Here is a 143,436-nt window from a genome sequence, read left to right on the forward strand (position 1 = left end):
GGGAGCGCCTCCCCACGTGCTGTCTGTGAACCAGCGGAACGGGAGGGACAGCCAGGCGCTGTCTTCCTGCCTGGAGCCACCTCGGCCTGACTACAGATCTCCAACGAGAACTGCTCAGCAGCACAGTGTGGAAGCACGAGGCCAGGGAGGAATGGCGATTCCACTTCTCTCCTTTCATCAGAAACCACTTCAACATGTTCCTTTGGCCTTTACTATAGAACCGCGCTGGTGACGGCTCTACTGGGAAACTCGGGGCCAGGCCACTGTGAGTGCTGTATATGGACTGATGATAGACTCACGGTAAAATAAAAGTGTTACCGAAGGTCGGCTACACTTACATACATGGAGTAACCTCAAGGCTAACGGCTAAGTCTCAGGGCTTTAAAGAAGCACGTTTTCTCCGACCTACTTATCTCCACATCGTTACAACTGCAAGATGAGTTCCACAAGCAACAGATCAGCGAAGGAAAAAGGAAGAAAATGAGTATTTCCAGTGCCTGTGCGCCCCCCCCCCCACTTCCTCCCTCCCTCCCTCCCTCCCTCCCTCCCTCCCTCCCTCCCAGCTCTGGGAGAGGCCGCAGCACAACAATGTAACACACCAACGAGGCTGCAGGGCCTTCTGGGACCCGCTGTGCTCACACTCGGCAGTGAGCTGGCTGCCATAGGAAGAATCTGGAGCAAAGGAATGGACTTTCATGTGTGAGTTTGGCATAAAAGGCTGCTCTGCAGACACACATGTACACCACATGCACATGCACGCACACATGCGTGATATAGATGTTTCCTAAAAGCAGCATGTGAACTATCCTGTGTAAACCCAAGAATGAATCCTCAATGCATACTCTCACGCTGCAACTGCGGGTCATGATTAATCGATAAAGAGCTCTCTTTAGCCAACAACTAAAAAGGGGGGGATGAGGAGGAAGAGGGCAAGGGGAGGAAGAAGAGAGGGAGGGGTAGGGGGAGGAAGAGGGGAGGGGGAGGAGGGGGAGGGGGAAGGGAGGGAGGTAGGAGGAGGGAAGGGGGAGGAGGAAAGGAGAATAATATAAGCCAGTGACTATGAAATAGAAAGAATTCAATATCTACAAGCCCTTGAATGTCCATATTCAAAGCTAATAATTAAAAAAGGGCACGGGACCCACCCACAGTACCGAATCCCTCTTGGAATCACTGAGCTCCGACTCCATGGGACCTGCGTTTGTCCTTTTCCCGAGAAAGCAAGGGAGCAGGAAAGAGGAGGCGGCTTCCTCCCGCGGCTCCCCCACTGCAGCTTGCCTACACGCTTTCCTCGATGCCCACGTGTGCTCTTCCTCCCATCGGACCTACAGGACGGCCACGCCTGTGCTTTGCTAAGGGCTGCCAGGGCTGCGGGACCCCGTACTAACAGATCGGAAATGCTTCTCAACAGGCGTGTTTTGGATGAACGGGACCACACCCGGCACTCAGGGCGGCTGGTTTCAGAGCCTGGGACAGGCGCAGGCGGGTCTAGCCACACCCTTGTCGGCCGTGCCATGTCCTCCAGGACACACACCTCTGGCCTGGGAAGGCCCGCGCCTCTTCCCGGTCACGCGGCTCCGCAGTGTGGTGACTCTGGTTTCAGGGGTGGCCTCCCCAGCGGCCCCGGTTGGAGGTGCTGCGATCACACCACCTCGGTATCTGGCTTCCTTGCTCACCTCACGTTCATCGTTCATCGCGTCGTGGGGCGGGAAGCACCCGCTGGGGAAGGCAGCACCCCGCCATGGGCAGACGCTGTCTAACGCACACCGCCCGCCGCGCAGCTGTCCCTTTATGTTCGGGGATGGAGCGCAGCCGTGAGACCGAAACACAGGATCTAAAAATACGCCCGTCAAACAAACGGCAGGGAGAGACGAGACCAAGCCCGTTCTTGGGAAATAGTCTATAATTTCAGATACAAAACGCTGCAGAGCCACACTTGGACATCTCAATGATAATCTGGGAATTTACATTTTTGAAGTTATCTCTGGTGAGTTCCAAATTTCGTATTTTACAGAACTGAAATATCTATAGTGAGTCTCTTTTTTTTTTCAAAACTGAAACGGAGCATGAATATAATTCTAAAATGAGATTACTGACTATACAGCATTGTGTTTTCAGGTAACCTTTCTCCCTAAATTGTTAGAACCAAATAACGTCTCCGAATGCCACTTCCTCTCTACGGCGTGGCTCCAAACAGACTGGCTCAGAATTTGGGCTTCATTTTCTGTTTTTTTCTGCTTTTGGATTCCTCTACATGCTACTTGACATCACTATCACATTTTCTCGTATCTTCTCCCAAAACAAGCGGTGCATTCTATGTTGCTCTCAAATACTTCATTGAAATGGAAACTAAAGGAAGAAACACACTTCTGGCTTCCATTTCCCTTAAGCACCCACGGCCATGTCAATCCTAACAACCGCCAGGTTTGTTTTTTATTCTGGATTCCTAATATCACAGGAAGATCGAAGGGAGCTCAAAGGGTTTGAGAATCGCTACGGCCAAGCTTCTAAGAAATGTCCTTTTCCAGACAGAATGTCCCTGCTCTGAGGACTCAGATCTGGAAGAGCCCCTGGCTGTGGAGTGGGAGGGGAGGGCTGGGTCCCCATCAAACACTGCCCGTCCCCTCACTGCCCGCGGCCGCTGTGGGCCCCACCCTCCTGCTTCCCTGCTCGGTATGTCCGCCCGTGTGTTGTTCATTTCAGGAGGCCCCCGCCTGGTGAACATGTCACGGATATGGTCCCTTCTGTGCAGATCTTACCACAGTATCGCCGACCATGAGTGCCTGCGTCTGAGTGACGAGAGCGGTCACGTGTTCTAAGAATTGCTGAAAGTGAGCAGCCTTGCAGTGGGTGTGTTAGCCCTCAGCTACCTCCTCATTTTAAACTGACCTGCGGTAGGGAGGTGTCGCAGAGGAGCGACATTTGCTCCTTTTCACAGACCCTGGTGACAGCGAGTTCCGTGGGCCATGGGTCATCATGTGGAGACGTGGGAACTTGCCCTCATCCTTGTCCACAGTGAGGAGCCTTGAGTATCTGACTTTCCTTATGGCTACGTTAGCAATAACCAGGGGCAATAACCGGCATGTGCCCAGCACACACACACACACACACACACACACACACACACACGCGCACACACACGCAAAAACAGCTTAATAGAAAGGCCTAACAGTGTGCATGTTCATAACCTTCATCAGAGAGAGGGCCAAGACCTCCTTCCACTTTTACAGGAACAGAGCACAAGTCGTACTGTGTAAGGCTACAAAGTTGTCTTTTTTTCCATTTGCACCATTCTTGGTAGAATAGGATGTGTGTCTACAGACTCTAAAAGTCGGCACAAAGGGCCGTGAGGCCAGTGCGCGCCGCTGGCTGCCTCTGCCACGCTAACGGGGAGAGAGCTGGGCTCCCCCAGGCCCCCCGCTGGCCCTCATCAGCTGTCGGCCTCGCCGTGGATGTTGTCCATGTGCACCTTGAGGTAGTCGTTCCGCGTGAACTTCTTGTGGCAGAACTGGCACTCCGCCAGCGGGCGGTTGGGGTTGTGCGTCATCTTGTGTCGGATCAGCATTTTCTTCAGGCTGAAAGCCAGGTCGCACACCTAGGAGAGACCCAACGGTACCATGACCCTGTTCCGAAACACCTGCCGGCATGCCGGCCACCTGTACAGGGACACTGTGCCCACATGGCCTGCAGGCCACGCCGCTCCTGTTCCAAAACACCTGCCGGCATGCCGGCCACCTGTACAGGGACACTGTGCCCACATGGCCTGCAGGCCACGCCGCTCCTGGAGTGAATGGCAGTTAAGGTCCCGCAAAGGGGGAATTCCAGTTCCCAAGAGTTTCTGCACTTCATGTGTGTGCTCTGCACGCTGACCTCCCTCCCTTCCCACAGCTGCTCTATTCAAACGTCTCTAAGGAACAACCAAAAACGATTCCTTTCTCGCCAGAATGGACATATCAACCATTTCCTATTAAACCTCTTAAACGAAATACCTTGGGGTCTAAAAGCATAAATGGCACACTCATGCATATACATGCACACTCAAGCATACACATGTTCTCAGATACACATGCCCACTCATGCATACACAAGTTCTCAGACACACATGCCCACTCATGCATACACATGTACTCAGACATATACACACTCACACACATGCACTCGGACACACATGCATGCTCATGCACACACAGGTGCATTGACACACATGTCCACTCATGCATATACATGCACTCAGACACACAGGCACAGACACATGCACTCAGGCACACTCGTGCACACACACAGATGTATACACTCATACAGACACGCACACGCACTCAGGCATGCACACGTGCAGGACCGGGACAGGAAGGAGGAGGCGGACTCACGTCGCACTGGAAGGGCTTCTCCCCGGTGTGCGTCCTCCGGTGCTCGTCCAGGCCGCGCTTCTGGCTGAAGGCCTTGCTGCAGTCCGAGCACTTGTAGGGCTTCTCCTGCAGAGGAAGAGCTGTGAGTCCCAGGGCCAGCGCCCCTGGGGCGGGGGGAGGTGCTGCAGCAAGTTCCCGGGGCCCCAAGAGTGGCTGTCACTTCTGGGCAAACAGCACCCTCACATCTGCTGGGCAGCCTGTAAGCCTGGCTCGGGTGTCCCGGCCCCACATCGACACCTGCACGTCACAGGAGGCCGCACCTGGCACAGCTGCCTCCTGAGTGCCGCCGGCATCTCCCTGCTCAGCCAGCGGCCTTGGCTTCTGTGGCCTCGGGGCCGTCCTCTGGGCAGGTGCCCGGGGAGGTGGGCGCCTGTGACTTTTCTAGAATCCGCCAGAGAGCCACAGCGACTGAGCGCGCCTGCCCCTGGGGCGACACTGACACTGACTGACCGACTGGAGCCTCCCGCGGGTCCCTCTCGATGAGCGGTGCCCATCACCCTAAGGTGCCCTGGGCAACAGGGCCTCCGAGCATCCCGAGTGACCTGTGTCGGCTGCAACGTCCTTGGTGCTTAAGGTTAACGTGGTTTAACCCAGCTCGAAGCTCCTGAAGCACAGGAACGGTGCTGCGGGCCGGGCACCGTGCTGTCGGAGAGGAGCACCCGGGGACCAGCACTCTGCTGTGCTCAGTCCGCCGCGCACTGCAGGGAACACCCAGCAGCTGTTATGAGCCTAGATCGTAAGTGTTCTCCCCGCACACAAATCAGTAACTGCCTGGTCACAGGATGCGACCCACTTCCTGCAGGTGTGGGGCAGACGAACCCAGGGCTCCGGGCAGGGCCTCACGCCGGCTCCAAGGGGCCCCGTCCCGAGAACAAAGCAGGTGCCCGCAGAGAACAGTGCTGGCGTCCACACCGCACCTCCCCTAACACACCTCCCCTAACACACCTCCCCTAACATACCTCACCTCCCCTAACACACCTCCCCTAACACACCTCCCCTAATACACCACACCTCCCCTAACACACCTCCCCTAACACACCTCACCTCCCCTAACACACCTCCCCTAATACACCTCACCTCCCCTAACACACCTCCCCTAATACACCACACCTCCCCTAACACACCTCCCCTAATACACCACACCTCCCCTAACACACCTCCCCTAACACACCTCCCCTAATACACCTCACCTCCCCTAACACACCTCCCCTAACACACCTCCCCTAACACACCTCCCCTAACACACCTCCCTTAACACTCCTCCCCTAACACACCTCCCCTAACACACCTCCCCTAACACACCTCCCCTAATACACCTCACCTCCCCTAACACACCTCCCCTAACACATCTCCCCTAACACACCTCCCCAACACTCCTCCCCTAACACTCCTCCCCTAACACACCTCCCCTAACACTCCTCCCCTAACACACCTCCCCTAACACATCTCCCCTAACACACCTCCCCTAACACTCCTCCCCTAACACACCTCCCCTAACACACCTCCCCTAACACACCTCCCCTAACACACCTCCCCTAACACACCACACCTTCCCTAACACACCTCCCCTAAAACACCTCCCCTAACACACCTCCCCTAACACACCTCCCCTAACACACCTCCCCTAACACACCTCCCCTAACACATCTCCCCTAACACACCTCCCCTAACACACCACACCTCCCCTAACACACCGCACCTCTACACCGTCTCTACCCTGATGCTGAGCCTGACCAGGCCCCAGGGTCCTCTTCCCCCAGCTTTCCCGCCAATACAAAGCCTGTAATCTGGCACCAAGTCTGATGGATGCGTATGACGGACACTGCTTACAACTGTTTCTGAGTGGTACACGCAAGACAAATGACACGTGTGACCGGCTCATTAGCTGGACTGAACCAGACACAGAGGGACTAGGCTCTTGATCAATTCTGTTTCTGAATGATTACACAGTAACTGACAAACAGCGTGTCCTTTGTCATCACACCTGGGGGACGGTGACCACGCGGAGGCAATCTATTTGTCAGATTCGCCGTGTAATGGAGTGAAGGCAGAATCAATCACGTCTAATCAGCCGGCGTGGCCTGGACAGAGGCGGCCGGTCTCCTCGGAAGGCGGGCTTTAGGGTCTGTGCCCGGCCTGGTGATGGAGCTGATAAGAAGCCCTATCTTTGTGCTGCTAACACCCATGCATGTGGAAGAACAGCACTGCGCCAACATACATGAATTCGTGAATCACAGCATCAGTTGAGAGGGTTCTGCGGACCCAGGCACGCTTTGTTCCGTCTTGGAGGGAGCACCACGCTGAGGGTCTTTGAAACGGCTCACCAGAGGGAGGCTGCCTCTTGGTCCCGCTGAGGACGGCCCGCCCGGAGGGGAGGGGGCGCGCCCACCACGGCACAGACACCGGGCCGGGAGCCTGTCCCCACGCCGGGCACGATCCTGACATCCCCCGGGGTCGCTTTCACGTCAGGCCACAGTCAAAGAAACAGAAAACCTAACAAACAAGTTTCCCCTTGGAGTCAGAGGTCAAGTCAGTGGGGTCAGGAGTTGAAGGAACCCTGAGGGTGACGGCGGAGCCCCGCGGAGTGAGAAAGGGAAAGCAGGAAGCCGTGAAAGGAAGCAGTACGGTGAGCGCGGGGAGGACGCAGAGCCTGTGGCGTTGCCGACGGTAGACGTTACCAGCACCGTTTCCTTAAAAGAAGGTCAGCCTAGCCGTGCGGTTCACTTGGTTGGAGCGCCATCCCATAGCCCAGGTTTGATACCCTCTCAGGGCACGTACCTGCGTTGGGGTCCGATCCGGGTTGGGTGCAGAAGGGAGGCAGCCAGTTGATGTGTCTCTCACATCGATGTTTCTCTCTCTCCCACCCCCTCCCTCCACTCCATCTAAAAGCAGTGGGAAATGCCCTTGGGTGAGGATTTAAAAAACAAAACAAAACAAGGTTCAATTTGTGAGGAAACCTAGGCCCCCCGGCTGTTAGATCTTGGACTGGCCTGCCTGTGTCTGCCTCGCTCAGAGCCTTCCCAGGGCCAGGGTTCCACTGTGAATTACCTAACCGTCCATGTGAGCCATGTGGCGTCAAATACAATGTGAGAGAAGACACTCACTGAGGAGGAGCCAGGTGTAGAAATCTCTCTCTCTTACTCTCTCTCTCTCTCTCTCTCTCTCTCTCTCTCTCTCACACACACACACACACACACACACACACACACACACACGTGAGTTAGGATATAACAGTTAACTGCAATCCCAAATTAATTTCATTGGATTACTTTTTCTAGCTGAAAATATTATACAGCTAGAACTATATACCCCCTTAGAGTTCACAAAAATGATGGCTTTCCGAATTTAAAAGAAAACCTTCAAAAAACCCCATGAAGCCCTAACCGGTTAGGCTCAGTAGATAGAGCTTTGGCCTGCGGACTGAAAGGTCCCAGCTTCGATTCCGGTCAAGGACATGTACCTTGGTTGCGGGCACATCCCCGGTAGGGGGTGTGCAAGAGGCAGCTGAATCGGTGTCTCTCTCATCGATGTTTCTAACTCTCTATCCCTCTCCCTTCCTCTCTGTAAAAAATCAATAAAATATATTAAAAAAAAAAAACTCATGAAGCAGAGATTTGGTATGAATGTCCTCAACATAAATGTCTGAATAAACAGAAATTTCATAAATTCCTGGCTCCGTATTTTCCCCGCAGCACAGCGGTGGCCGAGTCTCCCTCAGCAGCTGTGACGCAGGGCTGCGTTACGTTTTTCAAGGATTGGGGCAAAGTCGCTTATTTCATCCCAGGTCTCCATCTGCAGAACGTCCACCTTCCCAAGGGGAGCACGGAGCCTCGGATGCAAGGAGAGCTCACGCATACAGCCCTGGGCTCGCCAGCCCTCGCCCGGCGAAGCCATGGGGAACCGCCTTAGACGAGGCACAGCAGGGAGCCTCCACTGTGGCCAGGCGGGTTCTCAGCCCCAGCGCCGCCCCCCCGCCCCCCCTGATTCAGGGCCAGCACATGCTTTGTTTGGGGAGCTGCTCTGTGCACCCACAGAAGTCACCCCACTTCCCCCCGAGATGTGATGACTCAAAATTTCCCCAGATATCGCAACTGTCCCGAGGGCCAGGTCTCAGAGCCGTACAGAGCAGCGGTCGCCAACCGGTGGTCCATGGTGGTCCGTGAGGTCCGAGAGGCTGGCGGCCGCTGGTACCGAGAGCTTTGCGGGCCACCTGTCGTGAAAGACCGCGTGTTGCCCAACGTGTTGCTGAATTTGTAAAACAGAATACAAGTGAAAGACCGAAAAAATGGCCATGCTCTCCCCTGTGCAGCCGTGACACAAAGCCCTAAGCACCTCCCCTCGGGCAGGGACTGGCTCGGACCAGAAACAAAGCTTGTGCTGGGATGTCCCACCAGCCACACGTTGGAGAGCGCTCGTCTCGAATAAAAGTGACGCCGGTGTCCAGGATCCAAACGTGACCAGGTGGACAAATCCTGTCACACACCTTCTAGAAAGCATGGCTACCAGCAGAGTCACAGCTGAGCCTCGAGTTAAATGCCCCTTCAAGATGCTACGTGAGCCGAAACCGGTTTGGCTCAGTGGATGGAGCGTCGGCCTGCAGACTCAAGGGTCCCAGGTTCGATTCCGGTCAAGGGCATGTACCTTGGTTGTGGGCACATCCCCAGTGGGGGGTGTGCAGGAGGCAGCTGATCGATGTTTCTCTCTCATCGATGTTTCTAGCTCTCTATCCCTCTCTCTTCCTCTCTGTAAAAAATCAATAAAATATATTTTAAGAAAAAAAAAAGATGCTACGTGAAAATGCCAAGCGCTGGGGTGGGGCAGCGGGAGGTCCAAGTGGGAAAAGGATGAATTCGTGTTGACCCTGGTGAGGCCGCCTGGGGATCGTTACCCGTCTCTCTGCTTCGTGGGTCTGACATTTTCCTTCCGAAAAGCTAGAAGGAAGTTAACCGACGCGTTCATGTTATTCTAGAACCTCAAACGCCACCTTCTGCTTCCACTTCAGGGATCGCATTTTTTTTTCGGGAACCGTTTCGATGTCAGGGAGACGGAGTGTGTAAACATTCCCTATGAGGAACCAGTTCCATCGCAGAAATGCGGCTCTGAAAAGGCGTGGGGCTGCGAGGACCATCCCGCTGTGGGGACCGCCCCGCTGTGACCCCCCTGCTGTGGGCCCCAGAACTGCACCCGCCCTGCCCCAGCCAGCCCCGGGGGTCACTCAGATGTGTCCCCAGCAGGCGGGTCACCTGTTCAATCAGGCCAGCATGTGCCCTCACTCAGGACCTCACGTGACAGGTCCTTGGAGACCAGGAGAGCCCGGACAGTGACCTGTGGTGACCCTGAGCACGGACCAGAGCCCGGCCCTGACCCTGGGTGCACGGAGACTGGAGGCCATGCTGACAGTCCCAGATCCTTCCACGTTCCCAGGAGCCGCTGGTCCTCTGAATGAAGCCTGCCTGTGACCAAATGGTGACGCCCAGTTCCATAAACCTTCCCATTCACGCTGAGTTGCTGGTGGGTTCAGCGGGGGTTCGAGTGGGGCCCATGGGGCCAGGACACGGCTAAGGGACATGGCTGCACACACAGGCTGGTGCCACACATCTAACGGCTCCCGGAAACGCACGTGGCCGCAGCAGCACACCATCAAAGGGCACGGCTCCCCAGTGAGGACCGCCGGGGAACGCCCCTCACAGCTGTTTATGGCTTCATTGGCTTCCTGTCGTCTTATTTTTGTGGCCGGTGTAACCATTCAACACACCACAGAGCACACACATGGCCCAGCAAACAACGCGCCAAAAGTTACCCCTCAACATCCCCCCGGGAAGCCGGCGGAGGCGAGGACAGGCCGAGTGGCCTCCACAGCATGCCGTGTGATTGGTTTGTGTCCTGGCTAACGGGCCACCAGGATACACCGTGCGATTGTCTTGCAGCTGGCTAACGGGAAACACACTCCCTAGGAAAGCGAACTGCACAGCTCACGTGTAGGGAGGTAACAATGAGCCCAGGGAGTAGAACGCAGTGTCAGGTGAAAGCGCTGCACAGGTGTGAGAGACAGGACACCTCGGCCCTCTCCGTGTCCACTCCGAGCCCAGAACGACGTGAGTGAGTGAGTGGAATGGCTGCGGAAACTCCGGTCGCTGTGTGGGGTCGGAGGAGAGCGTGTCTGGCATAAAGCGAGCAAAGACCCACCCAAACCAGCTCAGCCCGTTTTTCTGGCCCAAACTGGCTCATTTGGAACAGCCACGGAAACAGCCAGATAGCCGTCCCCTCCTTCCCTCGGGACTCTAGCCCCGGGGCCTCCAGGCCCGCCCTCAGTCACTGTCACCAGGATACCGACGCTGGGCCCACCGGGAGCCTCAGGGGAGCGGCTAGCATGGGCGGGGGGTGCGGGTGCTGGCCCCCACAGTGCGTCCCGGGCCGGAGGCAGGAGCTGGCCTGGTCCCCCCACCCCCCTGGGCACTGCAGTAAGGACCTCAGTGCCCGGCAGCCCCAGGTCTCCCCCGATCTGTGTGCCCCGGCGCCGCCCAGGCTCAGGCCCCGCCTCCCGCTGCGGGCCGCGGGCGGAGCTCTGAGGGCTCTTCCGCTGGCTTGTCTAGCAGGGCTGCTGCTTGGTGCGGCTATTGTCCCTCCGCAGGTGGAGAAATATGAAGTTAAAAACTTGACCAAGGTTACGGGATCGGGTAGGGAGGGCAGACTCTAAACCAGACGCACTTACTCCAGGGCCAGCGTCCGCAGTGACCTGGTGGCTCCCACCCACCCCGCCCTCCTCTCCGGGGTCCCTGCTGGCAGGCCCCTGACGTGTGGGTGCTCACGTCCTCCACCTGGTCAATGGCTGTGGGAAGGGACTTCCTGCAGCCAAGACAGGGAGTCCTGGTCAGGGCCAGCCTGGCCCCAAACCTGCCCGCACAGGGGCCCCCTCAGGGGGGCTGTGACTGCCCCCCCCAAACCCCCTCCAGGAGTCTGAGTCCATGGCTCTGGGTGTGGCCTGGGCTTTGGATTTTTGCAGGATCCCCAGGGGATTTGAACACGCATATGGATGGAGAACCATTCCCTTCGCAGCCACAGGCTCAGAGGGAGCAGGTGGCATGGCCGAGGTCTCTGAGCCTAGAAAAGTCACAGTGCATCCTGGGAAGGCCTCCTGTGCTTGCTCAGCCTTGAGTGGAGCTGAGGCCTGGGCCGCTGCAGGCACGCAGTGAGCCTTGAGGCTGGAATGTGAGGAGAGGTGGCAGGACCTGGACACAGAAGATCTGTGGAGCCACGGCACTGACGAGCCACAGGACTGACCAGCCACGGCACTGACCAGCACGGTGCCGACCAGCCACGGAGATGACAAGCCACAGAACTGACCAGCCACGGCACTGACCAGCCACGGAGATGACGAGCCACGGCACTGACCAGCCACAGCACTAACCAGCCATGGTGCTGACCAGCTACAGGACTCACCAACCATGGCACTGACCAGCCACGGAGATGACGAGCCACAGGACTGACCAGCCACGGCGCTGACGAGCCACGGCGCTGACCAGCCATGGTGCTGACCAGCCACGGCGCTGACTAGCCATGGTGCTGACCAGCCAGCGCAGCCTCAGGACGCTCCGGACACTCCAGGGCGTCCTACACTGCAGCCTCCTTGCACCAGGGAAAGGAATGGAAATACTTTTGCTGATAGGAATTCGGAGAACAATGGAGCGCGTGCCTTTGAAAGGCTGTCCTTTGTAAGTCCTGGAGAAAAGGAATGTGGTGAAGTGGAAGGCTGTCATTATGCAAATTATCTAAAGGGAAACTGGTGATATTTCTTTCCCTGCATAATAACCAATTGTTTAGATTTTTTTCTAAAAAAATCTTACAAAAGAAGGCTAATCGGATAAACAGGGAAATTTTATAAAGCAAAAATTAGGCTTAGCATCTTAAAAAATTACAAAACAAACTGAAATATAAATGATAATGAAAATATATGGGGAAAAAAGAAGAAAAATAAACAATAGAAAATATAGAGGATATAAGGACAAGACACACACACACACACACACACACACACACACACACACACATCCATGTATGTACCCAAGGCAACCACATCAAGTTTGGAGCAACAGCCAGAATGGCACTGTTATGTAAATGAAAGGTCAGTGTGTGAGGTCACAGGTGGCTAATGCACCCTCTTCCCTTATCATATGCCCTTTACAACATTTGTTTTTGTTTGTGCCCTAAAAACCTGCTAATGGAGATCAAAGTAAGTCCCACAAGTTTAAAACAGTTTAAGTTGTTTTAGTTTTGTTTTTGTTTTTTCTTTTGGCATTTATCAGGGAGCTTCATTTACCCATGGAATGTTTCTGAAAACATTAGTCTCATACACAGTATCCACGAGCAAAGGCAAACCAAGGAGGAAAACGCTCACTACTTCCTCTAAAAGGCCCTTTGCTGTACGTGACCGAGTGCGCTCGGCTTGCCAACCAATGAATGTAGACGTCCCCGCTCCATTGGCAAGTGCGCAGCAGCAGTGGGGAGAATGCCCACCATCAGAGGATGCGACGGGAGGGACGTCCACAGCAAATGTCGCCTGCGCCCTGAGCGAGGCATGGTGTCAGGGACTGTGGGAAACGCACGCTGAAGACGTGGCCCTGGTCCGCCAGGAGGGTCCCCAAGTGTGCAAAGCAGAGACAAGGCGGAGGGGCATCGGAGTCCCGTGCACCTCTCCACCGACTGGAGCTTCCGTGGCTACTCAGCAACCAATGTGGGGGGGCACGCCGCGGGTACGGAGCATGATGTGAAGCGAGGACACGGTCTGCTCACAGACGCCAGCGTCGAAGAGGCAGCCCACGCCGCCCACAGCACACTGCTTTAATCCCACCTGCGACCTCCCGGAGTAACAGGCGTGCTCTGTGACACATGTGCTGGCGGCAAGTGCAGCCCCCTCTGAGTAACACCACCAGGCTAGGCCGAGGCCCGCGGGACAGAGGAATCATGTCAGCACGGAGCCTCCGAAGGGGACATCTGATTCTAGAAATAACATACTTATCCCATTGCACAGTTCTGAAAATAACAAGAACACAGCAGAAAGGTGGCTCACACGTGCAACCAATTCACCCGCAGCCACGAGAACGCTCATTCCAGCCAAGTTCATGTCAGCAGGTGAAACAAAGCCATCATGGGGGGGGGGGGGAGGGGGGGGCAGGGCCGGAGGCAGTCAGATCATCTACAAATTACGTCTCCCAGTCCGCGGGCTGCGCAGCTGGCAGGGAGCTGGGAGCTCAAACCGCTCCTTTCAAACCTCAAAACTGTGGGGGAACAGCCCGTTTGCCCAGGGCAGTCCCGGCAGAGATCTCGCTACACGTGAACGTGCTCAGGGCGTCAAGTGTTTTGACAAAAAATCAGTCACCCTAGAACCGTGGTCGGCAAACTGCAGCTCACGAGCCACACGCGGCTCTTTGGCCCCTTGAGTGTGGCTCTTCCACAAAATACCACGGCCTGGGCAAGTCTATTTTGAAGAAGTGGCTTTAGAAGAAGTTTAAGTTTAAAAAATTTGGCTCTCAAAAGAAATTTCAATCATTGTACTGTTGGTATTTGGTTCTGTTGACTAATGAGTTTGCCGACCACTGCCCTAGAAGGTCAGAGATAGAAGAAGATGACAAGGCAGGATTACTGCAGTAAGTGGCCAATTTTTGTTTTCCAAATGACGACTGTGCACATTTTTTAACCCCAGAGGGAACCACAGAACACAAGTTTTCTTCCTACAATTAGCACATTCCCTCCCTGCCCCCAGCCCCACCCTCCATTTCATCCCCCCTCCCCACCGTCTCCTCTGGCACAGTTTTGTCCCACAAGTAAATCAGAGCTCAATCGTCCCTCACAAACAGGCACGTTCTTTGTGAAAACTGTAATCTCTGCTGGTGCCACCTCCTGCAAAATCCCATCCCTACCCCCAACATAAGAGGTTCTACCGTGACCAACAGGGACCGGTACCAACTCCGAGTTCACGGTCTAAAAAGAAAACGGCGGGGACTCTGTACCAGGAGCCTCTGGGTGTCTGGTGCCCCGTGTGGTCCCTGCACCCGCTGACCCGGTCAGCCCTGTGTCAGCCCTGAAGGGTCCCCATCCCGGGAAACCCATCCGTGTGGGGAGAGGAAGGTGGGCAGGTCAGTTTCTATAGGAACAGCAGCACCTGAACTTTGGAGTAACAGCTGTGACTCCCCTCAGACACCACCTGGGGGACCAGGTGCGCCCTCTGCACTCGTCAGCCGTCACCTGCGTCACAGGCCTGCCAGCTCCCCGGTCCTGCCTCCTGCTCTCCGGTCCTAGTGTCACTAGTGGGTCCAGTCCCGGGGCGGGGTGAGCTCAGCCACCAGGAACAGTGCGGACACCCCGCGGAGAACACTGGCTTCCCAGGGGCAGCCGCGGTTTCGAGGATGGAGGACTGAGATGGGGCCCCAAAGGCGGGGGAAGAGCAGGGTTTTAGGGGAGGGCCAAGCTTCTGTTCCTTGCTGTGTTTAAAGGGAGAACATTCTGACCTAGGAATCCCATATCACTCAGCAACTGTCCAGCCCTTTCCGAAAAGCGGAGGCGAAAGAAGACTTTGAATGCATGCAATTTCCTTGTTTGGGGTCAATTCCAAGACAGAGGCCCGCGTGGAATGCGAGTCGCGGTGTGAGCCGTTCCCTTGCATCCTGAGATGCTCCTGATGGACTGCTCAATGCTCTGCATTTGTTCCCGGGCGGAGACCTGTGCTAACATGTCAAGAGGCACTGCCTGCAGGCGCAATCTCTTCGAAATGCGTCTCTCGTCTGGTCCCAGGGACAGTGCCAGTAGCCAGCCAGCCAGCCTCCAAGTCCAACCACATCAGCAACATGCGTGGTGGGAGTCAGCCGACGGGATTCTCACCTGCACACCGGACCTCGGCTCAGCGCCCACGAGTGCAAGTGTCTCTTCCTGTCACGTGACGTGGAGACGTGCAGGACCAGTCAGGACGAGAGACTACAGGCATCTCAGGTCACACCCGTGGGAGGGGCAGGCTCGGGTCCGAGCCCAGGATCCCTGGGAAGGACAGACAGGTGCCTGGGTGGCCACGGCCCTAGCTACCACCCGCACCAGGACAGATGTTGGAGAACTCACTCATGTCCTGCCAACCGAGAAATAGAAACAAGATTTAATGTTAAAAAAAATGCAAAACCCAGCCATCCAGCCATAAGTTACTGGGCGATAAACTGTCCCGCATGTTGTCGCTGGAACGTCACTTTTTGGCAACGACGTGGTACACTGCTTACACGGCTAAAAACACATGTTCATTTCAGTGCCTTGACTTCTGCTGCCTCTGCAAAGCCAATATACTTAATAGATCCAAAGCAGGCGGCAGGTCACACTCCTGCAAAATGCTCATGTAACTCACACTGGCCCAGTGAGCCAGGTCCGTCCGTCCACTAAATAGAAGGAGCAGCCGATCAGCAAGCCACATGCAAAAGAGAGAATATATGTGATACGGACTGTACACACACGTATGATGTATGTGAGACTGACGAAGGTGTGAGTGCAGTGGAATTCATTCAGATTCATTAAGTGAATGCATATTGAGACAGGCCCAGGGAACGTCTCTGAACCGCCCTCTGAGGGGCCGAGTTGGGGCGGGTGGGGTTCCCAGCCTGTGTCTGGCATGGATACTCAGGATGTTTGAGGCCGGGGCCACAGGCTTGAGGTCCGGCAGCCGCACTCCGGGAGCCTCAAGGTCGTCCCGACGCTTACCAGGTCCTCAAATGTCCGCTTTGCTGCAGCCGGATGTGCTCTGCCCTCCGCGTGCACCACGGCGGGGCTCGGGCCACACTCTCCATCGTGAGAAGGACCGGTCCCTGGACCAGTGTTTTATGTCACTCATTGCCCTCACTCGACCTCTGACCCCGAGGGGCCAGGCTCGGCTCTGATTACCAGTCCCAAGGCCCTTGCCCACTCCGCCTGCTTCACGTCTCCAGAACCCCAGCCTTCCGAGAGCCGTCTGGCTGGTGGACCGGGTACAACCGCATCAGGGCCATGAGCCATCGGCACAGCACAGTAGCCATAAACTTCACAAAGGAACGAAACCATCGCCTGACTGGGGTCTTTCAGGCGTAAGTTGGTGATGCTTAGGGACAGAGACCACTGAGAAGTGGCTCTTCATCCTGGTTCCATTGCTTCTATTTATAACCTCGAGCATATGATACAGGAAACACATTTAAAAATGCATGTAAGTATATGTGAATGTCATAGATTTACACATTTTAACTTCTGTGTTTTATGTTTATATAAGTATAAAAATTATATACTTAGGAGATTATAAACTTTTATACTTTAAACATCTATTTCCTATCTATGTATATTATATACAGAGTGGGACCTCGCTTCTCAGCCTGACAACCCTTCCATGTTGATACCTGTATGACGAGCCACGCATCTCTCAGTCTACAAAGGAGAGAAAGAGCGAGTCTGAGTCAGGTCCCCACGGTGACAGTCTCAGGATACTGTGTTGTGAATACTTGCGTGTTTTTTTGCTTTTGTTGCTGCTTATTATTATTGTTAAATTTTCATTTTTACTGTATATTTTCTTTCCTTTTTGTTAAATTTTCATTGACATTTCATGTCCTTTTTGTTTTTAAAGTGTTTATTTATAGATTAAACAATACAATAGACATGTACTATGTATAATAAAAGTTAAAACAGGGAATCATTTGGGGGTCTGGAACGAATTAATTCAATTTACATGACTTCTAATGGGAAAAAATGATTTGGTTTTTGAACAGCCTTCCGGAATGAATTAAGTTTGAGAAGTGAGGTTCCACTGTATTATTATTTATGAATATATATATACATATATATATATTCATAAATAATATATGTATATATATATGTATATATATATATATATACACATCTATACATATGTGTGTGTATATCTACACTAATAAAAGAATAAGATGCAAATTGGCCATACCTTCGCGACGTCCACCAGCCAATCAGGAGTGAGTATGCAAATTAACCCAACAAAGATGGCAAGTTAATTTGCATACGCAGGCGCCAAGCAGCCGGGGGCGGGGCAGGATGCTTACATCATGGCCATGGCGACAACACAGGCGTTCTACACCACCCCAGTCGCTCAGGGCCTCTGGGCAGCGTGGGAAGGTGGAAAGGTGGCTCCGGCTGGAGCAAAGGCAGTGCAGGCAGCCAGGGGAAGGAAGGCTCATTCTTGCACGAATATTCATGCATCGGGCCTCTAATACACACACACACACACACACACACACACACACACACACACACACACTAGTGACCTGATGAACGAAATTCATGCAAGGGGCTCAGCCCTCGCAGCCACACAGACCTGCCCACTGGTTGTTCCAGAAGGTGGTTCCGAAGGTCATCCTGCCATCCAGTCTAATTAGCATATTAGCTCTTTATTATATAGGATTCTTTCTGATTTGATTCCATACAATGATGGTTTCAGAGAACTCTTAGTATCCAAATACACATTAAAATAAAAAGACCAACTGTTCTTTCTGTGGGTGAAAGCCGGCTTTCTTTGTGAGGGGGTGACACCACAGAACTTGTGCCTGGTTCTCTCACCTTTCACTTCCCCCTCAAACAGCACCCACCATGTCCAAACTCCTCTGCCTCGAGTTGCATTAGACACATGGTGTTCACCTTGTAATCTTCATACTTAAATACCTTCTAGAAATACGAAAGTCACAGGAAAGGGCACACATTTCCCATAATAAGATAAACTAATTCGAAAATTTCCCACTCAACCCAAATCCTATCACACAAGAAATAGGATTTGACTGGAAAATACCCAGATCTGTGACCAAAAAAATAAATAAAAAAAGGTCATTCACAGCTGAGAACTGAGCGTGGCGCTGAGAGCTGGCAGTGAAGAGAGGGATGTTACAGGAGCCGGGGCAGCAGCCGCAGCCGCAGGGGCAGGGCTGCGGGAAGCGGGGGTCCAGAGCGGCGTGGCCACTTCCTCACTGATGACGCCCGCGGACACAGAGCATGGGCCTGGGAAGGAGGAGGCTCGTGTTTCCCTGGATAAGCAGGTTTCACTTCAGTGTAAGCATGGGCTGGGCCAGTCAACGTGTAAATGACATGCATGTTCTTAGAACCACCAATGGCCTCTTTTAGCGAGAAAAATAAATCGAAGGTTTTCTCTTGTCTGGAGAAAAAGGGGACCGCCATGATTATAACTGACACTAAAATAAATGACCTCTATCCTAAAGGCCCTTTGCTTCATCATGAATTTAAGGAAATTTTTAAGAATAAAGTCCCTAGAAGTACTAAGATGAACTTATTATTTTAATATATTTTATTGATTTTTTTTTTTTACAAAGAGGAAGGGAGAGGGATAGAGAGTTAGTAACATCGATCAGCTGCCTCCTGCACACCTCCTACTGGGGATGTGCCCACAACCAAGGTACATGCCCTTGACCGGAATCGAACCTGGGACCCTTCAGTCTGCAGGCGAACGCTCTATCCACTGAGCCAAACCGATTAGGGAAAGATGAACTTGTTTAAGAACTAGTCCCTTCCTCTAGTCCCCAGGGGAAGGCAGTGTGACTGTGGCCGACGGCTCCGTCAAAGCCCAGTCCCTCAGCGGGACCCCTGGCCCTGGTACGGACTTGGGGCGACCTCCTGAGAGGCACTCTTGCCTGGATATCTCCTCAGGAAAAGACGACACCTGACACAGCCACCTGCAGAGCTCTGAGGGTTCTCATCTCCCAGGAGTCAGAGAAGCTTCCATAGGAGAGAGTCAGGCAAAATGTGAGGCGTACACCTCCCTCCATGAGATTTCACTTATTAAAACCGATTACAAGGGGCAAGAGGTAGCCCTCTCTGGTGGTGTGCAAAATATGGACCATCTTTGACTGAAAATAGCTTAAAGAGGGCACTGACGGGGAAACGCCTGTGGGCACGCGGGGACTGCTGAAGGATGTCCTAGGAGGGGCCTCCTGACAGCCCCTGGGAGCCGTCTCCTGCAGGGCACTCTGCAGCCTGAGTCCTGGGCTCCTTGCAAGGCGGGGGAGCGGGGGGGGGGGGGCAGGAAGGGGTCCTAGGGATACAGGAGACCATTGTCTGAAGGAGAAATCAAGACTTTCTGTAAAAGATTGGTTCCCACAACATGGAGCATAACCCTGTACAACATCTTAATAGCTGAACACAGAGGAATAAAGAATGCATCCTCGCCCGGCAGGCGTGGCTCAGTTGGTTGAGCATCACCCTGGGCACCGAAAGATTGCAGGTTTGATGCTCAGTCAGGATATGCACGGAAGGCAACCAATTGACGTTTCTCTCTCACATCAATGTTTCTCTCTCTCCCTTCCTCCTCTCTTCTCTGGTGATGAATTTAAAAAAAAATAAGAATCCAGCCTTGAGCAATGAAGAGATCTGATTGATTTCCCCTGTCCGTGCTGCCTGTGACTAGTCCCATAACCCTGGACAAGCCACCTACTCTCTCCAAGCCCCCCTCCCTCATGGTAACATGAGACATTATGCCTGTGTCAGAGGGTGTGCTTATCATAATGCCTGGCCCATAATGGGAATTCAATAAGGGTGCTTTATGTATTATCCGACCCTGCTTCCTCCTATGTATTACCAAAATATGCATGTGAATCATATAATTCAAGTTGAAAAGGGCACACTCTATGAAAATATAACCGGTGATTTTATGGAGAAATGGAATTATGTATGAACCCTCAATTTAGCACGGTCCTTGAAGTCCATTCATATAAATAGATGGTCTTTTGTTTTAAGTCTCTGTGATACTTGAGTCATTAAACCCCCTGGAAGGAGGACAAGATGAATATAAAATTCTGCTTCAGAGGGAAAACAGTACAGAAAATGTATCACTTTCCTAAGAATAGCGGCCCCACTTTAAATAATTAATTGCATATTGCCTATCCTAGAAACAAAGACAGTTTCTCTTTATGCATTGCAGGCGGCACGCGCTGTCCTGAAGCCCTGAAGTGTGTTATTAGCGTCTAAAGATAAACCGTGTGGCGAAGCAGCGAGCCTGCGAGCCGATATTTCTGGCGCTTCCTTTTACCTAACTCTGCAAACGGCTCTGTCCTGCTCCCTGTGGCTACCCCAGGGTCACGGCGGGGGTCCTGGACACCAGGATCCCACAGAAACACCTGCATGATGGACAGAGACCGGGCTGACACCACGGGGCCCGGAGCTCAACCAGCACTCACACAGGTCACAGCCTCTGAAGAGATGCTGCCTTAAGCGTGGCCCTCACAGCAGTCACAGCCATGACTTCAGACTCATCCACTGAGCTAGAGCTTTCTCCATGCCACCCTGCAGGCAGCGTCTGCGAAGTGAAATAAACGTAGGTAACAGGTGGGGCTGAATATTTGCTTCATGTTCAGCTCTGTGTTTCCAATAAGCAGGGAGCCCTGAGGTCATTGCTAGTCTCTCCTTCATCCCCTCCCGGGGCAACAGTCAAGGCTGGGCTGCCTCTCACCACCCACAGACTCGCCCTCGGCCCCCGTCAGCTCGGAAGCTGCCCAGCCTGGGAACCTGCCGGGCCGCCCTGGGCTCCCATCCCCTCAGCACACAGCCTGGCTCCAGTGCACAGCACCCGGCCAACTCGGTGTGCCCGCCCCAAATTCGGTTCCTTCTAGAAAACTCATCCTCACACCCTGACCCGGTTCAGCCTGTTCAGGGAACGACTCGTCCCTTCGGGCAGGTGGCTGCTGTTCCCATGGCCCTACAGTCCCATCACACACTGTCCCCTCTGAACAAGGTCGAAGTCGCAATGGCGTGTCCCTGTCCCTCTGAGAAGGCGCCACAGCGGGGCGAGAGGGGCTCGGAGGGGGCGTGTCCTTCCCACTCAGCCCGAACCCTTCAGAGCGCATTTCACAGAAGAGACGGACAACCGCCAGTGAGGACCAGGGTAAGTGGAAGACTGTTCCGTTGCCGAATGAATAAACATGTGAGCCAAGCTTGAAGGAAAGGAAAACAATGACACAGGAGTGAAAAACGGAGCTAACCTAACAGCAGCGCATGATTGCGTCAGGAGTATGTCTGACACAGAGAGGTAGGCGATGCCTGATCGGGAAGAGGAGGCGGGAGGGGATGAAGAAGACAGGCCCGAAACCAGACTAGTTCCCCCACACTGAGGGGATGCTGACGCGGGTGAGAAGCAGTGTGCCATGCAGCCAGGCTGAGGCCGGGTGTCCGCCAGCCTACCCGCCCCCTGCCCCCCGACTCCCCTGTGCCCTCCTGCTGCTCGGCCCTCCGGTTCCATCCACGTGGCCTACCCGGTGGCTCCCTCCTCCCGCAGACCAGCCTCCTGCCTGCTTCCCCTGGCCGTTTCCTCGCCGCACCCTCTCCCAGGCGAGCCAGGAGCCCTGCTGTGGGTACAGGGCACCCTCGGGACACTGCCCTCGGGCCTGGCCGTGCTCTGTCGGATCAGCTCCTCCCCCGGAGCCTGAAGGGCCTGCACTTCCTTACCTTTCCTGCAAACACCGCAAGTCACAGCAGCTGACTCAGTAAGATATGCTGACCAAGTGAGCCTCAGTGTGCTCTTCTGAATCGCAAAGAATTAGTTAGAGCCCTGGCTGGCTTGGCTCAGTGATAGCATCAGCCTGCGGACTGAAGGGTCCCAGGTTCAATTCCAGTCAAGGGCACATACCCGGGTTGCAGGCTCGATCCCCAGTAGGGGATGTGCAGGAGGCAGCCGATCAGTGATTCTCTCGCATCACTGATGTGTCTCTCTCTTCCTCTCTATCTCTCTCTCTCTCCCTCTCAAAGAAGAAGAATCACAATGAGAAACATGCCGCCCAGTCAAAGACAGTCTCTCCAGTCAGGGTTCTTGCCCACCCAGCCACCGCCTGAGTCCCTGTCACGCAACGGGAAACAGAAGCTGCAGCTCCCGGAGACGCGTTCTGTTGTGTTTAATTTTTGAGACGTTACCTGAGGTCATCAGCAAGGCCACAGTCGTCAGTCTCTGCAACTGACCACACGGGGATCTGGTTTTACTCCTGCTGCTCAGCATAACAGCCCATGAAGCAGTTCACCAAGTACTCCAGAAACAAGCCCCACGGTGAGAGCCTGCCTAAACATGACATTACTCATCAGCCCGGTGATAACGAGCTCAACGCCCCCAACACCTCGGTTACAGGGCCGCGCTGATCCAGCGGACCCGAGGGTCACGGGCAGAGACACCAGGAGGCACTTCCAGGCGTCTGTCTGCGCCACTGAACCGCACGAGGGCAGGAGGGGGTCGCTCACCCGGCAACGTACAGTGTTGAGCACGTGGACTCGTTCTCTGACGAGGAAACAGTGGCTCCCGTCCAATGCAGCCACCCCCAAGCATAAGGCCCAGAACAGGGATTTCCCCGGCTCTGGGGGCTGACCGGCTCCGCCGTGGTCCCACTCGGGGCCTCGCTGCGGCTGTAGCTGTGCCTGTGGCTGCAGCTGGAATCCTGAGACTCGGCCGGGTCTGTGCTGGCTGCTGCTGCAGGGCCGTCTGCGGCCCCTGCCTGTGGCCCCTGTCTGCAGCCCCTGCCTGTGGCCCCTGTCTGCGGCCCCTGCCTGCGGACCCTGCCTGTGGCCCCTGCCTGTGGCCCCCGTCTGTGGCCCCTGCGTGCGGCCCAGCCCCTGCCTGTGGCCTGGGGTCCTCACCACGCGGGGGCTGGTCCCGGGAGACGCAGACAAGAGCGCAGGTTCTCACGGCCTTGCCTCTGAGGTCCCAGAACAGCCCGTCCGCTTCATTCCTGCATCTGGTCTCTGTGTCCGGCCTGGACTCTAAGCAGGGAAGCCACCTGCCTGTGGGCCTGCAGAGCCGCGTCCAGGGAGGGAGACCACGCAGCACCCTGGGACGGCCTTGCCACCACGTTCCATGAACGCGGGTTGCTCTATTTGTTGTTGTTGTTTTTCTAGGGGGGCAGGAAAGGTTTGGTTTTTTGGTTTTCTTTTATTTTTAATTTCTATTCTTTTGTCTTTTTGTTTTTCTTTTCTTTTTTTAAATTTTATTTTGTTGCCCTGCACGTTATGTTTTAGATCGACAGGGCCGGCTTTCTTTCCCCTCCCTCCACCCCCCCCCCCCCAAAAAAAAAAATCAAATTAGGCCTAGAAATATTGAATGAATATTAAAGTATCATTAGAAAACGTGGCCGAAAAACCACATTTCATGCCTGGGTCCAGCTGGACCCCGCATGGCAGTGTAACTCCACCCTCATAAACCTAAATATAGTGAAACTCCACAGAAGACTTTTGTCTGCCTTCCTACGGGGTCATCTGCCTGCCCGATACGTTTGTCAAGACTCTGAAATCCAACTTTAAGTTTTCACCGCTCACTCCCGAAGCCCAGGGAGCCAGGAGAACTCTGAGCTTTCGGGACCAGGGTCCCTGTCAGGAGCACCGCCCGGTGTCCCCAGAGGCGCTGCTGGCAGGGACTTGCTTGCTGGTGACTTCAGAGAGCAGCTGGCTCATGGGACAGAGGCCCAGAGTGGGGAGGGGCCCTGCCCGGTGGCTGATGGCCATCACAGGGAGTGTCCCGAGGAGGAACAGAGGAGGGGACAAGGGGCCTGTCACCCCGCAGAGGAAGTTCTTTCTCAGGAGGCAGCTTCCCTGTCACAAAAGCACAGTAAGAATGTTCACCTTCAGGTGCGTTTCCTGAGCCAAGTGAACACAATGGGGCCTTAAAAGCCATTTGCCTTAAATGATTCATTTTCAGGCACATAAAACCCCAAGCAACGGTGTGGGCTCTAGAAACAATAGAGCCAAATTAAAGACAGTTTCAGCAGCGGCAACCAGCCAGGCCCCTGGCCCACACAGAACAAAGGCCAATGAAGTTTAGAAAAACTAAAAGTAAAACAACCTTAAAAGTTTCCTCTGAAATCATAATAAGCTTTTTAAAAGTTATCCAATGTGTTTGTATCTCTTCCTCTTACCTAGTTATAAACGCAGGAGCAGCTGGGCAGGCCCCCAGCACTCACCCACACAGGTGTCCCCAATCCCCAGCACTCACCCACACAGGTGTCCCCAGCCCCCAGCACTTACCCACACAGGTGTCCCCAGCCCCCAGCACTCACCCACACAGGTACCCCCAGCCCCCAGCACTTACCCACACAGGTACCCCCAGCCCCCAGCACTTACCCACACAGGTACCCCCAGCCCCCAGCACTTACCCACACAGGTGTCCCCAATCCCCAGCACTCACCCACACAGGTGTCCCCAATCCCCAGCACTTCCCCACACAGGTGTCCCCAATCCCCAGCATTTACCCACACAGGTGTCCCCAATCCCCAGCACTTACCCACACAGGCACCCCCAGCCCCCAGCACTTACCCACACAGGTAGCCCAGCCCCTAGCACTCACCCACACAGGTGTCCCCAATCCTCCAGCACTCACCCACACAGGTGTCCCCAATCCCCAGCACTCACCCACATAGGTGTCCCCAATCCTCCAGCACTCACCCACACAGGTGTCCCCAATCCCCAGCACTCACCCACACAGGTGTCCCCAATCCCCAGCACTCACCCACACAGATACCCCAGCCCCCAGCACTTACCCACACAGGTGTCCCCAGCCCCCAGCACTTACCCACACACAGCCCCTAGCACTCACCCACACAGGTGTCCCCAATCCTCCAGCACTCACCCACACAGGTGTCCGCAATCCCCAGCACTTACCCACACAGGTACCCTAGCCCCCAGCACTCACCCACACAGGTACCCCCAGCCCCCAGCACTCACCCACACAGGTGTCCCCAATCCCCAGCACTTACCCACACAGGTACCCCCAGCCCCCAGCACTGACCCACACAGGTACCCCCAGCCCACAGCACTCACCCACACAGGTACCCCAGCCCCCAGCACTTACCCACACAGGTACCCTAGCCCCCAGCACTCACCCACACAGGTGTCCCCAATCCCCAGCACTTACCCACACAGGTACCCCCAGCCCCCAGCACTGACCCACACAGGTACCCCCAGCCCCCAGCACTCACCCACACAGGTACCCCAGCCCCCAGCACTTACCCACACAGGTACCCTAGCCCCCAGCACTCACCCACACAGGTACCCCCAGCCCCCAGCACTCACCCACACAGGTGTCCCCAATCCCCAGCACTCACCCACACAGGTGTCCCCAATCCCCAGCACTTACCCACACAGGTACCCCCAGCCCCCAGCACTGACCCACACAGGTACCCCCAGCCCACAGCACTCACCCACACAGGTGTCCCCAGATCTCACTGTCCCCTAAGCCTACAGGACATCTTCACGCCCCACAGTGCCCTCCCAGGACCCCACATTCATCCGGGACCTCTCTGTGATATCCACACCTGGTCAATGCTCTCAAAGGTGTCTCTCCTACCCAGTACCCAGCCCCAGGCCGCCTGGCGGGGCTCCTGTGCAGGTCACCTGGCTGCACCTCACCCCTTCCCTCCCCCTGGAGCGTCACTTCAGGGCAAATTTCCCAAAGGAGCAGGTGTGTTCCTCCCGGATCACAGTACAACACGTCACACCAAACAGACGGCTTCCGACTCCCCCAGGGCCTCAGCGCAGCCCGTCTCCACGTCTCTCTCCACTGGCTCAGGCCGCACGCACACCCTACACCCAGGTCCTGGGCGCCCTGCCCTGAGGGGCAGGCGCCTCTCCTGTGGCCAGCACTCAGGGTGTCTGCGAACGCCCCTCCTTTCCCAGGCTCCACTCAAATGCCGCCCGCTGGGCTCCACACACTGGCTTCTGCGCTGGCCTCCTCCGAGTCTTTCACAGGGGCCTCCCGTGCGTGCGTTCACAGGGACTCCACCATGACTGTCCCCAGACCCTGTCCATTCCCAAGGGGCTGCAGAAACCTATACCACGCCCCACAGCACCCCGCCCCCCTCTCCAGCATCTGCACCTGCAATGCTTCCTTCGCCTCAGCACCAGGCCTCCTGGCACCCTCCTTCACCTGCAGGATGCTCTGGGCAGGTGTCTTCTGCACAGACTTCAAGCTGTTCCATCAGTTTACCCGGCAGCTTGCGGACAAACCCAGCAGTGCCAAGGCCGGGAACTCAGACAGCACTGCAGTGGGGGAGCGAGGGCAGAGGCGGGCACACGGTGTGAGGACAAGGTGCCAAGTGTACACGTCTGTCACCCTCCAACACTCGGAACCTGAGGGTCGGACAGGAAGCTTCATAAGGGAAAGGAATGAAATGCAGAATAACATGAAGACCTGCCACTCCTTTCACCACCGGCAACTGCCTGTATTTTAGTATCTGTAAGAGCTACCCTGGCTATTCCGCACACGAGCCGGAGAGGCAGCGGGGAACTCGGACCCCCAACCTGCACAGCTTATTGGGATGTAAAGGGGTGCTCAAACAGGTTCTGAAATAACTTCCTAACGGGTCCAGGTGCTTTTCATGGTAAAAATCAAAAGTGATTAAACAAGACATGAAGCCTCCGGTGATGAACGGTTACAAACCGCAGCTTCTTGTGAAGGGACTGCTTACAGAATGGCTATTTGGGAGCACGCACCCTAACTCACAGCAGGGGGCTCCGGCTCAGGGGGTCACGACCATGAAGCTAAGGCCGTGATTTCCAGGGGAGCTGGGGTCGTGGATCCCTGTACTCAAGAGGGACATCAGACGTCACTGGGGAGGGCTCAGCCAACACGGACCAGCCCATATCACCTAGGGTGAGGTGTGGGAGGCGAAGCCAAATTGGCAGACAGCAGAGATGCAGAGGGAGAGGAGATGCAGGGGGAGGAGATGCAGAGGGGGAGGAGATGTAGGGGGAGGAGATGCAGGGGGAGGATATGCAGAGGGGGAGGAGATGCAGGGGGAGGAGATGCAGAGGGGGAGGAGATGCAGGGGGAGGAGATGCAGAGGGAGAGGAGATGCAGGGGGAGGAGATGCAGAGGGGGAGGAGATGTAGGGGGAGGAGATGCAGGGGGAGGAGATGCAGAGGGAGAGGAGATGCAGAGGGAGAGGAGATGAAGAGGAGCAGAGATGCAGGGGGAGGAGATGCAGGGGGAGGAGATGCAGAGGGGGAGGAGATGCAGGGGGAGGAGATGCAGAGGGAGAGGGGATGCAGGGGGAGGAGATGCAGAGGGAGAGGAGATGCAGGGGGAGGAGATGCAGAGGGGGAGGAGATGCAGAGGGGGAGGAGATGCAGGGGGAGGAGATGCAGAGGGAGAGGGGATGCAGGGGGAGGAGTTGCACAGGGGGAGGAGATGCAGGGGGAGGAGATGCAGGGGGAGGAGATGCAGGGGGAGGAGATGCAGAGGGCAGCGTCTGGCCGTGTGCCAGGAGCATTTCGAAGCCTAAAGGCTGGAACGTCCCTATTTCTCCTTGAGGCTGTTTTAAAGTCCTGGTTTCAATTCAAGCCACGGTGTCCACAGTGCGAAACCTGCCCCAAGGGAGGCTCAGTTTCCTCAGAGCCATGTGCTCCATCACCCAGGCAGAGAGAAAGGATGGGACATGCGTGAGATGGGAGGAGCCTGGAGAGAGATCAGGGCTCTTGACCAAGGCCCTGTTCTGGCCACCGGACCAGCCTGCACCGGGAGACCCAGCCTTTTAGAGAAACTGCCCTCACGGCCTGGACCACAGGAGACCTGGACTGCACAGGGCCCGGACCACAGGGGCTGGGACCACAGGGGCTGGGACCACAGGCGGCCCAGACAACACGGGCCAGGAACACACGGGCCGGGACCACAGGGGCCAGGAACACACGGGCCGGGAACACACGGGCCAGGAACACACGGACCGGGACCACAGGGGCCAGGAACACACGGGCCGGGAACACACGGGCCAGGAACACACGGGCCGGGAACACACGGGCCAGGAACACACGGACCGGGACCACAGGGGCCAGGAACACACGGGCCGGGAACACACGGGCCAGGAACACACGGGCCGGGAACACACGGGCCAGGAACACACGGGCCGGGACCACAGGGGCCAGGAACACACGGGCCGGGACCACAGGGGCCAGGAACACACGGACCGGGAACACACGGGCTGGGACCACAGGGGCCAGGAACACACGGGCCGGGAACACACGGGCCGGGAACACACGGGCCAGGAACACACGGACCGGGACCACAGGGGCCAGGAATACACGGGCCGGGAACACACGGGCCAGGAACACACGGGCCGGGAACACACGGGCCAGGAACACACGGGCCGGGACCACAGGGGCCAGGAACACACGGGCCGGGAACACACGGGCCAGGAACACACGGGCCGGGACCACAGGGGCCAGGAACACACGGACCGGGAACACACGGGCCGGGAACACACGGGCCGGGACCACAGGGGCCAGGAACACACGGGCCAGGAACACAGGGGCCAGGAACACACGGGCCAGGACCACAGGGGCCAGGAACACACGGGCCGGGAACACACGGGCCAGGAACACACGGGCCAGGAACACACGGGCCGGGACCACAGGGGCCAGGAACACACGAGCCGGGAACACAGGGGCCAGGAACACACGGGCCAGGAACACACGGGCCGGGAATACACGGGCCGGGAACACACGGGCCGGGACCACAGGGGCCAGGAACACACGGGCCAGGAACACACGGGCTGGGACCACTCGGGCCGGGACCACAGGGGCCGGGACAACTCGGCCTGTATAGGGGGTCTCCCTGATGGGAGGGAGGTGCCACCTGACATGGGGTAAGAATTTCTGCAGAAAATAATCTACAATCATTAAGTGGAAGAAGTGAGTTGGAAAACCCAAGGCAGCTGCGAGTAAGTCACTGCCCTGAGGATGTGGACGCCCTGGAGCACGTCACCTCCCCCTCCCCATTCCCCCCCACAACCCCCCCTTCCCGTCCTGAGGAGGAGAAAGCTGTGAACCTAACATCAGGAGACATGGTGTGGGCTGAGATCACCGGCAAGCAGGTGACCTGGACATCGCAATGGCCGTCCCGCCTGTCAGAGCAGGAGGAAGAGGCAGGTGCCACCAGAGGGTGGGAAGGAAGCCAGTGAAACCGCTACTGAACTCCTTACAAACCCCACACAACGGCGGAGGAACACAAAGGGACTCAGCACAGTCAGCGCGCTGAAAGCCGAAACGGAAGGAAATAAACAGAAGGAAGGAGGCGAATGCACTGCCAGCCCTGTGCTCTCCGTGGAAGACCCAATGACTGTTCAGCCAGGCAGGCTTTTAGCAGGGTGATCTCCCGGCTCGGGGCCGGGCTGCCCCCATAAACAGGACCCAGGGTGCAAGGGCTCTGCGCCCCTTCCCCGAGGCGCCCTGTCCGGGCAGGAACCCCAGGATGCAGAACTGGGCAGGAGGTGTGTGAACCCACCAAAGACTTAAAGATGAGACTTGCTGAGAGAATTAGTTGTTGTCATTGTTGTAAAGGAATTAAAATTAGCTTTTGAAACAGGACCCAAAACGTGTCTGGAGTTAGAGCTCTCTTAGATACCGAATGCAATGAGAACGCAAAATGGAAACTGGCACGTCAACGGTCCCAATGTAGTGGGGCCTTTTCTGAATTGTGTCTTTTAAAACCCAAATAATATTGGGGAAATGTGAACTTGTAGACACTGGTCCTCTAGAACTTTTTTAAAGTCTCCTTCGGTTCTGATATTAATTTGATTGCATTAGCCGATAATCTTAATCCGATTTCCAAAGGTCGCACTAAAACACAAAGGATGTCTGCATGTATCCACCGCTCCGGAAACAGGATTCAAAACTAGAGCTGTCTGCGATTAAATACAGCCAACGCACTAACACGTGAGAAAGAAAAACAAGGAAGAGTTTCAGGCAAACCCGCCAGGCTCGTGTTATCAACTCTGCACCTCGCTGCTCCGACCCACACTCACGGGGCCTCTGTCTTCAGTCCGTGCTCCTGGCCCAGCCTGGGTGCTCCCAGCGTCAAGGTCAGGGTCAATTTCTCTGTGTGCCCTACTGGACAGGCACCATCTGCACCTGGATACCGAGGCTGCTTCGGGTCCCTGAGTCCAGGCTCAAGTATGCAAATGAGCGCACGACTTAGAAATTTGGGGTTATTGCTGCAGTTTGTTTAGTTTGCAAAGACACAGGAGTGAAAAAACAAAAAGAAAGAAAATATGCAGGAGAGTAGATGAGAGTCGGTGGCACCCAGAATATTTCATTGAATCAAAGGCAAACGGTGGAAGGTGAGGGGCTGGTGTCTGCAGCCTGGCCTTGGTCCTGATCCCAGCTCTGCCCTCGCTGGCCTGGGCCTCAGTTTCCCCGGAGGCTGCAGTGAGTGTGAGATGCATTAGGGAGCTCCCGTGAGGCTCACAGGAGTTAATGCCTGTGAAGGGCCAGAACAGCACCTGGCATGTAGTTAGCGGTCTTCGTATTTATTTTAACTATTCTCATTATTCTCATTAATGAGCTTTAATTAAAACTTTTAAAATAATTTGTTATTAAAAAGTAAAAAGACAAATTAATTGAATTTGAAATACCCCACTTCCTGGGGGAAACCTGAGGTATTTTTCCGGCAGTGACGTGCGCAGCCCCTCTGCGGTCCAGCCCTGTCTCCGTCCCCGGGAGGCAGGGACAGCACCCACATGCCCAGGCGCTGGGCACCTGCAGGTGTGAGAGGAGGCACCAGGCCCTTTGCCTGCAGGTTGGCATCTTTGAAACACATGGTTGGCACGCCTGTGACAACTGTACACATGAAAAATGAGTGAACGACACTAAAACTACCTCACCCTCTGTAACAAGCCCCACGTGAAATGCGTATTTTGCACACGTGCGTTTAAGTCACTGTATTGTTTAAGGAGTCATTTTATCCGGGGGAAGTGGTCCAGTTGCTCATATTCCTATAAGACAAGCACGGCACTGTGAATGGGAACGAGGGGTCTGTTTTAACCGGCTGAGGAGCCGCCCCTCACCCGTCACAAAACCAGGACGGTCCTTATGGCCTCCGAGAGGCGGCCACGGCGCCACAGTGGGAGGCGGGCGTGTCCTCACGCTGGAGAGGGTGTGATGACAACGTGTTTTCGCTTTGGTAAGAAGGTAAGAAGTAAAGCCAGAGAGGCCTGAATTCGAATCGCTCTCAGAGGACTCGGCACTCCTCCTAAAACTTGAAAAACTGTTCGTTTCTACACAGACCACGAGCACTTCAAAGGCCAAACTTTAAGGAACCACGAGAAAGAGGCTGCAGGGAACCACGGATGGAGCCCTACCACAATGAGCCCTAGGAAACAGCCCTCGGTTGTCTGGAAAAGCCGTCGGGGGCAGGTGACAGCACCGGCAGAGGTGTGCAGGCAGAGGAGAGCGGGCACCTGGGGAGGAGACCCCGACCAGCCACAAGCCGTCCTCGCCTTCCACCTCCCCCAACAGCTTACACTGTCTCAACGTCTCTCTTGCACCATGGCCACCTGCTGACACTCCATTCCAGCGCGGCCCTGGCAAACATAGCCAGACCCCATCTCCATCTTTTAATAATGCGACAACCTGTTTACTCGGAAGTGTGTCACTGGTAACTCCTATGGCTCCTAAACGCTGAGGCACGGTTCCAAGAAGGAGGACTCTTTGGGGGTATTTCTTTCTGTCCCTTTCATTGTTTTGTCTTAAAAAGAATACAAATGTCCACCATCAATGTAAACACGTGATTTCAGACCCATGACCTTGATGTTCTCAAGTTAAGCTCCACGCTCTGTAAGTAAGCGTGGCTCCCGTGCTCGCGGGCGGGCCGGCCGCGTCTTACCCGGGTGTGCGTGCGGATGTGCATCTTCAGCCCGTCGTTCTTGCTGAAGCCCTTCTCACAGTACGGGCACTGGTAGGGGCGCTCGCCTACGGAAGAGAGAAGGCTCCGCGTCAGAACACGCAAGGTGCAGAGCAAGCCGTGCCATCCTCCTCCTCCTCCCGCACTCAGATCGGTCCCCTCCGCGCTCCGTGCCCACTGGGCCCCGCACCACAGCAGCAGACAGTGGGCTGGCCTTCCCTCCGGCGGACAGGGACCCAGCCCGGTGCACTTGCTGGCCTCAGAAACAAGCGACAGTCCCAGCAGCAGGCCTGACGCACGGTCCTTTTACCATGTGAACCCACCTGAAATCTCCTGATTTTAAGAAATTGTGAAAAAGATTTTATGAATCATTTTTTAAATCCTCACCTGAGGATATTCTTAGAGAGAAGAAGGGAGAGAGAGAGAAATAGCGATGTGAGAGAGAAACATCTCAGTTGCCTTCAATACAGTGCCTGGGACGATGCTCAACCACTCCAGCCAGGCTCTCTGAGTCAGTTTATGAAGGAGCAACGTTAATCAATGAGCACTGTGCTGCCCATTGCGAGGGTCTTTAATTATCCCACTGATACTTTCTTGACTTTTAAAGGAAAGATTTCATATCCTAGCTCAGTTAGGGGGATGAATTTCAAAAGAACCTCATAGAATTGGTGTATGTTAAACAGAACCACTGGCTGCTAAACTAGGCAATGATGGATCCACACTCTGATGCAACCAAGTACCTCTCACCTAGAAGGTTATTTAGGACCTGCCAAGCCTTTTTGTAAAACAAGGAAGCATACAGATACTTGTCACGTTTTGTTGAAGTTCTACTGCGAAATGACAAAAATGTGACAAAATGTAACGTGCAGCTGCCCTCCAGTCAAAGCCGACTGGTAGGAAAGCCACCTGTTCCTTATTCTTCCACTTAACCAGGCGCCTACACGGGTCTGTCCCCGGCCGCACCAAAGCCCGCACCGTGATGGAGTCTCCTTTAGCAGGTGCAGGACCCGTCCGTCTTTCCTTCCACTCAGACAGGCCTCCGACCAGCAGTGCCTCCCTCCTGTGCTGACCAGGACTCCCCTTCCGTCCGGAGTCACTGGCACCAGTGAGCTGCCTTCCCACCAGGCCCCGCCTGACCCCTCCAGCCGGTGCAGCCTCTGGAGCCAGCTGGCTCCCCGCGGGTTCCGGGCCCCCATGGCCTCCGTGGCCCCTGGGCAGCCTCTGCTCCACCGAACCTGGGCTTGAAGCAGTGACGTCTCGTGGCGACCCCAGCACAGTGCACTTCCTGGCCTCAGCGGGAGGAGGGGCGCCCGGGGCTCCGGTGAGCTGGGCCCCGGGCATGAGGACGAGCACCCCACACGGAAAACTCTCCTGGTGAAGGAACTGACCTTCGAGAAGAGCAGCCTTCCTTTCCGGTGTGGACGCCGCCAGCCACAGAGGCTGCGTGCACTCGGATGCCAGTGCAAACACCTCCCTGCAGTATCGCTGGCAGACGCAGGCAGGATCTCACTCGTTTGGCGAACCACAGTGTCCGAACGCTGACTAACGCAGGAATTAGTTCATCTAAACATTCGCTAAGGAGCCCGGCTGGTGTGGCTCAGAGGAATGAGCATTATCCCATGCACCAAGAGGTCACCGGTTTGATTCCCACTCAGGGCACATGCTAGGTTTACGGGCTCAATCCCCAGTGGCGGGCATGCAAGAGGCAGCTGATGGATGTTTCTCTCTCATCGATGTTTCTATCTCTCTTCCTCTCCCTTCCTCTCTCTCTCTAAAAAAAAAAAAAAAAAAAAAAAAAAAAAAAGCATATTTAAAAAAAATAAAATAAAAAATAAACATTCGCTAAGGAAATGGAGCTGAAAGCTCATCGAAGCAGAAACAATAACAACAGCCGACACCTGTGGGGTCCGCGCCCTCTGCACTGCTGAGCACGCCGCTCAGCGCCTCGCAGCAACTTACGTCCTGGCAACAACCTTGGGGTCTGGGGATCCGCATCCCTGGTTTCCAAATGGAGCACGTGAGGCACAGGGAGGAGGAGCAACTGCCTCAGCGGACAGAGCTATTGCGTGCTGGAATCAGAATATAACCCCTATCTTCGCCACCCCACTGATTAATAAATGGCTGCTATTCTGGGAACTTAGGTGGGACTTTCTAAAGTGATCGACAGAAACTCTGCTTCTTGACATGACAGTTGACATGAACCAGATCTTTCTGTCCAGAGAGAGGCACTGAGTCCTCCAAGTTCACGGGGGGGAGGGGAGAGGGGATGTGTGTTACGTCTCAAGCAGGGCCGCCGTCACAGGAGACAGGTAATCACCTTCCACACTGAGCGGAACGCGGCCCCGGCAAACACCGCACACACAGCACACCCAGGGGCAGCTACCAGCAGTCAGAGTGAATGGGCACAGCCGCACACATGACACTAACATGTGTATGACAGCAAAATAGTTTCACTTGGCTCAGAAAAATAGGCGAGTTCTTTGTACCTGCCTCTTTCTTTACATTATGCTCTGACACCCAATAACATTAACATCCTCTTGTGCTTTCTTCAAGCACATCCAGGAACAAAGAGAAACGCGATGCCAGCCGTACAGGGTTGAATTTAGGTTGATTTTAAAAGATGCCACAAAGTGGAGGCTCCATGAAGTGACCACACTCATTCGTTAAATAGGTATCTTTCTTTGTCCGGGGCCTTGGGAATGGGGTCACGAGTACATCTGCAAAATCACTGTCTCTTCAATTTTACTAGTGCAATGAAAAAGGCGTGGAAAAGTTAAAGAAAACACATACAATAATTTCAGATACTGATGGAGACAGGTGTGAGAAAGCCTCTGAGGGGTGGGTGGGAGAAGGACCTAGCTGAGGTCATCAGGAAAGGCACAAGGACTGAAGGAATGCCGTTCTGGTGCCAGTTTAATATGATTGGAGCACATTTTGTGTAAGTCTCCATCTTTGAATTATTTTATCATGCTGGGCTAGTGCCAAATTCTCACTGCTGGCACGCCTGAGGTGGAAGGAGCTTACAATATTCTAGGTGTGAAAGGGAGAGGAAAGGTGGGAAATGTTCAGGAAAGGGCTCCAGGAAATGGGGCTGTGCCCTCCACAGGGGACATCCAGATGCCACATGGAACCCCTTACCAGAGTCTAGCCCGGTCCCCAAGCAAGTCACCGTGAGTCTTTAACAAAGAAAATGCATTATGGCCCTAACTGGTTTGGCTCAGTGGATAGAGCGTCCAGCTTGCGGACTGAGAGGTCCCAGGTTAGATTCCAGTCAAGGGCATGTACCTTGGTTGCAGGCTCATCCCCCATAGGGGGTGTGCAGGAGGCAGCTGATGGATGTTTCTAACTCTCTATCCCTCTCCCTTCCTCTCTGTAAAAAAATCAATAAAATATTTTTTTTTTAAAAAGAAAATGCATTACAACAACCACCATGCAAATATGGCTAAAGGCAATAGAGGGAAACTCAATTCTAGTTTAATGCATGCTACTAGAATAATAATTTATTAATGCTACCATTATTTTATGCAATGTAATGTTAATTAAAGACATGAGAAGAACTCTGTTCTCACCAAAGAGCAACATACTAATATTAAAACAGCATCTGAAGTTTGTGGAGGGAGTGAAGGTTAGCAAGTGTGCTCACGATACAAGGACCCTAAAGCCCCCGAATACTGACTATCCATCGACGGCTACAAAACCACCTCACTGTCCAACATCTGGACACCAATCCTTCCTAAAGATCACTGTTTAGATAACATAAAATTAATAAAGAAAAACCTTGCAAATCCTGGTATTTTTAAATATGATATCTTGATACTCTTAAATTAGGCCATGGATTTAAGAAATGAACTTGACCACTTGGTCAGATGGCTCAGAAGATCAAATTTTATATCATGCCAGTAAACACACTGAATGCAACAGATTGAGCAGTAATGGCCCTGAGCAACTTGAAAGATTAAAAAATATACAAAATAGCCCGGCCGGCATGGCTCAGTGAACCAGGAGGTCACAGTTCATGCCCTGAGGACAATTTGCGTATAAGCCTTTTATTATATAGGATCATTTATTGCTAGTGTTCTTAAGCCTGTGAACAAATATTCTAAAAATGAATGAATTCCTTTCGTAAAAACATTAGAGAAGACAGACAAGTAGTGGCTGAAATCCAAGTAGAATCAAATTATACGGAACCTTTATTTCTAAGCGGATCACACGTATTTACTGAAATATTGAGTGTTTGCTGGGACAGTGATTTATGGCTCGGTGCGAGCAGCAGCGTGCAGCCGGCCTGGAGCAGAAGGCCCACAGCTGGCGTCTATTAACACGCAGACCGGGGAGCTGCAGGCAGGTAATTAACCTTCTGGCCCGGAGCTTTAGAACCCCAAAAGCAGTTCCTAGAATTCCTCTCCTAATTGATGAACGACTGACGGAATCCCTGTCACAGCCCACGGATTCCTGGCGGAATTACCCCGTTCCAGCTGACCTGGGAAGCTGTGGGCCGTCCGGAGGCAGAGCTGCTGTTCCTGCTGCCCTCGGAGCGCCATCGCCGGCACTCCAGCCTGGGAGGCGGGTGATGAAGGACAGCTGCCTGCTGGGCACAGACGCACGCTCTTATATGAACCAGCATCGAGTGATAGGGTCTCATGGACCATTGGTTTTATGGTGGGAAAGTGTCTCCAGGGTGGAGTTGAGTGCTCAGTTAGACCATAAGTAACACGCCACACACCCTACGCGTCCAAGTACAGATGAGTACCCTCAACTGGCTGATGACCAAGATGATACATATTGTGGGAACGGGAGGTTAGGAGGTACTGATAGAGAACAAGGGATAAAATACCAGCCACGTGACACTGGAAAACCGAATCATCATCTGCCTTCATTCAGTTCTGGATGAACCACACACGAGTTCTGTAATGAGCAAATCACTGGAGTCAGATGGCATGAATTGATGGGCATGAATTCAACTAAGAGGCTTGAACTAGAAACTTTCTGAAATTCCTTTCTATTCTAAAAGTCAATAATTTATTATATTTTTCCCTGGCCGGTGTGCCTCAGTTGGTTGGTCATCATTCTGCACACCAAAGGGTCGCCAGTTCAGCTCCCAGTGAGGACACATGCCCGGGTTGCGGGCTCGATCCCCGGTGGGGGGTGTGCAGAGGCGCCAATCGACGTTGCGCTCTTGCATCAATGTTTTTTCTCTCTCTCCCTCTTCCTTCCTCTCTCTTTAAAAATCAATAAAAGTATTTTTTGAGAAAGAATACTATAGTTTAATGATGTATAAAAGCAAACGCCTTGTGCACACTTGCTGTGCATGTCCTTATTCAAATCACCTAATTATGAAGAGTGAGTAGACTTTAGAAGGTAGATACAAAGTTTATGAAAAATAACAATTTAAAAGTTAATGGAATAACCAAAGTTTTGTCAGATTTCGCCCCAGCAGTGCCGAATGATGGGAATGGGAATGGGGCGGAGGGACAGAGAAGACAGGCGGGACAAGGGTACAGCTGATACAACTGGTTGGTTAGCTGAGGCAGTAAAGGATAAAGTCAATCAAAATGTGAAGAACCAGAGGCATTTTTTAAAAGGTTTCCTTTAAACAGAGAAAGAAACACTAAGATTCCTCCCAGAGGGAACAGACAGGTAGTAACTCAATAGCTAAGCCATCACTGTCTTGGAGAATGACCGCCGGTCTGAGCCAATAAAGAAAGAGCGGTTCTGAGAAAGTGACCATGAAGTAGACACACACCACACCCACACACGAGACAGGAAGTGACGCACGACACCAGCAAACGGAAGGAGGAGCCCGAGGCTGCAGCCATAGCTCCCTTTCCTAAAACTGGGCTGAGGTTACAGAAGAGAATCCGCTTCCCAAAATCCTGATGGACGGCTTGAATACTATAAAAACAAAATGAGACCGACTCTTTCCACATAACGAGGAGACAGAGAAAAGACCGTGACCTGCAGAAACACCTCGGCACACGGCAGAGTGTTCAATGTGCATCACCTCGCTGAAAGGTCCTCAGTGGGGAACCACTTCCTCGGCGTCATAAAGCAACCCACCCAACTGGGTAATGTTCGGGGGTCTGTAGGGGTTCGGTGGTTGCCAGGGCGGAGAGTTGGGGAATGAATGAGCAGAGCACAGAGGGCTTCAGGGCAGAGAAACTACTCGGTATAATCCTCCAATCGTGGGCACGTGTCATTATCATTTGCCCAAACCCACAGGATGTCCAACAGCAAGAGGGCGCTTTAAGGTAGACGGCGGACTCTGGGGGTTATAATGTGTCAGCACAGGTTCATGGACTGTAGCAGACACGCCCCTCCGGTTGGGGATGTGGATGGTGGGGCGCTGTGTCGGGGGAGGAGGTCCTAGCAGATGAGCAAATCTCTGTATTTTACTGTGAACCTAAACTTGCTCTAAAAAATAAAACCCTTTTTTTGTAAAAAAGTGCCATCTGGTGAAACTACATTTAACCATCGTGTTCTCTGTATGTTATTGCCACTATAAAGGTGTCTCAGGAGTAAATGAGCATGGGAATGTGGAAATAAAAATTTTAGAACACCTTTCATTTGGCTCTAAAGCATAAAACTTTCAAATTACTGAAATAATGTTAAGACCTTTAGAATTTCATTCCTCCTCATCTTTTATACTGGAGAACTTATAGCATTTTATAATTCGTGTGTTATTTTTTTTATAAATATTTACTGATTTCAGAGAGGAAGGAAGAAAGAGAAAGAGATAGAAACATCAATGATGAGAATCATTGATTGGCTGCCTCCTGCATGTCCCCTACTGGGGATCGAGCCCACAACCCAGGCATGTGGCCCAACCAGGAATCAAACCATAACCTCCTGGTTCATAGGTCGACACTCAACCACTGAGCCACACCAGCCATGCTTCTTGTGTTAATTATAACAGCTGTGTAGCAAAAAGGAAGAGACCACACTTGGATTCTATTTCCTTGACTAGGTAGGTCATTACCGTATTCCCTGGACTGGCTGGGCCATTTGCTGTCTGAGCCTCAGGTTCAGCGACAGGAAATGAGTGTGGCCTTGGGAACCTGCCGCCCGGCTGAGGAAGGCCCCCGGGGTCCTGACCGAGGAGCTTCCTCCCTCCACCGACCTGAGGAGAACCTGCCCCGCCCGCCCGGCCTTTGCAGTCTGAGTGCCGGGGTGAAGAGATGAACAAAGTACGTGGTACTTGGGAGCGCTGTTCGTGTGATGGGCAGCGGGGGCCTCCTGGTCGCTGCTGCGTGAGACCCCCAGCAGGGGCCAGAGCCGCTACCCAGCTGCTCGCTACCCTCTGCTCCTGGCTATGCCAGTGCCACGGGGTCAACCTCGTCACGAGGAACGGACGCGCCTCTACTACTCTCTGGATAAAGTGGGAAGTGGGCACCCCTGGGACCCGGGACGCACAGGGACCCACGCGGGAGGCTCAGCGAGAAGGCGCGGCCTCAACGGGCTGAATCGGCGGCTTTTCCCGTGGAGCAGTTTGTCCTCGACACAAAGCGACCACGACTATGGCCATTCAGATGTCGTATTTGGTGAACATTTGTTTTTTAATACAGAAGCCATGAGCCTGTCATTTAAAGAGAAAGGAAGGGAGAAAGGAAGGAAGAAAGGAGGGAGAGAGGAAGGAAGCAACTACAGGAATTAGAGGAATCGAGGCAAACTCGGAACGGAGGAAACCTGGCTCTGCTGCCACGTGCTTGACAGCAGACTCGCCGGATGAGGTCAGTAGTGAACGCGGGAAGACCTGCTGGCTCAGTGAGCCCGCATCTCCCCAGCGGTCTGTGCGTCGTGTCAGAGCCACACATGGGGAAAGACCCAAGGGCCGTCAAACCGATGGACTGTAACGTGACGGAGGGGAAGCGTCAGGGAGGTGGTGTGCGGTTCCACAGGTCAGGGCCTTTGAGGGTGACAGGAGGGAGGTTAAGAGGAGGCCCCCGGCCTCCACAGAGAGTGATCTGCTCCCCCTTCCGTCCCCTAGAACAGCGTGTACAGTAAACCAGTCACATCACACCAATCGGCGAGCGGATTATTTCCACGCTAGATATTCAACTTCGTTTGAGGAAGGCAACTTGTTCAAAATGTTTCTGGACTAAGACATCGGATTTTATGGAAGTTTAAGGAGAGAAACAGGAGTGATGGATTCTCCATCTGGAGGTGTTTTGTGGTATTAGGACGCCCTGGTCCCGGGAGCACCTGCCGCCCCGCCCGTGGGGCCACGGCTATCCGCTCACCTGTGTGGCTGCGTGCTCACCTGTGTGGCTGCGCGCTCACCTGTGTGGCTGCCCGCTCACCCGTGTGGCTGCGTGCTCACCTGTGTGGCTGCCCGCTCACCTGTGTGGCTGCCCGCTCACCTGTGTGGCTGCGCGCTCACCCGTGTGGCTGCGTGCTCACCTGTGTGGCTGCGTGCTCACCCGTGTGGCTGCGCGCTCACCTGTGTGGCTGCCCGCTCACCTGTGTGGCTGCCCGCTCACCTGTGTGGCTGCGTGCTCACCTGTGTGGCTGCGCGCTCACCTGTGTGGCTGCGTGCTCACCTGTGTGGCTGCGTGCTCACCTGTGTGGCTGCCCGCTCACCTGTGTGGCTGCGTGCTCACCTGTGTGGCTGCCCGCTCACCTGTGTGGCTGCCCGCTCACCTGTGTGGCTGCGTGCTCACCTGTGTGGCTGCGCGCTCACCTGTGTGGCTGCGTGCTCACCTGTGTGGCTGCGTGCTCACCTATGTGGCTGCCCGCTCACCTGTGTGGCTGCGTGCTCACCTGCGTGGCTGCGTGCTCACCTGTGTGGCTGCCCGCTCACCTGTGTGGCTGCGTGCTCACCTGCGTGGCTGCGCGCTCACCTGTGTGGCTGCCCGCTCACCTGTGTGGCTGCGTGCTCACCTGTGTGGCTGCGTGCTCACCTGTGTGGCTGCGCGCTCACCTGTGTGGCTGCGCGCTCACCTGAGTGGCTGCGCGCTCACCTGTGTGGCTGCGCGCTCACCTGTGTGGCTGCGTGCTCACCCGTGTGGCTGCGTGCTCACCCGTGTGGCTGCGCGCTCACCTGTGTGGCTGCCCGCTCTCCTGTGTGGCTGCCCGCTCTCCTGTGTGGCTGCCCGCTCACCCGTGTGGCTGCGCGCTCACCTGTGTGGCTGCGCGCTCACCTGTGTGGCTGCCCGCTCACCCGTGTGGCTGCCCGCTCACCTGTGTGGCTGCGCGCTCTCCTGTGTGGCTGCCCGCTCACCCGTGTGGCTGCCCGCTCACCTGTGTGGCTGCCCGCTCACCTGTGTGGCTGCGCGCTCTCCTGTGTGGCTGCCCGCTCACCCGTGTGGCTGCCCGCTCACCCGTGTGGCTGCCCGCTCACCTGTGTGGCTGCGCGCTCACCCGTGTGGCTGCGCGCTCACCCGTGTGGCTGCGTGCTCACCCGTGTGGCTGCGTGCTCACCCGTGTGGCTGCGTGCTCACCTGTGTGGCTGCCCGCTCACCTGTGTGGCTGCGTGCTCACCTGTGTGGCTGCGCGCTCACCTGTGTGGCTGCGCGCTCACCTGTGTGGCTGCGTGCTCACCTGTGTGGCTGCGTGCTCACCTGTGTGGCTGCCCGCTCACCTGTGTGGCTGCCCGCTCACCTGTGTGGCTGCGTGCTCACCTGTGTGGCTGCCCGCTCACCTGTGTGGCTGCGCGCTCTCCTGTGTGGCTGCCCGCTCACCCGTGTGGCTGCCCGCTCACCTGTGTGGCTGCCCGCTCACCTGTGTGGCTGCGCGCTCTCCTGTGTGGCTGCCCGCTCACCCGTGTGGCTGCCCGCTCACCTGTGTGGCTGCCCGCTCACCTGTGTGGCTGCGCGCTCACCCGTGTGGCTGCGCGCTCACCCGTGTGGCTGCGTGCTCACCCGTGTGGCTGCGTGCTCACCTGTGTGGCTGCGTGCTCACCTGTGTGGCTGCCCGCTCACCTGTGTGGCTGCGTGCTCACCTGTGTGGCTGCGCGCTCACCTGTGTGGCTGCGCGCTCACCTGTGTGGCTGCGTGCTCACCTGTGTGGCTGCGTGCTCACCCGTGTGGCTGCGTGCTCACCCGCGTGGCTGCGCGCTCACCTGTGTGGCTGCGGGCTCACCTGTGTGGCTGCCCGCTCACCTGTGTGGCTGCGCGCTCACCTGTGTGGCTGCGTGCTCACCTGTGTGGCTGTCCGCTCACCTGTGTGGCTGCGCGCTCACCTGTGTGGCTGCGTGCTCACCTGTGTAGCTGCCCGCTCACCTGTGTGGCTGCGTGCTCACCTGTGTGGCTGCGGATGTGCACGCGGAGCGTCCCGCTGCTGGCGAACTTCTGGCCGCAGTACGGGCAGGTCTTCTCCTTCTCTCCCGTGTGTGTCTGCATGGGGTGGGGCCAAAGAGCTGAGTAAATCCAGGGAAACGGGTAACGACGATCCAGAGCAAACCCTTTCCGCCTGGACTACGTTTCATTAGAGTGATTTACTGTCACAACGAGACTTTAAACCATTGTCATGCGCATTCCCACTGCTCCAACCCCCTCAGATCCGGCATCCGTGGGAATTTGACAATAACCCTGCGGGTGACTGTCCAGGCCCCGCGGCAGCCCCACCTGCCAGGCGGGCGCACGGGAGGCCGGACGCGAGCCCCGCAGCTCTGACCTTCTTGTGGCTGCGCAGCACGGAGGGCGTGACGAAGGCCTTGTTGCACAGCTCGCAGCGGTACTTCTTGTGCCGCTCGTGCACCACCTGCACGTGCACGTTCAAGGTGTCCTTCCGCTTGAAGGTCGCGTCACAGTGATGGCACTTGAAGGTCCTCTCACCTTGGAAACAGGAGGTCACACAAGAGAAAAATGAGATGCCACAGCGGGTCCTGCCAGCGGCCCTCACACACCTGCTGGTCTTGACCCCCACAGGTGGCTTTACGGCTCTGACCACGTATCCCAACCATAAAGGGGAACTGGTCACAACAAGCTGGGTTCCGTATTTGCAGAATCTGTGTGGCCAGGGAAACCCTTTACCTTCTCATACTCTCAGGCTCAAATGTGGGCATTGAATTCATTTCCTGAGGTCCCATCAACTAGTTTTAACCTTTTGCACTCGGATGTCGAGTGTGACTCGACACGGTTAGCATCGGTAGCAGCTCGTATGTCGAGCCACACTCGACACGTAGTTTCACCGCGGGGGGGAGGGAGATTTTTGTCTATTTTTCCAGTATCTTTTCTTGTTTTCATTAGCATGAAAGGACAAGTAAAATGTAAATGCCGTCTCAACTGATGCCACCACCTAAGCTTCACCAATGGCATCTTCAAAGGCTATTTGTTTCTGAGACACATCAGTCACGTGAAAAGGTTAGACCAGTACACTAACTTCCAGGGGTAGATTATTATCCACTAACTTAGAGCAACGTTTAGATGGAAAGCTCCATATAATCACACCTCACCCTAACAAAAAACACAAAGATTGTGTTGTTTGTTCTAACAGAAAAATCAAAGGAGGAAGAAGAGAGACGATTTATATTTGCAAAACGTGAATGTAAACCAGGTCTTCATGTGGGTGAATGTTTCAAAAAATATCACACCATGAAAAATTATAGAGATTAAAATTACTCTTTGAATGTATCAATAATTTGAGATATAAAAAAATCCAAATAAATAAGTTTGTATGAAAAGAAACTCCAGTTTTTTATTCTATTGCCGCACTTTGTAAAATCTGGGGTATTTAAAAAATTAAATCCCGAGTAGAATAAAGGAATTGAGAAAAAAGCAAGCGAGTGCAAAGGGTTAAAATAAGTTCCCAGGGCAGGGTGTGAGCTAAGTGGAGTCTTGTGGTGACAAAAGGCCTGTCAGGGAGAAAAGATGGGTTGGAGACACCTCATTTCTCCCCTCAATCCCACAACTATCCACATGGCCTTCCGGGAGGGGTACAGGCAGGCCTGGTCACTGGCAGCCAGCTGGGGGGTGAGGGCCTGAGGGAGGCAGAGTGGCGAGAGCCACCTTCCCATCCCGGGACGGGGGCCTCGATCCCCCGGCTGCCTCAGCAGGGTCTCTGGGACTTGGTCTCAGGTATGTGGACGGGAGCCCCCACAGTGGTCCTTGGTGGGTGTGAAGCTGCTGGGGGAGGAGTTCTGCTCAGGCTCTCAGACAGGTTGGGGGACAGGGGAGCCTAGAGTGGCAACTCCCGGTTTATACCCTAGCGCCCCGGGTGTCTTCCTTCATTCATAGCCTCGGCTGCAGGGGAAGCCACTTAGGGAGCTCTGGGCACTTTCTAAAGTTCACGGGACGCCACCTCTCAGCTCTGCCTGGCATGCATGCTGGGCTCTCGGTGCCCATTTCCAACACTCTAAGCGGAGAGTGTGCAGTCAGAAGACAGCGTGTCCCTCGGGAAGCCATAAATGCACGTAGCCCACGGCCATAGGCACGAGTCGGACTAGCCCTGGAATGCACTTTCCCTCGTTAGAGAGCAAAGCCATCGGCACAGATTCACACAGTCACGGGGGCAACGACACAGGCAACTTTCCAGTCTCCGTGAGCGACGCCTCAGCCCCCGCCTCCCGGCGCCGCCATCACAGCCAGCGTCCATTCAGACCTGTGGGGCCCTCGCGCTCCTTCACAGCACACTGAAGGACAAAGAGGAGGGGAAGAGGGAAGGGGAAAGGCAGCCACCTCCCTCTGTGTTTTCCAGCTGCTGAGCCTCTCAGAGGCCTGTGGAAATCTGGTGTCTGAGACCAAGTCACCTGGGCACCACGCAGGCGCCGCGGGACTGGGGGGGTTCTGAGAGCTCTGTCTGCAGGTGCCTTGTGCACCTAGGTTGTGGGTGATGCTATGGGGACCTAGTTCGTCTCCAAGCATCTCTTTAGATATATCTGAACATTTGTTGTGTAAAATAGAGAACCAGTGAGAGCAAAACGAAGGATGAGTTGACAGGAGGTTACAAATGTTAATTATACCAGATCTTAGTCAGGGACTGAAAGAAATTAAAAACCAAATCCTCCAAGATTGCTCCTGCCCAAGCATTTTCATTAAACTGTCAAGAGAATCAAAATGTGAGATAACTCACCACGCTGCACCTTTCTCCTCGCATTTTTAACCCCAGATTTCTTGGCTTTAAAGTGTATCAGAATTTTAAAATCCTGGTGTGAGATTTTATTTGATTTTACCAGATTTCTTTGCCTTAAATTTATCCAATCCCTCCCACCCCACACCCCTTTTTTAAACCAAGAAGCTGGCTAGTAGCCTGCCTTTCGGCTTTCAGAATATTAGAAAATGGCAGTAATTTCCAAAACAATGATGGCACGTTTTCCTCCTATCTTGAGCGGACGTCAGTGTCTCATCACCACCTCCACGCGGTGAAGTTAGACAGGTTTTACGTTTCCTGTTGTAGGACACGGTCTAGTGTTTTCTCCTCTGTTTGCACCACTTCCAGTTTCCATCCTCCTTAAACCACTCATTTCCTCCCTCAATTCCAGAGCCGATCTTTCTAACCACATGTCTTGATGCAGCTTCATAAACCCCCTGATCAACGTGCCGATCAACATTATATTGAACACACAGGCACAGCCCAGCCTCGGTCACCTCAATCCTCTGCCTCAAATTGATCAGAACCAATAGGAGGAAGTCAAAAGTATTCGATTCCTTCTGAGAATTCCTTGCTGCTGTTAAAAATAAAACTTCAACCTGGCCGGTGTGGCTCAGGTTGAGGGACGACCTATGAACCAGGAGGTCACAGTTCAATTCCAGTCAGGGCACATGCCTGGGTTGTGGCCTCAATCTCCCTTGTGTGGGGCATGCAGGAGGCAGCCGACCAATGATTCTCTCTCATCATTGATATTTCTATCTCTCTCTCCCTTCCTCTCTGAAATCAATAAAAAAATATATTTTTAAAAAATAATAAAATAAATAAAACTTCATCTATCCAAAGAAAAATTGCCTGAGTATGAGGCCACGGTTGCAAGTCTTCAGGGTAAGAACGAGGCTCCCTGGTGTAAACCCTTGTTCTAAAACCACTCATCTCAGAACAGGGACCCTTCCCAACCCAACGACAGGGAGACGGGATGGCAACGAACAGCTGCGCTTTAGAAGGAGAACGGAGAGTCTGCTAAGAACTTCTCCAGCGCAGCAAGGGGCCGAAGGGCTGCGGGCACAGCCCACACGTTCTATGGGAAAAGAGGCATTTCATTATCATCATCACGCTCAGTTTTCATAAAAGCTTTGATATCTTTATCATTCTGATGTTTTCGATACTGCTATGGACCAGAGAAAATTTCTTCCAAGATACTATTTTATCTGTGCCATCAGCTGCCAGGAATGAGCAATGACTTTGCTTCCCTCGGAAATATTAGAGTGTAATCTGCAGAAGAAATTTCATCTGTGGGGGATGTTCTACTGAGTAAACAACTTCAATTAAAAGCAAGGAAAGTAACTGTGACTCGTTACACCATTTCCTTCCATTTCGGGTGCAGCGGTGCCGGGAGCCTCTGGTTACCTAACCCCCGGGCAGCGCACCCGCTTCACCCCTCAGCTGCGCTAACACTTTCCCCTCTCCGGGACAGCGATGCCCTCAGCGACGGGGCTGTGTGTGCCGTGGTACTCTCACACAGCTCTCAGGTGACGCTAGACGGCCCTCCACGGGGTGGGTGTGTCTCATAAACAAAGGCGAACAGCACCCCTGCCCAGTTAGGGAGACGTGGGAGCCGCGTGCTGAGCAGGAAGAGCGGACGCAGAGCAGGCTGCTCCCCGCACCGCGAGCTGAGTCAGTGCTGCCTTCTCTGCACCCCAATCCTGTCAGTTCCTCAACTCAGAGGTCACGTTCGATGTGAACTCTGACCTTCCCCAACTGCAAAGGCCTGTGAGCTCCTGAAATCACCACCCCCACCCCCAGCCTGCCCTGTTTCCTTAGTCCTTCTGTGTATGTGTCACTGGGAGGGGCCACACCTCGGTGAGATTCGCGTATATGTGAATCCTGCCACCGCTTCTCCCATCAAACTATAAAACATCTCGGCAGCCAGGAATGTAAATCGGTACATGTAAGAGGGACCGAAATGTCTGTTTTAGAACAAATTTCAAAGCTACCTTATAGGACATGGATATGTTTTCCATACAAACTAGATAATGGTGCGAGTGACATAAAATACCATGTCTCATAAAACGGTTGATCTTACTGAGGGAAAATCAACAAGGACGAGGGGAGACGAGAGGCAGGTTACTGTTCTGTGTGCACAGCAGACAGCTCCTTGGGGTTGTGCTCCTGTGCCCGCCCGGCCGGGGGTGGGCGGGGGGGTAAGACAAGTGCAAGGTCAACCCGGGGCCCTGCCCGCCTGAGGGACTTACTGTTGTGTATGAGCAGGTGCCTGTGCAGGGAAAACGGGGTCCGGAATAGGGCCTTGCATTCCTCGCACTGGAACGGCCTCTCCTCGGAGTGGGTCTGCAGAGGAGAAACTGAGTCAGGAGGACGCAGAGCCCGCACATCCTCACAGGAAACGGAGCTCGGGGTCCAGGTGAGGAAGAGGAGAGACGGGAACGCAGCCAATACCTGCTTCTCCTGGTGACCTCCGTCCACCCCAAACCACTCACACCAACACGCTGCGTGCACGGACAAACAAGTGTCCTTTCACATTCTCACACCGATTAGACGTTTCATACGTGTTCATACGTGGTCCAGGAAACGGTGCCCAGGACCACAAAACACTCCTCAGCGTGCAGCAGGGGTTTCTCGGGCTCTCGTCCGACAAAGGAGTCATTTCTTGCGACTGAAGCGCCTTGATCACCCAGGGATTTAACTGCGGGGCCGGCACCTCATCAGTAAGGGACCGGGCGACCGTTTCCACCCCCCGCCCCCCCACATCAATGACCACCTCCAGGGAACGTTCAGTCCCGGGTGATGCTTCCCCCATTAAACCAGGACAGCCACTCATTACAATTAACGCTCGGTAGATGCATTAAATGTTCATTTTGTATCAGATGCGAACCACTTCCCATGAATTAGTTCACTTAATTCTAGCAGCAATTCAACGAATAATGCTCTTACTGTCCCCATGTACAGATGAGAAGACTAAGGATCCAACAGTCTCAGTAATTTGCTAAATGTCAAATTGCACAGATGCAATAAGCATCCTTAAACACGGCAAGCAAAATATACTGATAAACACCTGCAAACCACCTGCTAGATCTAAAACTCAAAAACAAAGCCCCTGCCTTCCATCCTACACCAGCATGCGTCCATTTGGCACAAACCAGTGGCTAAAACCCTGTCCCACCATGGGTGGCAAGGTACTACCAACACTCACAAGTTGCACTGTGCTCTTATTACAATAAATAAATCACATAATTGATGGATTTTTATGATGCATGTGCTATAAAGATGAAGGGAATACTTTAAAGGAAAGTCACCATTCACAACATAGTGACTTACACATTTCCTTAGTCTGAAAGACATTATAACCCTACTAGAGGCCCGGTGCACGAAATTCGTGCACAGGTAAGGTCCCTAGGCCTGGCCTGCAATCAGGGCCATCTTCCCCGGCTGCCAGCAGCCGGCCCCGGCCCCCGCTGCCACCCACCCCAGGTTCCTCATTCCCCATCGGGTGATTGGTGCCTAACAGTCGGGGGAAGGGACCAAGAGGTCAGCTGTTCCGGCCAGCTCACCGGCCCCACCCCCGCCTCGGGTTGCCCTCTGTGTGGGAGGCTACCTGCGGGGCGGGGGCCATGGCCTGGTGCCACCCACGTCCCCCGCCTTAAGCATACTAGAAGAAAATGCAGTGAATTTTAATATAATTGTGGTGCTCACTTCAGCAGCACATACACTAACATTGGAATGATACAGAGAAAATTAGCCCAGCTGGCATGGCTCCGTGGTTGAGCGTGGACCTGTGGACACAGGCCCGGGGTGTGGGCTTGATCCCAGTGTGAGGCGTGCACGAGGCAGCCTAACAGCGATTCCCTCTCATCACTGATGTTTCTATCTCTCCCTTCCTCTCTCCGAAATCAATAAAAATATATTTTTTTAAAAAGGGAGAGAAGATTAGCTTGGCCCCTGTGCAAGGATGACATGCAAACTCATGAAGCCTTCCATATTAAATATGTAATATAAGTTTTGAGTGGGGAAAGGCTTTCTAAGCATGTCAGAACCCAGATATTAATATGAAGCAAGAAGGTCTGAAACCCAGGGTTGCTCCAGGCTTCCGAATATATGACATCCCAGCCTAAGTCATGCTTCCTCTTTTTCCAAATCCAGGGCAAACACTGTGGATATGACTTAGGAGGCTGAGTATGAGAGAACCTGGGACAGCAACGTGCTTTGCAACTGGATTAAGCAAACCGAAGCCACCAAAGAGAAATACCGGCCGGAAGTCAGCAAATACCGGCCGGAAGGCAGCAACCTGTTCGCGCAGAGCCAGGTGAATAGACACCTTTGTCACAGGCCCCGACACCGCCACCCGGGGTGCAATGGCGCAGTGTGGACGTTTCAGCGGATAAGCCGCAAAGTGCCATCGCTCGAAGGACCCTGGAGACCCCTGAGCTGAGGACGGTGGAGGGACAATGCTGCCACGCATTGTCAGACGACTTCTGTACCCAACATGAATTTCCTTTCTTCTTCTTTTTTTGTTGTTAATCCTCGCCCGAGGATATTTTTCCATTGACTTTTAGGGAGAGTGGAAGAGAGAGGGAAAGACAGAGAGAAACATCGATGTGAGAGACATATGACTGGTTGCCTCCTGCACCAGCCCCGACCAGGGTTGGGGAACCCACAACCATGGTAGGTGCCCTTGACTGGAATCGAACCAGGGGCCTTTTGGTCCGCAAGCTGATGCTCTATCCACCCAGCCAAACCGGCGAGGGCCCAGAGATGATTTTACAAGTACCGGGTGAAACTTAGCTTCTGTAAAGTGACTTAGCCTTCCATTTTTCATCTCTAAAGGGAGACGAACTTTTCACTGACCTCAATCGCATCATCCTTGAGCTATAGCTCATCCCGTTCAAATGTCAAGTCACTGATGACACTACCATCTGCCGTTGTAACAGTGTACAGGTCCCCACACTGGGCGATGAAATAGGCCCTGGACGCACCACGTCTGATGCCGGTGCAGATGTGGAAACACATGAGAAAAATGTGTCACACTATTCATCACACCTAATAAAATGTCACCAAAGTGCAGCATAATTTTTATATAGTAACTAGAGGCCCAGTGCATGAAATTCATGTACGGGTAGAGTCTCTAGCGGCTTCCGGCTGCCAGCCGGGGCCTCCCTTCCCCCAGCTGCCCATTGCTGAAGCCCACCATGTTCCACACCGCCCCCTGGTGGTCAGCACATGTGTAACTCCCAGTTGAACTCCCGCCCATAGGGACAATTTGCATATTAGCCTTTTATCGTATAGGATTTCCAAATTAGCACACATCTAGCCACACAGACCTAATATTAACTTCATGAGCGCAGAATACAGTTTTCATCGGGGCCATTGGCAGGTGCGAGGATAACCTGACCCGCAGTCACAGCCACGGCTCCGCAGAACCAGCATCTGCTGAGATGGTCCTCTTCTCGGGGTCAGGCAGCAAAGCAAGAGAACTTCCATAAAACGCAGAGGAAATACTCAGGGAGAAAATAAACATGGAGAAAATATCCCAGGAATATGTGTGTTAGGACCAGTCTCTTTTTAAAAGGGAGAGCTTGGTTATTAAAGACTCATGTCTGCATATCGTAAGCACGTTACCACCCCATCGGGTCACAGAATAAACCGGAAGCCGCATAAAATGTGCGTCACCTGGCTGTTAACAAGGCCTATCAATTAAGTTTTTACTGTTGGCTTTATAACTGGCTTCCTTACTCGGCCTCCTTCTCACAAAAATGAATGCAACTGGAGAGATAGCGAAGCAGTCTGTTTCTTTAAGCTCAGCACAGGAACAAGGCAGCTCGTTCCACGGGGAATTAGGATTATGCAATGTCAGCGATGTTCCTACAGAATTACAGCCCTCTGTGGCCAGGCCCAGCCCTTGCACTGCTTACAAGACACAAGTCCATTAGCACAAAGCCATAACCCAGGCAGCCAACTCTAAATCCCGCGGCCGTGAGGGTACCGAGGCGGGCAGCGGGAACTTGCTAGCAGGGACTGTCAAAGAGTCTTCCTGGGAGGCCGCGATTAGGTTCCCACTCAGGGCCCATGCCCCCACCACGTTGCTCAGAGATGCTCCCTCAGACTTCTAACCAAGATGCTTCTAACAGCACTGCTTCCAAGAGGACCTTCCAGCTCACTACACTGGCATTAACTTAAAAGTCTGCCTCTACAGCCCGCCGGCGTGGCTCAATGGTTGAGCATCAACCTATGAACCAAGAGGTCACGGCTGATTGCCGGTCAGGACACATGCCCGGGTTGTGGGCTCGATCTCCAAGATCTCCATCTTGCGGGGGCGTGCATGAGGCAGCCGATCAATGATTCTCTCTCGTCATTGACGTTTCTATCTCCCTCTCCCTTCCTCTCTGAAATCAATAAAATTATATTTTTTTAAAAAGTCTGGCTCTACAGTGACTGTCAAGGATTAGCTGCCTGACCCTAACAAGTGTATTCTCTCTTCCACAATGAAGCTCTTTGAACATAGGGAAGCAGCAACCGTGTCTTTCCCCCACCGTCCAGGTAGCGCACTGCAGCCCCTCATCTTCCAGCCTGCGAAGGGAGGTGATGTAAGTGCGGGTACAGCCGGCCCCGAAGGAACGCTCGCTGGTAGGAGAAGCCCATGCAAAGGTGGAGTCAAGTGGCCGCGATGCAGCGATCAGGACTGACATGTAGTCTCCAACGTGGCCCCTTCCTGAGAGATTGCCAAGGATTTTTTTTGTTACTATGCAAAACGTATCTTATGCTTTTAGAACCTAGTCCATAACCTCTTTAGAGAGAGACTTGTCCTTTTCTTTAAGAGCTAAAACCTTTCACCTGAGCCAAGTCTGATCTGCAGCGTCTTTCAAACTGTTTGACCAAAGACACACTTTCTGTAACAAAAATCCAACACGTACACACATGGACACAGACACAGACACACATTATTCCATTAAGTGACCCTCATTCTTACATTTTCTGTGCTATTTTTAATGGCTACCCGTGGCCCCTTGAACTGATTCCAAGACCCACCAAGTGGCCATGGACCAGAGCTTGGAAATGGCTGGGTGAGTTATCGCAGGAGGCCCAGTGGAATTATTCCGAGGGCGGTGTGACTACAGGTCCCAGAAGGCCAGTAAAGTTCACCCCAGAAGGTTAGGAAAAGGGTCTTCATTAGACTAGACACAGCTCTGTCCCCAGCAGCTTGTGCATGACGTCATCAGGACAAGTCCTCTGTGCACGCCTCCACCATCACACGAGGACTGCCGGCCCCGGGATCTAAGCGGGCCCTGCCAGCCAGGCGTCCTGCCCGGAGGAGGAGGTTCCCCCTCCCCAGTTCTGCTTTGCAGTAAGTTTGAGGGTGAATAACGTGGGGGGTGAGGACTACCTGAGCGGTTTCTGTGTCTGTGGTTCTGAACCGTCTGTCCAATTGTGATTTACAGAATCTAAGTGTACTTGGATGTGGACAAACAGTCTTTACTTTAGCTCCATCCTAAACGACAACCACGAATCCGGTCCAACCATTACCGAAAGGACCAGGGAGAAGGGAGACCCATATGACCGGCAAGAGGATGCAACAAGCCGTTCCGTTCAGAGACAAAAATCACTCCTTCAGGATGTCACTACCTACTGTCCTAACCACAAGGAAAGAGTACATTCCCTTCTCAAGCTAATCTAAAGGTTACAATAACTGACCCCACAGCAAATAAGTATATTAAAAATGCGTAGGTTACATAATCAAAAACCAACCAGAAGAGTCTATCGCTTCAAAATAACCACCTTCGGTCCTGCTAAACAATGCCGACCGGTCTGACTCTCAATGGTTTGTTCCTGCTTGCCTTACACATCCCTATTTTTCCGTTTCTTACCTAACTGCTCACTCATGAGTCACCAGAGAAGAAAAGGTTGATTCGCTTTTTTCACGTAACGCTTGGAGACCATTGCAGTTTCCCGAAACCACGGCAAACGCGCGCTAGGACCAGACCCAGCGAGCGCGCGTTGGTCTGCAGCGAAGGCCCGAGGGGGGCCCGCTTTGGACACTGCAGGCAGCGCTGCTGCTGTCCTTCCTAAGTCGTCATTATTGCTTCCACATGATGTATGGCCCCAAGTATGAGAGATGGTGCCGAGAGCACGGGCCAAATCCCACACGGCACATAACGTCAGCCAAACTGCGAAAAACTCATAAATGCGGGCAGATCAGTTTCATCAAAGAGAGAACACGAGAGTTCCAGCGGCTGAGCGGGGAGCGGGCCAGAGGCGTGTTCCCGTCACGGGATTCCAGAGGCAGAAGGTGGGCGCCGGCCGACATCTGAGGCCCGCGCTCAGCACACAGCTCGAGAAACCAGGCAGAGGCCACCCGAGACGCCATCAATCAAACCTGCTCTCTCTGGTGAGCCGGCCTCTTTCTTTTTCTTGGTAGACTAAAACGGAAACCGGAATCCTCACTTTTTAAATGATGGCAATAGAGATGTCTTTGGAAAGTCCCAACCAATGCCGGAATAACTACGGCGGGCCCTTGAACAACACGGGTTTGGACGGTGTGGGTCCACTTACAGGCGGGGTTTGTGGGGGGTTTTTTTCAGTAAATACTGTAAATATACTTTGGTTTCCTTATGGTTTTCTTAACTTTTTCTTTTCATTTCTATGCGTTTCATTGTCTCAGTTTATGGAAATAATACAGTATACAATGCATATAACATACAACAGCTGTGTTAACCCGCTGTTTATGTTATCTGTAAGGCTTCCTGTCAACAGCAGGCTCTCAGCATTGAAGTTTTGGGGGGAGTCAAAAGTTATACAAGATTTTCATCTATGGGGGGTCAAATGTATAAACCTAATGGCATATTGCAAGTGGAAAAGAAGTAATAACTATTTTAAAAGATATATACATGTTACTTAACAGCATGCTTCCATCAACCAAAATCAATAAGCAAATATTTATTATACCAAGAGTCTCTTTGGACAAATTTTCTGAATCCAATTCAAACATTACCTATTATATACACAAAGTAGGTAGGATAAAACTGAACATTCTGAAACAAGAACTTGAAGAAAGTGTAGGAAACGCAAACAAAAATCAACGGAGAAAACTGAGGGATGATAGCTTGAAGCGAGTCCTGCTGGGAGGAGGAAGGGGGGTTAGAGGTCACACCAATGAGGACCATGTCCGGTGTTCCAGGTGTGGTGGGCAGAGAGTGAGGACAGGAAGCTGCTGGGGTCGCAGTGATGGCGGGGGGGCGGGGGGGGGCCGGGTGCTCTGACTTACCAGCACTGGGATCTGCTAATAATACAAGAGCCCAGAGGGGCAGATCAGAAAGACGCCCAGTTATGGGTCAAGCAAGCGGCCCTAAGTGCGGGTCTGAAGCTTGGGATCAAAAAGCAAATCCCTCGGGATTCGTCAGGAGAGAGTTGGTGGCAGAGGTCACAATTGGGGCTGACACAGAGGAGAGACCCTGGGAGGGACCCGGGCGTGCGGAGAGCCTGGAGCAGACCGGGCGCGTAGACTGCGCCCGCACCGCAGGGGAGGTAATGGCGAAGGGAACGTGGGCAGCGTGTCCGACCTCAGAGGGAGAAGGGGGAGGAGGAAGCCTGCGTGACTGGTGCCGCTCAGAACCGAGAACAGAGGACCCTCTGCGTGTGCAGAAACGGGGTCCCCAGGCCACGGCCCGAGTGAGGGCTCAGTCACAGCACGGTCTCCTCCAGCTGTTCCAGGGACAGCTGGCCCCCGACACACAGAAACGGCTTCCAACGAGAAACGACCGGAAATCAGGCAGCGCGCGGGGAAAACAGGGGCCGCAGCGGCGTTACCTTCTTGTGGTTCTTGTACACGTTCCTGTGGGCGAAGCCCTTCCCGCAGCGCTTGCACTTGTAGGGCTTGTCCTCGCTGTGGATCACCTTGTGGGCGCCCACCTGGTCCAGCCTCTTGAAGGATTTATTGCAAATCTCACAACGATAGGGGCGCTTCTCTGCGGAAAGGGAAAGGGGTGCAGACACCTCAGATCTACGTCAAGTGAAGGAGCGAAGGAGAACAGCCCCCCCCCCCCCCCCCCCAGGACTCCGCATGGAAACGACAGCTGAAACGTGGTCGCAGGACCTGAACGGCCTCCACCGCGCCCACCGGCGACAGGCCTGCTCGCCAGGGAGCGGAGCTGGTTCTCAGAGACCCGCTTTGTAAACTGACTGTGCGGAGCAGCTTAGATACAAAGATAACTAAAGTCCAACGAAGGAATCCCACTTCCAGGTGGAAAACCTGCGCGTAGGTGTGAGCTTCCATCAGGGCCACACTCCGGCGCTGGGCGTGGCCTGACCGTGACGGACGTAAAGGACAGAAGGGACAGGCCTGCCTCCTGCTTGGCGGGGAGCCCGGCCCAGGGAGACACCAGGCCCCGAGGCGGCTGTGGAACCCTGTGCTCACACTCATGCTGACAACGAGGTAGAGATGCTGTTCATTTCTCACAAAGCCCTTCTGAGGGGCACCGTTCCCGACCGCTCAGGTTCATTTGACAAAATACCTGTCTCTGTCTCCTAACACAGTGGACATTCAGCGACACTGATATGGCCTCACGTTACAGACTTCCTAAACTCCAGAAAGAGACTTCACAAAGCACAAATCATCCTCAGAGCTGGTTTTTTAAAAATCTTGTTACAGACCTTTGTATGATGCAAACGTGCTCACCCTAAAACTATGGCTTTAAAAACAAACATTCTCAAAATGGATGTAGAAACGCCTCACTAACGTTTACCGGGACCTCAGTGAGACGGGAAAGCATCTCGAGATGCAGGGGCTGCAAACCTTGCCTCGGTCCCCGGAGCCGCACAGAAACCAGCTCATTGACCTTCCCGGCAGCTTTGAAGCGCCCGAGCCAGTGTCCCATGTCACAGATGAAGAATACAGAGACTGAGGCTCAAGCAGGACTGAGGAGCAAACTAAAGGGGGGCTTGGAAGATCTTCGGAATCATTTAGACCAGCCACCCTGGCCCCATAAACAGGCTGAGGTCCAGCGAGGTTAAGTAACTTGTTCAAAACCGCACGGCTAGCGAATGGCTGCGCCACAACCAACAGCCGGGTCTCCTGCTGACCTCTCAGCACTCCCGAGAGCGACAAGGCAGACACCTGTAGTGATTTCAACAGAGAGTTAAAAGTATGTATTTTACCTGAGTGGGTGATCATATGACGTTTTAGCTGATTCGCCGAAATGAATTTCTTCATACATTCTTGACAATCAAATATCTCATGGATCTGCAAAAGGTTAAATTGATGGTTAAATCAACTGTCAAAGCCATATACATTTTATAGAGCTTAAATAAAAGTATAAACATGCAGAAGTTAAAAAGTATAAACATGCTATGGCAATAACCAAACTATCTATCTATATAAAAGCATAAGTGACCATCACAACCAAATGGATGACCAAACAGGCTGCATGGGGCAACCAGGCCGGCAGGGGGGTTAATGAGAGGCGACCAAACGACCGAGCAGTGGGCTGCGTTGGGCAACCAGGCTGGCAGGGGGGGCAGTAAGTGGTGACCAGGCCAGTGGGGGGACAGTTAGGGGCAACCAGGCCAGCGGGGGGACAGTTGGGGGCCACCAGGCTGGAAGGGGGCAGTTAGGGGTGATCGGCAGGCAGGCAGGTGAGCAGTTAGGAGCCAGTGGTCCCGGATTGTGAGAGGGATGTCCCCCGAGGGGTCCTGGATTGGAGAGGGTGCAGGCTGGGCTGAGGGGTTCCCCCTCCCTGTGCACGTGTTTCGTGCACTTGTCCTCTAGTATATTATAATTCAGCCCTAATCTGTTCATTCTATCCTATGTGTATTAAAATTGCAATAAGCCTAAGTTAATTAGTAAACACGTCATTAAAAGAAAATAAGATTGCACACTGTTTAAGTATGTAATACTGCTGACCTAGCTAGTGCAAATTAAAGCTAGCCTTTCTGTAAAGCATCACAGGAGTGTGTTATAAGAGCAGAGCCGCTGGGCCTGACAGAGAGAAGGTCACGGGAAGTCCTGACCGGCACGGATGGCAGTGCACAGTGAGCAATGAGGGGAAGGCCGTTGTCTCCCAGTAAATGCCTCCCTTGATCTAAGTGGCCCTAAAAAGAGGGAGCAAGTGGGGACACAGAACCCAGGTCTGCAATCTTGGCCCAATGAACGGCGGGTCGGAGGCTGACAGCCACCTTCCGCTTTGGTCAGAGCTGACTCTTGGTGAGTCGGCAAAGGCAGTTGTGAAAAGCAGGGAAAAGGGAGAGAAACAAGTAGAAGCAGAAGATGCTGTCCCACTAGGCTGACTTGCCTCCCTGGGTGCAGGGCATCTAATCTGATCAGGAGATGGGTGGGGTCAGAGCTCCAGGTCCCTCAGAAAGCCGGGCGGGCCGCACAGCACTCCCAAGGCAAGGACCACGTGGTGCCCAGAGACCCTGCCTGGGACATCTGAAAGGCAGTCTCTTCCACCACCCGAGGCCCACCCAGAGCAAGGCTACGGCATGTACTGTCCATTAAAGATAGTAAGTGCAGGCTCATATTCCTAAGCGATGTTTCTGTAACACATGAACAATGCCCTTTATAATGACAAAATACTCTAAAAAAGATGAGATGCCTTCTCAGCCACACATAAATGAAATCGTATTTATTTTCATTTTTAATGCTAAACTTTTACTAGAATATACAGCATAAAAATGATTAATGCATTTATAAAATGGAAACTTAAAAATACTGCAGAAGAATCATATTTGTATACTTGTAACTCTCATGGCTTCTGAATCATGAAACACTTTTAAAGGTTGAACTGAACTGATATTACCCAAATTATAAAATAGAAAGCATTTACTGTGCACGAAAGCAATTTTGCATTAAATATCTTATTTATAGTGGAAAATTCAGGCCAAAGCTATTTTCAAAACTCCTAAAAAGGTTTAATAAAACAACCACATTTAAAGTGAAAACGGTAAGTAATGTTACTTATTTATGCCTAACGTTAAGTAATGTACATAAATGTCCAGTGAAATGGAAGGTACTAACACTAATTTCAATCCCAAACTAAATAATTTTCAAGAAGGATCACAGCCTGACTGGCAAGGCTCAGTGGTTGAGTGTTGACCTAAAAACCAGGAGGTCACAGTTCGATTCCCGGTCAGGTCACATGCCCAGGTTGGGGGCTCCATCCCCAGTGTGGGGCCTGCAGGAGGCAGCTGATCAATGATTCTTTCTCGTCATTGACGTTTCTATCGCTCTCTCCCTCTCCCTTCCTCTGTGAAATCAATAAAAATATATTTTAAAAAGAGGGTCACCGTATATCTTATTGGAACGTAGGATAGTGTATAGTAATGTAGGCTATTACACTATATGAAAATGTAATTGGGCATCCTCTTAAAGCACCACCTACTGGCAATATGAAATACTGCAACCAACCTCTATGAGACATTAGATGGCCCCAACCATGTGGAGTGGGTCAAAGCTGTCTATGGCTTCAAAAAGGCTAAGTCAGAGGCGCGAAGCTGCAGTGGAGGAAATGCCACCTGGAGCTCCTCAGTGACATTAATATCCTGTAGAGACAACGTGGGTGCTGTTCTCCACCACCAGCAGCTAGTGTTCTACCAAGATCCGAACAAACAGCAAGGATCAAGCTTGCAGGTGAAGGAAATATTCAGGAAATAGTTCCACTGATTCTGAACAATAACTCAGGATATTCTTTGGAAAAGGTTACTCTTCTACATCTCCGTCTTTCATTTTAAAATGTTTGCATTGAAATGAATGGCAATATAAAAAATCAACTTAGATGTACATGGCAGACACCATACATGACAAAAAAAATAAATCGTACGCTCCGATGGGCATTCATCTTTATCCCACTGACCTTCCTGTGCTCCTGTAGGCTGGATGCTGAAGAACACTTTTTATTGCACACGGAACAAATGAGCTTTTTCTTAGGATCTCCTGAAACAGAAACAGAACCACCAAGAACTAAATGAGGGGCATCGGAAGTAGAGGTTCTCACTGTTTCCTCTTCACCTTCTCATCTTCCTCCTAGAACTGGAGTCCTAGCTCCTCCGAAGAAACAGGGGGGCAGTTTATGACTATTCACCTGAGGATGTAGATAAATGGTATCGCTCATAAATACAAAATCTCAGTTAGCATCTACAGGATCCAGGCGAAGGGGAAAGGTGGGAAGGGGGCTAAGGGGGTCAGCACCTTCTCTCCACTTCCTCCTGGGTGACCCTGAAAGTTCTCTCCACCCTCCCAGCATCCCTAGGTTCAAGGACAACAGCTCCTACCAAGCCCAAACTAGCCTGTACACTACTTCCGTTTTCCTGTATTCAGGCAAATCTGATATTTGACTTTCAGATTCCATATTCAAAAATATTCAGGGCCCGCCCTAGCTGGTTTGGCTCAGTGGATAGAGCGTCAGCCTATGGACTGAAGGGTCCCAGGTTCAATTCCGGTCAAGGGCAAGTACCTTGGTTGCAGGCTCCTCCCTGGCCCAGACCCTGGTCAGGGCATATGCAAGAGGCAACCAATTGATGTGTTTCTCTCACATGGATGTTTCTCTCTGTCTTTCCCTCTCTCTTCCACTCTCCCTAAAAGTCAATGGGAAAATATCCTGGGGTGAGGATTAACAACAACAACAACAAAAATTCAGGAACACATTGCTTACAAAGGCCGGGGTGTGTGAGAAATGGATACAACTGAGCTTAGTTACTACGAGGTTTGACACAATGGGGCTAAGGATGCTTCTAGGAGTGGCCGGACACCCTATGCACCACATGTCACAGCTTCTGTGGGAAAATGTGATGCTTATTTAAACTCAGCTTCCTGTCGGCTGGCTTGGCTCAGTGGTTGAGCGAACCAGGAGGCCACATGCCTGGGTTGTGGGCTCGATCCCCAGTAGGAGGCATGCTGGGGCAGCCAATCAATGATTCTCTCTCATCATTGATGTTTTTCTCTCTCTCCCCCTCTCCCTTCCTCTCTGAAATCAATAAAGATATACTAAAAAAACAAAAACAAAAAAAACTCAGCTTCTCTCTTCTCATATCCCTGAAAAGACCATCTGTCGCCGTCAGTCTAACAGTTGGGAGACCATCTCTCTCCTGGAATACTGGCCTTCCCAGCAAAGGATCCCACAGCCCTGTGTGAACACTGCTCTCAAAATGGAATATTCTTTCCCCAAAAGTCTGTGCCGGCCACGGAGGAAAGGGAGAAGCAAGAGAGGCTCGGAACGAGAGAGACGATGTGACAGTCCCAGCGACGGGTGGGCACAGGGACCTCTGGCTGCACACAGTCAGCCCCGCGTTTTTCATGACCCTCTACAGAGCAAAGCCAGAAACTGTGCTTCGTAAACTGTTTCCTACAAAACCACCAGGAGCTTCCAGACGAGTAGTTATTATAACACCCAAGGCCAATGACGAGCCGCCTCAGAGCCGGGGCTGGGGGAGCCCAGGCTGAGGCCGCCCGCCCGGGGACGGCGGGAACGCAGGGTCCCAGAGGCGGTTTCGGCATCTGGCTTTTCACTTAGCCCCACAGAGCTCGCTTCACAAACGACAAGACAGATTTGCTGTAACACATCACAGACAAAGACGGAGAAAATGAAGAACAGCACGTCACACTCAACAGCTCGGCACGGACGATGAGACAGGCCCACGCACGGCCAGGAGCGCGGAGTGCAGGAAACCGCCTTCCTCAGGCCCGCACCGCCCGTGCGGAAAGGGACCACACAGCCTGGAGGAAAGCTTCTGCTCAAAACTTAACACTCAAACAGGTTAGATTTTGTAATAATGAGATGAAGCATTGGAAATTCTATTATAGGCTCTTGAAAACACACAAGGGCTGTGCACTTCAATAGCGGTGAAAACTGCATTCCAGCCAGATTTTACTGTCTTTAGTATTATATCTTCTACACCAAAGACACTTGTGCTGAGCTGGCTCTTAGTTAAATTAGGGACCATTAACAATCTTACCGGGCCACAGGTGCATGGGCATCCCCGAAGCTATGCTTCCAGGCCAGTCCTTCCTCCACCAGGTGGGAGCCCCCACATGAAGGGCAGCCCAGACCAGGTGGAGTGCCAGCTCACTCGCTCACACCAGCGTGTCAGCATTAGAGACAAGGCACCAACAGGGACACTGAGGCTGACCCCGATCACCCCTCTCTCCTGAATTCGAGGGTCGGGGACAAGAAATCCAATTTCCTCGTATCAGAAAGACGTGCCCACCCACTCCCCAGAAGCCGAGGCAGCAGGGTGCACTGGAGGAAGTGTGGGTACAGTGGGGGCTCCGGGCACCGCCCCTCCTCTAAGGACACGCCTCCCAGGGAGTAAAGCGAGCTCTGAGGATGCGCAGTCTGCTCGGCTCAGTGCCGTGGATTAGGTCCCGGAACCAAAACACGGTCACCGTGTGCCAGGCGGATGGAACCCCAGTGAGGGTCGCCTTTCAGGTCTGCGTCACTGTTTACCCAGCCATCGGGAGGAATCCAATGGCCTCTGCTGTCCTGATCCAAACATTCAATCCATCCCCATGGCACAAGGCGGCCGGGAATCTTCTCCGATGCAGGAGAAGAGAAGCGCTAAGAAGCGGGATTTTCCTGTGAGGATATGAAGGCAGATGGACTCAGGCAGGAGAGCGACCAATTCTGCCAAAATCGACTTGGAAAAGAAAACAGTGTCGGGGGAAAGGGAACGCCTGTCTGCACACGCGTGGAGGGAAGGCCGGCTGTCCGCTCCACAGCGACAGACAGAGGGCTGCAGACAGACAGACAGACAGACAGACAGCTGTGGACAGACGGACGGCTCGGCCGGGAGGGGGCGCCCGTCAAAGCCCCTGCAGGACTCCTCACCCGCGTGGACATTTTCCTGGTGTCTCCTCAGGGCGTCCCTGCTCTTCAGCCTCTTCCCACAGCTGCCGGCCTTGCACACGAACCTGGCTTTGCTCCTGCACGCCTCCTGGTGCTGCTCGCAGCTGCGGGGCAGGGAGGGGGCAGGAGGGGGCTTGGAGCGCGTGCCCCCGCTCGGGATCACCGCATGCATTACTGGGCAGATAGGGACAGCGTGTCAGGCCTGTGGCCCGGAACCCGAATCACAGAGAGGCCTGAAGCCTGCACTCCACAGGGACCCGCAGGGACCCAGGGACCTCGCAGCCCTCTGCTCACCCCGCTCACCTGGGCGCCGAGCCGAAGGGCGAATTGCAGACGGAGCACTGGAAGCTTCGGGAGGAGTCCTCCGGGCTGCCTTTGGCCGGGCACTGAAGAGCACTGAGGGGAAGAGGGGAGACAGGGAACAGAGATGATGAAAATGCCTCTGCTCTGAACCGTCAGCTGAGTGCTCTCTCTTCCCACTCGCCTGTGGCCCTTTAAGATTGGGAGGCGTCCCGAATTTCACTGTAAGAGCCAGCTCAGGTGTGGAATATATCACACCAAAGCCAATAAAAGCTGACTGGAACGCAGTTTTAACCTCTGTTGAAAGTGCGCAGCCCGTGTGTGTGTTTTTTAAGAGCCTATAATAGCATTTCCAAATGCTTAATCTCTTGTTATTATAAAAATTTAGCATAAATTTAAGTTTTAAGTTTTGGGCAGAAATCTTCATCTCCAGTTTCACGAGCCGACGTGGAAGTGTATGACATCGGCAGTGACTGAGGAACGGGGCGGCTTTCAGAATTTCTTCAGTGAATGAACGAATAGAACCCTAAGCCTCTGCTGAAGAGTTCTTGCTCATGTGCAAATGACATTCTGTTCAAAATAAACGTTCCCAAATACGTGCGTCTACCTTCTCCCTGTTGGTAATCCCTGATCCCGTAAAATGCTCAAGTGAAAGAACAATGTCGCATGCTGTTAACTATAAACCAAGAGACAGACGGTGCGGAGCGATGGGTGGGACCATTTACGCCATCTCGGCGTCATGCCCTCACACGTTCACGGAAGTGATTCCCAAGGTGGCTGGGCCATGAGCAGGGCTCCGCACGGTCCCTGCCTTCGTTGCGCTCTGAACTCGGCAGGTCTCACACTCGCCTGGCCCTGGCTTCAGCGGGAACATCCACAGACCACTGAAGCGTGGCCTGTCACCTCCACGCACCAGCTACGATTTGCGCGTCTAAGTTCCGATGAGTAAACCAATGAGCTGGGGAGTGACTGGCAAGTTAGCAAACGGACAAAGACTGGTTTGCATAAGCAATGCTTACTTGTTAAACTCACAGCCAGCATGTTTCAAAAGTCAACACACTACAGGGAGATGAGTGAGTGACAAAGACCCTGGAAGGCTCTGACCTCCCTACTCCCGTGTCTGCCTCACACACACGCACACACACGCTCGCAGGTTAGAACACAGGGAGCCAGGGTCACTGGGCAGAGCGGCGCTGCGCGTACGCACTGTCTCTGCAGGGCCTGCCGCACGGGGAACTTCTTCCCACAGGCCTTGCACTTGAACTCCTTCTCCCCGTCGGGCGTCCGGTGCAGCGCGTGCAGGTGCTCGGCCAGGACCTCCTCGCTGGGGAAGCTGGACTCGCACTGGGGACACGCGTGGTCCTCGCCACAGCCACGGCAGCCTGCACGGTCACGGGGCGAAAACGAGAAGAGCTGCTCAGGTCACCCCGCATTTTAAAACCACATCAGTTGTGCTTCCTGGTCTCAGAACTGAACACTCACACCATCTCTATGAACAGGAACAGTGTTGCCCGTGAAAAATAATAGGAAGTGTGACTAGAGAGAAAGACATGGTTTTTTAAAATACTTTCACTTGTGTTGTACCAAGTTATTACAAAATCATGTTTCATTTTCCCTGCAATGTTAACTGTTCACAGCAAGGAGCTAGTGTTACGTTACAGAGGGGGGCAGGTTCCCCCAAAACGGGTAACCCTGAGGTCACGTTTAGCTGCATGAAGAGACCGTCCAGCCAAGGAAAAGGATGCTGCATCCTCAAGGGGAATGTCACGTCTATGTGACAGGCCCTGATAGCGGGCGAGGGAGACCCCGTTACCGCTGGCCATCCTGCCCACCACCACAGCTCTGCCCGAGTGTGTACTTAACTTACATATCGTTCCTGATTATCAACTGAGCTCATATGTAGAAAATGCAGAAAATCTGAAGAAAATAAAATTCACCAACCAGCCAGGCAGGAAGAGACAAGCACTCCATCCATTTCTGACGGGTTCTGTGCTTTCGTATTTCACACTCAGCCTAGAAAGAGCTACATGTATGATCACACTTTATATGCAATGTTATATGTTGCTCTTTTATTCTATTTAACATGGAAAAGTAAAAAAAAAAAAATGAATTGTTTTAAGTGAAGGTTCCATAATTTGTTTAACAAAGCTCTTCGTTGTTAGACATCTGGGCAGTTTCCTTTTTTCTTTTTATCTTTTACTAGAGGCCCGGTGCACAAAATTCGTGCACAGGTGGGGTCTCTAGGCCTGGCCGGCGATCAAGGCCGATCTATGGGGCAACCGGCGGGGTGATCGAGGGCTCCCCTGCTGGCACCTGCCTTGGCTGGCTTGGGGCCTTCGGGCTGGGGGCAGCTCCTGCATTGAGCATCCCTGGTGGTCAGTGCGCATCAAAGCAACCGGTCGTTCCACCGGTGGTTCTGCCGTTCGGTCGATTTGATATTGGGCTTTTATTATATAGGATTATTATTTTTTAATCTCACCCAAGGGTATTTTTCCCATTGATTTTTAGAGAGAGTGAAAGGGAGGGAGGAAGGGAGGAAGGGAGGGAGGGAGGGAGGGAGGGAGGGAGGGAGGGAGGGAGGGAGGGAAAGAAAGAGAGAAAGAGAGGGAAACTTGGATGTGAGAGAAACACAATGACTGGTTGCCTCCCACACGTGCCCTGAGTGGCCTAGGATCGAACTGCCACCCAGGTAAGTGCCCATGACCAGGAATCGAACCCTCTACCCTTTGGTGCATGGGCCAGTGCACCAAACACTGAGCCACACCGGCCAGGGCAGCTTCTGTTATTTCTTGGTTGGTTGGTTGTTTTGGTTTTGGTTTGGAGTTTTATTCTAAATAAAAATAGCAACAATATAAGTACTTAATCCCTATGTTTTAAAAATCTATTTTTATTCTTTTCACGAAAGTAATGGAAATTGCTATTTTGTTAACTAAAGAACAACAGGGGCGGAAATACAGAAGTAGGAGGTGTATTTAAGTAATAGGCACAATTACAGCATGTCCCGGGGACAAGGGGGATAAAGTCTCAGAGACACAGGTCCTCACCAGGTCACAAGGCAGCTGCAGGGCTAGAGCTGAAGTCCTCCCTCCTGCTCCCCCTTGCACCCAGGAGAGCAGAGCGTCCTGTGACCTTGGCCGTGATGCAGGGCACACCTGCCACCACGCCCAGCATGCTCCTCTCGCTGGCAGAAAGCTGAGCACACAGCTGGGCACCGCTGAGCGCAGTGCTGGCAAAGCTAACTCTATTTTGTAGCCATCATTCACCCCAGTTCTGCTTCTCCTCCACTTCTGTTCGCTGGGTACCTAGGAGAGGTCGTACCTGTCCTGCCAGGTGTGGACTCCCCTTGAGCGAGGTGGCCTCCCCCGTCCTGGGCCATCGGCGGGGTCTGCGGCTCCTCCTCGTCCGCCTCCATGTCGCTGTCCAGGTAGCCGATCAGCAGCTCTGTGTCTGACTCTATGTCTTCAACCGCCAAGTAGAAAATGTTTTCTCCTTCCTGTTGTATGACCAACACAGCGCAATAGAAACTGGGGAACTTCCACCAGGAATTAAGAAATCATTGCAGAGGCATTGGGGGCTGTGCACCCTTAAATGTGACTATTACTGATTTTATATGTCCAGTTAATCTGGATACTGAAAAGGGAAACTGACAATATTCAGTCACCTTCACCTAAAATACAAACATCTGTTATAGACAGTGACGTTTATACACATCCAATAAAACGGGGATAATTATTTAACCTTCTAAAAGTGAATGGCGCTCATCGATTGGCCTGTCAGGCCGCCCTGAGGCCGTGAAGCACCAGGAAGGACCTTGCTAAGTGACAGTGTCGCTCCTGCACCCAGGCAGGGAGCGATGACATGTCGATGAAGTCATTTTGAATAACATTCAATGCAAAACTGGAAGAAAAATGAACTCTCAGGTTTCAGCACAAACCCAGCCCTGAAACCATTGCCAAAGCGCTGGGCCAGAAATAGAAAAAAGACGTGGCACCTGGGCGTTCGGAGCATCGTCTGAGTCCCCGTGGCACCCAAACCCACCTCAGGGCAGAGGGAGGGGAAACAAGTCCCACCCACACCAAAGCTTTTCAGAAAATCCCAGAAGACAGGAATCAATGGGGCTGAAAGGATGGCTAACCACCGCAAGAGAAATCTCAGCCCCTAACCGACGGAGGGGGGAGGCCACGGAACCCGGGCACGTGCGCGCTGCCCGTCAGTGGAGCACGAAGCCTGCTGCCTGGCGGCTGCGGGGGGGGGGGGGGGGGGAGGGGGGGCACCGGGCAGCTGTGGGCCCGGAGGAGCACGGGACCGCTGGCTTCCACAGCCCTGGGACCTGTCCGGGTGGGCTCCTGGCCTGGCTGCTGAGGGTGTTGAGAAGCAAAGCCAGCCTGGGCTTCCTGAAGCTTGAGGGAGGGCGGGGGGGGGGGGGGAGGACAAAGACAAAACGCCCCCACAGGAGAGGAATCCCACTGAGCCCAGCAGAGAGCGAGCCTCTCCTCTGGGGTCACAGCGCTCATGGTGAGACGGGGGGGGGGCGGGGGGGGTGGTTAAAGTCTGTGTACACACGCATGCATGTGTGTATGTATATACAAGCAAGATTGGAAAAATATGCATCCAACTGTTCACAGTTCTCGTTTTTGGTTGGGAGAAGGGGAGTCTATATTCAATGCTCTTTTAGATTTTTCCTCCACAAACAGATTACTTTGTAATTTTAAAAACAAAATATATTAGAAAATGCCATGGAAGGGAGAAAGGATGATCATGTTCATCAGATACTGCACACGGGAGACTGGGTTCAAAGTTCAAAGCCGGGAGCACACCTGACCCCTGGCCACAGCCCCTGAAAGGCGGCGCCCGCCGAACTGGAGGTTCCCGGGAGGTTTGAATCCCGTGCCTCCAGGAACCTGAAAGGTGAGGTCTAATGGCGAACACTGAACTAGCCCCACACAGCCGTCACTCCGCGTGCAACAGGACCCGACACGCCAAGGCAGACACGCAGCAGAGCGGCCGCTTTTTAAATGCACGCACCGGCGGTCCGTTCCGGGATGCGTAAGCCACTTGCTACGAGTTACCCAAAGCACGTGAGAACGCACCCAATGAAGCCTCCAGAACAGTCATGAATCTTAGCGCTATCTCATCAACACCCAAGAAAGTTCATTAGTTAAATGTCCGGCGAACATATTAGTCATTAATGTGGTGCCGGCCTTCGCAGCGCCAGGAAAAGATAGCAATTTTTAATTTTAAAGATGAGACACTGACTGAAACTACAGTCACAAGACACAGCATGCCTGTCCGGGGCTCTGTGACAGCAAATCTGAACGCAGCAGGTAAGGTCACTCTCACCAGATACTGGCGCGCTGCAGCTCCAGGAACCGCCTGCAGGCCTTCCCCAGGAGCCACAGCGTGGTGGGAGCAGCCGTGTCCCTCCGGCTGTGACTCCAATCCATGTCCTTAGGGAACTGTCCAGACAGCTTTTCCTACTGCTGCCGGGCCACGAGCCTCTGCCTCGCCATTGGCTACCCCAGAAGCTTGAGGAAGTGTCCTCCTCAATTGCTTCCTTGCCTACAGCGAACGGGTTTAATGCCTCAACAACCACTCATGACATTGTCCTCCTTGTTCAGGGCCTCCCGGCGGGAACCTGCCAGAGGCCTGGCCTCCGGACGCCGGGTGATTTCCGCACCTGCTGCCTCCTCCCAGCCACCGCCTTAGCAGCACCTCCCTGCCGGCATCATAGAAAAAAGTGACTATTACTGATTTTATATGTCCACGTTTTAATGTTCAGATCCCCAAGTTCACTTGATCTCAGCTACCACGGCCAGTCGCTGGGTTCGCTGGCACTGCCCTGCACACAGTCCCTCCCTGCATGACGCCTCACAGGCTGGCCACCTCGCGGTACTGCTGGGTTCCTGTCACCGGCTCGGGGTGATTCCGCTGAAAATGCTTTCGCTGAAAGAATCTGTTCGACGTCACAGCCTGTTCCAAAGCAACTGCTTCTCAGCCTGTGGTGGCCGCCGTGCTGGGGACGGGAGACACCCAGAGGATGTTTTACAGCCTCATCGTCTCCTGCATCCCTGCCCATCACTCCGAATTCCTTGTGTTTTTCAGGCTTCTTTCACTTGGTTTTATTTGTACATCATTTTCAGCTAATTACGTCTACTCTGTGCTGCTTGTTGTATCAAAAAGTTACAAGAGCTTGCCCGGAGGGCTTGGCTCAGTGGTTGAGTGTCGACCTATGAACCAGGAGGTCTCAGTTCAATTCTCAGTCAAGGGCACATAACAGGTTGCAGGCCTGATCCCCACTGGGGGACGTGAAGGAGGCAGCGGATCAATGATTCTCTCTCATCGACGTTTCTCTCTCTCTCTCCCTCTCCCTTTCTCTCTGAAATCAATATATACATATATACACTGAGTGGCCAGATTATTATGATCTCTGAGCGCATAATAATCTGGCCACTCAGTATATATATATTAGAGGCCTGATGCATGAATTCGTGCATGGGTGGGGTCCGGCCAGCCTGGCCAGGGGGAGGGGATATGGGCGGTTGGCTGGCCTGCCTGCTGGTAGAACTCCTGGTTGAGGGAACAATTTGCATATTAGTCTTTTATTATATAGGCTATACACTGAATGGCCAGATTATTATGCGTTCAGAGATCATTTTTTTTACGTTAAAACAGCTTAAATGTCCAATGATGTAAGTTAGAAAGATGTCTAATAATTGGTTTTAGATTTATTAAATGTAATATTTATGGAAAAACTGTATACTATATATGTTTATATATATATATGTATTGTGTATGTGTGTGTGTGCATGTGCACACGCGTGTATCTCTAAAAGAAAAAGCTATCAACAACGGTGTTAATACAGCTCGTCTCTAAGCAAAGGGGCTTTGGAGAATGTTGCATATTCCTCTGGTAGTCCATATGGTATAATCTTTCTGGAACGGGTAGTCCATATGTTATCATCGTTCTGGAACTGGCATGTAGTAGTACTTGGCAGTAAAAGAGAACAATGGTATGGACCCTGCTGCTTGCTGCCAGTCTCTCCCTGCCGTGAATCAGCCACCTGACCCCACAAGCCACTTCCTCTCTCAGACCCCCGTTACCTCCCCTATGAGGCGGGGGACATAATAAAGCTGTTCTAGGCGGGTCACGAAGAGGAAAGGTGAGAGCATTTGGAAAACCCAGCAAGGTGCCCGGCACGTGGTAAGCCTGCATGAAGGGGAGCGCTTAGTAGGCAATAACTCTGGAAAACCAGTGGTTACAGTACTTGTTTTCAAAACTGTCACATAAACAAAGTTGCTCTGACAATGCGGCTTTTCCCCAAATTTCATTTGGCCACACTGCGCTCAGCCGAACCCTGAGCCAGCTCCCTGCCTGCCGCCCACTCTGCGAGGCCCTGCGCCCTGTGGGTCCGGCTGCCTGCCCTCTGCCAGCTCACCTGCTCCGGGTCTGGTCCTCGGCACCACCTGCTTGTCTGGTCTGTCCTTAAAGGGACAGGCACTGTTTCGCCTGCAATGAGGGGTTTCCAGGATGTGGGCTAAAGTCAGGGAGCTCTGGGCCCCGTGCTCCGCAGAGCCACTCAGCCCCACTCACGGCCTCTGCCCATAGAGCCGGCGGGCCCACGCCCCTCTGCAGCCCCAGCTCAGGCTCTCAGCACACAGAGCCGTCCTGTCCCCAGAGCGGGGTCCACGGCTTAGCAGTGTACTCTGTAACCTGAACCCACTTGGTCCTGGCGTCCCAATGGCCTTCAGGTGAACCTGCCTCCTGTGCCGTCCACCCGGCTCACCTCCCCTCAACAGCCCCGGGCGCATGGGGTCTCAGCGTGGTCACAAAGGTGCCGCTGCCGCTGCAAGCCCTCGGCTCCTCCCAGACTGGGTCGACCCTGCTCCGTGACACCCCTCTAGTCCCCTAAATCCACGTGGGTGCTTCAGAGGAGCTCGCTATGCCTCAACTTCAGCTGGAGCTATTGTTTATTTCTGTGCTTTTGTCATGTCATTCATGTGATCAGTGGCATTGCTCACGTCCCAAAAGGTGACTTCCTCGGGGCAGGGCACAGGCATGACCATCGTCCCCACAGCAGAAGCCATCCCTGTGACCGCTGCTCAGATAGGTCAGGAAGATGAGCCGCGTACGCGGAACTAGAATGGCCGCGTCCACACAAGAACAGCGCCCGTTAGGAAACACGCTCAGTGAGATTCCCCTTTAGCGCTTACAGGTGGGAGCCTAGTGTCCTAATCCGGGTCAGAGAGCGGCCACCGGCAAGGGCTGCTGCAGGGAACAGAGGGGGCGCCAGATTCATGACTGAGGACGAAGCGCCCCCAATTTCATACAGACTGTATGTGGGGTGTGAGCGAAGGGGTGGGTCAAGGACAGGTCCAAGGTGAAGTTTCCCCTCAAGTGTTCAGATGTCACTCTGTTTAATGGTAATTCTTCTTAAGGATTCAACATAAGACACCAACCACAGATGTTTGAACCTCAGTCTCCTCCCTATATAAATACTAGAGGCCCAGGGTGCACGAAATCGTACTCCCTGGCCATCACCGCTCGTAGCTCGCGCCCCACCCTCCATCGCTCCTAGCTCTCCCCAGCTAGTAGCTCGCACCCCACCCCACCCTCCACAAGAGCGGCTGCTCCGTTGGTTGTGACGGCGTTAGCCCTTTGCACTCGCTTGCTTTATTCTCGATTCCTTTATTCTACTCGGGATTTAATTTTTTAAATACCCCAGCTTTTACAAAGCGCGGCAGTAGAATAAAAAACTGGAGTTTCTTTTCATACAAACTTATTTATTTGGATTTTTTTATATTTCAAATTATTGATACATTCAAAGAGTACTTTTAATCTCGACATCCGAGTGCAAAAGGTTAGGGCCTTTTATGATACAGATACTTTCATGTGGTCCTTCTCACAGGAGCTCAAGAATATCAGTCCAAGCAACCATTTGTAAGCTAATTACCATTCTTCAAGCAATCTGCAAACTAAGACTCATTCATAATCCCGCCCCCCCAAAAAATCACTTTAGATCCTAAAATAATTGCAAAGCCCTCCTTTGTCCAGCTGACGAATTCTGTAAGAAAAGCAAAAACTTGTAGACACAGACTACAGAATGGCGGTTCCCAGCGGGGAGGGGGAGGGGCAGTAAAGGGCAAAGGGGGTCAAATGCATGGTGACCGAAGAGGAGCTGACTTTGGGTGGTGGGCTCATGATGCAATGAACCCTACAGAACCTCATTAACCAATGTCACCCAATTAACTTAATTTTTAAAAGTCAATAAAAGTTTTTAAAAAGAGAAAAGCGTAACAGAACTCTGATCTGTCTATCTGAAAGAAGCTGGAGAGCATGGTAGTGGCTGAGAGCCTATTGGACTCATCTTGTTGGGAGCATCACGTGTTAGGACATTCACCTCGGCCACCAGAGAGCACCCCCTTGAGGCCGGGGCTCCACCCACATCTGTCCGCCCCAGAGCAATCACTTCTGAACGCAGGAAGTACGGAAGAGTTGCCGAAAAAACACAGCAGTATTCAACGGGCATGACTTCTGAGTGGCTAACTTTATGTAAATCGCCTGAAATAAAAGTCAACATCACTACCTCACCCCAGCTCACCAGGCCTCTGAGCGGGCCGGCTGCGAAGGTCCATCTCAGGAGCCAGTCCAGGTGACGGACCCAGCGCCCCCGGGGAGCAAGCGCTGGGGCAGCTGGGGCAGGGCGAGCGGCCAGAGGCGGGCTTAGGCCAGAGCAGGCAGCGGCTCCGTGGGCATGCCCTCCTCGCTGGGCCTGGGCTCCTCGGGGTGAAGCAGGAAGTATCCCCCCAGCCTGATGGGTGCCCGGGCCGCACTGCTGGTTCTGACCGGAGGCTAAGATCACTTAGCAGCCACAACAGCATCTCCCCCCGGCACAGCGCCCTGCAGTTTTCTAAGGCTGTTCATGTCCTCATTGTATCGGGTCGTCAGCAGCCATGCGAGGCCCAGGTGCACACGTCAGGTACACGGACAGCCACGCTCTGCCCTGGAGGCCGAGGGGCTCCGCAGGGGACCGCAGTGCACAGGGGCGCTCCGTCTCCCCAGGCCAGGCATCCCACCTCCCCTTGGTCCCAGGTCCCTCGTGTGTAAAACGGGGTCAGCAGCACCTGCCTCACGACACAGAGCAGACAGGCCCGCCTGGCCGGCAGCAGGCAGCGGGGAGCTGGGCAGCAGGGCAGCTGCATCAGCACTCCTCTCCTTGCTCGGACTTCACACCCGGCAACGCGGAGGCTGAGATGGAAAGTAAATGGTGAAGGTCGCCCCACAGAGGCAGCCTAGACCTGAGGCCGCGACTGCATGAAGGAGACCTCGTCTACGCAGGACGGTGACCGTTTGCTGGGTAACATACGTTCCAGACGAGCCCACTGCCACCCGACGCATGTAAGAGCTGTGGGGAACTGGTCTCCATGTGATTTTTACCCTTTCCGTGTACCTGTCAGCGACTCACAAACTAATTTCCCTCTCTTGGTCCGACGCTGGGCTCAGACCCATCACTGTGTGGCCTCCATCTCACACCCAAGAGGAAACTACTCTCCCTGACGGTCTCCATCGCCGCTAACGCACTCGGGGCAGCTGCTGGCACGGGGCAGATCAGACCAGGGCTCCCTGGGGGACCACACTCTCCTGGCGCTGCCTCGCTCCTGGCTCCTCACCCGCGGTCTCCTGTCTCTCTGAGGCTCTATCCACCTGGGAGACGGCACTGACTGGGTGCGTTCCCCCGCCCAGCGCCAGGAGCCACAGGAGCGCCGGGCCCGCTCCGAGGGAAGGACACAGCGCTGACGCTGCTCTCCCCCCGGCGCCCTGCTGGGAGGGAGGGTGCAGGGAGCCACCAGACGCTTCACTAGGATGTCCATCCAAGGTGAGGGCGCCGCTTGTTAGGGGGGTGTGTGTGGGGGGACTTTGAAAGAGAACCACATAGAACAGGGAGACCATCACTTGATAGGGTTTAATTAATGCCAGTGCTTCCTCACTGGGCAGGGCCCCTTCCTCACTGGGCAGGATCCCCCTTCCTCACTGGGCAGGCCCCCCTTCCTCACTGGGCAGGATCCCCCTTCCTCACTGGGCAGGCCCCCCTTCCTCACTGGGCAGGATCCCCCCTCCTCACTGGGCAGTGCCCCTTCCTCACTGGGCAGTGCCCCCTTCCTCACTGGGCAGGCCCCCCTTCCTCACTGGGCAGTGCCCCCTCCTCACTGGGCAGGCCCCCCTTCCTCACTGGGCAGGGCCCCCTCCTCACTGGGCAGGCCCCCCTTCCTCACTGGGCAGGCCCCCCCTCCTCACTGGGCAGGGCCCCTTCCTCACTGGGCAGGGCCCTTTCCTCACTGGGCAGGCCCCCCTTCCTCACTGGGCAGGGCCCCCTTCCTCACTGGGCAGCCCCCCTTCCTCACTGGGCAGGGCCCCCTCCTCACTGGGCAGTGCCCCCTCCTCACTGGGCAGTGCCCCCTCCTCACTGGGCAGGCCCCCCCTCCTCACTGGGCAGGCCCCCCCTCCTCACTGGGCAGGATCCCCTTCCTCACTGGGCAGGGCCCCTTCCTCACTGGGCAGGCCCCCCTTCCTCACTGGGCAGGGCCCCCTCCTCACTGGGCAGGGCCCCTTCCTCACTGGGCAGGGCCCCCCTTCCTCACTGGGCAGTGCCCCCTCCTCACTGGGCAGGATCCCCTTCCTCACTGGGCAGGATCCCCTTCCTCACTGGGCAGGACCCCCCTTCCTCACTGGGCAGGGCCCCCTTCCTCACTGGGCAGGATCCCCCTTCCTCACTGGGCAGGGCCCCCTTCCTCACTGGGCAGGATCCCCTTCCTCACTGGGCAGGATCCCCTTCCTCACTGGGCAGGCCCCCCTTCCTCACTGGGCAGGGCCCCCTCCTCACTGGGCAGGACCCCCCTTCCTCACTGGGCAGGATCCCCTTCCTCACTGGGCAGGGCCCCTTCCTCACTGGGCAGGATCCCCTTCCTCACTGGGCAGTGTAACTACTTCCACACTGGGACGCAGTTGGGAACCAATGAGCTCAGGTCCTTCCAGCCCAGCTCTCTCTGGCTCGATCCCTCTCTCAGAACGCTGACCTGTGCATCTCTCATGTACCTGCTTCTCACTCTCCCCTCCCGTCCACACGGCATCACTCACTCGCCACCGCTGTCTGACCGCCAGCCCCTGCCCCTAAACGCCCGCCTCAGGAGCATGGATCCCAGGAGCCACGCGCTGGAGGCCAGTTCTGCTGTCCCAAACCCGCACAGCGACCGCCTCCTGTGTGCAAGGGAAGAGTCCAGGTGTGCAGGTGCACTTAACCCCGGAGAGGCCGCGGCGCGGGGTTCCGCGGCGTCTGTCTGACTCAGCGTGGGCTGCTCATCGTGGGCAGGCTGCTGTCCACACGTGGACGTGGACGGAGACCGTGAACGCCGCTGGGGAAAGCAGGACGCACGGTGCTGGGAAGGCAGCGGCGGAGAAAACCCAGCCCTCCCGCTGAAACGCCCGACGGGCAGTCCTCCCACGGGAGACCGACCTCCGACCCTGCCGGGCTCAGGAGTTCAACAATCTGGGCCAGTGTGTGTGGCGGGGGTGGAGTTCAGACTTCTAGTCAACAATCAACACAAGGAAGAGACAATTGGTGACGGAGAAAAGAAAAGGTACAAAAATAGCAAGGAAGGATTTCCTACTAACAACCTCTCACTCAGCTCTTCTTTACCAAACGCTCCCTCTGTCTCAACCTGCATCAGCGTCACTTGCAGAGCGCTCGGGAGAGGAAGCTGATAACCATCAGGAGGAAGCCATTTCCACAGCATGACAGATGCAGACCTTTAATGTTAATCTAACGGTGAAGCCAAAGGCTTTAACGTGCACCGCCTGTAAGGACTCAGGGCATTCGATGCTCACCCTCCCCAGGAGCAGGGTTCCAGCTGCCAGGTGGCTCAGAGCGATGCTGGGGGGGGGGAAACAGGTTTCACCAGGTGACTCGCACTGACCCATAAAATGTGATTATGAGTGAAGCGAAGCATGTCCAGGCGAGGGCTTTAGGAGTCTTCCCGTGGCCGGGCCACTGCTCTCCCCTCGGCCTGGAAAACGGACATCCAGATCGGAGGTCGGATACCACATGGACCAGAGCCGTGGGCAGGGGGTGGCCTCTGGCAGCCCACACTGTGCAAACGAGAAATAAATCTGTGTATGCTATAAACCACCGAGACTGCATGTGCCCTGCCAACAAACTACGGATAAGCTGAATGAAAATAATAAATTGAGACGTAACGAAGTTCCCCTACTCCCCACAGGGTCATGTGACCACAGCAGAGCTGGTGTGTGTCATCTCACTCTAGTTCAAACGCTCACCCTCTGAAAGACAAACCCGTCCCTTGCTGGAAGGTAACCCCTTAAAACACAGATGGGCAAGCTCTTAACTGATGTTTCAGGGTGTGATTGAAGAAAATCACTAGGCCCTTGCCCCTTACTATTTTATAACAGACAGTCTGGAAAATATTGTCGAAATTTACTTGTATGAATCTGATAAGAGACAAATGAAAAAAAAAAAAAAAACAATTGGAGGAACTATAATGTGGGCTGTTCTGGCATTCCTTTCTGTTGGCTGGTTGCTTGGCCGCGTGTTGGTACCACTGCCCGCTGGACTCCGCGTCAGCACTAGCGACACGCCAGCACCCGGGGCTGATGGCAAAGGAGACGGTCCTATCGGTGCTCATAGCGTCCACACTGCTGCTGTTTGGAGACTCAGTCTCTCCCAGCTCTGCCATATTGAAGGCGCTGGGAACGCTGCCTGAGTCTCTGTCTCACACGGGCAGGGCTCGGAGGGCAACTGCTAAGCAATCAAGTCTGTCTCCTGGTAACGGGGACCCAAACCGACTTCAGAATTGGGGCGGAGCCATGTCGATACCACAAGCCCAGCTCAAGGCCCGGTGCCCTCTGGCCCCCCTCAGACCATCCCTGCAGCCTCACCCTCGGGAGGAGAGCAGCCCCAGCTGGGTCCAGAGGCCGCTCTTTCGAGAACACCCAGCACCTTTCATTTACGTCGGTAACATTTTGCACTAAGTCCCGGAGGATGAAGGAAACCACATCCCAAAGAGCATGAGATGTAACACTTTCTCTGAAATGTCCAAGGAATTCAAAGTTCCAACGTTAAGTGACCTCATTCTGTACTTCAACAAAGAGTTTTCTATCACAAACGTTTTGAAAGCTTGCAAAAACACTGAGGTCAAATAATTTTTCAGATATTATATATACATTTTTTCCCTCGGTGCTACAAAATTAACAGCTAAGAATCGTCCGTTTCTCATAGAACTTAGGATTCTTTTGGTTCATTTTAAGCCACATCTTTCATATTCAGAATTTCGTGGTTTACTTGGACATGGTTTTCAGAAGTCTGAACAAACAGTTCCCCTAATTACTCGGAAATGTGTGCCTGTGGAAAGAACTGTTTGCCTACACGATCCTCCTTCAATAATTCAGATATTTTAAACCACCATTTCCAAAGCAATTTTTCCAAAATCTAATAAATTACAAAACTAGAAATATAATCGAGTCTCCACAAAAAAATTCCGATCCTCCGTGAAAACAGACCTCGCATTCATAATCCCTTGTCCAAAAAAAATTTGGACCAAGTATTGACGTTTTCCACCAAGAAAGCCACATAGCCGCAAATGGTTCTCATTTACGCCACTCCGGGGAGTACAGCTCAAATAAAAAATTTCCTGAGTGCCCCAAATTTCAGATGCAATTTGGAATGTTGGGGATTCATAATATTACGCAGGACACAGGATGATCTCCTCTTACCAAGTTCGTGTTTCTGGAATGCAATCCCCAGGAGGCTGCCCCCACCAATCGGGAGGCTGGCCACTGTCAGCCATGGGACCCAAAGGTCCGCTCTCTGCCCCCAGGGCGGATGCGAATTTGAGCCCTGAGCAATCTGCTGCTCTAGCTACTGTTCAGGTAGGAAAAACGCTACCCTGGGGGAGTGAACACAGACGCACAGATGCAGATTCTAACTGGGTTCAAGCGTGAAGCTTCCCAGAGCCTCTGGCTGGTTTGAGTCCCATTCTGACCTCGCCCACCTCACCCTCATTAGGTTGAGCAGTCACCTCCTGAAGCACTGACGGTGGGAGAGTCGGCTTCTGTAGATCCTGTTTCCTCCAAGAAAAGAAACACAACTGATATAGAGGAAGAAAAGTACTACTGGGGTGCATTGAACAAACCTGGGCACTGTGTCGGTCTTGAAAACCGTGGTTACTCACAAATAGAGACCTGCCATGGCCCGATCAGAGTTGGTCTCAGTGGCTCAGTTGGTTGGAGCATCATCCCGTACATCAAAAGGTTGTGGATTCATTCCCACTCAGGGCACATACCTAGGTTGGGGGTTTGATTCTCCAGTTGGGGCACGTACTGGAGGCAACTGATGGATGTTTCTCTCTCACATCAATGTCTCTCTCTCTCCCTTCCTCCCTTTCTAAAATCAATGAGTATATCCTCAGGTGAGGATTTAAAACTAATAATAATTTTTTTAGGAGATCCAAGATGGCGGCGTAGGTAAACATCTGAACTGCTGCCATCCACAACAATTTGAAATATACAACTAAAAGACAAAACATTTATCACCCAGAACCACGGGAAAGCAGGCTGAGCGGAAGCTCCTACAACTAGACGGAGCACTCAGGGCACAAACGCTGAAAAACTGAGGTACGCGATATGGGCTGTCAGCGGAGCCGCTTGGCGGTGGGCGTTGCTTTCTTCAACCCGAAGAGAGACAAACTCCCAAACTCTCTGAAATTCAGCTTCTGGGGAGAAGCTGGGCTGGCTGCCAGCGGGTCGGAAAGTGAGGGTCGCTTGATTACAGAGCTGCGCGCAAGAATAAGTGTTTACTGTGCTGGGGCGTGGAGACGCAGGAACCCGGTCTGCTGTGCAGGGGAGCGAGACCGAAACGCGGGGACATGGCGGAGAGGCAGAGAAGGCTCACTGGCAGCCATCGCTGTCTGCCATGCCCTAGCCTAGTGACGCCCTGAGACTCCGCCCCGTACAATCTACAAACACACCCAAGCTCCAAGCGGAGGCTTTTGCATATGAATGGCCTTCTCTATTGCAGTCAGTTTAACCTAGCAAACTTGCAACCCGGTACAGACAGATCCAAAACCTCCAAGCTCCAAGCAGGGAGGAGAGAACTGTGATTCTCGCTGTAGCGCCTGCAGGGTGGCCTCAGACAGTAACTGAACTGCACCCCATTGGAGATCCAGAAGCCAGGGTACCAAGTGGTCAGTGCGAGACACCAGATTTCAATTCCTCACATTCACAAGTGACACATACGGGAGGCAGACTCAGTGAGCACCAAAGCCCCACTGAAACAAGGCCTGTACCATAACCGGGTCTCCAGCGTAGCAGTTCTGCCATTATAGACACAGCGGGGTCTGGAGGTCAATTCCTCCAACAGCAATCAAGGCTTAACTACACCAAGACTTTGCACTCAGCCCATAAAGGGGTGTACCAAGAGCGACCACCTCGGGTGATTGGGGAAGCTGAGCTACCGGCCCCTATAGGTCACTGACCACACAAAGCCACTCCATCAACACAGGGAGGCAGCCAAAATGTGGAAACACAGAAGCATGTCACGAATAGGAGAGATGGAGGAAAGTAAACTACTGGACAACACAGAGTTCAGAACCACATTTATAAGATTACTCAAGAATCTTCTAAAAACCTTTGAGAAATTGAAGAGACCTCCGAGGAACTTAGTGATACCTTCAAGGACCTTAATGAGAACACCAAAGAAATGGAAAAGGACCAGTCAGAAATTAAGCATACACTGTCTGAAATAAAGAATATACAGAAACTCAACTATAGATCAACATACCCCAAGAGTCAAACCAAAGATCTGGAATATGAGGAAGCAAAAAACACCCAACCGGAGAGGCGGGAAGAAAGAAGAATCCAAAAGTGTGAGAATAGTGTAAGGAGCCTCTGGGATGGCTTTAAGCGTACCAACATCCAGATTTTTGGGGTGCCAGAAGAAGAGAGAGAGCAGGATATTGAAGGCCTATTGGAAGAAATAATGACAGAAAATAATGACAGACTTTCCCTACCTGGTGAAAGAAATAGACTTACAAGTTCAGGAAGCGCACAGAACCCCAAACAAGAGGAATCCAAAGAGGACCACACCAAGACACATCATAATTAAAATGCCAAGGGCAAAAGACAAAGAGAAAATCTTGAAAGCAGCAAGAGAAAAACAGTTAGTTACCTACAAGGGAGTACCCATACGACTGTCAGCTAATTTCTCAACAGAAACTATGCAGGCCAGAAGAGAGTGGCAAGAAATATTCAAAGTGATGAACAATAAGAACCTACAACCAAGACTACTCTACCCAGCAAAGCTATCATTCAGAATTGAAGATCAGACAAAGAGATTCACAGACAAGAAAAAGCTAAAGGAGTTCATCACCACCAAACCAGGATTACAAGAAATACTGAAGGGTATTCTTTAAAAAGAGGAAGAAGAAGAAAAAGGTAAAGGTAAAAATTATGAACAACAAAAAGACATCAAATACATACCTACCAACAAGTGAATCTAAAAATCAAGTGAATAAAAAATCTGAAGAACAGAATGGACTGGTGAATATAATAGAATCAGGGACATAGAAAGGGATGGGACGGACAATTCTCAGGGGGAAGGGGGTCTGAGGGGTGCGGGAAGAGATTTGGACAAAAATCTGACATATATGGATGAAGACAGTGGAGGGGGTAAGGGCATGGGGTGGGTTGGGGAATCAGGTGGAGGAGAGCTATGGCGGGGGGGGGGGAAGAGGAACACCTGTAATAATCTGAACAATAAAGATTTATTATTTAAAAAAATAATAATAAATTTTTTTAAGAGAGAGACCTGTAGGATAACAAGAGCATAGAGGGGCAACTGTGGGAAATAAAAGATGGAGACAAACACATACTGACAGAGCATCCCATTCGCTAAAGGGATCGCTCGCTCTAAGGAAAATGCAGGAGGGGAGCAAGGATGGCCTGCAGGGTTCTCACACAAAGCTCAAAGCTCAGCATGCGACGCCCTGAAAGACTGGGGCAATGGAGAGAGCTACCGATGCTAAAGAAAAAACAACAAAAAGCAAACAAACTAATAACAAAAAACAGGAAAGAGGAAACAATTCCTCAACTAAAGGAACTCCAGGAAAGCTTAAAAGCATTGCTTAAGCATAAGAAGAAAAGAATCTAATTTGCAAAGAGTAATATTATCTAAAACCCAATATTAAAGAACCTATAAGACAACAGGGTAGCAAAGTAAATGTCTGCTCTGTAGGCAGTCCTGAAATTAGTACCATTTACAAAGAAACCCAGGCTGAGTCTATAAATTAAAATTATGACAGAACTGAGACCTTGTGAGATGAGTTTGCCTCAGGAAACTACAAAAACAGATAAGATCCTTGAAAAAAATGAATGTCTCCACATTAAAAAAAGATCCATCTCAATCGGTGGCTGGATCAATTGGATTAATGTGTGTCATAAATAATTTTAAAAGTGGTTTGAATCTATCTGGCTGCCCAAAGATCCCATTTTCCACCCAAGCCAGCCCTCCAGGAAGAGTCATCTCTCATTTTTCCATACAAAATGAGACAGTCGTCACATTGGTTATCCGACACTCATTTGTACTGAAAAAACGTGGACAGCCAATGACATCAGGAAATGAAATTTCTCCAGGACTGTGACTTTGGTAAATTTACAACCTAATTCTGTGCTTTCTGCCTCTTGCCACTGTTGGCTTTATACTCAGAACTGACTGACATCAGCATGATGCTCAGCAAATATTAAAGTCTCAGAAATTTTATGAATAAATGACATGATGTGTGTGAAGCTTCTAGAACATCACATACGGTAAATACTCAACGGAATGCTGGCTCCCTTACTCTCGTCCCTTCTCTCTTCTGCAGTTTAAAGTCCAGGGGCTGGGTTTTCACGTGTGATCAGTCAGTTTCTCAGCAGAATATTTTCTTATTCTCTTTATCACCTAAGTCCAACTCACAGTTTGCATCGGAGCCGAACGTTATAAGCAGCACTAAGTTAGAAGACAGGAATACAGAATTCAAAAGCCAGGTTCCCTCCTGGGATGGCCATTTTACGTGTCACCTTGACTGGGCCACGGGGTGCCAGGTAGCTGCCCACACATTCTCTGGGGGGTTTTGCATGAGCCTGACATGTAAGCAGATGGCGGTGAATAACGGTGAATCGTGCAGACTGCCCTCCACAGCGTGGGGGGGCCTTGTCCAATCCGTTAACGGCCTGAGTGGAACAAAAGGGTGCTCCTCCCCCGAGTGAGGAGAATTCTCCCGCCTGATGACCTTCCACCTGGGACGCCTGCCCTCTGGCCCGACAGCTGCTGACGGGACATCGACGCCCCTGGTTTCGGAGCAGCCTGTGGCCTCCGGGCTCAAGTGGGACATGGGCTGTGCAGATGGGGGTCTTGCTAGCCTCTCTCCCCCACAAGCCAGGTCCCTATAACAAATCTCTGTGCCTCTGTCTCTAGGTAGGTAGGTAGGAAGTTAGGCCGACAGACAGACAGACAGACAGCTAAACACCCTCCTGGCTGTTTCTCTGGAGCGCCCTGACTCACACACTATCCTAAGAAGTTCAAAGCTGTGGGATGCCCCAAGTACGCTTCTTCCAGAAAGCCTTTTCCAAACAACTACAGACGATCGTGCGAGGAGCCAAACGCGCCATCAAATTAAAAACCGATCAGCGAACATCCACGGATGAATCAGCAGCGCTTGACAGCAGGAGCCACCAAGACAATATCAGAGCATGTAACGCATCCCCTCCGGGCTCCCAGAACGCCGCGGTCTGGGGCCAGGTCGCCGCGGTGTGCCCGCCCCTGCACATGCTGGCAAGCTGCGACGGCTCTGCTTTTAGAGTTTCTGGCTGTATTGAAGCAGGACACCGGGAATCAGCTGAGTGCACGCAGCCCAGATATAAAGGAGCTGAGCCCCTCACTGAGCACCGCACCAGCAAGAGGCGACACGCTCACCTGGATGGCAGCCAAGTTCTTCTGCTCCTGCGACGGGGCCTCGTGCACGAAGCGCAGCCAGTTGGAGTGGCGCGGGTTGGTGGCGTCCAGAATGTACAGGACCTCCCCCTGGCTCCCGCGGACCTGGAACACAAAGGCCGAGGTCACCGGAGGTCAGCGTCAGCTGTTCGCACCAACATCGGGGTCGGACCCACGGCGTTTTATCCTAAGGGTACACCTTTCCTACTGGCAGGTGTTGAACAGACGCCGGTTAGCACCCCTGCTTCCCCGTAAACACACGAGCCAACCGGGCCCGCTGCTCCGTCGGGCAGGCTTCCGGGAACTCTCAGGAACACCGTGCCGGCAGCTCTCGTCCGGTCGAGATGATCTATTCCTCGGTTTATCTTTTGTTAAAATACATTTTATTGATGTCAGGGAGGACGGGAGAGGGAGAGAGATAGAAACATCAATGTTGAGAGAGACTCATGGATCGGCTGCCTCTAACACGCCCCCCACTGGGGATGGAGCCTGCAACCCGGGCATGTGCCCTGACCGGGAATCGAACCGTGACCTCCTGGTTCATAGTGACGCTCAATCACTGGCCACGCCGGCCGGGCTGGTAGGTTTATCTCCGTAGGGGTGTCACAACTGCAGTTGTTGAGGGGGAACCGTAACTGCAGCCCACCCTCTTTGCTCCACGGAAGAGGGGGTACTGCTTGGCTCCCCAGGTGGCGGATGGGGAGCTGGAACAACCCTTTCCGTTCCTCTCCATCGTTTCCCACGTTAACCAGCGGGGGAACAAGCCGAGTCACCCTGTCCTTCCCTGCCTTGCTCGTGGCTTGTGAGGACAGTGGGCTGGTTTTCAGTTTCGTGCCATACGCCCTCCCCATCAGACCTACTCAGCTTTCCATTGGCGGGCGGGGTACCAGCCAAAGGAGCAGGCACGCCACTGAACATTCTGGAATCCAGGTTGTTCAAATCTAGCTTCTCCAAAACCTGGCCTTGCAGGTTCTGGGCACTTGCTCTGCTTCATAAAACACCTGCCAACCTGCCCCCCACGCGTTCCGTGTGAACATGCGAGCCGCATCCAGGGAGGAGGACACGGAGTGGGTGACGAGCTCTCCAGACCCGGCGCCAGGGAGCAGAGCTTAAGTTCGTCTTTGCAGACTTGGGCCGGAAAAACAAGTTCCGGAGTCTCCAATCCTACCGTGTCAGGTGAAGCAAAACCAGCCAATGAACACATTCCGTGACACATGTGGACAATCGTTCATCATCCGACAAATATGTGAGTGTCTACCACGTGCCGGGAACTTGCTTACGGCCGGGACTCTCCGCGAACAAGGCCGAGGAAGCACGGGCCCCCAGCTGAGGAGCCAGCACAGACCACAGCCCCGGGGAGGAACGCGCTCAACCATCAACAGAGCAGGAGCGGAGTGAGGCTGAGGGCTCTGTCCGAGCAGGTGACCGGGGCAGCTCTGAAGGGAGGCGCTCCCGTGGAGGGCGGGGGCAGGAGCCAGGCAGGGAGCAGAGGGCGAGGCAGGTAGAAAGGCCCTGTCCCAGGAACAGCAACGAGGCCCCGCTGGAACGGAGGGGCGCGGAGCAAGTGGTGGGCGCCGAGATCAGACGGACGGGCCAAGGTCAGACCCTGCAGGGCCACAGGCCGTCTCCGGGGGCCACGCCAGCCGTTCGGTTATCTGCTCACAGGACTTGCAGCTTCCTGCCGCCCGCAGCTTTCCGCTCCTGGAAATGTCTAACAGAGACGCCCAGAGAGCATCTAACCAGCCTTTCTCCCTCCAGAGAAACCAATCCACGCCCTCCAGAGACAGCTGTGGCTCAAGTCGCCATTCACCTATTTTCATCCGATACCGAACCCTGAGGCAACACATGGGGCCTTTTTAAAGTCTCACAAACAAAGCAGACAAAGCTCCTCTCGGGATCTGTCCCAGCCTCTGACCAACCTTTGCAGCTGTTCAAATTCACCTGCCAAGCACCGTCTTCTTTTATTTGAATTTTCATGTAATGAAACGTGTTGGCTACTGTCCTGCTGAGGGCTGCGGCCTGCAAAGCAGCCACCTTCTCATCCTGCCGTCACAGTTTTGATGGTGTTTGTAAAGATGCTTTGGCCCGGCCGGTGTGGCTCAGTGGTTGAGCATCGACCCATGAACCAGGAGGTTGTGGTTTGATTCCCAGTCAGGGCACATGCCCGGGTTGCGGGCTCGATCCCCAGTAGGGGGTGTGCAGGAGGCGGTAGATCAATAATTCTCTCTCATCATTGATGTTTTTCTCTCTCTCCCTCTCCGTCAAATCAATAAAAACATATTTTCAAAAAAGATGCTTTGTGTCTGTAAACTTCAGGGCAGAGGTTACAGAAACACTGAGCAGGGAAGATGCCTGTGCAGTGCACGCGGAGACAAAGTGAAGACACAGCCACGGTCCCCTGGTCCTGCTCGCCAACCCCCATCCCACGCTGCGTCATCTTTCCTAAGTACACGCTTTTTCTGTTGCTTTTAACACTGAATCTGCCCGACCCACTTAAATTAACTGTATTCCCTTCAAAATGTACACAACTCAGTACAGAAACGAGTTCTCGGTGTAATGATGCACAGCGGACAGCCACACATCCCCCGGGCCCTGGGACGCATCCTGTCCCTCCTCGTCCTGTCCCTCCTCATCGTCACCTAGCAACCACAGTTCTGTGCAAAGAGTTTAAAGAATGGCATCGGCTCTCCATTCGCATTTGTGGAACGCTCGCTGTACTTCATTGGTTACTTAAAAATGTGCCGTGAAAAGCTGCGAACGGGATTCTAGAACGCAGTCCCTTTACTCAGCATCTTCAATATTGAAGAGGAAACATAAAACACAATAAAAAACACGGCACAAAGCACTGGGTGATTATTCTAAGGCAGGCATGCCTGTCCCTGTGACCTTCATTCACGGGTGCAGTGACGCAGTGCCGGTCCCGGCGGGGAGGCAGTGCAGGGAAGTGTGAGAGGACAGCGCGGAAAAGCCCCCAGCACACAGGTGTGCGGACACAGCCCGGCGGGCCTGGCGCTGCCCAGGAAGCTGCGGGTGAGACACCCGGCCGGCAGGCGGGAGAGCTGGGTTCCCAGCGGGTCCCCGGCCGGCAGTCGTGGGCAAGGCCGGTCCACCGTGTCTAGACTGAGTCCACAGCGTGGTTTATAGGGAACACGGCCTCCCGCCCGGGGTCTGGCGTGTGGGTACACGGTAGGCCCCAGGAAAACCCTTTGGTCCCGAGCTTCCCAGGGGCTCCTGGGACGGAAGCATCACGTGTGGGTGTCTGCGCTTTGGCTACTGGAGAGGACGGTGCTGTGTGCCCCTCTTGGGAGGAGGGAGCACTGGGCGATCTCTCCACGGCCCCCAGCCTCTGCCAGGGCCCGGATGTCCTTAGCGTCGCTGTAATAAATCTCAGGACACTCTACACTGAGTCCCTGAGTCCTGACAGTGAACCTCCAAATCTGGGGTGGTTTGGGGACCCCCAACATGAATTTAGACCCACGGCTGAGTAAATGACGTACACATTTGTCAACAGACGAGGCAGAGCCATTGCAGAATCAGCAGTGCTATCATGCACGGGTTAGCGCTTCCCCACCAGGGCTCACCCGAGCAGCACCCGCTCCGAAGGGGCCGCACGCCCGTGCCAACCGTGTCTCCGACTGCAGCTCATGCCCAAGGGTCCTGCCAAAAGGCTCGCGCTGCCGGAAGGCAGGCTCGGGGACAGGAACGCTCCCTGCCCCAGACAAGGCAGGTCTGGCACCAGTAACCGCTCTGGCCCCGAGGCCTGGCAGGGAAACCGTCCAGTCCCAGGACACACAGCACAGAGGCGGGCTCCTGAGAGCGCTGGGCTTCCCGGCCCGACCAATCACCGCTGCAGGGCGGGCTGGGCCTTGGAGATGATGGACCGATCTTCCCGGGTGGGGGCCCATCAGACAAGGAATCAGGGCTCTCGGAGGATCCATCAGGAATGTGGTCCCTCCAGAGACCTGGGGCTCCCTGGGCTGTCTGGGGGGAGGCTCTGACTCCACCTCAGGCCTTTAGTGCCAACTCTGAAATCCCTCAGCTGAGGCCACACTGCCTGTGTAAGAAGAGGGTGGGCGGACACTGAGCCCATTATCGCTGAGTCAGCGGACACTGAGCCCATTGTCGCTGAGTCAGCAGGACACTGAGCCCATTATCGCTGAGTCAGCAGGACACTGAGCCCATTATCGCTGAGTCAGCCGGACACTAAGCCCATTATCACTGAGTCAGCCCGACACAAAGCCCATTATCGCTGAGTCAGCCGGACACTGAGCCCATTATCACTGAGTCAGCCCGACACTGACCCCCATTATCGCTGAGTCAGCCGGACACTGAGCCCATTATCGATGAGTCGGCAGGACACTGACCCCATTATCGCTGAGTCAGCCGGACACAGAGCCCATTATCGCTGAGTCAGCCGGACACAGAGCCCATTATCGCTGAGTCAGTATCGCTGAGTCAGCTGGACACTGACCCCATTATCGCTGAGTCAGCCGGACACAGAGCCCATTATCGCTGAGTCAGCCGGACACTGACCCCCATTATCGCTGAGTCAGCCCGACACTGACCCCATTATCGTTGAGTCAGCCAGACACAGAGCCCATTATCGCTGAGTCAGCCGGACACAGAGCCCATTATCGCTGAGTCAGTCAACCTCCATCCTGGTACCACGAAGTCTGAAACTGCGTCTTGGTTTGCTCTCCTGTGGGAAGATCCCGGACTCTTCTCACAGCGCCACCACCCGGGTAGCTGTGCAGCCAGCTCCACACCCACGTCCGCCTGCTCACTGAATCCCTCCCCTCCTTCCCATCCTCTGTGGGCAGGGTCGCCATGCCCGGCGGATCCCGAGGCCGACGCAGGCTGCCTGTCCCACCTGCAGGGCCACTGCTCTGGGACGGGCCCGGGATGGCAGGTACGGCTCCCCTGCATCCGTCTCACGGGGCGGGGAACCTTTTCTCTGCTGAGGGCCATTTGGACATTTAGGACATTATTCTCAGGCCAGACAAAATGACCAACTTAAAAATCAGCCTGCTGTATCTGGTCAGACATTTAATTAACTCACCCCCAATGCCTGGCAGGGCCAGACCCAATGGCTTCCCAGGCCTCATAAGGCCCGCGGGCCGGATGTTCCCCAGCCTGCTCTAGAAGCTCCCGGGAACGGATCTCCTGAAGCACTCTACCCACGGATTCAACTCTCACGTGAGCCAGACCTGCTCAGGCTCCGCTGCTCTGCCTCCTGACCAGGGCACCCAGGACGTCCCGGCCAAGACCCGTCCCCCTCTCCTCCATCGGAGCTCAGCTGCTCTGCCTCCCTGACCAGGGCGCCCAGGACATCCCGGCCAAGACCCGTCCCCCTCTCCTCCATCGGAGCTCAGCTGCTCTGCCTCCCTGACCAGGGCGCCCAGGACGTCCCGGCCCAACCCCCCTCTCCTCCATCGGAGCTCAGCTGCTCTGCCTCCCTGACCAGGGCGCCCAGGACGTCCCGGCCCAACCCCCTTCTCCTCCATCGGAGCTCAGCTGCTCTGCCTCCCTGACCAGGGCGCCCAGGACGTCCCGGCCCAACCCCCCCTCCTCCATCGGAGCTCAGCTATTCTGCCTCCCTGACCAGGGCACCCAGGATGTCCCGGCCCGACCCTCCTCTCCTCCATCAGAGCTTCCTCCACGTTCTGGTGACGATGTCAAGAGGAGCTCTTGGATTCAGGCGTGTCTGCCAGTGATACAGGATCTGAGCACCAACAGCATTTTCATAACGAGCTTTTTGGTGTTGACTTAAAATCTGTGTCCACACCCATCCTTCCACAGCCCCGAGGCCTCCTGATCCCCACCTCCTCACCCCAGCGCCTGCCCAGCGCCTGCCCGCTGCCATGCCTGTCAGGAGCCACCGCCCTCAGCTCCGCCTTCCAGGGGCCTCCCCACAGGTCCTGCCTCAGCTCGCCGCTCTCCCCTCTGCCGCCTCCTCGCACGGTGGGGCTGGGAGCACCTGCCACCCAGCCTCTCTGACTCAGGGGCCGGGCCTGACTGGCCTGGTGCTCCCACCTGCACGGATGGTGCAGCTAAGGAGCATCCTGCATGGTAACCAGGGCCCGTGCAAAACTGGCTCCGGCAGGGAGGACTGGGGGGGCGGCCACGCTAGTCCCGGCCCAGGTGAGTGTCCTGGGCCCTCCGCCCACTGCATCGCTACCACCACCGCTAAGCTTAGACTGAGACAGGCGCGCACACACACACACACACACACACACACACACACACAGCTGCCAGGCCACCTGAGAACACGCAGCCTGAGCCCAAGTCGGGGGACGTGCCCACAGGGGGGAAGTGCTCACAGCGGGGGGTGGGGGTGACTGCACTCCCATGGAGAGGAGCTGCCAGGAGTCAGATGCCCCAAGGACGAGGGCTCCCTTTCCATCCAAATGAGGTTACTTCTACTGAACAGACGCTTGGATCCCGTTAAATTCCTCCTATGAACACGGAAGCATCAAGGGAAGAGGCCCTGCTTTAAAGAGCAAATAGCGATCGTCATGACAACTAACAGATGCGGAGGTTTGTTATGCTCAGCCCTGAGCAGCACAGAACACGCTCCCCTAAACAAACCCACGAGGTGGGTGCTACATCAGAGCCCCATGTAACAGAGAAGGAAACTGAGGCACAAATAGAAAAACCGCTTATCTAAGGTTTCCCAGCTCATAAGCACTAGAGCCAGGGTTCAAACCAGGACAAGGTGGTTCCAGACCCACACTGTCCTCCCTCAACCTCCCTACGCCTGGGCGCCACCTGGGAGCAGGATGCTGAGAGCGACTCCCCGTGGCCCTCACCCTTAGGGAGCGCCCTCCTGTTTGCGTGTGGGTGGAACCGGTGAGTGTGACAAGTATCGCTCCCACGATCTTGTTGGATTGAAAAGGGAGAGTACCCCGGGGGAGCCTGACCTAATGGCAGGAGCTGTTTATAAACAGGGTTTTCTCGCCCAGCTGGCATGACTCAGTGGTTAAGCATCAACCTATGAACCAGGAGGTCACAGTTCAATTCCCGGTCAGGGCACATGCCTGGGTTATGGGTTCGATCCCCAGTGGGGGGCGTGCAGGAGGCAGCAGATCGATGATTCTCTCTCATCATTGATGTTTCTATCTCTCTCCCCTTCCCTTCCTCTCTGAAATCAATAAAAATACATTTTTTTAAAAAAAGGGTTCTCTCTGGCCAGTGAGCAGAGAAGTCACAGAGCTAGGAAGCACGAGGCAGAGTGACATGAGGGGGACTCTCCTCTGCTGAGATGGAGGGCCACTGAGGGCCTCGGAGTGGCCCCTGAAGGGTCCAGGGACTGAGGCGGTCTCTGGCCAACAGCCAGCAACACAAGAGGGACCTCAGTCCTACAACCGCCAGGAGCTGAATTCAGCCGACCACCTGGAGGAGCTTGGGAGCAAACCCGTCCTCAAGCCTCCTGATAAGAACCCAGCCCCGCCAGCACCGGGATTCGGCCTTTAAGACCCTTAACCGGAGAGCCCACCCGGTGCCCCAGCTCCAGAGCTGCAAGGAAAAGAACTAGGGTGTTGTTCTAAGCCACCGAGTTCGGGGTAATTTGTCAGAGGTGACCACAGTCACTCCCGGCAGCACACCAGCACCAGTATTGGATGGCTGCCCACAATTAGCGCCAACAGAAGAGCTCAAAACAACGCTGCTCTCATCTCATCGTCCCCGGGTCAGAAGCCAGGGGCTTGACCTGCTGAAGGTCACGGGGAAGGCTGTGTAGGCATCTGCCTCGGAGCCCATTGGGGTGACGACACATTCCAGGCCCCAAAGCTGCAGGACCCAGGGAGGGCGAGATGATAAATGACAGCTTACAACCTACATCATGTTGTCGTATTAAAAATGCAAAAGCCTTATACCCGGCTGGCGTGGCTCAGTAGGTGAGCATCAACCTATGAACCAGGAGGTCACAGTTCGATTCCTGGTCAGGGCACATGCCTGAGTTGCGGGCTCAATTCTCAGTGGGGGGTGTGCAGGAAGCAGCCAATCAAGAATTCCCTCTCATCATTGATGTTTCTATCTCTCTCTTCCCCTCCCTTTCTGAAATAAAAAAACATATATTTTTAAAATAATAAAATAAATTTTTAAAAATGCAAAAGCCTTTAAATATAACGTATACATATGTTTCATGTAAGGAATTGATTCTTAATGTTAAATGAAGGAAGGGAAGGGAAGAAATAGGAAAGGAACATATTCTTTTTAACTCTAATTCTTTATAACCAGTTCCTCTTATAAAATTAAATATATATGTGCATGTGTGTGTGTGTGTGTTTCTACATTTCCCATTTCATCAATTTTCTCCAAATCTTAAGTTATATTTTTTATATTTATTATAGGGCTGCCTGAGTATGCTTTCACTAGTGTATGTAGAGATATCAAACTTACATAAGGAAACGATTGACATAAATTCTTTTCTACTGCATTTCCCCCTCATAAAGGCACAAGAAACCATAAACGTGCAGATGGAGAACACGCGGGAGAGCGGAGGTGGGGAAAGTGACTTCACAAGGCAGCATGCGGCGCGGGTTTGAGTTTTTAAAGTGGCTTTCCCTACGGGAGTTGTTTTTAATTTTGCAACAAACTACCTTTTAAGATACGTCAGCTGAAATTACAAAGTGACAGACACACCTTCTCTGTCCACAGGCGCCTCCCTCGTGGGCAGCTGTGGCACGGGCACCAGGACTTGCCCTGGCAGCCGCAAAGGCCCGGGCGCGAGGCTCCGACGCCCAGCTCCCGGCCCACGCCTCCACCTTCCAATGCCTCCCTGGGTGAGCGGACACAACGCAAGCACGTTGCCTGCAGTGAACCCCTGGAGGAAGAACCACTTGTGCCCCTGTGTGCTATCATGTCTGACTCATGAACATGCCTGGTGTTTACTGTCATTAGCAAGGCGACCCTCCCCGACTCTGAAACCCGCCGCCTTCCTCCGTGCCGCTGCCGTTCTATTTCCTGTGATGGGTCTCCCTGGGAGAGGCCGCTGGTTCTGGGCTGTTACCTGAACAAGAACCTGCGATGCTCCTGTACAACAGCACCATCGGCTCCGGGAGGAGACACAGCGCGTGGAGTGAGCTCACATCACTCTAATTAACTCTCATTCTTTATAACCCGCCCACAAGGTCGGAGCACCATCTGTAAGGCTCTGCGGCTGAATAAGTTATTTTCAGAAAAGAAACTCGGTTTCAAAGATGTTTTTTTTATTTCAGGTTTCCAGGTACGTGTCTCTGACCCAGAGGAAGAGATGAGCCGTGAGACAACCCATCAGAGCCCGTTTGCTCCGCAGAAATGAGGTCCACTTACTAGAATGAGGACAGGCGCTCTGGCTGCGGTGCCCAGGGAAACGCAGGGCCACGGAATTCAATACGCTGACTGGCCCAGCGGACACCCTCCCGGTGCTCGGCCTGCAGGCGGCACGGGCCGCGGCGCCCCGTGACAGTGTGGCTCAGCACGCGCCTAAGCAGACAGCGTGTCCTGGCAGAGAACACCCCACAGATCAAAGAGGGGCACAGAGCCTCAGACCCAGGCTCTCCGTACACAAGAGCACGTTCCTCCTCCGGTCACGTGCGATCCGCCCATTAATGTGCAAACTGCAGACGGGTGCAGGACCCGGGCGGTGTGTCAGCACAGCCCTCCTCTGGGTTTTGAGACGTCTAAGATTGAAAAATACAGAATTACCATCGTAAATGAGGAAACAGGAACATGCATGTGTTTCCACTGATCTCTGGGGCCTGTTAGAAGGAAAGATTTTTAAAAACATGACTCATGCCCTGGCCAGTGTGGCTCATTCAGTTGGTTGGGTGACGTCCATGCACGACGTCCGTGCTGGTTCGATTCCCAGTCAGGGCACGTGCCCAGGTGGCGGGCTGGATCACAGGTAGGGGGTGTGCAGGAGCAGCCAATCAATGTTTTACTCCCACATCGATGTTTCTCTCTCTCTTCCCTCTCCTTTCCACTCTCTCTGGAAATCAACTTAAAAATCTTAAGAAATAATAAAATAAAATAAAATGGTTCATTCATCAAAAGTTAAAAAGTAACAAATATGCACATCGAAACATTAGCTATGTGAGCATCCTAAACATACTCCCACAAACAAAGTGCTTGCCCTGCACTCGCACCGCACAGCAGTGAGCTGACAGGCCGCATCCTTAAAGGGGGTTATTCGAGCCATGGACATTCATCTTCTTTACATAAAAGGAAACCAGGGAGCACTAAGACCTACAGCCTCTCAGTACATAAGAGCACATTCCTCCTTGGGTCACCTGCAATCTACACATTCATATGCAAATTAGAGACGGCCCCTCAGGTGGGATTCCAGCAAACCTGCAGCTGGGCTTGGGGAGGAGCCAGTGAATGCGAAGCAGTTACATGCATGCCAGTGGTTTCTCACTTACATAAAACACCACACCTAACTTCAGACCAACTCAGCAAACCCACCTTTTACACTCCATTAAAATAGCGCGAGAATTTGTTACCGGAACAGACCAAACACTAAGTAACCAGCAACAGCTATGCTCAGCTATAAACAAGGCAAGCAGCTCCAGGTGCTCAGCCTGCCTGTGCTCCCACATTTAATTCCCGGCCTAACAGCAAAGGGCTAGGCAGGCGAGGATGTAACCGACCCCTAAGCAACGCGCCGGGGCTGCTGCACTATTCGCGAGTCCACAGAGGCAGCATCGGGAGACTGGCACGCACACCTAAGTAAGAAACCGGAAAGACAAGTAAATAAAAGGGCCAATGTGGAGGCTGCACGAGGTCTGTTGGAACCGCATCTGCCGTGTTTGCAAAATACACCTCATGCCAACACCCAGGAGAGCTGGGCTTCTGGCAGGGCCCGTGCACCTGAGGCCCAGGGAACTCGGGTCCAAGGAACCGATGCCCGCGCTACAGCAGAGAAGCCTGCCAGGCTCCGCAGGAGAGCACTGTGCAAGCAGGTGGCACCCATTCAGAGAGGGCCAGAGGAGGGAGAGGAGGAGAAGGGGGAGGATGAAGGAGAGGAGGAGGAGAGGAGAAGGAAGATGAGGAGGAGGAGGAGGAGAGGCAGAGAGGAGGAGGAGGAAGAGGCAGAGAGGAGGAGGAGGAATAGAGGAGGAGGAGGAGAGGCAAAGAGGAGGAGGAGGAGGAGGCAGAGAGGAGAAGGAGGAGGAGGAGAGGCAGAGAGGAGGAGGAGGAGGAGGAGGAGAGGCATAGAGGAGGAGGAGGAGGAGGAGGATGAGAAGGAGGAGGAGAGGCAGAGAGGAGGAGGAGGAGGAAGAGAGGCAGAGAGGAGAAGAAGGAATAGAGAAGGAGGAGGAGAGGCAAAGAGGAGGGGGAGGAAGAGGAGAGGCAGAGAGGAGGAGGAGGAATAGAGGAGGAGGAGAGACAGAGAGGAGGAGGAGGAGGAGGAGGAGGAGGAGGAGGAGGAGGAGGAGGAGAGGTAGAGATGAGGAGGAGGAGAGGCGGAGAGGAGGAGGAGGAGGAGAGGCAGAGGAGGAGGAGGAGGAGAGGCGGAGAGGAGGAGGAGGAGAGGTAGAGATGAGGAGGAGGAGGAGGAAGAGGAGGAGAGGCGGAGAGGAAGAGGAGAGGCAGGGAGGAGGAGGAGGAGGAGGAGGAGAGGCAGAGAGGAGGAGGAGGAGAAGGAAGAGGAGGAGAGGCAGAGGAAGAGGAGAGGCAGGGAGGAGGAGGAGGAGGAGGAGAGGCGGAGAGGAAGAGGAGGAGGAGGAGAGGTAGAGAGGAGGAGGAGGAGAGGCATAGAGGAGGAGGAGGAGGAGGAGAGGCAGAGAGGAGGAGGAGGAGGAGAGGCAGAGAGGAGAAGAAGGAATAGAGAAGGAGGAGGAGAGGCAAAGAGGAGGGGGGGAGGAGGAGAGGCAGAGAGGAGGAGGAGGAATAGAGGAGGAGGAGGAGGAGAGGCGAAGAGGAGGAGAAGGAGAGGTAGAGAGGAGGAGGAGGAGGAGGAAGAGGTAGAGAGGGAGAGAGGGAAGGAAGAAAGAGGGGAGAAGCAGGAGGGAGGAGGGAGGGGGCCTGCTAGCCTCCCCCCGAGACTCAGCTGCACACCCACCACATTCAGGTCTCTAGAACCGTCTGCAATGCTATCACGGAATCTGAAACAGAACCCTAAATTCCACTCCTCTTGCATTCCCAAGTCCTACGCTACTACAGTGGGTCAAGCACCGGGCACACAGATAAAGACTCATCCCTTCTCACTTAATCCAACGAACATGATTCTTTTTTACCAAGAAGTCAAAGGTCAACATTCAGTCACTATGGAGGGGCTCCCAGCCCGGGAGCAGGGACAGAGGCCCAGTGCGTGGAGACCACAGTGCCACACCTGCCTCCGGTGTGGGAGCAGTGAGAAGCGCCACGTGGGCCGGGCAGGAACAAGGTGGGTCTGGGCGAGAAAGGGGGGGCCACAAGAAAAAAGGGAAAAAACATGGCCTATCCCCACGCACACATCCCTTGGGTCTGACTGAGTGTGTACTCGATGTCCTGAGTCTGAGGAAAACAGTGAGCGGGAAAGGACAAGACAGAGCTGACTCCGAGAAAGCCCAGCCGCCTTGCACCCGCTGATGGCACCAGCCCCAATTGCTCCACGCCATCAGCAGGTGCGAGCGGGGCCAGCGCCATCAGCTCATGAGAGCAGCGGCAGTGGGACGAGGCTGCAGGCAGACAGGGGACTGGCGGCTGTGGTTGGAGGAGCCAGGCGAGGGCATGCAGGATGGGCCAAGACCCACCCCTGTGCCCACCGCAGCCTGGCGGCCCACAGTTCCTTTCAAGGTGCATGAATTCGTGCACTGGGCCCCTAGTACACTTTATAAGAGGTTTATCCAGACATAGGTCACTTTCATTAATGAAGACTTGCCCAATCAATTGACCACGTAATCAAAACCAGGAACTAACAATCCCAACAGCCAGCAGTTCTGTGACTGAAGCAGACTCGTCTGCGAGGTCGATGACAGTGACTTAACCCCCGCTCAGCAGAGCCAGGGAAGTGGAGCAGGAGGCGGGGAGGTGAAATGCTCTCTCGCCTTTCTGTCTGCACTTACTCGATGAAATCGAGGTTGGATATGTATCATTAACAATGGGGTTTCTGCCTCTGCATCACGAGAGCAGGTCGCAGCCAATGAAACGGCATCTGCATTAGCTCCACGTGACTGGCTGCGCTTCACATCCCAATAAGAAGCCTCAGGTCACTAGGAATAAGAGATATTCGTTTCATATGAAAACCGTAGCAAGTTCAATCAGAGCCAATGCACTGGAGGGTGAGGCACACAGCACTAACGTCAAAACCAGGAGCAAGACAAGATGGCTCGTTACAGCCGCTTCACTTCGCTGTTCTGAAAAGCCTAGCCCAGTGGTCGGCAAACTGCGGCTCGCGAGCGCAGTTTGCCGCTCTGTTGACTAATGCGTTTGCCGACCACTGGCCTAGCCAATTCGGAAACAACAGAGGCGGAGGGCCTTCCCTGGCCCAGACCAAGGTGCCCCGAGGACGCAGGTCCCTGCCTGCAGGCGACTGTCTCAGAAGCACGGAGCCTCTGGCCCTGACAGGAGGGAACGTCCCTCCAAGGGCCTGGGAAGACAGCCACCACGCAGGGACTCTGGGAGGAGGGAGGAGGAAGGAGGGAGGAGGGAGGAGGCGGGAGGGAGGAGGAGGGAGGAGGGAGCATGGGGAAGGGGGAAGGAGGGAGGAGGGAGGAGGGAGGAGGGAGGAGGGAGGAGGGAGGAGGGGGAGGGAGGAGGAGGGAGGAGGGAGCATGGGGAAGGGGGAAGGAGGGAGGAGGGAGGAGGGAGGAGGGAGGAGGAGGGAGGAGGGAGGAGGGAGGAGGGAGCATGGGGAAGGGGGGAGGAGGGAGGAGGGAGGAGGGAGCATGGGGAAGGGGGGAGGAGGGAGGAGGGAGGAGGGAGGAGGGAGGAGGGAGGAGGGAGGAGGGAGGAGGGAGGAGGGAGGAGGAAGGAGGGAGGAGAGAGGAGGGAGGAGGGAAGAGGCGGAGGCTTCTGTGCTGAGTGGCTTGTGGAGGCCCCACCGCAGGGCTGTGGACGAGCTCCCTTGTCTCCTGGGCAGCGATGGGCGGAGGTGTCCAGAGGGACTGAGTCTTTGGTGAAAACATTGACCAGGAAGGGCCTGGCCCCTGATGAACTGGCAGGACTATCTGGCGTGTTCTGCTGGCCAAATGTGCTGACCTAAGGCATGTGGTCAGTCTTCTCCTGCCAGCCCACCCAGGGCCCTGGCTCGGGCCACCCTGGAAGCCGAGGCCTAAACCATGCAAACACAGAAAGCAGATGGAACAAAGATGGGAAAGACTGTGAGTTGTAGGCCTGGGCGCCCGGCTGAGCAGCGGGGAGGGCTGGCGAGGTCCCGGGCCAGGTCAGGGGAGCACAGGCCCACCCCAGTCTCCATGAGAAAACTGGCCACGTAGGAAGACAGAGCCAAAGCTAGGGCTCAAAGGAAAAGACGGGAATGTGGTGTTCAAAATTACTCAGAGAAACACTGCTCTTTACAAAGTAATTCTGCATGAGCTATTTTATGAAAGTGTAATATTTACATAAAGTATTCAAAAGCAAGTGCTAGTCGGGACAGGGTTTCTATCTTGAGGGATTAAAAGACTCTGACAGGAGTGGCGATGACCTCACGTTCTAGGAGCAGGCTGAACACCACTGCTTACATATGTAGCCGCACTGCACGGGGCGTGGCTGGCAGCTCAGGAAGGCGCTATAAAAGCTCACACAGGCGCCGCTCACGTGTAAACTCAGAGAGCAAGCGAAGGCTCTCCGTGACCCCAGCCAGATAAGCAACGTCCATCTCGCTTATGCTGAAATAAGATAAATATAAAGTGTGTCCTTCCTGCCGGCCTTCAGGACGCAGGGAGACGCACAGGGTCCGGCCATTCAGAGCATGTGGGCCTGCAGCCCCACGCCTGCTGCTCCCATTGTTCCCATCACACGTCGTCACGCGTGATGTGTAATGGAAGATGAGGGTCTGAAACATAACAGCGCGGCTGAGGCCCGCGTCCCCTGCACCTGCGCCCCCTCCCTCCGCTGCCCCCCTGCAGCGCCTGCCCCGCCCTGGGAAGACCCTCGCCCAGCGCTGCCCTTCTAGGAGGTTCCACCAGCAACCAGACTTGGGCCACGGGTGCTCTCCACGCTCCCGATGGGAACACTGGGGACATGGAAACACAGGCCCCGAGCTCCGCCTTCCCTGCAGGCGGGTGTCTCTCAGGTGAACCCGCACCTCACACAGCATCAGGACGGTGAGCATCCAAGGCACAGGGCTTGCTGACGGAACACGGAACGTAGGTGCCATCCTCATGGGGACACTGCGGGGAGCAGACGCCCCTCCTCCTTCCTCGAGAACAAACGTGTTCCCACGGCCACGCGCCCCTCAGAGCTGACCCCCAGCTCCCGGCCGTGCCCGGCGGTGAGAGCAGCCTCCCGCTGCCAGTTCTGGGGGACGAGGTGAGGCGCAGGGGGGCAAAGCGGGCGTGCAGGGTGAGCGTGCGAGACAGTCTCTGCTCGTCTTCCTTCTACTCGTTACTCTATTGCTTCCCACACGAACAACAGTGACCCTACCTGTGCCTCCACCCCCGGGGAGATGTGCGAGAGGATGCCATGTCCTCACCCCTATGAACACGACCTCGCCTGCACCCCACAGGCTGGAGGAAGACGCCACCACCACACCAGCAAAGCGAAGGGGAGGAAGGAACGCGGGGAACATCCTCACACTAATTAGTCACCCAGCCTGAGACCGCCACGCGGGTGAGTCCTCCATTTGACACATTCCTCGCTTTTTGAAATGAGATGCAGTTGTTTTCCGAGCCAAATGCATCTATTGATAACACCCCTATCGCGCTGTCGGTTGTGATCAGAACCACAATTACGGCGAGTTTTCCAACAATGCAGACATCGCTGTTTCTTGCCTTTTTAACCAACTCCGTGGCCTGGATGCCCAGGACGCTCCTAGTCCGAGGCCGGGTTTGGGGGAAGGGCCAGAAGCGGGCTGGAGTCCTCAGGGCGGAGCCTCCCTGTGCAAAGCAGAAAGGCAGCACAAAGCCCACGCCGAACGCCCCGAGGACACGCCCCACCCACTGCTCTGCCTCCCCCCGAGGAGCGGGCCCGGGTCGGGAGGAACGGGCCACGGCGCTGGTTTGGGGTTCCCAGCATTCCACCGGGCTTCCTGGGTGGCATCTGCCCACGGACGTCTAAGTGGTTCCATTTGGAACCTAAAACAAAGGTTTTTGCTATCGTCTGCAAAAGGAAAACATTTGGTGAAGACAATTCTTTGTTCCAAACACCTAAAAAGACTTCCATAAACAATCAAGGAAAATAAAAGATTTTAAACAATTGAAAACATTTCCCCCCAAAACTAAAACACATTGGAAACCTGGTGCTGAATCAAGTTCCCAAGCAGCAGACCAGCTGCGATCACAGAACCACTGCAAAGAGAGAGAAAACATCTAAACAAAACGTCCGCTTCAATATCCAACCCACCGGCTCCTCGGAAAACCAGCTTCAGTCCGTCACCGTCTGCAGGGCAAAGAAAGAGTGCAAAGCAGGAACACCCGGGGGAGGAGCTCGGGGATCCAAAAGCCGTTTCCTTCTGCAACCTTTGCATTTTACGTTCTCTAAGCATGCCAGTGTTGACAATAACATACATGTAACCATTATGTTTCTTGAATACGGAGTTTTTAACTAATGACTATGACGCAAACTGTACTTTTATCCAATTAAGTTTATGCTGTAGACACCTGGCAGTGAAGTTAGCACAATGCCCTCTCTTCACAAGTTCCCAGGCAGGATCCACCCCATCGTCCTACCCCTTCCCTCTCTCCCCCAAATGCCCTACCTCAGGTATGTCACCACCTGCCACCCAGGTGGCTCAGGCCAAACATTTCAAAGTCATTCTAGACTTTTCTCTTTCAAAACACAACGTATCAGCAAGCCCCATGGGTGTGAGTTACCTCCACCAACTTCCAACTGGAAGCCAGCCACTTGTCACCAGCCCCCCTGCGAAGGCCGAGTCAGCCACCAGCCAATCACTCCTGGACCACAGAACAGCCCTCCCTGCCCGGCGCCCTGCCGACGCCCGCCTCCTCGGCCTCTCTCCGCACCGAGCACCACGCACCGCGACACAGGGCTCTCCTCCAGGCACGCACGACCACCTCCGGCTCCAGATGAAATGCGCTCAGTGACTCCCTCCTGCTGCCGGTTTGGGTTTCCCAGGCGGCAATGAACTTGGCCATCTCTCGGGTGTACCGGCCATTTGGGTATCTTCTTGTGTGACGTGCCTGTTCAAGTGTTTTGCCCATTTTTTTATCTTGAAATCAGTTTGTAGTTTCTTAATATATTTTGGACACAAATACTTTTGCAGACAAATGCCTTAGAAGGATCTTCTCCCCCGTCCCTATCCCTGCTTTTTCGTTCTCTTCATTATGCCCTCTGACCAACAGTTCTTCATTTGACTAGCCTCCAAGTTACCTTTTCCCCTTCACACGGCTACTGCTTACGATTTAAGAACCTCCTCCTACTCTAAGATCATGAAGGTGCCCTGACTTTCTTCTAACGGTGTATTGTTTTTACCTGACATGCTTCCCTCATGATCTCACATGGATTTGTCATACATGCTGTGAGTCAGGGGCCAGGATGCTTTTCATCCATGGGGTATCATCCTCACCCAACACTGTCACTGTCAACCCGCCTTTCCCCACCACAGTGCTGAGGACACCTTTGCCGAAGGCAGTGCTGCCTGCCTCTCCCTGCTCACACCCCAACACCGTGACACCGCAGGGTTAAGCTAGAATCCGTTTACACTGAGCCCTGATATCTGACAGGATAAGCCCTCAGTCCTATCGTCTGCTTCAAAGCCGCCTTGGTTGTTCCTGGCCCTTGGGCTTTTCGCGTGCATTCTGGAATCCACCCAAAGCACAACTGCTAATCCCCTGTCTGCATCCACGCCTCCCTTCCCAGGCCTGGTTTGGCTTTGGAGAGAATCCCAAGCAGCAGCCTTATTTTTCAGGATGAGCAAAGAAACACAGATTCTCCAGGTCTGTGTTCGCGGTCAAGAACTCCCGCCCCGCTCTCTGTGTCCCCACTTTCTCCTCCGAGAGCGAGGAATTAGAGTGATGACCTTTGGGTCCCGCCCCTTCCCAGCTCCTTCTCTTCAGCTGGGTGTTGAGACCCTGCCAGTCATTGCCCTGTGCCCGCCTCCCTGCCACCTCTCAGATGAGCCTCTCCAAGGGCTGGGCCCTGCCCCTGCCCAGGCTCGCTGGTGCCCTCCAGGCGAGTCTGGCCACCAGTGTCCGTGCAGCTGATGGACAAATACGTTCAGATTCTACCTCCCAGGCCCAACTCTTGCCACACGCGGTACAAAGACCGAGATTTAGGAAGCAGAGTATAAAGTCCACATCAGGCCTGGGATCCCCGTCACTGTCTCCAGGCTTTTCTGGGGCCATGAACGAAGGGTTCCTGCCCATCTGTTAATGAGGCAGATACTTCAGGCTTCCCCCAGCTCCCACCAGGTCTTCCTTGGTTCGAAGCAGGGAAAGGGGAGTTCTTAATTAGAAGACACCCCCGTGTGTAAGTGAAGTGGAGATGGGGGGTTGAGAAGAAATTTCCCCCCAAAATCCGTATTTATTGTTTTGAAAGCCCAATTACATGAGAGGTCCCAGTGTGTCTGGTATATCCATTTATTTTGAAACTAGAGGCCCGTTGCACGAAGATTCGTGCAATAGGCCTTCCTTCCCCTGGCTGCCGGCACCGGATTTCCTCTGGCACCCGGGACCCAGGCCTTTGCTCTGGCCGGAGCCTTCAGTCTTTGCTCTGGCTGAAGCGTCACTCCTGTAGCTCCCTTCGCCCCCCCGCCCTTCCCTCACAGCAGGCATCCCGCCCCACCCAGCTGCTCCATGCCTGCATGCTGCCCAGAGGCCCAGAGCGGCTTGGGGGCGGGGCTGCCACATCTTTGTTGGGTTAATTTGCATACTCACTCCTGATTGGCTGATGGGTGTCGCGAAGTGATGGTCAATTTGCATATTTCTCTTTTATTAGTGTAGATAATAATTTACTATAATGCAAGGAGGTTAACAGTTCTTATAAAAACACCTGCAAAATGCCCTGGCCGGTTTGGCTCAGTGGATAGAGCGTCAGCCTGCGGACTCAAGGGTCCCAGGTTCGATTCTGGTCAAGGGCATGTACCTTGGTTGCGGGCACATCCCCAGTAGGGAGTGCGCAGGAGGCAACTGATTGATGTTTCTAACTCTCTATCCCTCTCCCTTCCTCTCTGTAAAAAATCAATAAAATATATATTTAAAAAAAAAAAAAAAAAACACCTGCAAAGCTTGTAATCATGTATTTTGGTAGCTATATTTTTGAAAATATGTTATTTAGCCAGAGACACAAAATCTTTTCTGCTGGCAAACATAAGTAAAGACCTGATGCTTGGAAATTCTACATTTCATACTATGCTGCTGCCTGGTAGGCGGTAATGACCGACTGCCCTGCTAACTCCATGGCCTCAGGTGTCAAACACAGCTTCCCTCAGCAACCCTCAAGAGGGGAGATCTTGAAAAATCAATAGATGCCAATCTTCTAACATGCCCACAGCGTGACTGCTGGGCCCTCGCGGGACCACACCTCTGAAGAGGTGGACAGAGCAGGACCTGGTGAGAGCGCCGTTTCATCCTGTTGCTTTTCCCTGATGTCCTCATGTTGAGACAGATGCAAGTATCATGTGGTTAAAGGATGGTATGTTTTAAGGTGGGATTTTCATTCCAACATGGAGCTGAGTTGGTCTCTAAGCCACTAGGTCTGCAGCCGGGAGGTAAAGGTAAAGGAATGTAATTCCACACAGAAAGCGAATCTAAAATCCAAATCCGGTCCTAGCACATGCTTATTTTGACACCCAAACACCCTTATGCTGGGAAATTCCTTTTCCGGGGAGGAACTACATAAACTTCAGAGTTCTAGAATGTCTAGGAAGGCATGTCAACCATACTCTTCTTCAAATGCTAAACTTTCAAGTTACTCAGCTTCCTTAAAATGGCAATATTGCATTGCTGTAAGCCACCTGGAGTCAACACTCATTAACCCGCCTGGTAAATGCGCTCGGAGTGTACGCAGACACATGCTTTAAAGGCTTAAAGCAGCGTCCCGCGCTCACCTCCCACATGAGCCTGTAGTCCATGTGCTCGTCCAGCTCCTCGGGCCTCCTCTTCTCCCCGGCGAACGGCCCGAACTTCTCGCCCTGCAGGGGGTACACAGGACAGGCATTAGGTCACAGCCAGTGACTTCAAGTAAGCTATCATTCCTCTTCGGGAAGAGATGCTTTTCTCTGCATCTTCATGCCCCAGGATTGAGACACATTTAAAATATTAACTGATTTATACAACACAAAACATTAAAAATCCAACTTAATCTGTTTCTAGCCTCAGATCCTGAATCCAAGATACAGGAGCCAAGCTCAAAGGGTTAAACTGCGTAACATTCAAATTCCCAGGAGACTGAGGCCCTGCCTCTGGCGAGTGGTCCCGGAATGAGGAGCCCTGGGTTCCGCCTGGCGTGAGAGACAAGCCCACCAGGCCGAAATCACCTGGTTCCCATAAAAATCACACAGCCAGCCCAGCGATGACGAAGGAAGAAGCAGGCTTCCCATGCTCGGAGGAAGACTTCACAAATAAAGTTTAAATTCTCCTGCCAACATTCAAACAGCCAAGGGCACAGCGAAACCAGAGACCATGGTGCCCGCTGAGGGTCCCGCCTGCAGCACCCCTGGGTGAGGGTCCCGCCCGCAGCCCCCCTGGGTGAGAATCCCGCCTGCAGCCCCCCTGGGTGAGGGTCCCCAGTGCCTGCCTGCAGCCCCTCTGCGTGAGGATCTCAGCATCAGGGTCCTGGGCTCCTTAATCGCAGGCTCTGGGAGGGGGACCGGGGCTGCACTGTGACCAGCGCCAGGTGAGAGCCTGGGCAGCAGGAGTGGCTGCAGAGGGCCGTGGGGGACCTGTGAGGCAGGCCAATAGGTAGTGGCCCTTTTCTCGCGAAGGGAAGAAGCAGGGACTGGCGACAGGGGCGGGGGCGGGGGGACTCTGCTGCCAGATGTTCGGTAGAGATGTGTGCGGGGGAAACAGCCGTGTGCCCTCCCGCCCGCCTGCGCCTGGTCTTCGGCAGGACCTTCCCTCCCCGAGGAGCTGGAGGAGGAAGCAGCCACCACTCTCTCCAGGGAAACTTGTGAGGAGCAGTCAGGGGGAATAACCACCAAAGCAATGTTCCGAGGACGACCAACTGCTTCCTGAGCAGCAGCGAAGCCAGCCCTGGGGCGGGAAAACTGCTACAGCTTAAAGGGGCCCCGACAGCCGACCAGCCCCTCAGGTTACAGACGAAGCCAAGGGCCTGAGTGCACCAAGGACAGGGACACTGCTCTTCAGAGCAGCACGCGGGCCTGGTCCAGGGTGCGAGGAGCAGCATCAGAGAGGCTGGGAGCCTCCGTGCGTCACGGGCCGCCCCACGCGGACGCTGGACACGCAGCATCACCCCTCGGGCAGGCACAGCCCAAAGACGCTTCTGTAAAAGGGAATCATTCCCGCCTGCCCGGGGCCTCACCAGGCCGGAGTGGCGGTTAGGAAAAGCTGTACGAGAAATGCAAGGACGGGGAGGGAAGTGAGCGTTCCCTGAACAGCATGTGCCACACGCCAGCCAGGCCACTGTGAGGATGCCCCAGGCAACAAGGAAGGTAACCGGACGCCAGGGCTCCCGTCACTCACTTGCGACGGTCCGTCACCTAGCCGAGGTCAGAGCCCGTGGCCTGCCCCAGTGGAGGGCTCAGGCGCTGTGCCTGCCCCAGGCCTCTCAGACGCGGGCAGACAGCCGCAGGCCCAGGGGAGGACTTTCCTCACCACCCGCCCGGCGCCTGCTCCCGGCGGTCACTCAGCAGTGACTGTGGCCCTGAATGGCGACACTGAGGATGAAGCCACTCAGGACGACAGACTGAAATACAGGAGTGTGTTGGTAGTAAGTGTGAGGATTTGGTATTAACCCACGTGGTGCAACTGTTCCCTCCCCTTGGTCACGTGCTCAGCCTTTAACAGCATGGCAGGTGGCCATAGGTGTACACACTCTCCAAGGCAACCGGTCTACCCAGGACAGTGAGTGCGAATTTGGAGGAAAAACAAGGAATCCATCAGTTCCGCAAAAGACTGAGGAGGAAGGAAACCCAGATGCATGCGGTGGGGACACTGGAGTGCACCAGCTGGTCAAGGCCGCCCTGAGCCCAGGACCCTTACCAGCCTGTGAGCCTGGGAATCCCAATCAGGCCAAGACCCCATGAGCAGGCGCAAGGACACACGGTACACTGTGCCCTTCCGCAGCCCAAACGCTTGATGGCACTGTTGGCAGCCAGCCTGCTTGACCTCTGAAATAATATTCAGGACACTGGCCAGGTGTGTGAAGAAGTCTGCTAGAGAGAGCAGCTGAGCAGAGCTAGCAAACGCTCAGAGAGGGAGAGGCGGCAGGCACAGAGCATGTAGCGCCCATGTGTGCAGGGGACAGGACAGCTGAGACGGGGCTGAGAGCTGGGACTGCTATGATGGGAGGCTAAGAGCTCACAGAGAGCTCAGGTGCAGCTGCCAGGTTGCCCCGCCAGTGTGCTGGGCAGGGAGACGGGAGAAGCTGCTGAGCCAGAGAGCTCAGGTACCGCTACAGTGTAAGGCGGTCTGTTTAGGGGGCAAATAGCTGTGGGTACAGAGATGCTGCTATGTGAGAAAGCTATGTCCTCACCAGCTGGTGTCCGGCTGCCTGCCTGCATGGAGTTTGCTGTAAGGAACCTGCCCTGGGCTTGGCTTTGTCAAATGGGAGGATTTAGAAGAATACCTGGGCTCACAGCCAGTCAGAGCACCAGAGCCGGGCAGGGCTCTGCTCCGCTGACAGGCCTGGAAGGACTGACAGCTTTGGATATTGCAAATAGGAAGCAGAACTCGGACGTGAGGGCCTCGCTGTTCATAGCGAGCAGTCACTCTGCCTTAACCCGAACACCAGAGATGCAGCTCCCCACTGTTTTCCTCACACCAGAGTAAGAAATACACTTTGCATGTCAGCCAGGCAAATGCGCATATACACACGGAAACACACACACGTAAAACTAAAATGGGAATTTCGTGACGCAACACTACCCTTGCTCGGCACAAAGCACGCTCATACTGTCTCCTCTATGTTAATCACTTGTGTTAAAATACTAGTTTTGACCCAATAACTTAACTTCACAACTCACCAGTAGGCCGCCACCACAGTTTGAAAAGACACCGACATAAAAACATACGTGGAGGAAGCAAATGTATGGGAACCTGAGCTCTCTGGATGTGATGCGATGGCCTTCGAAGCACACATGTGAGTGCGTGAGGATAATCTGATCAAAGGCACTGGAGTTTCTGTGGCTGCCAGGTTACAACCTGTGACGAGCCAACTGGTAACCCTCCGTAGCTCTGGCGGTGAGAAACCCGGCAGATAAAAAGGACAACGGATGGCTGGCTTCAGGGGGGGATTTATCCTCACCGCACCCACTCTCACGCTGACCCTTCCCCTAACCAGCCCGACCCTGTTCACTGTGGCTCCCGCTGCACAGGCGGCACTGTGTCATCACGTCGTCAGTGCACACCTGCGTAGTCACTCGCCTCTTCCCATGGAAAGTCTACCTCAGAGGAAGCCCTTCCATCCCGGGGCTTCACTCCAATGTGGGCGGCACACCTGTGAGAGGAAGGTTTGGGCCACATACTATACGTATGTTATATGTAATTATTTTTCTTTTAGTTGAAACATATGAAATTGTCTAATTTTCTATGAAATTAAACTTTTCATACACACTTAATTTTCATTACACAAACATGCCTACATACGTAAAAATGGGTAAATAACAAATTTGTCAATATTTTTACACACATATTCGGAAAACCTACTTTATTATAGAATGGATTTTCGGCTTTAACAGACACTCCCTCACCCAAATTAGTCTGTTCTACCGAGGTGTGTGTGTGTTGTGTGTGTGTGCGTGTGTATACATATATTTATGTATACGTGTGTGTGTGTGTGTGTGTATGTGTGTGTATATATATATATATATATATATATATATATATATATATATATGTCTTAGCACATCAAACACCTAATATAAGGTCCATAATTAATGACAGGCAGGAAACCAATGTCTCAAACTAGTTTTTTGAAAATTTCAAACTTTCCCAGCTGGCTGGTCATCGTCGGTTCACCTTCCGTGACTAAGCGGGGGAAGATGTCCCAGGAGCCGCAGGAGGACGCCGGCCCTACCCCTTCCCGTGGGCCTGCGTTACTGACACAGCCTTCGGCCTGTGATGTCACGGGAAGAGCCCTCCCAGAATTCTCCGCTTCTAACCATCTCAAGGGCCACGATCTCAAACGCTTACAAGGTTGGGCAGGAAGCGACATCAGACATCCAACAACAAACAGCAAGGCCAGGTCGCGAGTGGCCAGGAGACGCGGGCAGGGCACGCCGGCTGGCACGGTGTTTCCATCAGGTTCAATGTGGCCACGTCCCCGTGGGGCCCAATGCTGCCGAGAGCCCAAACATTTCAGGGAAGCTGACGACTCGCGTGCGCATGGGAAATCCCTACTTCTCTATCTTGGAAATGAATTTCAGCTTTTCAGAACTGTGTGCAGGTCCAGCACAATGTGACTGCAGGACAAATCCCACCTACAGACACCAAACTGTCCAAGTCAAAGTGGCCCTCGGCCCCGCCCGGTGCCCCGCCCAGTGCCCAGCTCCACGGTGCTGCTCTCTGGTTGCTGAACAAAGCAAATCAGGAATCCATTCAATTCGCCACCCACCGGGCTGGACAATAACTTTTAATAAACAAGAAACGTATGATTGCAAACATGTGGGCCATCTTCTGTTAATTAGCTTAATACAATTAGTAAGAAGTTGAAAGCAAGACTTACTGCAGATTTACCCTCTTAGCCTGGGGGGGCCCCACCAGCCGAGGCTTCAGGAGGCCCGAACCCCAACCCGTCTGCGTTACCCAGCTGTGACACATCACACACTTCTGAGCTTCCGTCTCCTCAGCTGCCACACTTGGGGACCGAAGATCTCTTCTAGATCTTAAATCGCACTAGAACGAGCTCCCGCAGGCCAAATGGACAGCAGTTTGAGAATCAGAGACCAAGAGGGTAATGGATTGAAACACATTAGCAAGCTCCTACGTCCATAATGATTGTCAGAGAAAGAAGAAAATTTTGTTTTTAAAAGAACCTCCTTTGACATCATTAAGGATAGCAACTTGCGAACAAGATGAAAGAACAAGGCGTTTGTCCTAGTTTCTCCGTAATAACCCCAGGGCAGGGGTCCAGCCGGCAGCAACCACAAAGGGGAGCTCTTCGCTACGGAGGACGCCAGCTTACAGGACGGGGTGGGGGGGGGGCACTGGAGTGAAATCAGCATTTTGAAATTCCTAATCATACAACTGAGGGAGGATTATCAATAGATGCTACAACCACTGGGCAAAGGTGGACCGTGGAACAGATATCCATCCGTAGTGTCAGCTCACAGACGACTGGCTAAGCACAAAGTGCCTTTATAATAGGAAAGTCACGTGACGCAGCGCTGCGGTACTAGCCGTGCGAGAGGACGAGAGGACGCACCCCTGCTGCAGGGGAGTGGGACGCCAGCCGTTCCTGCCCTCCTCGCCCACTGTCTGCCACGCCCGTGCTGGGTGCTGGCTGACTCTCCAGGCTCCTCCAGGGGCGAAGGGCGAGCGAGCATGCGCAGCCCTCATCCCGTACCTGTCTCTCACCCCGCACCCGGGGATCACGCTGCCTAGAATGAGCACGTGAATAACACGCGTGGATAAAACACGTGAGAGGGGGGCGTTTGCTTCCTGCGTCTCTCCTGTCCCACTGCTAACGCTGCACCACTTATTGCAATGAAGGAAGCCACCTCTGGCTCTAGTCAATTTGGCTCAGTGGATAGAGCATCGACCTGCGGACTGAAGGGTCTCGGGTTCGATTCGCTCAAGGATACGTACCTCGGTTGCAGGCTCCTCCCCAGCTCTGGCCCTGGTCTGGGCTCATGTTGGAGGCCTTTCCCTCTCTCTTCCACTCGCTCTAAAAATCACTGGGGAAATACCATCGGGTGAGGATTAACAAAAAAGGATGAAAGAAAAGGAAAGAAAGCGACCTCTGGCTGGGAGAGGCATTCCATACACAACGTCAGTGTGTGGACAAGCAGAAAGGCGAGACGTCCGTCTGGCCTCCAGGTGAGAAGAAATGCGGAGATGGAGAGCGTGTAAAGGAAGCCCGGGGCAAGCAACCAGACCCTGAGCAAGCCGGTCTCCTGGCAAAGTCCCTGCGACGGAGCACAGAGGGGCGACGGGGAGGCTGTGAAGAGAGTGACAGAGATAGCCACGTGGGCTGGGAGGTCCGTGAGGGGTCCTGGTGTACATATTCTGGACGTAATTGGAGTCATCTGCGTAGGGGCTGGAGTTAGAGAACACGAAGAAATTGCTGGGTTTTTTGTTGGGCTATTAGGGCTATTCAGGAGAACGCCCTGGTGCTGAAATACTGAGGAGTAAACTGTCACCAAGTCTGTGATCTGCTCTGAAATGGCTCGGCAGATAAGAAACACGTCCGTGCAGCTGAAACGCATTGGTGGACCGCCTGCAGCTGAACCACCGGTGTGTGAGACGATGCTCTCACAGAGGAGCCGAGTCGCCCCTTGGGACATAAGTGTATTCCAACGTCAAGGTCCTGGGCCCGCCTCTCCCTGGCAACACCATCAGCCTTCCACTCAGTGCGGTTCTGAAAAGCGCAATTCTGAAAACAGCCCATCTCCCTCCCCTGCTGTGACTGCCTCCCTGTACCCACCCATTGTCCTTAGTGCCGGGCGCTGAGCGGGTGCAGGGCACTGATGCATTCAGGTAGAAAAACTACCCCTACTAGCTTCCCGTTTCCAAGGAGGAGAGCTAACAACCTGCAAGCGAAACCACGGAAGCCCTTCAGGGAGAGCTGGGCCAGAGGGGAAGCCGGGCCCTGCGTTCCCTGCACCTGGCAGAGGCCTGGAGCTGGGCTGCAGCAGCGCCCGGGGCCAGGAGAGTCGCAGTCTCCCACCCTGGCATTCTGAGCCACGGAGCGACAGCAAAGGCCCTGCCGCCTTCCCGTTACTGGAGAAGATCCGCAAGGCGGAGGCCCGGCAGTGGGCTCCATCACTCTGTGCGGATCCGGCGGGAGTCAGAGCACAGCAGCAGCGTGCCCAGGACGCAGCAGAATTGTTCTTTAAGAAATGCAACACGTATGAAATGAGTATGACATGGGCGGCGCAGGAGACGTGAGGAAGGAGAGATTCTGCAAATATGGGGACCTGCGTGCAGCTCCGTTTCCCTAACCCAGCCCAAACCACCTGCTTCTCCTGAGACAACCGCGCCTGTCACAGACGGGCAGCTGGGGGAGGGGAAGCCTCGGTTCCGGCCCAGACTGGTGAGAGGCTCTCTCCCGGGGCCTGGGTAATGCACTGGAAACTCCATCCCTTCCCATTTCTCCAGCTAAAGTCCTTGAATGCCCGTGACCTTCCCTTTCCTTCACCCATATCCCAGCAGCATATTCCGTCACCGCCGTCTCCCAGCATGGCCGCCGTCTCAGCACCGCCTCTCACGTGGACGGCTGCAGGAACCCTGGCCAGTCTCCCCGGTGACACGCTTGCCCGGCCCCAGTATTCCCAACAGCAGACGAGTGACCCTTGATAAACTCAGAGCCTGTCACGCCTCGCTCAGAGCCTGCAGCTGCTCCCATGTCACTCCCAGGAAAGCCAGTGTCTGTCCCAGGGCCTGGCAGGTCTGAGATGTGGCTCCTGGGCTCACACACTTCCCTTCACTGACCCTCTGGCCTCCTGCCCCGGACGCGGCCCCTGGCTCACCCATCACGGCCTCACCGGCCTCCTTGTCTGGACACAACAGGCAAACCCCACCCCAGGGCCCTCGCTCTGGCTGCTGCCTAGAGGGCGCTGCCCCTAGAAATAGGTCTGGCTACTCCGTCCTTGGAGTCACTGCTCAGGTCTCGCCTGCTTGGGGAGCACTGGCTGGACCCCGTTTATAGAACACCCACCCTAGACACCCACACTCTCTGCCAAGTCACCCACACCCAGCTCTGCTGTGCCTTTCCCCCGTGGCACCGATCACATCCTGATGCAGCACGAATCCACCTGATGCTGCCTCTGTCTGCCTCCCGGGAACGCAGGCTCCCCGCAGCCCATTTCTATCTGTTCACTGGCGTGTTCCCAGCGGTCGGTGCAGATCCTGGGGGCAAAGGTGTACAAGGCCTGAGCAAATGCAAAGTGTGGCACAGCCACAGCCACACACATATATTCAGGCAAAAAAGATTACTTGAGGGATTGCCACCAGATACTGTGAAGTGAGAAATGCCAGACGATGAAATGGGTTTACTCTTGTCTCGTTTGGGGAAAGTCATGTTTTAAGTGTTGGAGCAGGTATTTGGTATACGAGCACAGAAACAGCACTTTATCAGCGTAGAGAAGAGTGTTGGGTTTTGTTTTAGTGAGAAGGATATAGGGGATGATCTGAGTTCCAATTCTGACTAACTCACTTATTACTGACATAACCTTCCTCAAGATCCGCTCCCTCATCTATAAAACCAGGATAAGGGCCATCCCCTTGCAGGCTGGCTGCAGGGCTCAGACACAAGCTGAGTAACAGTGATGTCATCTGTCACTCACCCTCGTCACTAGCAACCAGCCCAGTGCCTAGCAAGTCCAGTGGCTCCATAAGAATTTGTTGAGTTAACTGTAGCTGTTATCACAAGTAAAATATGAAGTTTCTCAGGGAACATTCATATAAGTGGGTTACACTTTTTTTCAAGCTGTAATAACCCAGGACATGCAAAGCTGGATGGAGTCGCCACCTATGAGCACAGAAGAGACACACATGTGCGGGCGTGGGCGGTGACCGCGCTCCCGCTGTGTCCACACTGGCCATCAGCCCCAGTTAGTACAACAAACACTTCGGGGGGGGGGGGGGGTAGGGCGCCTGCAATCCACCGTCTCTGTGGTCACCTTCACAGCTCACCTCCTCTTCCTGTGTCAACATTTATGCCTATGGTGTGCTTTTCCCTCTATGCTTCCACGTACTTTTCCTTTAGGTTTCCTCTTTCCCATGTTTCAAACCCTATCCAACTTGCCTTTTTAGCTTATTGTCTCTTCCAAGACGCAAATGTAAACCTTTATGTCAGGTATGTTACTTGAGATGTTACCCCACCACACGTCCCTACCACAAAGGCCTTACCAAGTTTGAAAGGCAGGGCGCAGTATTGGGGGAGGCGTGGCCTTGGTTTGAAGGACAGGGCGCAGGTATTGTGGGAGGCGTGGCCTTGGTTTGAAGGACAGGGCGCAGGTATTGGGGGAGGCGTGGCCTTGGTTTGAAGGACAGGGGGCAGGTATTGGGGGACTGTGGGTGCGGAGGGGCAGCTGTCCTCAGCCAGACCGCGCAGGGCTGCTCTGGCTCCTGTGTCTTCATCTGTAACATGAGATCGTGCACTTGAGTCTGCTCACCATGGCTGAGAACACCATCAGCATCTCCTCCTCCTTCTACTCAGTCCAGACCTGTCTCCCTCTTTACAAGAGGCCCGCGCACCCAGGCTTCACTGCGTGAACCCCAACGCTGCCCCCCTCAGCCAGGACCATTCTGAAGATAAGGTGGGATACTCCTGCATTCGGCAGGCCTGTGGTGGGTACATTTGATCGGGACCGGCACGTGGGGACTCACCCCAGCTAGTCATGGTAAAATGTTCCCCGTAGCCTAGGCAAGGAAGCGCTGAGCTTGGGAGCTGTGGCAGGATGCCTAACAGCCCCAGAATGTCCACATCCTAATCCTGAGAGCCTGGGAGCGTGTTACCTCCCGTGGAATGTGACTAGTTAGGGTCCTGAGACGGGAGACTACCCTGTCTGTCTGTGTGGCCCAACCCAATCACAGGGATCCTCACAGAGGAGGCAGGGGGGTCAGAAGCCATACTAGAGGCTGGAGGATGTGGGACCCCAGCAAAGGAGGGGGCAGCCTCCAGGAAACTGACAATGGTAAAGGGGGGGGGGGGCGCAGGCTCTCTTCAGAACATGGAGAAGGAATCAGACTGCCCACCCATTTTACATGTATGTTCTCGGGAACCATAACACGATAAACCGGGTTGTGTTAAGCCCCTAAGCGTGTAAGAATCTGTTACGGCGATAACAGGAAAACAACACGCGGTGCTGTCAGTATGCTTTGCCCTTGAGACACCAGGGGCTGTCTCAAGTTTGAACGCGGAACCTGCATCTGCCCCTGAGAAGGGCCCAGGGTGGCGGGAGACAGCGGGGGGTTCATGGACACAGCAGCCCCCGAGGCAGAAAAGCAGGGGGTGCGAGGGAAGGGAGCGGAGCCGAGGGACCCAGCCGGCAGGCCCTGCACCTGCTGTGCACTCAGCGGCTCAGTCCCTGGGCCTCAGCAATGCCCTCTCCGGCCTCCAGCGGAATAAGCCACCAGCAACCTGGGAGGACGGCCTACAGGGCTTCTAAACACACAGGGAAGTAACTGGGCATCTGAAGACCCGGTAAGGGGTGAAGAACGAAGAACGAGCTGGAAAGCAGAAACAAAAGTAAAGGTGAACCCGGGACCGTTGCAAATTTTTTGACAAGAACTAATGATGGAGCAAGTGTGTCACCTGCACGCTGAGGGCAGTAACAGGCCTCAGGGGCTGCCGGGCAATGAAATGAGGTCATCTGCGCAAGGGCATGGCCGGCAGAGAGCCCAGACTCCCAAACACGCGACTGTGTGACAGCTTCAGGCTGCCCACGGTTCCCAACAATTGTACTTGCAAACCGTTCAGCTCCATCCAAACTGACTGAGAGCGCAGAAGCCAGCGACTCACTGAAATCAGCAGCACAGGCCACCCTTACCGTGCCGCCCAGGCCACACTGAACGTGTCACCCTGCAAGCTCTCTGCCTCCATTTCCTCAACTGAGAGGGATGTAATAATAGTACCTACTTCACAGTGTTAATGGAAGAGTCAAGTTCAAGTGCTCCATAGGGCAGTATTGCCTGGACAGTGTGGCTCAGTGGTTGAGCATCAACTCATGAACCAAGAGGTCACAGGTTTGATTGCCTGTCAGGTTCTCTCCCCAGTAGGGGGCGTGCAGAAGGCGGCCAATCAATGCTTCTCTCTAATAGATGTTTCTCTCTATCACTCTCCCTTCCTCTCTCTCTAAAATAATTTTTTAAATAATAAATGTAAAAATAAAAAATAATAATAATGAAGGCAGTGTTAATAATAATAACGTGACCCCGTGAAATTCCGCTCCCCATAGAGCCTTCAGGAGCCCCCAGCATTTTCTGTGACTTCCTATGGCCTTCTCACCTCACACACCCTCACAACCCGGTTCCGTCGCCGTACTAGTCCGACAATATGGGAACTGCTTCCATCGCATCTCCCTGAGCAGCAAAGCCTCACGGTGCCCGGCAAAGTCACCCACACGGACACATCCATCATCTGTGAGCTTCCCTCTGCTACTTGCTTACTTGTTTACCTCCCCACACAGGACAACAAGCTCCTGTGGACAAAGACCTGGTCTCTGCTCACCTGCACCCCAGAGCCTGGCGCAGGGCCCTCGTGGCTGACAGTCAGAGGGAGAACAACCAGCGGCTGGCAATGGCCCCGAGGGCTGGGAGGGCAGGGAGGGGAGGGAGGGCAGGGAGGGCAGGGAGGGGAGGGAGGGCAGGGAGGGCAGAGAGGGCAGGGAGGGCAGGGAGGGGAGGGAGGGCAGGGAGGGGAGGGAGGGCAGAGAGGGCAGGGAGGGAAGGGAGGGGAGGGAGGGGAGGGAGGGCAGGGAGGGGAGGGAGGGCAGGGAGGGGAGGGAGGGCAGAGAGGGCAGGGAGGGGAGGGAGGGCAGGGAGGGCAGAGAGGGGAGTGAGGGCAGGGAGGGGAGGGAGGGGAGGGAGGGCAGGGAGGGCAGGGAGGGGAGGGAGGGGAGGGAGGGCAGGGAGGGCAGGGAGGGCAGGGAGGGGAGGGAGGGCAGAGAGGGCAGGGAGGGGAGGGAGGGGAGGAATGGCAGGGAGGGGAGGGAGGGGAGGGAGGGGAGGGAGGGCAGGGAGGGCAGGGAGGGGAGGGAGGGCAGGGAGGGGAGGGAGGGGAGGGAGGGGAGGGAGGGCAGGGAGGGCAGAGAGGGCAGGGAGGGCAGGGAGGGCAGAGAGGGCAGGGAGGGGAGGGAGGGGAGGGAGGGGAGGGAGGGCAGGGAGGGCAGAGAGGGCAGGGAGGGGAGGGAGGGGAGGGAGGGGAGGGAGGGCAGGGAGAGGAGGGAGGGGAGGGAGGGCAGGGAGGGCAGAGAGGGCAGGGAGGGGAGGGAGGGGAGGGAGGGGAGGGAGGGCAGGGAGGGCAGAGAGGGGAGGGAGGGGAGGGAGGGCTGGGAGGGGAGGGAGGGCAGGGAGGGCAGGGAGGGGAGGGAGGGGAGGGAGGGGAGGGAGGAGAGGGAGGGGAGGGAGGGGAGGGAGGGGAGGAGAGGGAGGGGAGGGAGGGCAGGGAGGGGAGGGAGGGGAGGGAGGGGAGGGAGGGCAGGGAGGGCAGGGAGGGCAGGGAGGGGAGGGAGGGGAGGGAGGAGAGGGAGGGGAGGGAGGGCAGGGAGGGGAGGGAGGGGAGGGAGGGCTGGGAGGGGAGGGAGGGCAGGGAGGGGAGGGAGGGGAGGGAGGGCTGGGAGGGGAGGGAGGGCAGGGAGGGCAGGGAGGGGAGGGAGGGGAGGGAGGGCTGGGAGGGGAGGGAGGGCAGGGAGGGCAGGGAGGGGAGGGAGCGGAGGGAGGGCAGGGAGGGGAGGGAGGGCTGGGAGGGGACGGAGGGCAGGGAGGGCAGGGAGGGCAGGGAGGGCAGGGAGGGGAGGGAGGGCTGGGAGGGGAGGGAGGGCAGGGAGGGCAGGGAGGGGAGGGAGGGCTGGGAGGGGAGGGAGGGCAGGGAGGGCAGGGAGGGCAGGGAGGGCTGGGAGGGGAGGGAGGGCAGGGAGGGGAGGGAGGGGAGGGAGGGCTGGGAGGGGAGGGAGGGCAGGGAGGGCAGGGAGGGGAGGGAGGGGAGGGAGGGGAGGGAGGGCTGGGAGGGGACGGAGGGCAGGGAGGGCAGGGAGGGCTGGGAGGGGAGGGAGGGCAGGGAGGGGAGGGAGGGCAGGGAGGGGAGGGAGGGGAGGGAGGGCAGGGAGGGGAGGGAGGGCAGGGAGGGCAGGGAGGGGAGGGAGGGGAGGGAGGGCAGGGAGGGCAGGGAGGGGAGGGAGGGCAGGGAGGGCAGGGAAGGGAGGGAGGGCAGGGAGGGGAGGGAGGGCAGGGAGGGGAGGGAGGGCAGGGAGGGCAGGGAAGGGAGGGAGGGGAGGGAGGGGAGGGAGGGCAGGGAGGGCAGGGAGGGCAGGGAGGGCAGGGAGGGGAGGGAGGGCAGGGAGGGGAGGGAGGGCAGGGAGGGCAGGGAAGGGAGGGAGGGGAGGGAGGGGAGGGAGGGCAGGGAGGGGAGGGAGGGCAGGGAGGGGAGGGAGGGGAGGGAGGGCAGGGAGGGGAGGGAGGGCAGGGAGGGCAGGGAGGGGAGGGAGGGGAGGGAGGGCAGGGAGGGGAGGGAGGGCAGGGAGGGCAGGGAAGGGAGGGAGGGGAGGGAGGGGAGGGAGGGCAGGGAGGGGAGGGAGGGCAGGGAGGGCAGGGAAGGGAGGGAGGGGAGGGAGGGGAGGGAGGGCAGGGAGGGGAGGGAGGGCAGGGAGGGCAGGGAAGGGAGGGGGGGGAGGGAGGGGAGGGAGGGCAGGGAGGGCAGAGAGGGGAGGGAGGGCAGGGAGGGGAGGGAGGGGAGGGAGGGCAGGGAGGGGAGGGAGGGGAGGGAGGGCAGGGAGGGCAGGGAGGGCAGGGAGGGGAGGGAGGGGAGGGAGGCCGGCAGTGGTGGATTCCCCACCTTCAACCTTTCCTCAGAGTCACAGCTCCGGGAGCTCGAAGGAACCTACTGTTTTCCACTTTCTGGGTTCAAGCAGAATGTCAAACAGCACTGCGCACTGACTAACGACACAGTGGCTCCCTTCGCTCGGGTTCACCCTCCTCGGTTTGGGTTACCTGCGGCCAACCTCTGTCCCAAATCATGCGATGGAAAATTCCAGAAATAAACAATTCCCTCGTTCTAAAGCGGGGGCCCTTCTGAGGGGTGTGATGAAATCTCACGAGTTCTGCTCCGTGGGTGAGACGTGCTCATCCCTTCGTCCAGCGCCTCCGCCTGTAGACGCCCCACCACCCTCCTGGAGGTCACTCAGCAGCCATCGTGGCTCTGGGGTGGACTGTGAGGGATCAGTGCTTGTGTCCAAGTCACCCGACTTTACTGAGCAGTGACCCCCCCCCCCCCATCCTAAGAGCAGTGATCTGGATTCGGAGACCCACAGAGAAGCCGTGAGTGCTCGTTACAGACATGGGCGGTCCAAGGCCTGATGCAGGGTCACAGGGCCCAGGCCCCGCTGCCTTCCTCTCCCAGTGGGCATCACGGGGCGGGGGTGGGGGGGGGGAGGCAGCACATTCGCATAAGTTTATTAAGTACATTGTTAGAATTGCTCGATTTTATTAGTAGTCCTTGTTCATCTCTCCCTGTGCCTAATTTACCATTGCACTTTATCACAGGTGTGGATGTGTAGGAAAAGACGTAGTATATATAGGGCTCCGTACTATCCCCGGTTCCACTCGGGGTCTTGGACCATGTCCCCCAAAGATAAGGGGGAACTACTGCATAAGCCAGCAAGGGGAAAAATGGTCAGGATATAAAAAAAATGTAAGGTGGGGGTGTGTTGCTTAACTTGATTGCATGTACACTTAATGCATTAGCTTTGCATAACTAACATTCGTTTTCATCTGCGTAATAACACTTTGTGACCTAGAATACCTTATCCTCATCGAAGCCCTCAACTGTGCTCCTGAGATGACACTCGGCACCGGGGCACAGGGCGTGGACAGCGCCATTCTGTCACTGTCAGCCCCAGCAAACTGCAGTGTGCAGACTCCGCCTGGCTCCAACCACGGGCTTCCCTACAGCCTCTCACCCACTGTTTGCTTCTCCAAGAACAACCATGGCTTACAGGGAAATGGCTACCAGAGGACCCTCCTCATGCAACTCCCAGTAAGGCAACAGAAGGAAAGGGAGCCCTCCTCCTCACTGTGTAGATTTCGTCCCTCCTACACCCCAAGGAGAGGCGGGAGGCCTGCAAAACAGATCATCACCAAGGAAACACCTCGGACTGGGGGGGAGCCTTGCATTCGGATTCTCTGCAGGAACCCCACTCTAGGACACGCTGCACAGAAAGGTGGGTGTAGAGCAGGATTCCGGGATCCCCTTGGTAAGGAAATCCCAAGTCTCCAGCAAGATCCCCGAACCTCAGAATCTCAGAACAGGACTGGGTTAGATTCTCTGAGTGTGAAATCACAGACGGCTTGACTGCGATCATTTCCTACAACAGAGGTATTCTACGAAACATACATATCAAAGTGAGCTATTCCAAAACCTGGTTAGAGAATAGGAAAACTTTAAATTAAGGCCCTTAATTTAACTGCTGGGATACTCTCTTCTCAGACCCCTGGTTTTATAGCCAGAGTTAGGCCTGTACTGGGGAAACACCGGGGAATCCAGAACCTACATGCAAACAGGGAGAAGATGCGTGGACACTCAGCGTGGGCCTTACTGCTCACCTCAAATCTGATGCCAGCTTCAATTCCCTCCTCCGCCTGCGGAAGGCAAGGGAGCGGGGGCTGCTCCTCGGTCACCCTGTCATCATGACCCTGTCTATGCTCAGCAGCCTCATGGTTCAGTATCTCATGATCGTTATGAATCTATGCCACTCACAGGATGTCGTTTGGATTTACTGAAAACACCTGCACATTCACCTGAACTACAGGTAAGCATTCTAGGTGTGACTGGATGGAGATCTGTTTTACATGTTGAAGTTACAGGAACCAGGAAAACAGAAGTGTGTCGTTAGTACTGCAAGAGTCAAATGCGGTGACCTGATGATTTTGGAAGCTTTTCATGCTATCACCCCAAACAATAAAAACATCCAAATAATCAACTATGTGGAAAAATAAATTGGAATTATTAAATATATCAAAATAAAATACATTGACCAGCTATTTCTTTTGTTGTTGTTAATCCTCTCCCAGGATATTTTCCATTGATTTTCAGAGAGTACAAGGGAGAGGGCGGCAAAGAGAGAAAGACAGAGAGAAAGAAACAGTGATGTGTTGGGTTGCCTCCCACACGCCCTGGGAATGAAGCTTGCAAGGGAGGTACACGCCCTTGACCCGGGACCCTTCAGTCCACAGGCCGATGCTCTATCCACTGAGCCAAAGCGGCCAGGGCCAGCTATTTCTAAAAACCTAAATAATATAAGGCCAAAAAAAAAAGGAATTATGTAATAATTCTAATATTTGTGCAACTTTTTAGTATATCACTTTTAGTAACATTAAACAAAATAATGTATGAATATTCACATTTGGGCCTGAGATCTTCAAGAAAAATCCATATGGGAATTTTTATGTCTTGTGAGAAAGAATTAAGGCAGAATTTCAACCTCTGCTTTGAGAGAATGCTGATTTCACATTCATCCATTGGGCAAAAGCATCCATGCAGCAGCCCTCCCACCCAGGTTAGGCTCTGCTCCTGGGGCGCCTCTGAGCAGTCCTCAAACTCCCATCTGAGAGAGTGAACACGGGCTCCTCCGATCCAACCATGCCCTGGAGGCAGCACAGGGCATGTCAGGGGCGCCTTCTGGGGGCGGGTCGCCCTCCTTCACCTGCTCTTCGGTGAGGGAGGGGAGATCTATGCTCTGAGAAAGCCTCCGGGTGTCTGCCGAGTCCTGTGACCCCCCTGATAGCATCCCTTACCCGCACAAGCCTGCTCCTGCCCACACCACCATTTTTAAACATGTCTGTTAAGGGGGAGGGATTGGGGGTCGAGGGTGGAGTGGGGGTGCTAGGAAGCTGGCAGGGAACCTTCTGGAAGGACCCAGAGCTCTGGACTCGGCAGCCAGGGGTTGGAAGCCTAACTGAGTAGCCGGCAGGAGGCAGGCCCTGCAGGGCTGCTCCTGCACGTCTCACTCCGGGATGAAGGCTGCTCTCGCGGAGTGGCGCGGGGGAAGTTTCTCCCGTGGGTGGGTACCAGGTACCCTGCACAAAGTGCCTGCTCCGTAACCGGCGGCCCGCATTACCCCGGGCACCTCACCCCTGCTGCCTCTGTGATTCCAGACTTTACAGATCCCGAGAAACCGCTAGGACCCAACTGTGGCAAATGCAAAGGTTTGGAATTTTCCAGTCCTCTCTCCTAGGCCTCCGCTTTCAGCATCGGCGCCCCCAGGCTGGTCCCCTGGGCACGGCGCAATGTGCTCCCTGCGCACTTGCCTCTGCTCTGGAAGGAGAGACCTGGCCCGAGGGACACCCTGAGGCGGAGGAAGCAGCTCCTGCAGTTGGCACCCCCGGCCCCGCAGGAGGCTGAGCGCTCCTGGGGTCTGAGCACGACCGAGCCGCGTGGGCTGCGCGCGGGGCGGGCTCCTCCGAACGGAAGCGAGGAGGGGGGCGGGCCGCGTGCGCGCGTGGGGACCCCCGCCCGCGGGCGAAGCCAGCGCGGAGACGCGGTGCCGGAGAGGAGGCTGCGCCGGACACTTCCTGCGGGGGAGGCCAGACATCCTGCCGCGGGCCGGGCAGTGCCGCCCCCCGACCGGGCAGCGGGCGCGGCCGGCACTGACGTGGCGCTGCAGCCCAGGCCGGCGGGCCAGGCCGCCCCGCGGAACCTGGCCTCCGTCCCAGGACCCCGGCCCCGGCGACCCCGGGCGAGAAGCCGGCGCGCTCGGCCCGCGGAGGGCGCGGGGAGGCGGGGCGCGGGCCGGGCACCCACCTTGGCGACCCTGCGGGCCGTGTAGAGCCCCATCCCGTCCTGCACGCGGGACGACTTCAGGGAGAACCTGTCCGGCACGTACATGCCCAGCATCCTCCCTCCGCGGGGGGCGGCGCATGGGAACTTGGGGTGCCGGCGAGGGGCGCGGCGGGAAGGAGGAAATGGAGCCTTCCTCCCAGAATCCCCACCTCCCCGCCGATTCCAGGATCCCCCGCGGCTCGGCCCCTCCTCGCCGGCTGGCGCGGCCCCAGCCTCCGCGGCTCTGCTGCCCGGCGGGGCGGGGCGGGGGCGCGGGCCAGGGCAGGGGCGCCGCGCGCTGATTGGCCCCCAGGCGGCGGCTCGGACCCGCGCCCGGGCGCGCTGCCCACTGCAGGGCTGACCGGGGCCTCCACCCCCGCCGGCCGCTGAGCGCCGCCGCCCTGTCCAGCCAGGGGTCTGCCCCTCCGAAAACACCAAACGCCAGGCGGGGATTTTACTCCTGGATGCAGAACCAAGTGGGCCTGCCGCAGCCACAGCCACAGCCACAGCCACAGCCACAGCCAGGCCTCCCCCAAACCAGCTCCACCAGTTCCAGACTCCGGGGGTCCGGGACACAGGGTCCTCCCGCAGCCCAGGGATGCAGCTTTGTTTGCTCCTGCTTGTCTGAGGGGTTGAAGTCATGGGGTCCAATGAGCATGTTGTTTAATGTGCAGAGGACAAGAGTGTGCACCCCCCTGCAATCAATCCATTTCAAGTTCATTCAAACTTGATCACGGACTATTTAAATAATATTTAAATGGAGTAGAAACTACTTTTTTAAATTGTTCCAGTCCCTGGTTAATTCTTCCACTTCCCAGGATACACTGTTCCTGAGGCTCTTGCTTCCAAATCACCTGATCTCATGGCTTTTCTTCCCGACCTCCCTGGCGGTGGGGGCCGCAGCCGGGAGGCCCAAACGATGCGATCCGCAGGCACAGCAGTGCACTCAGCCACACACTGGTTTCGGTGTTTTTAGTAAAGTTAGCAGGTATCGTAGGGCAAGCCAGGAGCTTTCTAGTCTTTTCTCCTGATGTTCTTGATAATTTTCTATCCGGGGTCTTTTCTGGGAAACCAGTGATGTTCCCATAAACAGTGATGTTCCTTATAAACCAATAAAATAATAACTTAGGCAAAATTAATGACCACACTCTTAAAAAACAAAATTCAACTGAATACATCTTCAAGATCTTACGGACTTTATTTAACAATCCATGGATCGGGCAGCACCCATTTGACAGAGGACGCTTCCCGGGGAAATGCCACGGCCGCCCTCCGGTCTGGTTCCAGCTGGCCCAGTGGACCTGGCCTGGCCTGGGTTTAGCGCTGGGGTAAAGGGTCCGGGGATGAGCTACTTAGTCCAGAATCTTTGAGGCATGACAGTGAATTCTACGTTTAGCATCAACTAGTCTGAAAATCTCAGCTTAGTCTCAGAATTCACTTTTAATGACTAAATATTTAGTGAAACTCATGTGTTTCAAGGCCATCTAACTTCAAATTTACCCCAAACAAACACTGTGCTTACGCAGGCACTCATTTCCTCCGGCAGAAAGGCAATGTCTTCAATGGTGGGTCAAAAAGTCAAAACTCAGAAGAGGATGAAGGCGTTGCTCCTCCCACCCCTGGCAAAGCTTCCCTGAACACCCCACCCCCGACCCCAAGGGTCATTTGTTCTATTCTTTAAAATCTCCAAATATTGCTACTATTGGTTTTCTTCATAATGCTTCAAAAAAACCTACTTTTCCTAAACTTTAATAAAATTCTTCTACTTAGGAAATTAGGGACTATTTGTGTTCAAAGGCTTTCCTTAGTCCTGAAGAAAGGAATAATTTCCAGGGTGTGTGCTGTGAACACATGAGGACAGGCCCACAATGGATGGAGTCACTTAGGCCAAGCCCTGACACCACACTGGGTCCTCAGCCCAATGCTCAGCCATGTCCTTGGCACAGACGTGGCCGCAGCTTTGGATCAGGAGAGAGCAAGGTCTAGTCGGACAGGCCTCAGTCACTGGTGGCCCTGGCCTTGGCCTGGCTCCCTGTTGGTTATGGGCTGTTTCTGGGAACAAAGCTACCAGCTTGAGAACGCTGAATGCAGTCATCTTTACTAATAAGGACACGGTAAAAAGATAAAGAATACCTTGGTAAAGGTAAATCTGAGAGTGCGAAGCTGAGAACCCTTCCAGATCTTTCATGAATCTGCATCAGGCATTTTGTTACGAAGCAAACAGTGTATTTCATTAAAGCATGCGATGTTCTTTTTCTGCATTTGGCGGAGTGTTCTGAAGATCTCCTACCTCAAACGTGGAAACCAGCAATAAAAATAATCTCTATTACAACACACAGAAAAAGGGTACGTGTTTGCCAAACCAAAAGGCACAACCGTGGCCGGAAATTTGATTTTGAAGCCTGGGAGACAGTGGTGGTGCCATGAGTCACCTCTTAGAACTTTAAAAGCTCAAAAGTGACCTTTCAATATTGTCTTTGAAAAATGGGAAATTAAAAGTCTGCTTTATAGCAAGCGTTTAAATCCAGACTTAAAAAAATAAGGAAATCAAAATATTGATATTAAATTCCTACCATGCTCCTGATTCATTTATTCTAGAAACTACTGTACTACCCAGGCTCACGAGAAATGACCCCAAACACATTTCTCCTTCCTTTTAGGTTTGCTTGTGGCGGAAATGTTTTTATGGGTCCGCCTAACGCAAGCTCTAGTGATGAATTCATGCCTGTGCTGGTGCAGCCGTGTCTTTGCAGGAAAGACTTAAAATTCTATATTAATTAATTACTTCACCCCACAGACTGCCCCATTGTTTTGATTGTGTCTCGGTTATCAATGACTCTTTCCAATGCTCTGGGAGAATAAAAGCCTGGGAGAAAGAAACTTACTGTCTTTAGAGTCCTGAGAGTGAGAAGGGTTTTGTAGTGAAAGAATATAAAACCAACTTCCCTGAGCAGAAGAGACTAAAGATTTCTTTGGTGTGACTCACAGGAAGAAGAAAAATCCTTGAAAGGAGAACCCCAAGTTGGTTGCTGGCTCTGAAACCACCTCTCCGCCTTGCGGATTCCACAGCAGCCTGAGCAGCGAGCGAAGATGCCCGAGCGAGCGCCGGGGCCCCACACCTGCTCCAGCCCGCACAGTGCCTCGTGACCTCTTGGTTTAGGAGATGACACCAGTGGCTCGGACGCAGAACCAGACGAGAAGCATAGCTTCCTTTCACTAGAGGAAACGTAGAAGTTGTTGGGACCAGAGTGAGTAATGTTATAAAAAGAGAAGCCGAAGAATAAATCGGGGGTCATCCCACCTCAAATGCCAACACTGATCCTGGAGAGAGTGTGGAGGGTCAGGGTGAGGGTGCAGGTAACTGGAGGGAAGTGAGGGAGGAAACCAACAAGGATAATAGTTTCCATGTACTGAGCCTCGTATATTTCAGAAACTGGTCAGGGTTCTTTGGATCCATTATCTTAAAGCCTTAATGACCCTCCCATAACAGCCCCGCAAAGGAAATTTTCCCAGCCCCATTTTATACACGAGGAAACAACCTCAGAGAAGCGATTGGTCTTAGGCGGTTTCATACATCCATGATGTGGTGGGGTGCCTCAGACAGGACTGGCTGATTGTAGTGTCCCTGATTCTAGATCCAACCGACAGATAGTCTTACATTGTAAATCAGAAGACGCCGTAATCAATAAGCCAACTTTATTTGGAGTCCTTTTCATTTCGCTAGCACTAGTGGGCCCAGAGGAAATCTTGCTTCTCAAATTCTGGGGCCCAATATGGTGGAAGTCTCCCTTATTTATATGTTTTTCAGCTCTTTGTTTTCCAAATTTGGAATGAGACTTCCGGACCTTCTGAGAAAGTCCTGTGTGCTGGGACAGGCCGTGAGACCATATCTCAAGGCCTGGCCTGGCGCCAGCACTGACAACTCTGTCTGGGGCATAGTTTATGGCCTCTCTGGAATGGGAGTAGTCCTGTTTTCCCTATTATTTAAGCAAGCAAGCATTTACAGGGTTAAATTTTAAACAGCAGTTTTTACCCAAGATGGAGGTTACTATGCTTCAATAGCTCCCCTCCAGGCTTAGCAGAGGCTCCAGGCAGCCGGAATTCTCTATCTCTAGTTCGTTCTCTCTCTCTCTCTCCTCCCCCCCCCCCCACCTGCCCCCTTTTCTTTCATCAACCAAATTTCCTACAACTCCTCCCTAAAACGGAAAAGACAATATGATTGGCCAAGGTCATGGTCACATGCTCCAGTTTGGTCCAATCAGCAGTATCTAAGAAAGGACTGAGTCATGTGATTCTTCAAGGCTGTCTCCTCTACCACCTCTAGCTCCTCTGCAGAGAGGAGCTGTAGATAGGCCCCTGTCTTTGCAGAGGTTTCTCTGAATCTGGCCGATATTCTGTGGCTTGGCCTATGTATAACCACAGTGCAGCTCATCCACACACTTTAATCTACAGAAATAATATTAAAAAGAACCAGTAATTAATCAAAAAAGCAATACGATGGTCTGATGTTTGCCAAACCTCACAATTTATTTTACTAGTTTCTCTTTTCCCTTATTAAAATAAAATGGTGACTACAGAGCTCAACTAGTATTTGTTTTAAAAAGTCACCTTCGTAACACACCCTTTCAAATGAGTAAGGAAGAATCTTAGTTTAGTGATCATTTTCTATAAACTCTGAAGCTATGTAGAGAGTAAAAATTATTATTATTATTATTATTATTATTATTATAGCAGTCTTACAAATTATTTAGCACAGAAACAAGGACCAATTTTCTCCGTAGAAAATGTTATTTCGAATAAATATGACATGGAGTGTTGATGTCGTTATGATCTCCCAATAAAAAGGGCACGTGCACAACCAATGACGTCATTCCCCATTGAACTGGGGTCTCCCTAAGGCTTCCTCTCTATCAGCCGTTGCTCTCTTCTTACGTCTGGCAGTTCGGAGTTTCACATAGTATTTCCTCCTCAGACAGAGAAGCTTCTAACTCCGTCCTATTCTGCTGAGTGTGCAATCAGCAAAGTAACATCGTAGGACGATCATTAATTTTAGAATTTGTCTCAGTTTTTCCCATTGTAAGCAAGTACTATATTAACATATTTTTACATATGAATGAAGAATATTCTTTTTTACTTGGCCACTTAGGTGAGTCCAAGAACATTCTGTGCATGAACATCAGTTTACTCTGTTGTAAAGTCTTTGTAATTAGGTAGCAGTATATGCGAGCCATTTCTTTCTAACACACCAGCAAAATTTCCTGTCACTGAAATAGGCCTGTAGACCTTAAGCGTTTATATCCACACCTACCCTGTGAACCGTAGCATTTAAATCACATACGTGACCCAAATAAGAAGTAGTGAATTACGCTGACAGGGACTGGACTGTGCGCCCTGCAGGTAACTTCGGTCCTTTGTTAGAAGAGACTAGTCAGCTCACGTACGAAAAGCCGAAATGGGAGACTTTGGCTGTGTGATGGGTGGATTCTCTGGATAAAGATACCAAAAAAATTAACTGATCCAATATGGCAGAAATAGCAGCCTCTGTCCTGGCGTGGGCCAGGGGGTCCCTCCGCGGATCGCAGTCCCGCCAGCCGGCCTTGGCTCACTGCCCTCTTCCAGGAGGTAGGTTCCTGTGAGTCTCTCTTCGTGAAGCCCAGTGGGCAGCTGTGAGGAAAAGGTCGGCATCATGCTGGTTCCTTGCATCATCAATTCTGAACTTTCTGCAGAAGTTTACCATAAAGAACCTTAGACCAGCCCTGGCCGGTGTGGCTTAGTGGATAGAGCGTCGGCCTGTGGACTGAAGGGTCCCAGATTCGATTCCGGTCAAGAGCTCATATCTCGGTCACAGGCTCCCGGCCCTGGTCGAGGGCATACAGGAGGCAACCAATCGATGTGTCTCTCACATCAGTGTTTCTCTCTGTCTCTCCCTCCCTTCCACTCTCTCTAAAAATCAATAGAAAAAATATCCTCGGGTGAGGATAAAAAAAAAATTTAAGAAAAAGAACCTTAGACCAGAAGGAAGCAAAAGACTTTTATAAAAAGCACACAGACCATGCCAGAGTCTGTGCTGAATTATACAGGCTACCCGCAAAAAACTTCTGGAAACCTCTTCCTCCAGGCACCACTGCCAGAATGGCCACTCCCCGTTCCTGCCGGGGGAGCCATCGGTCGGTGCTCCCTGGCCGCTGCCGGAGGGGCGAGGAGCCACGAGACAGCCAGGATCTGGGAGGCCAGGAGCCTGGCGTTGGGACCACAGAGCTGAGAGGTATTGGCGTGAGAGCTTAGAGAGGGTGACGCTCGTGTCTGTATACAGGGGATCGCAATGCCCACGTGGCAGAGCCAGGCACAGACAGCTTCCAGGAAACGCAGGTGTTGTTGCTCTGACCAGGGGCCGGACTGCTTCACAGCCACACTTCCGTGCCCTCCCGGCCATCTGGTTCTGCCGTCAGAAGCGTGTCTGTGAACTCGCGCTGTGGCCCGAGGCCCCCCGCCGTCCTCCCCGCCAAGCGTGCCTTTGAACATCTGCCCAGTGCTGATGTGAGACGGGGAGGCTGCCCCAGAGACAGCGGGTCCTGACAGCGCCCTGAGAGCTGAGGCGCTGGGGTGCGGCCTCCCCCACCCCCCGTCACCTGTGTCTCCCACGGGAGGGAACACACCGACAGCCCTGAAGTGGCACTAAAATGTTTTGCCCCAGGGCAGTCCACGCTGATACTAGCAACTTATTGAAGACTTTTAGGGAGTGGTTCAATTTTTAACTCAAAGAAGTATGTGGTGTCCACTTAGAAAATAAGCCTTTCAGGCCCTCAATCTTTAAGGCTTTATATACCTGCCCGGCCAGCGTGACTCAGAGGTTGAACGTCAACCTATGAACCCGGAGATCACGGTTCAATTCCCAGTCAGGGCACATGCACAGGTTGCAGGCTCGATCCCCAGTGTGGGGCGTGCAGGATGCAGCTGATCAATGATTCTCATCATTTCTATCTCTCTCTCTCTCTCCCTTCCTCTCTGAAATGAAGAAAATATATATATTTTTTAAATATATCTCTGCAACAGTACGCAGAGAACTCGCAATGTGTCGAGCGCGGGGAATGAGCTTGGAGGCAGAGTGGGTTGTGGGAAAAGGCCTTCCTGATGGAGGAAGCTCTCCCGGCCTTCTGTCCCTGGAGCCATTGTTCACTAATAGGCAGGGGACACAGACACAGCGGGCACATCAGCGACCGCACGGCGGCCTCGCAGACACATAGACGGCTTGCGGGGCTCCCGGGAAGGCCCGGAGCCTCTCCAACGCATCAGCTCGAACACCCGCGCGAACACTGTGTCAGCCAAGGGCACAGGGAAGGCGAGGCTGGGCGGCAAGGTGCAGGAAGGCCAGCTGTGAGGACACAGGAGACCTGACCGACACGGGAGGATGCACGTGTTCCCTACACAGAAGGTCAGCACAGGAGACAGGGACAAGCACGGGGACCCAACACGGGAGGATAAGTAGCCGTCGGACACATGGCCAATTGGTATGAGGAGTAAACGGAAGATTTTCTCATGAGGGGATGGGCACCATCGTCTTGAACAAATCCTTCATTAGGTACAAAAAATTCCTCCAAAATCAATTCAATGTCAGCCGCAGAACGGGATGACCTCCACCTGGGCTTGGTCATCAAAAGCCTGGTGCCCGGAGGGGACAGCGCCCGCCAAGCGTCCCCCTTGCAGAGCTCTGTCTGCCAGGGCTGCATCTGGCCTGGGTACACACACTCCATTGCGCTAATATTTAGAGAAGATAGTCAGAGTCAACGCCGAAGAAAGAGAAGTGCTTGAAATCTTCGTAATAGTTTTCACACAATGAGATTGTAGAAATGAAAAAATCTGAGTTAATCTTAAAACTATTCGGTTCATTTATTTTGGATTCCTGGGCCCCATATTTCATACACATTCACCTCTGTTTCCGTCCCCTTTTCCTGCCAGTCTCCTGCCGCTCCGTGTTATTATATACCATAAAAAATATTTTACTCATGCAAGTGCAATGCTTTTAACTTTCCAGCTCAGTGGGGGGAGATGTGGAGGTGTTTAATTCTCCGGTTTTACATTTTTTCATGGGAAATGAAAGTCAAAATCTGAAAAGTAGCAACTTGCAGTACAACATTATTTTTCTTCTTTTCCCAGTATGTCTAAATGGCATCATGTTCAAATACTTTATTACAGATGATCCCAGCCAATTTAAATGTCCAATTTCTCAATAAACATCAATCAGGAAAACTCAATCTCTTTGCAAATGCAATTCCAATTTTTGCCCTCAGATAGTTTAACCACATTTCCACTCCCTTCAGTGGGAGTTATGCAAAGTACATCTGAGGGAGAAAATTTAGCCCATGAAATTTAAAATTACTGCAGGATAAGTAAAATATTTCTTACACTTCTGACTATATAGCAGCTGTAGAACTTTCAAAAGGAAGACATTAAAACCCCATAACATAGCAAAATTCAATTAAAAAGAAGTCGCTAATTTAACTGCCTTTGAAGAGCTTTAACTTGTTTTTAAAGAACACATCTAATAAAGAGTGCTTTATTCATTCAAAAATATTTATTCATACCAACATCGCTTTTTCCAAAGGACAAATGTTTCCTAGCCCCGTAATGCTCCCTCCAACACCCGGCCATATGTGGAATCTGAAAAGCTACAGTGCCTGTATTAAGAAGCATTTTGATCTGCCTAATATATTTAGTTGCAATCAGATGAGTTCTATGACTGGTTCTAAGAAGAATAGATAGAGACAAATAGTAAATAACTAAATGAAACAAGTAAAATAAAAACTGACTTTAATTATTTTTTTCCCTGAATTCATGAGCCCAAAGTTTGTTTTAGACCTTTAGTCACACAACCCCACTCTGCTCAATCACTTTGGTTTTCCAACTCTAGAAGCACTTCTGCCAACACTCGCCTCCCTCCCTTCCAGATGGCTTAGATTGAGATTTCTTTCATTCTGGTCTTGCTCCATCCCATATCACTGGCACTACCCAGAGTTTAGACCCTCAAAGCCCCACAGACTATTACAATCTTATCTAATAAAAGAGTAATATGCAAATTACCGTACCTCCACTATACCAACAAGCCACGCCCACAACCCAATCAGGAGCAAGTATGCAAATTAACCCCAACCAAGATGGATGCAGCCACAGAGAGAGCAGGAGGGAGGCTTGGGTTTCCCCGGTGATGGAGGAAGCCAAGCTTTCCTCACACCCTGGCCAGCCCAGGCCTCCACTCAATGCTACAAAGTTTCAATTATAGAAGATAAATAAATCCCAACAAAAATGGTGGCAGCCACAGAGCTGGAGAGAGCAGGAGGCTAGGGTTGCCCTCAGCGATGGAGGAAGCCAAGCTTTCCGCAGCCCTGGCCTGCCTTGGCCTCTGCTTAAGACTACAAAGTTTCAATTATAGAAGATAAATAAATCCCAACAGAAATGGCTGCCACCACGGAGCAAGCAGGAGGCTTGGCTCCATTCCAGGCTACAAAGTTTCAATTGTAGAAGATAAATAAATCCCAGATACCAGGGCTTCCATTTGTGTCATGGAGGTGGTGTGGCCGGCCTGCAAACCACCACAAACCCCTCACCCAGGCCACCCCACACCCCAAGGGAACCCCCACCCTGATCCGGGACACCCTTCAGGGCAAACCAGCTGGCCCCCACCCATGCCCCAGGCCTCTATCCTATCTAATAAAAGAGTAATATGCAGATTGCCCATCACTCCAACACACAAGATGGCTGCCCCCATGTGGTCAAAGATCCTGCCCCCATGTGGACACAAGATGGCCATCACAAGATGGCCAGCAGGGGAGGGCAGTTGGGAGGGACCAGGCCTTCAAGGGAGGGCAGCTGGGGGCGATCAAGCCTGCAGGGGAGGGCATTTAGGGGTGACCAGGCCAGCAGAGGAGGGAAGTTGGGGGTGACCAGGCCTGCAGGGGAGAGCAGTTGGGGGGGACCCAGGCCTGCAGGGGAGGGCAGTTATGGGTGACCAGGCCTGCAGGGGAGGGCAGTTAGGGGTTACCAGGCCGGCAGGGGAGGGCAGTTAGGGGTGACCAGGCCGGCAGGGGAGGGCAGTTAAGGGCAAACAGGCTGGCAGGGGAGCAGTTAGGCATCAATCAGGCTTGCAGGGGAGTGGTTAGGGTGTGATCAGCCTGGCAGGCAGAAGCGGTTAGGGGCAATCAGAAAGGCAGGCAGGTGAGCAGTTGGGAGCCAGCAGTCCTGGATTGTGATGGGAATGTCCGACTGCCCGTTTAGGCCAGACCCTAAACAGGCAGTCAGACATCCCCTGAGGGGTCCCAGATTGGAGAGGGTACAGGCTGGGCTGAGGGACACCACCCCACATGCACGAATTTCGTGCACTGGGCCTCTAGTCTGTATATATATAAACTAGAGGCCCAGTGCACAAAATTAATGCATGGGTAGGGTCCCTAGGGCTGGCCAGCGATCAGGGCCTATCAGGGCCTTCTGGCTGCTGGCCAGGGTCTTCCTTCCTTTTGCACCACCCCCTGGTGGTCAGCACACGTCATAGCAAGTGGTTGAACTCCCAGTCGGTCAAACTATTGAGGGGACAATTTGCATATTAGCTTTTTATTATATAGGAAGCCTAAGTGACCATTATGATGGAATGACCTGAACAACCAGAACGACTGGTCGCTATGATGCACTGACCACCAGAGGGCAGACGCTCAACACAGAATACCCCAATTGTCTGATCATGGCCAGGCCCCCAGGCTGGGATGGAGAACTGGGGGTGGGTGGCGGCAGACGCAGCCCCTCTCCCAGAGGGGCCAAGGGCTGGCTCCCTCCTAGGCTGGTGGCCAACCTCGTGGGTCCCTTCCCCCAACCTTCCCCCCAGCTGGCAGGCCCCAATTGACCTGTCGCCTGCCCACTGCCAACCTCCTGGTCCCTCCCCCCAGCCAGCAGGTCCCGATCCCCCAATTGGGGCTGGGCCCCGGGCTGGGACTGGGAACCAGGGGTGGGTGGTGGCAGATGTGGGTGGCAAGGGAAGGAGGTGGGGGGAGGCGGAGAGGCGGGGAGGTGGAGAGGCAGGGAGGCGGGGAACCTGATTGGCCCCTGATCACCGGCCAGGCCCACGGACACCACCCATGCACGAATTTTGTGTAGTATGTATATACTGTCCTTACTCTACTTTCTCTCTACTTGAATTCATTGCAGGCAACACAGGTAGATAATGATCCTTAAATATTGTCTGACACACCCTTTCTCCAAGAACTTGAACAAATCCACAGACCAGGTGGATATTCCAAAATCCTTATCCTAAAGTCAAAAGCTGTCCCGATCTGGTTCAATCCTACCCTTCAACCTTACCTTCCACCATTCTCTTACAATCAATCCCCCATTCAATCAAATTCACTTATTCTCTCTTCCTTCACACTTTATCACACCTAGCTCAATGTTGTACATACGTGTTCCCCCAATGCTTGAAATGTCCTCTCCATATTTATCCTTATTTAACTTTGACCATCCTTCACAGTCCAACCCATGGATCATCTTTTCCGCAAGACCATCTCTGATCACCACAATTGGAAGCAACTTCTCCAGCTTCCCCGATTCTGTTTTCTGTTCAGTTAGCAGTTAACCACTAGCTTACATGGCTAGGGGTGTGTGTGTGGGGGGGGGGGGTTCTCATCTCTATCTAATTATATTCTAAGGTCTTTGAAGGAAGATGCTATGTCTTGATTTTATATCCTTATTTATGTAGAACCCACTTTAAAGATAGTGGCACAGTTCAGAGCGAAGCAAGTCGTGCCCGGCTCAGCTCCAGGGACCCCAGTCCTGTCCCGGTCACTGTAGTGAGTGGCTCCCCATTGAGCTGTGCAATGCTCCGATGGCCACCTGCTTGCACACAGCATGGATTTACTATTAATGCATGATTTCTACCTTTCTGGTGCCATTTCTCTAATGTTTTATAACAACAATGTCTCAATAGTTCACAGCCGCCTCTGACTTTTGACCAGTGAAGGGTAGCAAAATATACCACCCCAAAATATGCCTTTTGAGCATAAAGGATGATTCTGAGCTGATTATTCTGAGAAACCACAACACAGGAGAAGCTCTGAAAATGTAGCAGAAGTGACCCTCTGTAGGAAATTTACATTTACAAAGGAGATCTTCTTTTGTAAGTGGCCTCCCTCTTGGTGCCAGGAAGAGAAGGGGGACTCTTAATCCCAAGACACTTCTTAGGGAGAAGGCAGAAATTCGAATCTGCATAACAAACCTACTCTTTACCATGCTGTTCCAGGTCACCTCCCATAACTGACTGCTCCCCTCCCTGCTTTTGTCTTCAACTGAAGATGGTGTTTAAGGTGGAGGCTTGGGCCATAGGGAGAGTTATTCAGTCTTTCTGGGCATCTCCCATGTGTGCATGAGGTAGACACATTAATAAACTTCTGTTTGTTTTTCTCTTGTTAATGTCTCAGTTGTGAGAAATACTCACCTGCCCGGATTCAAATAATGGACTCGGAGACAGAAGTATGGTGAAAAGGAGACTTTTAATACACTCTCAAGAGTGGGTGCCCATCCCATTGAATAGGGGCACCTGGGGTAGCAAACACAGCCTAATTATTTAGTCCCTCCCCCGGGTTCCTCATTGGCTGAGCACCATGGGGTCACCTGTGTCCTCATACATCGCCTAGGTCTTGCTGTCTCCCATTGGTCCATTTAAACAATTGGGCTGACACCTTTCTAGCTGTCTTTACCTCCCCCTGTCTGACTGAGGCAGGCACCTCGGGGGTTTCCACCAGGATGCTGGCCCCCACCCCTCCCCCCTGCACAGTTCTTTGTTCCTCTATCCTCTTCCCTTCTCCCTACATCTGTTTGCCCTGGGGAAATTCAGCGAATTCCATCAGAAACTGACCACAGAGGTCCATCCCTTACAAATTCCCCCTCTTCTTTTTATACTAATTGATCCTATCTCCATTAGCTGTTCTAAACCTGTTGGCTTTCTTAGAGGAAGGGAGAGGGAGAGAGAGTCTACACAGGTTCCTCCATTGCCAGCTTCAGAGACGTTGGCGTGGTGGGAAGCATGTCTCGGGGTCTCTTCCATTTCCCCTCCAGTTGTCCCATTGTCTTTGCTCTGCTCATGTCTGTCTAACTGCCGACCGCATCCCCTCAAGGATCTTGACTCTGAATTCTTTCAGGGAAAAGGCCTGTAATGTCACTTCTGAAGCTACTTCCATGCTGAGGAGCCGGGAGGGTCTCTGTCAGAGGGACGATGCCTGGGCATGGAAGGAGATGTCTAGAGGTGGTATTCCCTGAGTAGGAGTAGGACTTGTAACCTGGTGGAGACAAATTCTGTTATAAAATTTCAAAAGTTAGAACAGCAAAGGATTATGGCAAATGGTCCAGTGGAAGGAAAAAAAAAACACATTTCAATTCTAATAATACCCTATTGAAATATAATTTCTCTCTATAAAAATCACTCTTATTTTTATTAAAGAGCCAAATTAAGACCAATTTACCTATTGCATTAAGTCTAGTTTCAATTTGGCCTGGTCATTGGCATAAATACAATAAGAATAGCAATGGACTGTCTTTGCTGGAATTTCATGATTGAATCTCAATGTGCCCCTTAGGGCAGAGAAGCCAAGCCATCCAGCTGCCATCAGGCCTGCCAGCAATATCTGCTGGGTTAGGTGAATTCCTGACCAAGGTCTGTACCTGCCACAGCTCCACTGAGGCTGCGCCCTAGGCTTCAAGGCCCACTGCAACAGCCCTCCTACTCATCACAGTGTCATGTGCGGGGGTGGGAGGTAGGGTTGAGAGGGGGCACAGAGGTACCCCCGCTGCTCCCCTCCCACTCTGATTAACCAACTGCCAGTAATGGCCCAGTATGGGCCCAATGCTCCAGCGCCATCCATTTTCAGGGCAATCACATGATCAAGCAAGATACCAGGTTTTCTCCAAGGCACTCTTATTGGTTTCAAGTCCCCAGAGTCAGAGATGACTCTGTTAAACATGACATTCCAATCGAAGTCTTCAGTTAATAAAACCAGCATTGAAAACTGGTCTTATTGAATTTATGCAAAGAAATGTATTGCCATGATTCACACATTGAGAATTGCCAAATTCTGGAGGGATAAAGTGGGGAGAAAAATAAATTGCTTTAAGACCTTCTCCTGATTTTCCCTGCCAGTACTTCTCCCTGAGTAGGCTTCCATAAGCCACTTCCTTCTGAGAAAATGCAAATTATACTTAAAATTTAAGGAAGATAGGATTTACTAGATGGCTCCAAATTGCTGTTTACCCATCTTAGTTTCCTGACTCCTGCCCTATAACTTCCTTTTAACATGTTTCTTTACAAACATTCTATAACTTTCACAAACCTTTCTATGCCTCATGACTTCTATTACACCAAAAACCATGATTTCTTTCCAATTAGTTAGAATTCTTAATCTTTAGAAACCTTAGATTTTAGGTGATATCTAAGTAACATTTCTCAGATTAGCAATATATTTACATTTTTAAAAGATATCCTGCCGAAACTGGTTTGGTTCAGTGGATAGAGTGTCGGCCTGCGGACTCAAGGGTCCCAGGTTCGATTCCGGTCAAGGGCATGTACCTTGGTTGCGGGCACATCCCCATTAGGGGGTGTGCAAGAGGCAGCTGATCGATGTTTCTCTCTCATCGATGTTTCTAACTCTCTATCCCTCTCTCTTCCTCTCTGTAAAAAATCAATAAAAATATAAAAAAATAAAAGCTATCCTATCTAGTAAAAGAGTAATTTGCAAATTAACCATCACTCCACTACATCCACAAGTCACGCCCATAAGCCAATCAGGAGCGAGTATGCAAATTAACACAACCAAGATGGCTGCGGCCACAGAGAGAGCAGTAGGGAGGCTTGGGTTTCCCAGGCAATGGAGGAAGCCAAGTTTTCCTCACACCCTGGCCGGCCCAGGCCTCCGCTTAAGGCTACAAAGTTTCAATTATAGAAGATAAATAAATCCCAACAGAAATGGCAGCAGCCACAGAGCTGGAGAGAGCAGGAGGCTAGGGTTGCCCCTGGCGATGGAGGAAGCCAAGCTTCTGCAGCCCTGGCCTGCTTTGGCCTCTGCTTAAGGCTACAAAGTTTCAATTATAGAAGATAAATAAATCCCAACAGAAGTGGCTGCCGCCATGGAGTGAGCTGAAGGCTTGGCTCCACTCCAGGCTACAAAGTTGCAATTGTAGAAGATAAATAAATCCCAGATACCAGGGCCTCCGCTTGGGTCACTGGAGGGCATGGCCAGCCTGCATACTACCACAGGCCTCTCTCCCAGGCTGCCCCACGCCCCAAGGGAACCCCCACCCTGATCTGGGACACCCTTCAGGGCAAACCAGCTGGCCCTCATCCATGCACCAGGCCTCTATCCTATCTAATAAAAGAGTAATATGCAGAATGACCTTCACTTCAACACACAAGATGGCTGCCCACATGTGGTCAAAGATCCTGCCCCCATGTGGACACAAGATGGCCACCACAAGATGGCCAGCAGGGGAGGGCAGTTGGGAGGGACCAGGCCTGCAAGGGAGGGCAGTTGTGGGTGATCAGGCCAGTAGGGGAGAGCAGTTGTGGGGGACCAGGCCTGTAAGGAAGGGCAGTTGGGGGCAATCAAGCCTGCAGGGGAGGGCAGTTAGGAGTGACCAGGCCAGCAGAGGAGGGAAGTTGGGGCCAAACAGGCTGGCAGGGGAGCAGTTAGGCATCAATCAGGCTGGCAGGGGAGTGGTTAGGAGGTGATCAGGCTAGCAGGCAGAAGCAGTTAGGGGCAATCAGGAAGGCAGGCAGGCAAGCAGTTGGGAGCCAGCAGTCCTGGATTTTGAGGGGGATGTCCGATTGCCTGTTTAGACCCGATCCCACTGGGATGGGGTCTAAATGGGCAGTTGGACATCCCTCGGGGTGTCCCAGATTGGAGAGGGTGCAGGCTGGGCTGAGGGACACCCCTCCCCATGCACCGGGCCTCTGGTTTAAAATAAAATACAAGACTTATTTATTAACAGATTCAAATTCATCCCCTAGATTCTCCACACAAGGCAAACTCAGATTAATATTTCAATATCCTGTTATTTCAAAACTAGAGGCCCGGTGCATGAAATTCATGCACGGGTAGGGTCCTTAGGCCTGGCTGGCGATCAGGGCCGATTGGGGTCTTCCGGCTGCCAGCCGGGGCCTTTCTTCATTTTGTGCCACCCCCTGGTGGTCAGCGCATATCATAGCAAGCAATAGAACTCCTAGTCTCCCGGTCAAACTCCCACAGGGACACTTTGTACATTAGCCTTTTATATATATAAACTAGAGGCCCGGTGCATGAAATTTGTGCACGGGGGAGGGGGCAGTGGCATCCCTCAGCCCAGCCTGCATCCTCTCCAATCTGGGAACCCTTGAGTGATGTCTGACTGCCCATTTAGGCTCGATCCCGATCGGGCCTAAATGGGCAGTCGGACATCCCTCTCACAATCCAGGACTGCTGGCTTCCAAGTGCTTGCTTGAGGGGGCCTGATGTGGCGGAGGCCAAACATGGCGGGGATCTCCCTTTTCTGCGTCCTGCGCGGCAAGAGAGATGAATGAACCGGTTCTAAGTGGAGGTGGCCAGGGATTGAGAAATATTAGAAATAAAGAGAGGAGAGATAGATTTGAAAGCTGGGGCTGAGTGGATCTTTCTGTGCCTGGCTGAGGCCACAGAACAGATCCAGACTGCAAAGCTGAGGCTTTATTTATACTCAGGGACAAACAAGGCAATTAACAATGTTCTTGTAAATTTCACTTGTTTTGGCAGCACTTGCTGCCCCTCCCACAGCCCACTAGCTACCCAGGAAAGATCTAGGGATCAGTTACAGGATCAGGCTTAATTATGCTGGGAGGGGTCTGCCCTCCAAACGAACTTGTTTGTGACCCTGCCACAGGTCAGTCCGAGGCTTAACCCTATAACCGCTTCCCACACTTGCCTGCCTGCCTTCCTGATTGCCCCTAACCACTTCTGCCTGCCAGCCTGATCACCCCCTAACCACTCCCCTGCCAGCCTGATTGATGCCTAACTGTTCCCCTGCCAGCCTGATTGCCCCTAACTGCCCTGCCCTGAAGGCCTGGTCACCACTAACTGCCCTTCCCTGCAGGCATGGTCACCCCTAACTGCCTTCCCCTGCAGTCTTGATTGCCCCCAACTGCCCTTCCTTACAGGCCTGGTCCCCCACAACTGCTCTCCCCTTCTGGCCTGATCACCCACAACTGCCCTCCCTTGCAGGCCTGGTCCCTCCCAACTGCCCTCCCTGCTGGCCATCTTGTGGCAGCCATCTTGTGTCCACATGGGGGCAGCAATCTTTGACCACATGGGGGCAGCCATCTTGTGTGTTGGAGTGATGGTCAATTTGCATATTACTCTTTTATTAGATAGGATACCTAGATATTTAATACTTTTTACTACTTAACCCAGCAAACTCCAAAATTTTAAGTTACCAAAGACTTTGGAAAACTATGTTTAGGCATATATAACTATCACAAAAACGCTTTATCATATGCCCTTTATTTTTGTTATATTTATAACATCTTTGGTACTTTTAAGCTAATTATTGTTATTACCCAAGGCATTTTCTTGGCAAATTTTGTAACAGGGATAACTCACCAGCCTTCAGTGGCTTTAATGTGAAAGTACTATTTTATTTTATTTTTATTTATAAAAACGGGAGTGGCCCCCACTGCTATTTTCTGCAACTTGCTGGAGGGGACTTCTGCAGATCTGCTCCTTCTGGTGTTAGGGGCAAAAATAGAAAATTGGGGACTAGCTATGGTTATGGGATATATTAATGATGCTCTGTTAACCATGCTTGCCTTGTTGGTTAAAGAGAAGACATGCTAACTTGGCTGGGAGTTGTATGCCCAGGAACCTGGGAGTCAGTCTTGGAATGTGGTATATTCTCATTCAAAAACTGCCTGGTGTCATGGAAACATTAATCTTGTCCCCAAACAATGGAGTCCCACCCCAGCGCACATTGCCTACTTGCCCATGCCTGTCATTCTTACTTTCCCACCTAATCTTTGTCCTTCTACCCAATATAAGCAGCTGGTTTTGTGTGTGTGTGTGTGGGGGGGGGGGGGGGGGCGGCGGCGGCTGCAGAGCAGATTTCTGTGGATGACCTGTTGCTCTCCCATAATGCTGGCAGTATTGGAATAAATGTTCATATGTGGTTCAACCTGTTTCTGCTTAACTGGCTCAAGTAGTGACAGGCAGCATGAACCCATTAACCTTGCCCCCCAAACAATGGATCTTATCTCACACTAACCCAGCACAGCAAATGGCCTTTGGTTCTGAGTGGTGCAAAGCCCAAACAGCAGAGACAGAGGATTCTCCATGTCCATAACCCAGCGAAGAGCAAACTAATTAACCAGTAGATAGGAAGCAAGCAAAGTACATGAGTAATCAAAGCTACATTGCAGACACACAGACAAGAGCTCTCACTGGCTAAGAGTTTCTGGCGGCTGACACCCTGAGAGGGAGAGCAGGAAGAGTCCCCAAGACTACGAATTCTCAGCAGCTGCTGGGAAGCTCCTGCAATGCCTGCCATGTGTTCAGCCTCGCCACAAATTGCTGGGCCCCCAAAGTGGGATGTGCACCATCTTTAAACAAAGTAGACCAAACAACAAAGTGACACAAAACATCAACAGGAACACGCTTACAGACAATATTTACAGGCGCACACAACCCACAGATAAAAGCTTCACGCCATGCTCCTTGTCTGTCCTGCATAGACACCACAGAATGCCCGGCATAAAAAAAAATAACCACCAAAGCAGAGCAGTGTCTCCTGTCCCTGGTTTGGGGGCTGTCCCCATCCAGAACCTCAACATTCTCCCCAATGGACGATTTAGGGGAATGTATTCCCTAGGCCTAGAATTTTTGTTTCCCATCCTCAGAAAGTCCCCTGTGACTGTGTGCTCAATCCCCCATACTGGAGATTTCTCCCTCTCCCCAAGATCTGCTTCATCCCTCTCTGGACATTTTCCTCGCAGGAGAGCGGAACCACAAATCAGAACTTCACACTCACTTTTTGTCCCAGACACATCCCAGCCACATACACCCGACCTCTGAGGATACACAACCACCAGGTTAGTACTGATCGTCCAGTTTCCACCGTGGCCCATGCATGAGGCTTCCCTGGTTGCAGCACGTGCACTCCTCTTGTGTCGTTTTTGTCATCTTCCAAAGAAAAACAGTCTCGGGCCTATTCTATGGCATCTGCGAAGAGATGGGGCTCAGGCAGAGACCACCCCAAATCAGGTAAACCGGCCCCTTCCTCTCCACATACACAAAAGTCCCGGACGCACCCCCAAATTGTGAGAAAATGATCACCTGCCCGAATTCAAATAACGAACTCGGAGACAGAAACATGGCGAAAACGAGACTTTTAATACGCTCTTGAGAGAGGGCACCCACCCCATGGAACAGGCACACCTGGGGTAATGAACACAGCCTATGTATCCAGTCCCTCCTCTGGTTCCTCATTGGCTGAGCACCGTGGGGTCACTCGGGTCCTCATACGTTGCCTAGGTCTTGCTGTCTCCCATTGGTCCATTTAAAAAATTGGACTGACAACTTTATAGTTGCCTCCACCTCCCCCGTCTAGTTCAGGCAGGCACCTCGGGCGTTTCCACCATGATGCTGGCCCCCGTGCACAGCTCCTTGCTCCTACATCCTCTTCCCTCCTCCCCACATCCTGTTCGCCCTGGGGAAATTCAGCAAATTCCACCAGAAGCTGACCATGCTGGAGATGGATCACAGAGCCCCATTCCCTCCATCAGTCAAGAACTCAGAGGGGAGAGAGGACATTATTTTTCCTTCCCTCTAGTTTTGGGGACAAGGAAGTGATCTTTTCTTGCTCTGGAGCCTGCAGGTGGTGCTAGAAGATAACGTGGGGCATATTAAACTTTTCTTAAAATAGTTTGAGCAAAAACGGATTCCCCTTGGGCAGCAGCACACTGCAAGTGGTTAGGAGCGCGCCCTGATAGGAACCAAGAGGGACTTGGATGGGACCTGCAGCAGCAGAGTAAGGGCATCAGTGAGGGCTTCCATTAGAGCTACTTGGCTTTTGTGATTACTTGTCCTTGGCGTTTTGATTTCATAACCTGGAGGCATTTACAGGCTTAGACTTGGGTCTTCTTACGAGCTGCCAGCATCAGAGCCAGCTCAGTCTAATGGTTCCTTGTTTAATTAATTAAACCTCGAGACCCTGGGACACCAGCAGCAGCCAGTGGAGGTAAGAGCTCTTCCCAAAGCCAGCTCTCCTGGCTCACTGTCTGGTGCCCAGCTGGGGCAGGAAGGTAAGGTTACACTTTGACGTTTCCAAGTTCAGGTGAGCTGGGAAATGTAAGAATCCGTTCATTGAATTGTGACTCTTGTGAGTTTGGATTTGGGGGGCCCATTGGTTATTGATCCTTTCTCTTCCAGGACAGCCTTTGCCTCCTGTTTGTCTAGATGCGTGGTCGGCAAACTGCGGCTCGCGAGCCACATGCGGCTCTTTGGCCCCTTGAGTGTGGCTCTTCCACAAAATACCACGGCCTGGGCGAGTCTATTTTGAAGAAGTGGCGTTGGAAGAAGTTTAAGTTTAAAAAATTTGGCTCTCAAAAGAAATTTCAATCGTTGTATTGTTGAGATTTGGCTCTGTTGACTAATGAGTTTGCCAACCACTGGTCTAGATTATGTCCTGGGCGTTTGGCTTGGCTTTCTGCCTGCCCAGGGCATGCAGATTGTCGGTTTTTGCAGGTAACTCAACATTCAGGTTGGGGGCCCGAAAATATGGCTGGACAGAAATATGGGTTGCACCCTATTTGAGGCAGCATCTCACCAGCTGTTACAGCTCTCCGTGGAATTGTCTGACTCTCCTTTGTAGCCTTGGGAATAGATTGATGGGTTCCGGGAGGACTGCATTCTTACACCTTCTTTGGGTACGCCTCTTGCATCCATGGTTGTAATAAAAGGATTGTTGGTTTAGCTTCAAGTCACTTGATAAAGTATATCTTTGGTTCAAAAGAAAAAGGAAAAAGACCATTTAATTTTTTAAATGTTCAGAACTTCCAGGAATATTTACTGTTTGTCCTGGCTGAAACCTGGTAATAAATAGTTGAAAGGATTTTTTTAATAAGGATCCCTATGGTCAGAAGTGGGCCTGATTAGATGTTGATATTCAGAACCTTACAGAAGTGTGGGGAGGGAGGGACTTCTCTCCAGAGCTATAGTGGAGCCATGTAGCCAGAAGGAAAGAAAACATTCTGAATCCTTTGTAGAGTGATTCCTTAAAACATTCCAAAGATACACAGCTCTAAATCTAGGACGTAGGAATCTTTTGATTGCCATCTTAGTTGGTAATCTTCTCCATGATATGATGAAGCAAACTGAAGCAAATGTAGGGGGTATACAAGTCAGTCCCTTGGTGGCATGCAAACTTCATACATTGTAAAATATCAAGACATTGAAAACAGCTGTCATAAACTTAAGAAAGAGAAGGAAAATGTACATAGTAATTATCCTAGACTTCTGATAATAGGAAACTATGCCCCAAAATTCTTCATGGAAAAAATGTACTCTTTCTCTGTGCCTTTGAGATACATTTTCTACCATTTCTTCTGTAGGACCTGAGAGATGGCTCTTGGAAATGCAGACTTTAGGGAGATGATTCTCATCAGAAGAGAGGGAAAACGGAGCTGTTTGAAAAATAAAAAAGTCCACACAAATATTACTAAAAAGCTCTCACCTTCTAAGCAGGTAATCGTAATTTACTCCATATGCCAGGAAGACAATTTGGATTCAGTTATTTTTTATTTATAGACTAGTGAGTTTTGTTTTATTGTACCTGTCTCAAGACTAAAATTTTTAAATGAAACCTATAAGATCTCCTTACCTCTATTACCAATATAAAGAGATGGAGGCTGAGTCAAGAGAGCTGATTTTGTCAGTAGCTAACAAGATAATCATGTGAATGCTATAAAATCTCAGACTAGAAAGGTCCACCGAGTATCCACACACATCAGAGTTAAAGTCAGGAAAAAAAATGAGCAAAGAAATGACACTAAGAGAGGAACGGGACACAGAGCTCAAAGGGAATGAGAATTGGATTCCCATGAGTCCTTGCATTAGTAATACTGGACACAGAAAGGCAATGAAGCAAAATCTTAAAACTGATAACTGGTAAAGGAAAAGAGATCTGAACCTAGAATTTTATATCCAGCCAAACTATCATTCAAACCTAAAAGCAAACAATGACATTTTCAAATATACATGGAATCTCAACATTTATTATTCCCAAAGTTTAAAAGATTCTGAAAGATCTAATCTAGCAAGAGGAAAAATAAAACTTGGTTGAGGCCAGATATAATAAATGATGAAAAAAAAAGTGAATTTATATCATTAGGATAGTAAAACTTCAAAAATTATTTAAAATATCAGTCTAGACCTATAATTCTAGACATTTATCAGCATGGCAAATGGTAGGTTGTGTGTGTGTGTGTGGACAAGAAACTGGCTCGTGTCTTTATGCTTAAGCATGCCCTGAAATTTTAATCTACATGCATCTCTTTCAGTGCTCCACTCTACAGGGATAAGAACAAAACGCTGTACTTCAGGGAAACAGAGCACTTTGTTTTACTGGCACCTGGTACCAGACTAGGAATCTTATGCCAAAGACCAGGCCCTCTTTGAACTCAACCTTGGCGAAATTAGTAATTCTGTTGTCAACAGGGATCTGTCTCCACTGTGGCCTCAAGAGACAGGAAAGATTTCAATTGCTATATCACACCATCATCTAACATTGCCATGTATAAAAAGGAAAACTTTAAAATTACTACAGAAAAATTATAGAAGGTATCTCCATGAGTTTGGATTGGAGAACCCCTTCTTAAAAAATAAAAAAATTAATGTAAAATGACAATACAATGGAGTACATACAAATTTTAAGACTTCTGAATAATTTAAGCAATCACTACAATATTAAAAGACAAACTATGGGCTAAGAAAATTATTTGCAATATAAGTAACAGACAACATGTCAGTAAGAAAATGACAAATACCTGATAGTAAAATGGACAAGAAGGAAAAAGTAATTACTGGGAGTGGAAATATAAATGGCCATTGAAAAGATGATTAATGCCATGGTAACCAGGGAAAGACAAATCACAGCAACGTGACATCAAGCTTTAATCCCATCAGTTCGGCAAAAATGTACGAGCTGAGCACAGGCCCCAGTGTTGGTGATGTTGGGGTGATGGG

General features: G+C 53.3%; 1 protein-coding gene across 3 annotated transcripts; it reads right to left on the reverse strand.

Annotated features, from left to right (window-relative positions):
• Nucleotides 1-1,077: 1,077 nt before the first annotated feature.
• PRDM5 (PR/SET domain 5) lies at nt 1,078-120,397 on the reverse strand. 3 transcript variants are annotated; one of them, XM_079771911.1, is made up of 16 exons: nt 120,152-120,397; nt 102,402-102,485; nt 82,250-82,372; nt 65,550-65,724; nt 63,439-63,613; nt 62,235-62,327; nt 61,914-62,035; nt 58,944-59,023; nt 56,251-56,335; nt 54,904-55,061; nt 47,343-47,436; nt 42,676-42,836; nt 42,302-42,395; nt 32,047-32,132; nt 4,365-4,469; nt 1,080-3,592 (listed from the first exon to the last, which is right to left on the reverse strand). In XM_079771911.1, exons 1-16 carry the CDS (start codon nt 120,242-120,244, stop codon nt 3,428-3,430), a joined length of 1,893 nt encoding a protein of 630 aa, XP_079628037.1. In that variant the 5' UTR covers nt 120,245-120,397; the 3' UTR covers nt 1,080-3,427. The 3 variants fall into 3 exon arrangements, with proteins under 3 accessions (XP_079628038.1, XP_079628037.1, XP_079628039.1); XM_079771912.1 differs by lacking the exon at nt 102,402-102,485 and having other exon boundaries at nt 1,078-3,592; XM_079771913.1 differs by lacking the exons at nt 1,080-3,592; nt 4,365-4,469; nt 32,047-32,132 and adding an exon at nt 40,363-40,421 and having other exon boundaries at nt 42,282-42,395.
• Nucleotides 120,398-143,436: the final 23,039 nt, after the last annotated feature.

Source organism: Cnephaeus nilssonii (assembly GCF_951640355.1).
Source record: "Cnephaeus nilssonii genome assembly, chromosome: 5".
Lineage (NCBI taxonomy): Eukaryota > Metazoa > Chordata > Mammalia > Chiroptera > Vespertilionidae > Cnephaeus > Cnephaeus nilssonii.

Coding starts and splice junctions, on each gene's coding strand:
- PRDM5 (XM_079771911.1), bottom strand. CDS start 120,244: ATGCTGGGCATGTACGTGCCGGACAGGTTCTCCCTGAAGTCGTCCCGC. Junction 59,024..61,913: donor CCAGGAAAATGTCCACGCGG/GTGAGGAGTCCT, acceptor TTTCTGTTTCAG/GAGATCCTAAGAAAAAGCTC. Junction 56,336..58,943: donor GCCTACAGGAGCACAGGAAG/GTCAGTGGGATA, acceptor AACCTTTTGCAG/ATCCATGAGATATTTGATTG.